General features: G+C 39.9%; 1 protein-coding gene, 1 long non-coding RNA gene and 2 pseudogenes across 7 annotated transcripts; 1 reads left to right on the top strand and 3 right to left on the bottom strand.

The window, feature by feature from the left end:
* Positions 1 to 4,452: 4,452 nt before the first annotated feature.
* CPSF6 (cleavage and polyadenylation specific factor 6) lies at positions 4,453 to 39,054 on the bottom strand. Of its 5 annotated transcripts, none has more exons than XM_045073373.1 (11): positions 38,902 to 39,054; positions 30,939 to 31,148; positions 29,306 to 29,409; positions 25,828 to 25,973; positions 24,797 to 24,970; positions 24,556 to 24,666; positions 23,570 to 24,074; positions 21,091 to 21,206; positions 20,461 to 20,614; positions 16,244 to 16,439; positions 4,453 to 9,341 (listed from the first exon to the last, which is right to left on the bottom strand). In XM_045073373.1, the coding sequence occupies exons 1-10, from the start codon at positions 38,959 to 38,961 to the stop codon at positions 16,250 to 16,252; spliced, it is 1,770 nt and encodes a 589-aa protein (XP_044929308.1). In that variant the 5' UTR covers positions 38,962 to 39,054; the 3' UTR covers positions 4,453 to 9,341; positions 16,244 to 16,249. The 5 variants fall into 5 exon arrangements, with proteins under 5 accessions (XP_044929308.1, XP_044929310.1, XP_044929311.1 ...); XM_045073375.1 differs by having other exon boundaries at positions 16,244 to 16,436; XM_045073374.1 differs by lacking the exon at positions 4,453 to 9,341 and adding an exon at positions 14,734 to 16,163.
* Positions 39,055 to 39,093: 39 nt separating this feature from the next.
* On the top strand, positions 39,094 to 51,141 carry LOC106005759. 2 transcript variants are annotated; one of them, XR_006604701.1, is made up of 3 exons: positions 39,094 to 39,810; positions 42,937 to 43,022; positions 49,644 to 51,141. It is a non-coding gene; the product is annotated as an uncharacterized LOC106005759 (long non-coding RNA). The 2 variants fall into 2 exon arrangements; XR_006604702.1 differs by lacking the exons at positions 42,937 to 43,022; positions 49,644 to 51,141 and adding an exon at positions 39,948 to 40,914 and having other exon boundaries at positions 39,096 to 39,183; positions 39,590 to 39,810.
* Positions 51,142 to 53,069: 1,928 nt separating this feature from the next.
* Positions 53,070 to 67,961, bottom strand: LOC101687688 (annotated as a pseudogene).
* Positions 67,962 to 100,164: 32,203 nt separating this feature from the next.
* On the bottom strand, positions 100,165 to 100,896 carry LOC101688273 (annotated as a pseudogene).
* Between the last annotated feature and the right edge of the window lie 21,000 nt (positions 100,897 to 121,896).

Raw genomic sequence — 121,896 nt, 5'->3', positions numbered from 1 at the left:
AATTTAACAGGCAAATGATCAAAGTCATGGAAATAGCAAGTGGCCAGATTCTAGGTATTTTCTGATGATTAACAACAAAAAAAGATTTCCTGATGTATTGGATGTGAGGTGTTGAAGCCAAGAGTAATTTCAAAGTTTGCATCTAAGCAATTGAAATGAAGGTACTGGGTATTGCCTACTGAGAAAGACTGTGGGCTTAGCAGATGGTGGGGGAGTGTGAGAGGATGAAGAGCTCAGCATGCTGCTTGATGTGCCTATTAGATACTTAAGGTTTCTAGTAGACAATCTAGGGAAAAGGTCTGAATTGGAAATATAAACTTAGAAACTGAGCATATTAACACCTAAAGCTAAGAGACAGGAAAAGAGCACCAAGACATGCAGGGAGGCTAAGCCTCCTCAGAGTACCCCCAAATTAAAGATCTAGGGAAGAAAAACAGCAAAGGAGACTAAGGATGTAGGGAAAAGTAAAATTTAAAATCTTCATTTTTTAAAGATTTTATTTGTCAGAGAGAGAGAGGGAGAGAGCGAGCACAGGCACACAGAATGGCAGGCAGAAGCAGGGGGAGAAGGCTCCCTGCCGCGCAAGGAGCCTGATGTGGGACTCGATCCCAGGACGCTGGGATCATGACCCGAGCTGAAGGCAGTCGCTTAACCAACTGAGCCACCTAGGCATCCCTAAAATCTTCATTTTTAACTCTCTACTTTATCTGCCTACTTATGTTAACTGATACGGGGGCATGTTCCATTCTCAGCATTTACATAAACAGGGGTAACAACTGATAGAAGATAACTTTAGACAGATTACTGTCTGGGTGTCCTCGAAATGAGAAGTTGTGCCATTTATATACTATCATGTAAAAAATCAGGGACAACACAGAACAGATTGCAATAAGCTTTAGACAGGCAGTTTCCTAGTACACACATATATATACAGCATGTTCACAAGTAATGTGAAATATTAAACAGCTTAAGTTTATACATTTTTTAGAGTTTTAAGTTTTATTATGGCCCAATTACCCATTTTTTTCCTTTATGATTAGTTTGTGGTTTTTAGTATTTAATTTGAAAGGGAAAGCACACATGCACAAGTTGGGGGAGAGGCAGAGAGAGGGAGGGAAGCTGACTCAGGACCCTGAGATCATGACCCAAGCTGTAGTCAGGTGCTTAACCGACTGAGCTACCCAGGAGCCGCATAAATTTATACATTTGGGATAGAATGGCTGCCAGCAATTCTGAAATAATTTCCGGGTTGCATAAAAATAACTTGAACAGACAGGTGTTTACCAAGGATATACTATTAACTGAAAAGCCAGCCATCACGGTTACTCAAATTCACTGAGTAATGATTACCTCTAGTCTTCACATTCTGCAAATCACCTTCTAATATACTGAGCATGTTCTTGGGATAAGTTAGATGCTTCAGTAAATTTTTTGCATTTTGTGTTTTCATTTAAGGGGATTCCCCATCTAACCCACCCCCTAGCTGGGGAAATCTAAAGAGGAAATAATGTAAAATGATTTAGGCAGTTTGGGAGATGAAAAAACCTAAAGTGGTACACAGTGGTTTGTATCCAAGTTTCTATACTGTACGAGGGTGAAGCCCAACTTCTTAATGTCCAAATTGTCCAGAATGTTAACATTTCACAAATATATGCATCTCTCTTAAATAGGATAGCTATAGTAATTATGATGGAGGTAGAACCCACACAAGCAGCCAAGTTTTAAAAAATATATATACCACTAAGTTACTAAGGCCTGTCTAACACAGAAGTATCCAGCACAGTATCTTATGCAGAGTAGGAAGCTCTTTATTTGTGGAAGTGTAACATTTTAAAGTAATATATTCATAAATTCTTACAATTCAGGTATCAATAAAGCTTAAGTTAGCACTTACAGTGTGGGACTGGGGGGGGTGCTTAGTTTGATGACATTCAGCAAGTAACTGAAAAAAGCAGACTTGGAATCACTAACACATTCTAACTTTGACTCAGCATTCTGCTAGGAGTCCTCTAACTCTTCAGAGCTTACTGGCTCACTTGATAAAGGAGAATACTGTCTTTCAGGTGATTTAAGAAACTGAGAGAATAGGTCCAACAGCAATTTTAAAAAATGCTGTCGTCATCCTTCCCCCACCATCAAAACTACCAGTCATCAAGAGGCCGTGGGTGACTTTTCTGCAGGTGGGTTGACAACCTTAAACACGAAAGTGATGACAATAACTAATGCCGTCCCCATCCGGGAGCTTGATCTACCTACCTTCCAGGTGACTGAATGTGTGAAGTGGACTGCCACCACAAAAACGGGAGTCTCTTACAGCTAGACTAACCAAGTCCCAACAAACTGATCAACTTCAGTTCATTCTCCCAAACTTAATAACCACAAACCACAATGCCCTCAACTGTTTTAAAGTCACTAGATGAACATCTTAAGACTACCACCTACCTTCAGCTCACAAACCTCCATATATTTTTATCTATCTACATTTCCCCTCCTGAGGAAGGAGTTCTCTTCTAACGCCAAGCTACTTCCTCTCTGGGCACTGGGCTGGCTCATTAGATAAAGAACGCAGTCCTGATTGACGAGGTCATGAGCAAGCCCCATGTTGGGCAGAGAGCTTACTTTAAAGCAAAACTAAACAAAAAGTCTCCAAAGCTATTTCTTCTCATAATACTGATAAATGAGCATAAAATCCCAAACCAAAAGCCTGGAAGTTGTACTAGACTTCCCCAGCCTCCCCATGTTTTGATGGTTTCTTTTCTATTTTAACTGTTACTACAAAGTTATGATTTTAACCCCCATCTTCAAAACTCCAAAGCCATATAACTAGTCACTAGTCATTTCTTGGCTCTCAAAGGCACAAAATCCACACTATCTCCACATTTTTCCCCCAAAATTTCCCGAGTTGGGGAACGGTATACCATTACATAAGGTCTAAAAGCCATCCTTTCTCACCTCATACCCAAACTTACTAGATGTTTGCAATTTAGCTTAAGTCACTAAATCAACTTAGATTCTTTATCTCTATTATCCTATCTCCCTATAGTCAAAGACTTCTGTAACAGTTTCACTGGCTTACCTTATTCTTTTCCTGACTTAAACTTATAGCCAGTTAAGTTTTTTGAAATGCTAACAATCAACCCTTCACACACTTGGATGATTTCACATCATTCATTTTTGGGACAATCTTTTATGTGATTTACAAGCCCCAGTCTTGGCTTTTGCCCTTTCTTAAAACCCATATAGGCCAATGTTTCTCACTACCCACTTCAGTCAAACTGGCATTCTTCCAATTCCTATTAATATACTCCCTCCTGACACAAAAGCCCTTTTATGCAATGGTCTCTCACTAGAAGGTACGTCCTTTCTCTCTTCACCAAGTCTTATTTGTTCTTCAAGTCTCAATGTTATCATTAAGGAAGTAAACTCTATTTCCTAAAGTTTTCTATAAAGCCCAATATGTATTTTTTAAAGTTAAGATCATGTATATTTATCCCTTATCGGGCATGGACAACAGCAGCTGACAGGAACTGTTATAACATAAAAATCCAACAGCTCTGTTAGTGAAATATAAAAGAGACAAGATGGGAACAAGAAACATCGGAAACCATTTCTAATAACATTTCTTGTTTCACAGTAATGATTAGGTAATCAAACTAGGAGATCGGATAAATTCTATCAATCCTTCATAAAAAAGTCCATCTTTCACTACATCAGGCCTTGACTGACTGCTATGGAGTCTTGTATGGCATCTGGTTAAAAAGTTCCTAGTAATCTTTCAAATACTCTCTGCAGGAGTCTCAATGAACTCAGTGAAAGGTGGATCAACGAATGCAATCTTCTTCAAAATGTAAACATGTAACAGAGTAAGGGAAACAAAGCCTGAACCACAATTTTAGTGGGGCATGGAAAAGGGTCCTAGGAATAGTTAAGAACTTATTATTTCTCATATGGTTATTACTGTTTACAGACCTGTTACTTTCACCACACTCTGAAGCCTACAGGTGAGAAATCCTGGGCCTGATTATAATAGCTGGCATACAAATCCTTACTGAAATCACAATCTGTTACGGTTTTGAAAGTACTCTATGTTGTTTCTAAACTAGCAGGTGAAATATCTTTGCTGTCATCTAGAAACATTTTTCCTTGATTCATGTCTACTAAGATTAATAATCCTCTAAAACTAAACAAATGTTTTCTGAACCTAAGGTTTGAGAATAAAACAGCCTAGAGCTGTTTTTATGTTTTAAGCCTAATTTTAAGCCAGGTATCATCTGCTTTAAAAACCATCAACATTCAATACAGAAGAAAACCACCACTGGTTAGGAGGCTGGCTTAAAGAATACAGACAACAGTCCAATTTCTGTTATACTGTATGTTACCAACAGACAAGAATTATTCATAGCATACACAATGGTTAAATTATGAGCCAAATAAAAAGGACAAACTGTAAAGTATTATCAAAACTGTGTTTTATTTTCAATACAAGATAAATACCATGCTTGTTACTAATGCAGTTTAGGGCCAACAATGGCCATATAGCAAACTGCTGAACAGTCACCTAAATGCTAAAGAAAGAAAAGACAAAGTAAACATTAAACACAAAATTGCAATTACAAACATTTTAATAAAATGGAATGAGCTTTTTAATAGAAGCTAATATGGAAGTCTAGTTCTCATGGACACCAAAAAGATGTCTATTTGATCAAATATCACCTTACCTTTTGCACAGAAATCTTATTGTGAAGTCACCAGAGTCAATAGCTAAAATTTTAAGACTTTCTTTGGCCTTCTGGTATTAGACAAATTATTTACAAACCGTGATTTAGTTAATTCATGGATACTGATAATATGATACAATTTTTTTGTTAAGGGCTTTCCATTAAAAATTGTAAAACAACTTTGTAAGGCTGTACAAGGCTGTAAACTACTTTGCTAATATACCATGGGATGAAGAGGAATAAGAGTAAGAATAGACCTTTTTTTAAGGCTAAAGTCATCAATGTTATAGATGCATTCCTTAGAATACATTATGATTTACCCCAAGGATCCTTTCCCATTAAATACCACCTGAGTACTACAATTTTCAAAGTAAAAAAATAAACACGAATTCACCATTGTCTTTTAAAATAATTTAACTTACAGAATGTTGAAAAGTGTTATGAAGTAACAGTGTGACAAAAAGAAAACACCTTCAAAATGAAGTGTTTTTACTAAATGCAGGGTCTGTCCAATTATGAAATTAATGCAAAACATTTACACCCATGGCAGAATTTTAGGATGCTCGCACATGAAAAACTTTTTGTAGTATTTACTATCCGCTGATACCATTTCAGGATTTGTGTGACTTCAATTAAATGCTACCTAATATTTTAAGACTCCTATTACAATACATTAATATAGCAGGAAGTCTTTAAAACATTAAAATCTGTCTATACCTAACCAAGTGTTTATATGTCCCATACAAAAACCACAGTAGCTGCATACTCAGAGTGAATGCCAACAACCTGAAATTTTAAAGAAACATTGGTTAAGACAAACCTAAATCAATCTAAACTGGATACAATTGCTTGAATATTTGTAAAAATTCATATTGCTTCTTTCTAATGCCAAGAAAGAAGAATGTAAGAACTTCCTCCCAGAAGCCTAGACATTTTAACACATTTTCTATTTCAACTTACAAGGAAACTTTAAATCAGAATCTTTTGATTTCTCTAGTCAAAAATCTCACATTACAAACACAAGGAATGCTATATGTAAGGCCACATCTTAGGAAATTTATAATTTTTGGTTGAATATTTATTAAAAAATTAGTCTAAGGCTTCTAAGAGTCAAGTTGCTAAAAAAATGAAATAAATACTCCAGTGTTTAAACTGAAGGTTAATGTAAAAAAAACAACACACACACAGAGTAAGAACAGAAAAATAGAATGCTTTGCTACAAAAATCCCACTTAATATATTTTAGCACAAAAACATCTAATATGTACAATGGAGAAGCGTGCATTTAAGTACATACAACTGCTGGAAACATTTACAGACGGCTATGGGATGCAAATGAACTTAATGAATAAAATTTAAAAGGCAGTTATCTGTAAAACAGTATAAGACTCTCAATACTGTATTCTCAGTAAAGAATCAGAACATAAACTTCCTCTTAAAATAACAGGCTGAAGCTTAAAACACAAAATTGAAGCCATCTTATAAAATACAGAAAATGCAATGATCATTCAGGTATGAAAACCAAAATGTTGAGAGCACTCCAACAGAAAGTCTCATAGTAGCATTTCATTGTATAAAACAGTATGTATTTAGGTTATTGGCACATTTAAATACATAAGGGAAAGAGAAAGTCTTTACCCTTCCAACAATTTTCCCCTTTCACTATAAAATGTTATACAACATTCATTAAAATCCCGTGTTTATTTTAAGAACTGACCTTAAACTAGTAAAAAACAAAGCAGTATTCTCCACAGGAGAATTAAATGAAAATAATACCTTAAGCTACAATCCATAAGTTATCTGTGAACTCCAAATTGTAGTTAACTGCTTAAAAATATTCTAGGTAAAGGGGCCATTAAATGGGCTAAACTATGATCAACAGCCACTGCAACTTACTCCAAATCTTGTCTATGAAAACTGACAAAATAAACACTTCCAAATTTACATTGGAATATCCTTTCCAAAACATATATCCTTTAGCTATAAGCAGCAAAATCAATTCAAAGTGTTGCTTCAGAAGCAATACCACAGAGGTGCTGCATCACTCATTCGTAACTACTGGCTGAAAGGAATGTGACCGCATAGCACTAATAAATGCCTATGGTTTACAGTTAAACTCAAATGTGTTTTCGTGTCCACTACAATTATTAGTAAAAAGAAATGAAAAAGTCTCTGAAACTCTCTTTCTCTCTTTTTTTTTTTTTTTGGTGTCTATGTAATGATTTATCTCTTTGGATTGTTTTTGTATGTTAAAAAAAAGAAAGAGTTTTCAAATAACATTAGCTCAAAAATGACAGAGGGATAAGAAGAATAAAACAAGGCTTGCAATTTTCACCTTTAGTGCTATACATTCATGTGTTATCAGGTAGAAGATGACCGTAAAAATTAATGGACAAACCAAAAAGGTATTTCCTTCTGACAACACTTAAAAATAACGGACTAGCAGCAAACAATTCTAGGACACTCACATTGTCTGCAACAAAAGTTATGTAATGAAATCAGCCACATAGGGAGAAGAGTGATATATAGAATGAGCAATTAAAGGGTTCCACTGATAAAAAAACAAAACAAAACAAACAAAAAAAAACCCACGAAAAGATAAATGATTTAATTAGTACAAAATTTCCAGTTTCATCTCAAGTTCAAGCGGTTAGATTTTTAGAATTCCATTTTTAAAATGTCAGAAAGTATCTTATTCTCATGGACATTTACTTACCTTTTAAGCTTACTATTAACTAATTTCCCTTGTAATATATTTATGTCCATACTTCTTCACATTAGGACATTGTGATTAAAGTATAAGAAAGCTAACGAATGACAAAACACCTACATACAAAACAAGAAAACTATTTTGATTCAATTCTCAAATAATGTTAAAAAGGCAACTGCATTTTCAACAAGACAGAACACTTGAAAAATTTTTCTGAGAGCAAACAGTTCTGATAAACGCCAGTGATCCCATGCACAAATACTCTAATCACAAAATGTTTTAAAATAAAACTGGCAATAATAGGAATAACTTGAAATAGCTAATTTTGTAAGAACTAGTGTGATAGTGGACAAAACGGAAGGGAAGAACTGCACTGCAAATATCTGGAGGGCTTCTGTAAGTTGCAAATGACATAATATTCAGGGTAACTAAATACTTTTAAGCGCTGCCCTAAAATTTGGCTGTATTTTTAAAAAATCACTGTGTATTATCAGATCACTCAAAAGATAATCAGATCAAAAACAAATTAAACTTGCCTAGGATTTCAACTCAAATTTTTGAAATAGTGATTCGGAATGACCTTCCTATAAAAGTATCTAATCAAGTTGTCACCCTGCCTATGCTAATTTTGTAATTAAGAACACATGCCAGCCAAGTGCTTTTAATGTGGGTCTATATGCAAGGCAGATTTGAAAAAAATCTTTGATTAAGTAACTCTAGCATGAATCAGAAGGTTGCATGAATACACGTAAGATTCCTTGAACTGGTGACAGGGTACACTTATTATCACCCATTACACATACAGGAGATTACAACTCAGTATTAGTAAGCATCACGGCCTTCCAAAATCTATAGTAATCAGAAAATAATACTAATGCTCTCCTTACTCCCATTTGTCTGCTGCACGGCTGTATTTACACTGCCTATGGCTTCAAAAATAAACCATAAGCACTATTAATATAAAACAGCAAATAACTGCCGCATCCAATCAGAATTGTCAAAATATTTCTTCAATGCTAGCAGTTTACAATTAAGCGTTTCAGTACATCTGTGTTGTAATTAAGCTGCATTACTGTAGCAAATAACGTATGGGTTTTTACTAAAATGTTAAAACCACAAATTTTTTTTGACCCCTAACACATTGACTGGATTGCTACGTCTGTGAAATTTTACAAGTTTACATACCATTCAGCAAAATCACAAGCTAACTAGGTAAAAACAGCTAGAAAAGCAGAATATAGAAATATTAAATATCCATGTAATCACCTATTCTAATATCAAAATCAAGGGCAAGAGACACTTAATTAGTATGTTTAATTCACTGAACGCAAGATTAGATTGGTGCATATCCAAAAACGCTATTGCAATGCTTTTTTAAAGGACAGTATAAATGTCATAGTAACATTATCTTTAGATATTGCTGAACACAAGACTTTCCCTGAGGTGTAAACATCAAATAACTTGAACAGCTTTACACATCAGCCCCATTAAACAGTTTATTACAACACTACATCTATTGTAATCAAAGTGGTGCTGTTTACAGACATTATCATATGAACATTTTTAACAAGAACAAACTACTATAAAAACAAGCATTTACTTGACGTTTTTTTTTTCCAATTGCTTGCACATTATAATGGCCAAATGTATATAACCAGTAATAAAGTTGCAAAAGCTATAACTTTTTAAATCACACAGGTTTCCTTCAAATAAAACAGTTAAGCAACATAAAAAATAAAAGTAGAGCTACTGGTTACCATTTATGCAGATTTGCTTTATTCAGATCTATTCCTGTTCATTTTATCCATGAATCCTTACAGGTTCAGTTCAATCACAAGAAGCAAACTGCTGGACAAGCGTCATTTTTCCCCCATGAAGACTGTTTTGTCTTGGAAGGTGTTCCTCTTCCTTCAGCTGTAATGTGTCAAAATTTGTGATGTAGATTTTGCTATTCCCCATAATACACAGAAAAACGCTGGCTTAACTATACATACACAAGTCGTGCATCTACTTCACTGTTACGTATTCTAACACAATAAGCATTAACTGAAACAGTAGCTGCCTTTATGGTGGAGAAATGCTCCCAATTTATGTGCTGATTAAAACTGAGAAATTCTGATTTCATGCTTCTTAGTTATTACTGCCTTATTAATTTAGTGACAAGCAAAAATGAAAATATAGCAGCTGCTGTTTCTGTGATGATGGAAACATTTATAAGTCATTTTCTAAAGTATGCATACTACAAAAATAAATGGAAAAATGCTTGAATGATTTTAATGTAAATTTTTTCATTCACCCACATATCAATTCTAAAGAACTCATTAACAATTAAATGTGAACTGAATATAAAATGCAATTATTTTACAAATTAGTTGTATTTATTTGACAGCATACAGGAACTTCTGCAAATGTTATAAATCAAACTGTTTCATGTTACAAAATTTATAAATAAAATTTATATATAGCTCAGTATGCACATTTAAATAAATATGACATCCACATACAAATCTTTAGACGTAATACAAATTTAAAACATTTACTTTACTTTCACTCTATTCCACCTATAGTGAAATAACTAATGTGGTATATAAGCTAACCAAAAACAAGCTAAAAAAGAATCTACAATGATAAATTTCATTGAAAACTCACACAAAGAAAAAAAAATCAATTTGGTAAACTAAAATTTCAAGAATACAAAAATATGCAAACTTCAGGTAGAGGTTCACAAAAGAAACATTCAATTAACTTGCATGTAAGTCATCACTGAAACACCAGATATTTAAAATTTAAGTTCCAAGAGAGCATTTTAATAAGATGATGTAGCAAGAAGTAAAGGGCACAATATTTAGTGATATTCTTGCCATAAAATTGGAAAGTACTCTGCTTTGTAATTAAGAGTAATTAATATTCTGTCACAACTACAAATGTCGTATTTTATGTCCTTTCCTCCCCAACTAGGCTGTAAGCGTCTTCAGAGCATCAATACACATATGCACTCACACTGCCTAGAGTAAAAACCTAAATTTTACAACTGCAAAAGAAAACAAAAAACAAAAACCCCAGATGTTTAATCCTGAACTTTCTCTTTTAAATAGTTTCTATTTCCCCGCATTTTTAAATGAGATACTTAAGCCATTTCTGTTACCTTTTGTTGTACTTTTATCTTATGTTGATGAAGCTTTAGGTGGAATTATTTCATGGGAAAAAAATCTAGAAAGGCAGCTTTCATAGGTTTTATTTTTGTTCTTCGCAATGTATTTTTAAAAACTGGTATTAAAGACAGATAAGGAATATGTTCTAACCAGAAAAGATGCTGGGAAATTAATAAATCTTACTTTAAAAAGTATGTTATCTCTCTAACCCTTTTGTTGTGATGCGAGAGAGAGATCGGTCATTAAAGAGGGAAAAATTAAAGTCACAGCGAACAAAAAATACCCATTCCTTCCAAAAAACATGTGGCATACACTGCAACTTACTCATTCATCACTCCACAAAGGAGAATTTTACTACTATTTCTGCAGAGAATCCTGTTTGTGAAATTGTAACACACATCTGTTTGCAGGACAAATACACTCATCTTTTGCTTGAATATACTTCATATATCTTTACTATTAAAATTCTCTTATTTTCACCATACAGACATAAAATCTGGGGGTAGTCTGACAGTTTTTATTTCTCTTTCTAAACACTTTACATTTATCCATTTGGAAATACAAATTTTACAATCTCAAACGGAAGCAAATTTGAAGGCAATACAACCCATTTCCAATAATCCAATCCCACAGGATACTCTCAAATTTCTAGTTAGACATCTACATAAACAAAGATACCAAAAAAGCTTAAAAGTGACAAATACATTCAATGCTCATGTTTTCAGAATACCATTTAGTTGAATATGTTAATGTCAAAGTCACACAGTTTTAGCTATAATATAAAAGGAAGATCTATGTAGACACTTGTTAAAAAACTAAGACAAATGTAATCTACAGCTCTTCAATGAAGTCTCTAAAGTAAGCACTAAGTAAAATTTCAATACAGAGAAGCACCTGTATTTTGAGATAATGTAAGATCAAGCCAATACTAACAGCTCAAATTCTGAGCATTTCTGTTAAAACTTATCTAAGCAAATTTGTTAGCATCAGTATTTCTATGCTCATGGCCAATTCACCTTTTTAGTAAAATTCAAATATGTATCTGATATGGCTCTTTCACAGGCTTTCACATTAATAATCAATTAAAAGAAGTGAATATTGAATTGAAAAAAATTTCAATATACTTTTAGAGATGTGCTTCTATTAACTCAGTGAAACAAAATTCACGTTTCTCTTTTCTGAAAATTTCTCCTTAATGAGAGGAATGGGGATGGAGCGGGCAAAAGAAATAGAAGATTCTGAATATAAGTCAACTCTTATAAATTAAAATTCCTTTTCGCAGTGGCTAAAACATAGTACATGAAAATTCTGTTTATTATAGGTATTTACAAAACTTCCCTTCCTACCACAACATCTGGTAAATTTCCTTCTTTCTACCTGTGGTCACAGTACTTACCTTACCTCATTTTAACTAAAGTCTTTCATTATATTATAAAACAGATACAAGATTGTTGCTCTAGGGCAGTTCACTATAGAAATAAACCTCACCACAGTCAAGGAAAACTCATCTTTGTCCCCCAAATTTCACAAAATGGACATTTCAAAATAAGCTACTTATGTGATTGAGAATTTCCTGTGAGGATTAGAACACCCTACCACAGAAGGCAAATTAGTAAATATGCATAGCATATATGACACACTTACCCCTTTTTGGTTATTAAGTTTTCTTTAAAACAATGCTAACTAAATATTCATTCAAAACATTACTTATTCAGAGTGATCTAATTTACAAACTAAAACAATGGTAGTAAATTTCACACTGAGATGAAGGTGAGAGCAAGGTGACTCACATTGGCACTGAATTTTCTTTTAACAGGGAACATTAATCATTTGTAAACAAAACCCATTCTTAAACCACAGTGAGCAAAAAACACACTATACATCTATTCTCAGGATTACTTCCTACCCTCCTGCCACTTCAGTTAAGATAGCTGTGTAATAAGGTTTTATAAATATTAAAAGAAAACCTGGAGCAAAAGAAGTGAAAACTAGCAAATCCAGATGAAGCACAGCAGTTAGGACATATGGTAGAACACAAACACACACAAGGCTGGATAATATTAGGCAGATCTCAGATGACCTAAGAGTTGCAGAAATAATTTTTAAGTATCATCACCACCAGTATCATTTATTGGATGGTTAAGAGAGCTTAATTTTCACATTGGCCTCAAAGTAACACTAAATCTTAAGGAGCTGAAACACATATAAAAAAACCTTTTTTTATTCTTTTGGCTTTGTTTTTCCTAAATTAATGAAAAACTATAAACTAAGTAAAGAATGCAAACCACCCTAAATCTTGCGCAATAACAACACAACCTGAGATTATGGTATCTATGATTAAGTCTTACAACGAAGTGTAGTTATTTAATCCATTTTCCACACAAGATGCTTAAAATTTTTATCAAAAAAATGGACAATGATTTGAAAATATTAAAACCTCTTTTCAGGGAGAGAAAAAGCATGAATAAAGAGTATATTAAAAAATAATTTGGATTCATTATTTTTTGTACACACACACAAAAAAACCTGAATCATTAACAGAAATTTGCTGTGTGGCATTGTTCCAAACAATAAGAGGAATGCAATCTAAAAGAAAAGAACTGTGAAAATTATTCTTGTAAAAAGTGTACAATTTTAAAACACTGAACTACTTTTGTTTTGCTCAGAGTGGTCTGAGAATAGAGGCAGAAATTACAGAATATGAAATACAAGGTATTTACATATTGAAAATTTACAATACTGATATTCCCATTAAAATATTACCTATTTGAACTTGATACTGAATGCTTTTAGAAAAATTAATACATATTTTAAATGAGAGAATGCAATTAACATTACCAACAGTTCAAACACAAAAAAAATTAAGATGGGACAGACATTAACAGCTTGCCAACATCATTAAGTTTCCAGTTAAGAACTTGCCCTTTTAGCCATTCATCATTTTAATAATAAATTACATTATTGTTTTATTTATATACACGCTTACTGACATTCAAGTTAGCTTCCCAGTTACTTGTACTCCATTTAGTCCATTTAAGATTTACATGAAAGCTCAAAAGGACTCATATTTAAAAACTTCTAAAAAGGTCAACAGACCCTATTATGATAATAATTAAATGTGCAGATAGTTTTCTTATTTGTTTAGAAGTTTTCACTTGAAAATATTTAATCCTAGTCCCCAACCCTGTAAATTCACATCTACATTTGCAATAAATATTGTTTGGTATAGCAAAGGTACAATATTCCAGGATAACAGAATTTTTTGCCCTAGAAATGCTTATGTAAAATTTTGCTTGGATGAAGGCACATAACAATATTACAACTCAATTTTGATTAATGTACAAACAAAACATGGGAATTCTGATATGGTACACATCAGTGATTAAGAAAAAATGTCAACCATAGTTTTCAAGTTAGGAATTCATAGTTAATGTCTGAATGTAATGAAACTCAAGCCATGATATAGTTAGGTGTACCCATTACTAGAATGTAATGTTAGTTACTTCAAAGTTTTAAAATGAACAGTGGACTTTTCAAGGAGTTTACCTGGCTGACTATGCTAGTTTAGCTGAAACCAGGAAGAAAAATCATTTAACGTTGGGTATAATCTGGTTCAGAAGCTCCTTGATGGGCACATCCAATAGTGGAGATGTTTAAAAATGTATGGAAGTTTCATTATCATGCCCTCAATAATTAGAAGCTTGCTGATAACTGGCAAAGTCTAAATAAAGATATAACTCATACACCTGTACCTTACTATAAATGAAATGGCTGATACAGCTAAGCATTTCAAGTAAGTTGGCTAAAATTCACCTTAAGCAACTGATGGATACTGAGAATTTTTTCCTAAAATGGGATTAAGATTTATTCAACCCAAAGGGGAAAAAACTCTATCTTTAAAATTTAGTGTTTAGATGTTTAGTGTTTACATGACAGAACATTTAATTAATCCTTACATCCAAAAGCAGTATTAATTTCAATGAGCTCAGTTTTTTTTTTTTTTTTTTTTTTTTTTTAAAGATTTTATTTATTTATTTGACAGAGAGAAATCACAAGTAGACGGAGATGCAGGCAGAGAGAGAGAGAGGGAAGCAGGCTCCCTGCTGAGCAGAGAGCCCGATGCGGGACTCGATCCCAGGACCCTGAGATCATGACCTGAGCCGAAGGCAGCAGCTTAACCCACTGAGCCACCCAGGCGCCCTCAATGAGCTCAGTTTTAAAGTGAGAGATGTTTTGCTTCATACTAAATGTTTTGGGATTTACATTAAGTTCTATAATACAATACATGGAAAACTATTTTAAAATTCAAGTTTTGATAAATATTTAAGATGCATGTTCAAAATGCTAGGGAAGTATTAAAAATGGCTTTTCACTTCAAATAGCCCATAAAACTGTGAATAAAGTAATAGCTAATGTACCATAAAAATAAGATTTATATGTTTATTTTATAAATAGTATTATTCAAAAAGGATCTCATTTGCTAAGATGTATCTCTTACAGTTAAAGAAACTGCTATTCTGCCACAAAATTACATATACTTGATAGTCTTTGCTTTTGCCCATAACAACTTAAATACTAACAATTACTGTGACTAAATTCAGGGTTTCCCATGATTATGGAAAATAATTATGTAAAATGTAGTTACCTGTAAGGGATCTGTTTAAGCCTAATTTAATTTGGATATACCACCAACATATAAAGAAAAATTATTTGTTTACAGAATATCCTTTGTGTCACATGCACAAGCCTCACAGTGCCCTCCCCCTACTTTTCACATGAATAAATGCTGTTCACAAATATAAAAATAAAAACACGTGAAAATGAAGTATAAACAGACAAATTCCCGCTTTATGAAAAATGTACACAAGAAATAGTTTTAAAATACAGAAAAAAAGACACATGATTATGGTTTATGAATGAAACATCAAAGAAAATTATTTCAAGGTTATTCTAACCTGGGATGCATGATTTGATACAACTTAAAATTCTTAGATATGGAGTACCCTGAATCCATTTTAATTAAGTTTCATATCTTCTTTGCAAATTAAAGGATATGTTTTCTTTTATTTTAAAACAAAAACCAGATGCCAAGAAAAGTATCTTTTCTAAAGAGTAGTTTTTTAAGTACAAAAGCTCTTTCAATGCTGAGAAACCATCCTCCTGTATTATAAGCTATTATAGTGTTAGATTGTCTTAAAAATTTTAGGGAGTCAGTTCAAGGAGGGAAACTTTCAATTTACTTTTACAAGTCCAAGCACTATACATACATATGTGTGTGTGTGTGTGTGTGTGTGTGTTATGAATTAACTTCCCGTATTTTGTATTTCAAATAACATGCAAACTATCTGTATAATTAAGACAATTCCAATTTTCAGATTTTAGAAGTAGACATGAGTCCTCTTGATTGTTTTCTTGCTTTCTAAAGACCATCAACAATCTTAGTTTTAACTCAGCAATACAATATTCAAGGATAAAAGGTCAATTTTTTTTTTACCTGGCATTACTCACCTGTCTTTTGTCTCAGATGTTTCCAGAAGATTAAATTCAGAACAAGTAGTTGGACCACTTAAAATGTAGGTATATACTGTATAAACAATAGCCTTGGAGTTATAATTACTGTTAATAACACATATGCTAAATATAACAGGAACAAGGAATACCCACCTTCTTCTAACGATGACGATACTCGCGCTCTCGGTCCCGTTCTCGGTCCCGATCTCGGTCCCGGTCCCGATGTCTCTCTCGTTCTCTGCTTCTCTCTCTATAATAATCATCATGACGATCTCTACTACGGGATTTATGACGCCGACTCTTTTCTCGTGATCTACTATGGTCCCTCTCTCTTGATCGTTCACGTCTTCTAAAAGAAATTACTGGATTAATGCTCTCTGTAAATGAACAGCAGTGGTTAAAAGTACCCAAGGCAAAAAATTCTTCACAAACCTAGTTTAGACTTAGGATATCCTGAACTACCAATAACGATTTACCAACACACCTATAAGCTTGAACTAGAAATTCCATTTTTAAAAATAGTCACATACCTCCCTCCCGCAAAAAAAAAATTTACCCCCAAACGAAGAACCAGACACACAGGGGCAATACATCTTATCATCTGTAACATGTAATAGCCTAAACCAGACACATAGTAACTGAACAAAAAACAGAAAGATAAAGGAGAAAAAGTTTCAAAAACATGTTGTTTCAAACTAAAGATTGTACAGAAGGTAGTTTCTTAGACATAAAAGTCATGAAATTATGAAACTTAAATACATAAAAATTACCATCAAGAGGTGACCTAAGCCTATCAATTTTATAATTGATAAACATATCAATTTTACATTTATAACTATCCCAAACATGATTGTTCATGAGTCCCACTCCACTAAGAAACTTTCTTATATATGTTTGCTGCAGGGGGTGTGTGGTGGAGACCTGGGGGGCATGGTGGGAAGCAGAGTTCAAAACTTAGTTCAAAAGTTATGACTTGTGAGTTCAAAACTCACAAGTTCAAAACTTATGACCACCAGAAAACACTGGGATATAATTCACATTGTTACTCAATAAAAAGAATTATTTCATGAGCTGCCTTCAAAAATAAAACAAGGGCACCTGGGTGGCTCAGTCAGTTAAGTGTCTGCCTTCGGCTCAGGTCATGATCCCAGGGTCCTAAGTCCCAAATCAAGCTCCTGCTCAGCGGGGAGTCTGCTTCTCTCTCTCCCTGCCTTTCCTCCTGCTTGTGCACACGCTCTCCATCAAATAAATAAAATCTTTAAAAACAAAACAAAAAAACCCCCAAACCAAACAAAAACAAAAACCAGGTAATTTAACTGAAATATATTGCTTAAAATACTTTTAGAAATTCTTCTAAATTTTTCACAATTCTGGACTTTAAGCTCTATTACAAAGCTATAATCATCAAGACAGTATGGGTACTGGCACAAAAACAGACACAAAGATCAATGGAACAGAATAGAAAACCCGGAAACGGACCCTCAACTCTAAGACCAACTAATATTTGACAGCAGGAAAGAATATCCAGTGGAAAAAAATCTCTTCAACAAATGGTGTTGGGAAAACTGGACAACCACATGCACAAGAATGAAACAGGATCACCCCCCCCTTCCAAAAAGCTTTTCTTTATTTAAGAGAGAGACAGCGACATGCACAAAAGCATGACAGAGAGGCAGAGACAGAGGGAGAAGCAGACACCCTGCTAAGCAGGGAGCCCAATGCAGGACTCAGTCCCAACACCCAGAGATTATGACCTGAGCTTAAGGCAGCTGCTTAACCAACTGGGCCACCCAGGCACCCCTGAAACTGGACCATTTCCTTGCACCATACACAAAAACAGACTCAAAATGGATTGAAGACCTAAATGTGAGACAAGAATCCATCAAAATCCTAGAAGAGAACACAGGTAGCCACCTCTTCCACCCTGACTGCAGCAACTTCTTACTAGACACATCTCCAAAGGCAAGGGAAACAAAGGCAAAAATGAACTACTGGGGCTTCATCAAAATAAAAAGCTTTTGCACAGCAAAGGAAACAGCTGACAAAACCAAAAGACAACCGACAGAATGGGAGAAAATATTTGCAAATGTCTTATCAGATAAAGGGCTAATATCCAAAAATCTATAAAGACCTTATCAAACTCAACACTCAAAGAATAATCCAATCAAGAAATGGGCAGAAGACATGAACAGTTCTCCAAAGAAGACATCAAAATGGCCAAAAGACACATGAAACATCTCTCAGCATCAGGGAAATACAAATTAAAACCACAATGAGATACCACCTCACACCGGTGAGAATGGCTAAAATTAACAAGTCAGGAAAACGACAGATGCTGGCGAGGATGGGGAGAAAGGGGAACCCTCCTACACTGTTGGTGGGAATGCAAGCTGGTGCAGCCACTCTAGAAAACAGTATGGAGGTTCCCCAAAAAGTTGAAAATAGAGCTACCCTATGACCCAGCAATTGCACTACTGGGTATTTATCCCCAAATACAAATGTAGTGATCTGAAGGGGCACGTGCACCCCAATGTTTATAGGAGCAATGTCCACAATAGCCAAACTATGGAAAGAGCCCAAATGTCCATCGACAGATGACTGGATAAAGGTGTTTGTGTGTGTGTGTGTAATGGAATATTACAAAGCCATCAAAAAACAAAATCCTGCCATTGCAATTACCTGGATGGAACTAGAGGGTCTTATGCTAAGCGAAATAAGTCAGTAAGAGAAAGACAACTATCATATAATCTCACTGATATGTGGAATTTAAGAAATAAGGCAGAGGATCAGAAGGAAAAAAAGGGAAAAAATGAAACAAGACAAAACCAGAGAGGCAGACAACCATAAGACTTTTAATCATAGGAGACAAACTGAGGGTTGCTGGAGGGGAAAGAGGTGGAGGGACAGGGTCACTACGTGATGGATATTAAGGAGAGCAAGTGATATAATGAGCACCAGGTAGTATATAAGACTGATAAATCACAGGTCTGTACCTCTGAAACCAATACATTATACATTAATTAATTGAATTTAAATTTTAAAAATGTAAAAAAAAAAAAAAAAAGGAAAGAAAGAAATCCTGCCAAATTCTGAAATTCACAATAGGGAAGTTAACAACTGCCCGTAAGCTGAAATACCTAGAAATTCTTACTTAGTAGGGCTTAAAAAATTTAAAAGAAGACTATGTAAGGTATGGTCTTCAGCTATGACAAATTTGTTCAGATACAAAAATCCTTACTTACACTGGGTCAGAAAGGTACTAATTAGAAAGCTAAGGACCATGACAAAGACAGGGTCCTTTCCCTTAACTTAATTAAGATTCTAACACCAGATAAAGTATACTGTAGATAGATCTATGAATATCATATACAGATTAAAGATCTACTTTTCAAAATATGTAAAATTTCAAAGTTAGCTATAATACTAAAAAAAGGAACTACCTAATTAGAAAACTAAGAATAGACATTAACTTCCTTGTTCTAAATATTTATTTAGCACCTGTTCTGTACCAAACACTATTTAGTCATTAGAAATACTACAGTTAACAGGACAGGTAAGGCCTCTTCCGTCTTCCAACATGTATGTATTCTAGTGAAAAGAAATGTGCAGTAACAATAAAGAATAGGGGCAGCTGGGTGGCTCAGTCAATTAAGGGTCCAACTCTTGGTTTTGGCTCAGGTTGTGATCTCAGGGTTATTAGAATGAGCCCCATGTCAGGTTCTGTGCTCAACACCGAGCCCGCCTGGGATTCTTTCCCTTTTCTTCTTCCTCCCCCTCAAATAAACAAACAAATAAATAAATGAATAAATAAAATCTTTTTAAAAAAAGACTCCAGTAAGTACTGTGACTACGGTAAATACTATGAAAGAAATAAAAAGAACATGACATAATAACCTGGGAGAAGACTTCTTCTAGAAGTTAGATTGAGTTAAAGCATAGATAATAAGAAGTGAGCTATGTGAAGAGCCAGGGAAAAGGGTTCCCAGCAGAAGGAATATCAGGTATAAAGACACTGAGGTATTTAAGTATTAATGGATCAAAAGGAAGAGAAGAGACACCACCACCATGACTAGAGAATAGTGGGCAAGGGGTGAGGTACACAATGAGGCTAAAAAGACAGGCAGGTATCACACACTGCCCTCAATGTTTAGAGTCTTATTCTAAGAATAACCGGAAACCTTTGAAGGGCTTTAAAAACAAGCAAACACCTTACATTTGATTCAATGTAAGAAGAAAAAAAAATCAATAATAGCTATTGCATAAACAGTAATAAGTAAAATCAAAGTCCTATGTTAAAGTCCCAAACACATTATTATTTTTTTTTTTGTAAAATAACAGTTTTAAATAGACATGAGACAGGAAAGTTTTACCTTGATCCAGAACCATAAGACTTGGATTCAATTCCATGAAGGCAATCTTGCAAAGAGCTAATAAGAACTTTGCAACGATCATCAGCAGATACTTTGGATTGTTTAATTAAAGAAATTGCAGTTACCAATGTCTCAATAGCACTCCCATAATCACCTAAGAGGGAAAGGAGAGACTGAAATCAAAGAAATTGTTTCCAAAATACCATCTAATCATTTGGAGGAAGAGTAATAAATCATTTTATAAAAGAACAAAATAACTGCAGAAGATGTCTTAATTTTTTCAGTGTTTCACCATTTGGAAAAACGTTTTATGTGCATGAAATTAGCACAATTTGTTATTATTATTATTGCTGTGTAAAGCAGGTTATTAATTTGTAAATATGAGAGTCAAATTTAAGCCATTAAATGTAAAGACTAAAATTTAAATCTATACCTAAAAATTTAAAATTATGGATTTTTTTCATTACTTTGACACATAGTTCCCTTCAATGTCTTTTAAATAAACACAGATATGATTTGGGAATATGAATATAAATACTAAATGCAAATGACCAATCTTCAAGATTGCACATAGTTTTAGGCCATTCCTGATAACATAAATAAGAAATATTAATACAGAAATACACAAACCAGCACTGGCATCAGACACAGCTCTTGAAATAGCACTGCTTGAGATTGCCCTATTTCTATTCATGATTTCTTCAAACTCAGCTTCACTCAATGGCGTTCTTGCAGTATCCATTTCCCTGTAAAATAAATATAAACCTTAAATTGCACTCAACAAATTTTCCAAGTTAGTCAGAACAGTATTAAACAACTCATACTAGTTGCTTTTGACAAATGCCTCAGAGCTAGCAGTTATTTTTCCCGAGGGAAGCACACTATTTATCCTACAAAGAGAGTAAGTCTAAGCAAAATTCTCTTACTCCACTATCTTTCAGCTGAAATAAAGTAGCAACTTAGAAACTTTGCCTTTTGGAGGCCAGAGATAATGTATTTACATATCTACAATAAAATATTTTTCAGAGTCATACAAAAAGAAGACACAATAAATTGTTCTGATGAATATATATATAGCATAAAAGTTATATATTATTATTATCTTCTATTTATATATATTTTTAAATGGTGACAACAAAAAATACAGGCCTACACAATTAAGGAGTTTGGTGACATTTATGTTTGGATCCTCTAGGCACAGGGCCCAACTTACAACAGAAGGATAACAAATCTGATTAATGAATAGAAATTCAGATGTGGACAAGATCTTAGACCATCTTGTTTACCACTGAATCCCTGGAAGAGTATCAGGCAAATAAAAGATAGTAAGTGTAAACTGTTGAAAAAAATGGATTAAGTGCCAAAATTTTCTAAAGCTACTTGACAACTTTAAAACTACATGTAAATTATGTGTCAACTATATTTCAATTAAAAAAAAAAACCTGTACATGTACAGTACAGGAAAAGGAAAGTCCTGCCATCTGAGTTACCAGTTACTAACTACGACACTGAGTTGAGGGACACACTAGTAGTTCATTCCAATGAAAGGAGGAAACAGTTAATCTAACTTTTTGCATGCTTTTAAAATATTACTGTTATTACCCAAACTTTATAAACATCCTGAGCAAGTTACAAGTTGTTCAAAATATAGGTGTAATTTCAACTAAATGCCACGACTTGTGCCAATTCTATCCCTCTTAAAAATAAAATCCCTTATTAAAATAATGAGTTTTCTCTAATTTTTGATAAAAAATTAGTCATTAATAACCATCCCCACCATTCTTGAAAACCTAATACTGCAGAAATTCTGTTATGTTAGGAAAAGGATATGAAACTCAAATTTTAAACAGTCAAACCAAGTCATGTAACCCACTCTTATATTCTAATTGTGAACATTTAATATGAAGTCACTCACTGGAATTAAAGTGAACAGAAGTTATATACTAGTTCAACAGTTCTAACAGTTTTCTAAAGAAAACAGCATTTTAAATAAAAGATTTATTTATCTGAGAGAGAGAGAGCACAAGTGGGTGGGGGTGGGTCAGACAGAGAAGGAGAAGCAGACTCCCCACTGAGCAGAGAGCTCAACTTCAAACTCGAACTCAAACCCTGAGATCATGACCCGAGTCAAAGGCAGACACCTATCCAACTGAGCCACCCAGCTGCCCCAAAACAGCATTGTTGACAGTCAAATAGATACAACCTCTAAAAAAAGATAATGGTCAATGAGTTTTGCTTACAATATCAAAGTTATTGCCACGTGTCTGTGTAACTGCATGGAATTAGGCAGAACCTCAAATCCATTCTTTCAGGATGTTATCAGACAAAATGAAATACAAAGTAGTTTAACAGTGATAGTTTAAAAATATAAGCTCAGAAGAAATTAAAGGGGCAAATTCAAATAGTTCTTGGAGAGTAGAAACCTAGCTCTCTAATTATGTTTTGAATATGGACAGTTTTTAAATGACTTTCAAAGGGCGCTAAGAGATCACTTACTTCAATAGTGATTTCCACTGAGCTCTTCTTCAAGCATCACCATTACTTATTCTAATTTCCATAAAAACTTTTTTACAAACCCAAATATACTTGTAAAGCACTGAATATTTCCATTTTAATTAAAAGTTGGTAATTTGCTACTCAGGACTCCTGATCAGCATGAGCTAATCAATAGTACTTATATAACAAACTGATCTATCTAATTCCTAAAATGAAGAAACTTTAGTGCTCTGTGTAGTATCCCCAATGGTAAACTGAGATTCATTTTACCATCTTGTAAGTAGTTTATGGATCCCATTTCTCACTTAAATTATCTTTATTAACCTCTTTTAACTTAAAAAATAATGAAAATGAATCCCCAGAATTTAGTGACTTGCTCTAAATCATGCAGCTTTATCAAGTGGCAGAAGTGGATTACTCCCAAAGCTGTTTTGTATGTCTTTCACCATATGATATTGCCTCTTCTAATGAGAGAATATAATACAAAATATTAAATACCTGGGGAAAAGGCCATAATTTAAAAAAACAAACAAAAACCTTGGTGATGAGAGTGTGGAGTATCTTTCATCAAACAAATACACCAAGTCTACTGTCATAGATACATATAACTTACCTTCCAGGAGGCCCATAGTCACCCCTATCATATGGTGGGGGTCGGCCATATGGATCTGTTGGTGGTGGACCCCGGCTATCTGATGTAGGCATGCCGCTGTTAGTCGGTGGAGGAAAGAAAGCTGGATTCACATGTGGAGCTGGTGGTGGGGCACCTGGAGGTGGTCCAGGAAGATGCGGAGGAGGAGCAAGTGTAAGGGGTGGCCCAAGAGGGCCAGGTGGGCGAGGTGGAAAAGGGCCTGGAGGTGGAGGTGGTCCCTGCTGTGGAGGTGGTGGACCAGGAGGGGGGCCGTAGCCTGGAACTGGAGGTGGAGGGCCGGGAGGAAGCGGACCCAATGGAGGCTGCCCAAAAGGTTGTCCAGGAAAAAGAACTGGTGGTGGAGGGCGATCTCCTCGATTAGGAGGCCCAGCTAAAGGAGGAGGCAGAACCTGACCAGGAGGTGGAGGACCCGGTGGACCAGGTGGGCCTGGAGGACCTAAGGGTGGACGTGGTGGAGTCTGTCCAGCTATAGAATAAAGGAGAGAAGAGAGGAGAGGAGAGAGGGGAGAGAGAGAGAGAGAGAGAGAGAGAAAAGAACACTTCAATAAGGTATTGTAACCTTTATGCCAAGAATATACTTTTAAAGCACAACTCATAGACCAAGATTCTTTCTCTTTAAATGAAACCCATATGGTAAATGCTACACTAACAACTATAGAAGTGCGGTATATCTTTACAAATTTAACTAGTTCAATTTATGCTTAAGAAAAATTATTGAAACAAAAAACGTTAATAAAGAAGATTACAATGCTTAGAGATAGTTTCCATCTTTCAGCGTACACACATTTCTTACAGTGAAATCACCCACCTTATATTCTACTCTGATGCCAAGCTAGAAAGTGAAACAAGGAAAAATGGTCTTGAAAGGATTTTTTAAGAGGTAAGAAAATAAGACGGATGTAAATATTCTATATATAAGTCAAGCAAGTTTGGAGAAAAATAAAGACCTTTTAGGCCAAAAATGGGTATTTCCTCTATGCTGTGCCCCATATGCCATGGAATCCTAGTTTCCAGGAACAAAGGCCGAGTTCCTTTAACAAGATGCTTGATCAAATTTCCTGGATTCCAAAAATAGCATAACAAGGAGAGTAAGTCACATTAATAATGCATTACTTGAAAAAGAGAGAAAAGGAAAAGAGGTATTAAGGTAGACACATTTTATCCATGGTAATTTAAGAAAAATTTTACCTGGAAAAGGTGGGGGTGGCCCTCCTGGTCCTGCTGGTCCAGGAAATCTGTCCCCACCGGGAACAGCCCCTGGAAAACGGCCCCGTCCTCTACCACCTTGTGGAAATGCTGCACGTGAACTGCCTCCTGGAGGACCAGCTTTACCTTCCCCAGACATTTGTCCTGATTGTGTAGCTGCAAATATCCAAATACTCATAAATAGCATTTATTAAAATAGTCCTCTGAAATGTAACCACTGCTATTAGAAACAACTCTATTTCAAAGTTCACGTATGCTATAGGCTAACTTGCGGATGTCTTGGGCCTGTCCACACTACATGAGGAAATACTGGTTAGAAAACATTCACATCGAGTCTCAAAGTATCCAGACTTAAATGTGTTTCCAGTAAGTAAATATGAGTTAATTTCAAAATACCAGTACTCTACAGCAGCCAAGACTAAAATTCTCCCAATAGAAATCTGAATTTCAGGAAGCATATATTATTTTTTATCCTATTCTTCAGTTAAGTCTTAAGTGCTAAGGCATTAAAAGAAAAACCACCACTTGAATTTCTGTTAACTGCATGATCATCCACTAGATCTGTTTAAGTGACAGCATTCATTAAGTGTGTAAAGGCAAATCTTTCCTTTATTCACTTAACCAAGTGAGGGAAGGTCTTGGTGCTAAGCAGAAAATCAACAAATATTTTCTGATTACCAGTGGCTTCTTCCCCACCACAATACATATCCACGTAAGTTCCCTTCAATCTAAGGATTAGAATGTAGTTTCTTTCTCTAGGATGAGAATGACAGGACAAGAATGGAAGGGCTATAGAACCTGCACACTGTTGTAGAATACTGGGTCTGAGACATATAGTTTTCAGTACACAGGACCATAGTCATAAACCAGACTTAAAACCAAAGGATGGGCTTTCTAAGATGGATTCTCCAATGAAGTATTAAGATGACTTCTCTAGTGTAGTATCTAACAAATACTAGCAACATTGGTTAAAATGCACATCTTTGAATAAAGGCCTCTGAGGGATTGCTTACTTTTCCTGGACTGCATTTCAAATTGACTCAGGAACTGTTTATTGCATGGAGTTACAACAGGATTCTGACCATGAAGTTCTCTTTTAGGCAACAGATCCATTAACTTTTTTGAGGATGCTTCAGATCCAACACCAACAAGGGCAAACCTAAAAGATGTTTAAAGGAGTGAGAGTAGGTGGGGAGAGATTAAAAAACTACTGTTAAGGAAATGATGTGCATTTACCTTTATCTAAGAAAAATGAAAATATTTCTTAAATTAAAAATATGCAAGCTCACTCTTGCATCTTTAACTTTTTCAAAATATTAACATACTATATACCTCACTCATTTAAAAAGTGTACAATCCAGTGGGTTGTTTCCCCCCCCATATATTCAGAGTTTTACAACCATTACCACAAGCAATTTTAGAGCATTTTCAATATCTCAAAATCAAACTCCATAATCATTAGCTGTCACTCCATTTCCTTCCATCCCCCAACCCTAGGAAACCACTAATTCACTTTGTGTCTCTATGAATTTGCCTATTCTGGACATTTCATATATATGAAATTATACATATATATTTCATATATATGAAATTATATGTGGTCCTTTGTGATTAGCTTCTTTCACTTAGCATAATGTCTTCAAGGGTTATGCATGCTATAGCATGGCTCATTACTTAATGTCTTTTTATAGCTGAGGAGTATTTCATATGGATATAGCACATTTAAAAAAAGATCCCATCAGTTGACAGACATTTGGGTTGTTTCATTTCTTGGTTATTATGAATAATGCCACTGTGAAAAGACGCCCAACATCACTAACTATCAGGGCAATGTAAATCAAAACCACAATGAGATGCTGTTTCATATCCACTAGGATGGCTATAATCAAAAAGATAAAAAGTACTGATGAGGATGTGGAGAAATTTAAAACTTCATACACTACTGACAGGCATGTAAAATGGTATAGTTACTTTCATAAATCATGTGGCAATTCCTTCAAAGGTTAAATACAGAGTTAACATATAGTCCAATAATTCCACTATTGAGTATATATAAACACACACACCTAACAGAACTGAATATGTGTTCATACAAAACTGGTAAAAGAATATTCATAGGGGCATTATTGACAATAGCAAAAGTAGAAACAACCCTAATGTCTATCAAATGATGGATGGAATAAATAAAGATGTAGTATATCCGTATGGTATTCAGCCATAAAAAGAATACTGATATATTCTACAACATGGCTGAATCTTGAAAACATTATGCTAAGTAAAAGTCAGCCACGAAGGACCACATACTACGATTCTATTTATATGAAATGTTTAGAATAAGAAAACCATAGAAATAAACTGTTAATGGGTACACAATTTCTTCTGGGGATGATGAAATGTTCCGCAATTAGACAGTGATAATAAATATACTAAAAACCATCAGACTGAACATTTTATTTTTTATCTATTTTTTAAAAGATTTTTATTTATTGGCCAGAGAGAGGGGGAGAAAGTGTGTGCACGTACAAGCAGGGGGAGCAGCAGGCAGAGGGAGAAGCAGGATCCCCACTGAGCAAGCACCTCTATGTAGGACTCAATCCTCGGACCCTGGGATCATGACCTGAGCTGAAGGCAGACACTTAACTGAGCCAACAAGGCGTCTCAGACTGAACATTTTTAAAAGGTAAATTTTATGGATGTGAATTATATCTCAATTAAGAAAAATAAATTTAAAAAAGAAAAAAGAGAAAAAAAAACCCCAAATGGCTACCAATTTCATACAGTTATAGGATACTCTAAATTATTCTCAGAAGGGCTCTTAGGAGCTCTTCCTAATGTTCAAAATGGCCCTTTAACTAGATCCCTTATTCTAGTTGACAAATTCTACTGTGTGAATCAAGATTATCTTGGGTCACAACACTCAGAAACAATTTAATGAATTCATTAATTTAACAAACATTTATAGAACACCACCACCTATATCCCAGACCCAATCCAGGGCTAGGGAACAAGAAGTGATCAAAACAAAACCCTTCCTCTCATAGACGTTACGATCTAATGGGAGACAAGACCAATTGGGAAAATACACTATAATAAAGAAAAAACAAAACAGAGTGAAAGGAGCAGAAAGTAGTATTTTGCATAGAATGATGAGGAAAGAGAACTCTGTCAACAGAGGCCTGAATGAAGTGAAAGAGAGCCATGTGGATATTTGGGGGTAAAACCAACCAAGAATAAGATATTATTGGTATAAAAATCCTACGTAGGAATATCTGAAGAACAGCAGAGATAAATGTGGCTGAAACAGTATAAAGGCGGCAAAGAATGGTGTAGGATCTAAGGTCAGACATGTGAACAGATCACACAGTGCCTTTCTAGGGCACAGTTAAGATTCTGTCTTTTACTCTATGAGAGGGGACCATTAGAAGAAGATCTGAGCAGACAAATATTGATGTCACTTTTTTCCAGTGTTTACATTGTGCAGTAACATAAGCTGCAGGGGATTTAGGGTGAAAGCAAGAACATCAGGCTATTACAAAAGTTCAGTAAGAGATAATAGTGGGTCAGGACCAGGTAATATAAGTGAAGTTCGTAAGAAGTGCTTAGATACCCCATATATTTACAAAATATTCTTAATGTAAACTGATACTCTGAACATAAAGCAGACTAAGGCATATTCCTTATTATTTTGCATCTAGCAATTTATCTTAAAAAAATCCAAAATCTGCTCCTAAAAGTTTATATATAGTGATGCCTCTGTAGTATTATTTATAGTAAGCCTGAAAACCCAAATAACCAAAAATAAGAATGGTAAAATAAATTACTGTAGCACACAAGGTATGATGGAAAGAATTAAGACATTAGCGATGAAGTGAATTTATGGATAAATATGTTTTACTCATGTTATGAAACATGTGAATTATAATCCTGTTCTTTTAATTTTTTTTGCACTAAATATACGCTATGAGCACTAGGGAAAAACCTGCAAGTATATTCACTAAAATCTTAAGAGTGATCATGTATGGATGGTGACCTTGTGGCTTTTTATTTTCCTATGTCTGGGTACCTATATTTTACAATGCTGCTCTAATGATCCTATCTCATTTATATAATTTAACAGTTAAATTAAACAAAGCATTCATTTTACATTATTCTCCAGTTGCCCATCTTTCCCCATCCCTTAATCACAGGATAATGCTTCTTCAACACTGTCTTTTCAATAATCATTTCAACCACAAATGGAGAAAACTCAAACTCAGGAAAATTAAATACATCTAATCTAATCTGTCCACACTTCCAACTGCACTAGTTTTATTAAGTTAGAACACAGGGTAAATGAAATTAAGTGAAATGAAGGGAAATCTCTGCCCAAGATCCTTTTGCCAATGTGGATAATAAAGCACGCACACAGTTAGCATTAAGAATTATTACTCCCAAAATTATGATCACTAGGTACTAACTTATTAGGGGAAACAATGAAATTAAAATTCTTACCCCTTTGACTGGCCATTTGCCCGGTTTTCAAAGAATTTTATCTCTAAAATATCATTTACTCCCAAAGAGTGCACTGCTTCAGTTAAGTCTTCATCAGTTGTCCACTGCAAGATATTTCCCCCTCATTAACCATCAAAACATAGCCAAGATTTGTATTGTTTAAACTTGTTTTAAGAGAAAACTCAGAACAAACAAGACAGTTAATGTTCAGTGCAAATCTAAGCAGAGTCACTGTCAGTTAATCTTTAATTTTTAAATGGTATAAAAGCACTTGAGGACCTAACTTCATCCCCTGATAAACGTTTCAGAAATCAGAAGGTATATATCCTTGGAGGTAAGATTTATTTCAAAAAAAGGTGTTGTTTTTTTTTTACTCTTAAAGACTTTCTAGTCTCTCCAAACTTTAAACTCCTATGATACTAAGTTTTTAATAAAACCAATCTCACTTACCACTTCTTCCCTTAAAGGAAATTATTTCAGAAAATAAATTCTGCCTTATATTTGAGTGTAAGATTAAAAAACAACACTAACATGTACTGAGTACCTATCATGTATACTTTATATCAAATATTTAACTCTTAAAACAATCCTGTAAGTCCTATCACTATTCCCCTTTCACACATGGTTCAGTGGAGAAATTTAAAGCTTGTCCAAGATCACAAAAATAATAGATGGACAATCTAAGATTCAGCCTTCTTTAGCAATCACACTCCTGATATTGATACTACTGATACTCTCTCCAATATTATAAAACTGCTCAGACTGAGTGGTTGGAGACTAATTTTTTTAAAAATGTGAACATTTTAAAATTCTACCAAGGAAAGAAGGATGACAGATTTTGATTTCTAGACAACTTTTAAACTTTCGAATGTATGTACTAAATGCTTCTAAGCAGAGACATAAAGATTCCATATGGCTGTTTCAATGATTTTAAGATTTAATGCTAATAAAATCATAAATATACACTGAATGCCCAGTTAATGAAATGCCCAATCAATAATCTCATAAAAACCCAAATTAAAATATAAAGTATATAGCAGTGTTTCCATAATAAATGAGATTTCAAATTTAAAAGCAGAAATAAAATTCAGTAAGTTTGTAATACAAATTAGATAATGAAAATTTCTTTTAAAAAGGATTTTACTTTTTTAAGCAATCTCCACAACTAATATGAGGCTCCAACTCACAACCCTGAGACCAAGAGTTGCACACTCTTCTGACTGACCCAGCCAGGAGCCTAATAATGAAAAATCTAAAAACCCCAGATCAAACTGTTGTTCCTAGAGTTCTGAATCCTGGTTGCAGACTTTACGTGAGTATTTTTCTTTGTAAAACTAGGATAACAGAAGTGTAGAAGTAGTAAAATATAAAAAATATCTGATTTAAACTCAAAATAACTGAATTATATTTAACTGGAATGTCTACCAAAACAAGCTGAATGACCACAAAATTCAAAACTAGATTTGGAATTTATAATGTTTAAATATACTTGAATTTCTCTCTTCATTGCATAAACAAGCATACAGAACATCAAATCTTCAAATTTTTATTTTATAAAACTGGAATAAATTAACTATTTGAACAGTTCAAAACCAACTACCAATCATTTAATTCATATGTTAAGTTTACTTACCCATGTTAGGTTTCCAATATACAATGCAATTCTCTTTCCAGTATATGTATAGACAACATTTGGTGCTGCTCCTTTACCCACATCATCACCAACAGTTGGTGGGAGAGTATCCATGTAATCACGGTCTTCTGGGGCATCTCCATTATTTGCAGATGGAGAGATGACATCATCATACAAATCTATCTGATCATGCCCACCATATTCAGCCTCCTGAGACACAGAAATAATGCTCTAAATTATACAACAGTCAGACTACCACTAAACAGACTGGAATACAAATTCATTCAACTATTTTGTTTTAAAAATCTGGTAGAAGATAAAGCCCCAAAGATCTCAGTAAAAATCTTCTCTTTACTTCACGCCATAGATGTATTCTTGAATGGTACCTATATAAAGTGAGTTTCTGTACAATAAATCCTATTTTCCCACTTACATATATTATAATATGGAAAATAACATTCCTCAGGGATAAGAATGATAGACAAAATAGGTAGTGATGTAAAACTTTCCTTGTTAGTACAATACTCTTAGAGTAGAAGTAATAATACATGAATGCAAAGAGATGGGCTTTAAAAAAATGACACAAAAATATCACGAACAAAAGTCAGAGCCATTATAAATCTTTTAATATTTAACTGCAGACAAATACAACTATTATTTTCTATGGTATTCAGTATCTTGTTTCCCAACTCTGTGCAAGATACTAGTTTTAGAAAAAAGTACAGTGAGCTAAGCCAAAGAAAGAGATGAAGAAATGTGGGTACATAAATTATTCCAAATGTCATTACAAATGAACAAGAAATAGATTAACAGTAAATAAAATATGCATATAACTATCCAAATTAGTATCCAGCAATAGTTTCATTATTCTCAGTCAACAAAGAGTTATTGCTTACCTGAACGCTTAGATCTCTAGTCAATTTAGCAAGAGATATCTAGTCAATTAGCAAGAGAAAGATGATATGAACAAGGATCTAGTAAAGCTCTGCCACTGAGTATCACGAGCAGAATAAATACAATGCCAGTGGATGCCATTTACATGCCTGAATGGTAAGCAAGCAAAAACGGAAAGCAAACAAGAAACAGAAATGTACACAGGAGAAAAATGAAAAAGAAGGATTCTACCATAAATAATTACAAGAAAAATGAAATACAGACGTTGGCAGAACACTCAACACCATTTAAACTGCCCTTTGTAAAGGCCACAGGCTTGACTAGCCAGAATCAGAAGAAAAAACTTTTATCTTCCTTCCCTTCCATCACTAAGTATCTATCTAAATTAATGTGAACGATTTCATTTTTCTTATGAGGTAGAAAATTTGAGATAATAAAAGAAGAGAACTACAATCAAAAAACAACAAACTTGAGAGCCCAGAACCTGGGTTATATCCTCTCATTAATATAACTTATTAAGGAGGAACTGCTATATAAATGGCACATAAGGAGGAGCTAAAAGTTCTAATAGTTTTAAGAAGTATTAGGTGGTAGACAAATGACCCAAAGGAAAGCATTTATAACAGGACTATAAACAGATCAACAAAATGTTGTTATTATAGGCCCCAAGAGAACATAGCTTTGCTTTGTTACCCAGAAGAGCAGTAAAGATTTTTTTAAAAGTGGAAAAAACCTAAAAGGGGAAATAACAATTATACACATAGCTAAAGGAATCTGAAATTTACAAAGTCATCTTCAGGTAATCTTCTGCATAACTGAGTCAACCAATTTACTAATTACATAACAGCATCTTTACATAACATTTTGTTATGAGGTAGAATGTCTGTAAGACTTATCTAATAAGGAATCCAAGATCTCTAGGTTAAGTCACAGAACAAAGCCATCTTTAGCAATGGGCAAAAACTAAGACCACAAATAACTAAATTATGCCTTGATTTTATTTTGTTTTGTTTGTACAGCAATATCAAAATAATCTTTTATAACTGAATTTTTGTTAAACAAAGTAACATGCTCAAATTGCAGTGACAGTAAAAATTAGGAAAAAGGAGTTTAAGTTTTGTTATGAAGTTTCAGTGTAGCTGAAGCTTCAGGCAGCGTAGTTGCAGCAGTGGTTCCATACACTTAAGACACTAAAAAAGATTCCCACAAGGGGCAGTGGGCATTTTAAACTCTTGCAATCCAGTTCTGTACACCAAGTGGAATTATTATTATTATTCAAAGGGAGTTGTGTTTCCATCCTCCTCAGTAGAGACTACAATCACAATATATGGTCTGAGGGAGAGTAAAAAAAGAATGCAAGGATTATTTAAAATTTATATTTTCATGAAACAGGTTTAACACATCATTTGATTTTTCATTAGTTCTAATCTAGGAAAATGTTTACATAAGTAGACAATAATTTACAAGCATAATCGCAGCTACACTAACCTGGTGAATCACAATCACTTACTATTTTTGTCCATCCACGAATTCCTATGTTGACACCAACCAATTTTCCACATTGATATGATTCTACCAATATTTAGGATCAGCCATTTTGTCTGGTAGTTGGACTGCTTCCAATTGGTTGAAGTATGATGCTAATTGAGACCAGGGTCCCGGGGTTTGATATCCATGTGGACTAGTTAGCTTCGCTCTGTTCCAAGGCCACAGCCTGTACTTCTAGCCCCAACGGTATGCATTTGGACGTGGTGAAAAAATATTAATGAATCTGAATACATTTGCTGCCATTACTAAAAATGCAATTCAAATCACATACTCTTGAGGTATCAGTAATCTTCCTTTTCAGCTTCAGCATATCACATCTATCCTCCATATTAAAAAAAGATACAGAACACATCTACTTTCTGTTCTTATTTTTAAAAGGGGAAAAACACATATTCTGAAATTATGCAAAATGTGTATCACAGGTCATATACAAAGAAGGTGAGCTCTGAACATGTACTGAACAAAAAGGAAATAGCTTCTACTGTGTCAGAGAGAAATGGTCAACAGTGTCAAGTTCTACTGTGGAAAGAATCTTCTCAATTATCATCTTTAGGAACTTTTAATGGCATTCAAAAACAAACAAAAACCAACATTGCCCCTCTAACTATTTTAGATGCCAAATGCTGCTCAGTCTAACTATCTGCTTTTCATAATAACTTATCTATTGATAGAGCTGCACATAACATGTAACTTCCAATAAAATAATAGTTCTCGGGGCTCGTTAAAAAAAAAAACAGTAATATTTCTCCTTCCCTACATTCTAAATCGCTATAATCATTCTAATTGCACGGCATTCTTTTAAGATTTTACACTTCAAGATTATGTTCTACATGATATACAAGTAGCTGTTGCCACATTAGAAAAAACAGTTTAAAACAACATAGATAGTAAAATAACCATTAGCTCCCTTCTATAGGCAATGTTTCTTCTTCCCTCCAAGCACTTGTTTTTAGACATATTTTTCTTAATCACTTCCCACAAAATTTTAGTATCACAGATGTCCTGTATATACATACATTCTGTATACCACCACTGGGCTGACCATGGAAAAACCATACAAAACTCTTCAATCTCCCTGACAAGCCCAACATAGCTTTTGGTGATCCTAAATTGTAATAATAGCATCCCTGCATTACACGAAGAGTACCAGTAATGGTACAGCAAGGGCCACTTGTTTTAAAGCCCCTCTACTTAAAAGAGAAGGAGGAAGAGGAGAAGAAAAAAGAGAAAGGAACGTATAAGCCATTTCCATTTGGAGAAATATAAAGAGGGTAGGTTTACATTTTGCATTTACATTTACAAAATGTATTCTATACCAAGAAAGAAAAATACCAGCATGCAATATCCAGTAGAAGATCATCTAATTCATATTTACCTTTAGAGAAAATACATCATTTTCTTATTTTTATCTACTTGTGTTCTGAGTACATTTGAAAATTAGTTTTCAATCCCTGTAAAAAGGTCAACTAATGGTAAAGAAGCCAACCTGGTACTAAAAATATGCCACATGAACCACAAATGGTGGACAATTCACAGGCAGTTGAATAAACTACACTCATAAACTGTAAAACTGAATGGGAAGAGCTCTACTCCCCTAAATATTCCTACCTAAGTTTCTGAGTCAATCTCATTCTTAACCTTACAGCCTTATCTCAGAGGATTTTCTATTAAATATAAATTTACTAAAAATAAGGTTTTCACGGACATTTGCCCAAGAAACTTATTTTCCAAAGTCAGCTAGACAACTGGCTCGAGTAGATACATAAATGATTAAATATAAAGTATACTGAACTCACGAAATAAAGGCAAGCTGACTTACGAGGATGGCTAGGTCCTTAATTTCTGAAGGAATTTTTTCCCAGCAACACCTATATAACATTTTCATTTTAAAACTCAGTAGTCAAAGTACTAAGCACTGTGTTACCAGTGACCTACCACTAGACAGATCAGTAACTAAATTCTATAGTAAGAGCTTTTCATCTCCAAACATGCAAAACACACACTTAAATGTATACAGTGTAAACTTTCCTCAGGTTCCTAGTATTTTTTACTTTCCCCATCAATAAAAATTCTACAAGGATACAAAGGAGTTTTATATGTGACCTGTCAGAGTGTTTTAGTTATGTAGATGTATCTCACCCCCCAACTACAACGCATTTTAAGAGTAGAGACTATCTGAATTTAGTAAACCTCTTTGTTGGCATATAATAATAGATAATCAAGAAATGTATTTTGAACAACTGAGTCTGAAAATTTTTTATTTGGTCTTGGTCAAAATTAAAGTCTGTATTTGTTAAATAGTAGGGATGCCAACTACCACGTGAGAGTACAAATCCCAGCTCAAGCTGTACTGAGACATACTACAGAGGCTGAAACAGAACTGTTTTCTTCTCAACTCCAAATTCAAGTAATGTAGAGGTTTGGAAGTAGTTCAAATTTTCCTTCCACTGGAGTAACTAACTGTTCTCAATTTGGTTATATCCAAAGACCTTTACTTTAAGAATTAAAGAGCACCCATAAAGAATAGCCAAGTCCCTTGTGCCTTCTCTCTTTCTCCAACTTTATTCTTCATTCTAAATCCATCTGGTGAAGAAAGGAACCCTACAGTTTCACTAAATTTATTCTCACCCCATTTCCCAATTCTCTTCTCCTAAGAGAGCTGACTGTCTCATACTTTCTGATGTAAGTTTAATCTGTCCTTAACCAAAATACACACCTGGGGGGGGGGGCTTCATAAAGTACCAATTAAAATGGAAAATACAGACTATAGAGAATTTCAAAGTGCACAAATGCAATTAAATCTGCAGCTCACAGTGAAGAACAAGGATTTTTTTATGAAGGTTTACAGCAGTTTAGAAGCCAAAATAAGTCAAGATTGGTTATAATTAGTAAAACCCAACTACAGTAAGAGTCATAGTTTACTATAGCAACCAGTAGAAATAAGGTCACCAGCTCACAATAAAGTGAAAATTAGATCAGTAATTCTGTAGTTGCTTCTAATTCTGATCAATTTTCAGAAAAATATTTCAGTAACAGTAACGTTTTTATAAAGAGGATGGACCTTGAAAACGACCAACTATCTTTTTGTGGACATATTTTGTAGAGGAATTACCACAGCAAGCAGATTATAAAAGCAAAATAATAACAAAAACAAAGCCTCTATTTAATCCCATTAATCTTTTCAAAAGTATAGAGATTTTACTGGAAAAATTATACAATATGTGTAATATTGTTAATATACAATATGTATAATATTGTTAACAAAACGCTGTTAAGTTTACATCAACAGAGAGCTACATTTTTAAGAGAACCCTATAAAATAGTTCCTTATCTGGGCCACAAAATTTTAATCTCTTCTTACCTCCTGCTCAGTCAGCACTAGTTACTGCACAAGGATAAACAAGTATCACTCCTTCCAGCTATATGTATTAAAGAAATGGCCATCCCAAATTAAGTATGGGAAAGCCTTAAAAAACCTCTTTAATGAAGAGGTCCTGAAGAAAGCTCCAACTCTAAAACTGCACCCAAATACCCAAATTCTTCTTTTATCATGGGGGAAAGGGCAAAGCAAATGTATTTTCTTATAAGAAAACCTGATAAAGATAGTCTTGAACATTCTCTTTTGGATGGAATGTTATACCCATTTGATAAATAAAAAGACATTTCCTAGAGGTCTTTGTCTACTGATCTTAAAAGCATTACAATCTGATTGCAGTGCCCAAGATCATTTTCTGATTTGCCATTGACACAACTCAGGCTTCACCGATCCAAAATATAAACACAATAAAAATAATGAAAAATTTAAAACTTAGCATTTGATTACAATATCCAGTCTTTTACAGAGTAGGAACAATTTACAGCTACCTGAAAAATATTTTTCTTTTTCAAAATACTTAAATCAGAAAAGCACAAAGCCATTCCGGAAAATAAGAACTGTTAAGGAATTCTAGCTTTCTCTCTTTTTTAAGAAAATCTTTGAGGCCTTGGGGCGCCTGGGTGCCTTCGGCTCAGGTCGTGATCTCAGGGTCCAGGGATCGAGCCCCGCACGGGGCTCTCTGCCCAGCGGGGAGCCTGCTTCTTCCTCTCTCACTGTGCCTGCCTCTCTGCCTACTTGTGATCTCTCTCAGTCAAATAAATAAATAAAATCTTTAAAAAAAGAAAAATCTTGAGCCTCTGGTCAGAAATAAAGTCCTGAATGTTGTGGGTGGAAAAAAAGAAAAACACATTAACCACTAAATTTATACCAAGCTTCTCTTACGGACCTGGACTATAAAAAAATAAAGCATTTAGGTGCACTACAGTTAGGCACAATTTAATTTTTTAAAAATGTGTTACTACATAAAGGCAGTAAAGATGGGAACAGCAGGCTTAGCGCTTACACGTCACTACTCTAGTAACGAACGAGATCTTTTGCAAGGATGTCCAACATCAGACATCACAGCTCCGCGGCTAGTTCTTCTGTGGCTTGTGAGATACCGGAAAAACCTTCCATTCTCACTTTCTCCACCTTCCAAAACCTAAATTAGCAGATCCCTCGGAAGGCATTTTACATTCGCTTCCGAAAGTCAGGTCTTAATTACAACCCTTTAAACTATACTAAAAGAATTTCGGGTCAACGTTCTTTTATTTTAATCACCCCTCTTATCTCTTGGTGAGCTACCCCCACCCCCCATCCAACCAACACGCTTCCAAGTCTTCCTGCGGCTCAGGCCATCTACCTTCACAGGTATTTTCATCACAAAAGCCAAGAACAACTGGGCCTCAAAAGCACTGCAAGACCTCGACCACCGAGGCAAGGCCCGCGCGCCGACTTTTAAGCACGAACGCTGGTGCAAAAGTCAAAGGACTTGTTGCAAACGTGCCCACACCGAAGCCGCCTTCAGAAAGTGTGAGGAGAGGAGGAAGAAGACGCCACGCCGAAACCTGTCGCAAACGCGAGCAGGAGCCCAGGAAACTGGGCGCGCGGGATACAAAGGGCCATGAATGCGGCCTTCCATGAGGCGACCGTGCGCGGCCGGGGAGACAAAATGGAGCGACGAGAGGAATCGGAGCCCGAGCTGCAGGGCCGGGGGAGAGGCGGCGGCCGGCGCGCGCCCCGCCGGGCTTCCTGCTTGGCCCGGCAGCGGGGGAGGGGGCGCGGCGGCGGCAGCGGCGGCCCGTTCTCTCCCGCCGCGCACATGCGGCCCCACCGCCCGGGCCTAGCGCGGCGGGAAGCGCCCGCCGGCCGCCGCCAACAATGGGGAGGGTGGCGGCGGCGAGGGAGGGGCCGGCGGCGGCTGCACGGCGGCCCGCGTCCGCGCTCCGGGCCCCGCGGCGGGCCGCATCACCCGCGGCCCGCGAAACGACGCGGTAGAACGAGGGGCGAGGGGGGCGCCGCGCCGGGGTCGGACGGCGCGGCCCACAGGCGGCAAGGGCGCACGGTCTGCAGCGGCGCCGGCTCGCAGCCTGCGGCGGGCCCCGGGTCAGCGTCCGGACCGCAGCGCCGCCCGCTTCGGCGGCGTGGGCACGGGCCCTCACGTACCTGGTTGAACTCTTCACCCACATCCGCGTAAATGTCTATGTGGTCCACACCGTCCGCCATCTTCTCTCGGCCGAGGCCGCCGCCGCCTCCTGCAGGTCTGCCCGCCGCGGCAGCAGCAGCGGATCTAGCGGCGGGGGCGGGGCGCTCTGCGTCACTTCCGAGGCCCGAGGGACGAGGCGGGGGTGGCCGGGGGCGGCGGTCTTCTCAGCAGCCGGGCCGCTCGGCGGGCGCGGAGAAAAAGCCTGCGTCTCTGCTGGCGGAGGCGGCTTCTTTTGTGTGTAGGTTAGGCCTGGGGTTTGCGGGGCACATCCCAGCTCTTTCCAGAGACGGGGTTTTCACGTTGCCTCTGGCACACTCAAACGTTTTGTACTATTTTCATTTCTCAGTTTTTCTCACGGTTCTCACAGCCAGGGCTTCTAGAGAGGTGGAAGTTTTTTTTATGTCCGTGATTACATACGGAGTGTAACCCAGCATTCTGGGAGCGCCTTGAGAGCGAAAACGATGTTCTTATCCCCGCATCCTCAGAGACCCACCGTTTCATCTGCCTAGTAAACGCTGGATTCCCGTGGCTTGTTATCTTAGGCAATTTGCAAGCTACTTAGGTTATTTGCATGCCATTTATGTTTGCTTCTCTACCTCCCGTCACCTTCTCCTTTCATCTCCTCTTTCCCCGTCCGTTGCCCTTCAGTTTTACCCCCTTAGATCGCAGTTGGTTTTTCTCTGAATACTTCAAACGCCTCCAACTTGAATGCAGCCATCCTAGAGCCCACCCGGCACGATAGAGGCATCTTGAGGCAAGGGGCTTCTCTCTTAGAACCATCGAATGTCTGAGCGAGAAGGGACCTGGAAAAGGCGTCATTAGCTCCAAACATCTATTTTTCAAATGAGGGAACTGAGGCCAAATAGAAGGTGAGTGAGTTAACCGGGATCACGTGATCAATTGAGACCGCTTTCTGCCACCAATATTTTATTCAAAGATGTCTCCGGTTAGAAACCTCACTCCTTCTCTATTTCTTTTTCACCCATTTGAAAAACCACCAAATTAGAGTGTTGGCTAAGATGCAGAAATCGCTCACACAATGATAAGCCAAAGAAGATCCACCTGTACTTGGTATGTTGGAAGAAGCTTCGTTGGAGTCTTACAGACCAGTATGGTGATGTGGATACCAATTACTAGTCCGTCAGTTTACCAGCTGGATGGCCTCAGTCGAGTTACCTAACCTCTCTCTCGTGTTCAATTTCAGAATCTTCAGACTTGTAATAAAACGTACATCACCAAGCTTGAAGGTTCATGGTAGTTTAAATGAGGTAATATGCAAAATGCCCCCATCCTCTTCTACTTCTTGGAAATACTGATTCTCTTTTTTCCATGGGGCTTTTATAGAAGACGAAAGCGACTCATGATAAGGAGCGAGACCCATTTTTAGATTGGCGTGGGCACCATAGGCCCATGTTAGATGTCTATATCCCAATCCCCAGAACCTCTGACTTTATTATTTCACATTGGAAAAGGGGCTTCACAGGTATGATTAAATTAAGGAATTTGGCTTATCCTTCATCTCCTGATAGATCCAAAGTAATCATAAGGGTCCTTGTAAGTGAAAAAGGAAGGCAGGAAAGGGGAGATTTGATGTAGGGGCAGTTTATGTTCTTTTTAGTACACTTAAAAATCATTCCAGGGTTCTGACTTCTACCATTGCCCACGAAAAAGGTGTGACGGTTTCTTTAGAGGTCATTGGGGGGTTCCCCCCCCACCCCGACTTTGGCTGCTTTTAAGATTTTTTTCTCTTAGACTTTGGCTTCCTGCTCCTTTACTATGTATGTTTGGAAGTGTATTTCTTTTTATTTATGATTCTTGGGACTCACCGAACCTCTTGAATATGTTGATTGATGTCTTTCATGAGTTCTGGAAAATACTCAGCCTTTACCTCTTCAGATATTGTTTCTGCCCCACTCTTCTCTCCTTCTAAAACTTCAACAAATGTATGTTAAATCTATACTACCCACTATTTCTCTTACCTTCTCTTTCTTATCTCTTCATGCTTCATTTTTAATAGCTTTTTTCTGATATATTTTCTAATCAAAATATATTTCTAATCAAAATATATTTGATTAATTCTCAAATAGAAATTAAAATAAATTTTAAAAAATTGGGTTGCCTGGCTGGCTCAGTCAGTAGAGCATGTGACTCTTGATCTCCAGGTCATGAGTTCAAGCCCCACGTGGGGTATAGACCTTGTGTTATAAAAAAAATTTTTTTGAAACAAAAAAATAGATTACTAATTCTCTCTCCCATGATGTCAAACATCTATTTAGCTATTAATTTTGGTTTGGGGGTGGGGCTTTTTGGTAGTTTTAAGCTTTAGAATTTCTATCTGATTCTTTTTAAAATCTGTTACTTTCATTTTTTAAAAAAGGATTTTATTTATTAATTTGACAGACAGAGATCACAAGTAGGCAGAGAAGCAGGCAGAGAGAGAGGGAGAAGCAGGCTCCCTGCTGAGCAGAAAGCCTGATGCGGGGCTCGATCCCAGGACCCTGGGATCATGACCTGAGCCAAAGGCAGAGGCTTTAACCCACTGAGCCACCCAGGCGCCCCTGTTAATGTTCATTTTTATAGCATTCTATCAAAACAGTGAGTCCTGGCTTTCATCTCTTTGAGTGCAGTAGTCATTGTTGGTATACAATCTGGGTCTCTGCTAATTCCAATATCTGGAGTCCTATTGAGTGTATTGTTGGTTCTTTGTTTTAGGTATTTGTTGTGGTTTTTTTGTTTTGTTTTGTTTGGAAAGAGAGAGAGGCGAGGGGCAGGCATAGGGGAAAGAGAGACGATCTTCAGCAGGCTCTATGTCCAGCCCAACACGGGGCTCAATCTCACAACCCAGAGATCTCACAACCTGAGCCAAAATCAAGAGTTGGACGCTTTACCAACTGGGCCACTGAGGCAACCCTATTTGTTGTGTTCCTTATGCTGTTTCTCACTCATGTTGTCTTATTACCTATCACTGTGTGCAGAACATGATAATTGAAATACTTGAAGAAATAATATGAGTCCTAGGATAGTTATTTTTTTCCATAGAGGATTTTCATTATTTTCTGCAAGGCATCTCCAGATACTAATGAGTATTAGTATCTCATGGATCACCCTGGATTAGGGTAACCTCTCAGCCATCTCTTTTGAATCTGAAATGCAAAAGCACTCTGAATGTATAGGCCTATCCTTTCTACATCTTGCCCAGGTAATTCCTCACTCCCTGGCTGGCTTATTTATTTATTTATTTATTTATTTTTACCATTTTTGTTTTTTTATTTTTTTTAAATAGTTTTTTTTTTAATTTTTTATTTTTTATAAACATATAATTTTATCCCCAGGGGTACAGGTCTGTGAATCACCAGGTCCTGGCTGGCTTTTTGATGATTTTAAAATGTTATAGTGGTGTCTGGGTGGCTCAGTTCCTTAACCATCTGACTCTTGATTTCAGCTCAGGGTCATGAGATTGAGCCCTGTGTTGGGCTGGGTATGGAGCCTGCTTAAAATTCTTTTACCCTCTGCCCCTCCCACCCCTTCGCTTGTTCTCTCTCTCTCTCTCTCTCCCTCCCTAGCTCTCTCTCTGAGGAAAAATAACAATAAAAAATAAAATGTTGTTATAGGGTACCTGCTTACTTAGCAATGTTCAAGAAATGAAATATTGTAGTTTACAAAAAAAAATGCTTAATAATAATAACAACAAAAAGTAAAAACTCTCCACTTATTCATCAGTGCTTCTACATACCACCCTCTTTGTTAGACATCTTATAAGTCATTAATGTACATAGATGAAAGATTAGAGATTTGGGTTTTTATCCTGACTTTACAACTGACCAGCTAGGTAGCCTTAGGCAAGTCCTTTACTTCATGAAGGTCCCCCTCAGTTTTGAAATTCTATTATTCAAATCTACACAGAATTCAAAGTCCACAGTGCCTTGAGAGCAACTTGACAATGGTATTACCAGAAAGGTAGTGGGTTGAAACAACAGAAATTCATTATCTTATAGTTCTGGAGATCAGAAGTCCAGAATGGATCTCACTGGGCCAAAATCAGGATGTCGGCAGGTCTGCATTCCTTCTGGAAGCTTTAGAGGTAAGTACAGTTGTTTGCCTTTTCCATCTTCTAGAGGCTGCCCACATTCTTTGTCTGCGACCCTGTCCTTTCCACAATTACATCATTCCAACGATATAAACAATATAAAATCAAAATATTTAAGAAGAGTAACAAAGAGGTTGGGAGGAGGTAAATAATGTTCTAAGGTCTTCTGTACATGTCCTTCTCTATACAGAAGAACTTTCTCTCCTTTTCCATGCACATGTCTATGCAACAGTGGCAACCTCAGCTCCAGAGTTCAAACAAGCACCATTCAGGAAAATGGCTATATGTTTTGAGTTTCAATCATAAAATCTAAAGAGACAGCAACTGATTAGCTCAATTTTTATAGGAGTCTACTTTTAGTCCAATCAAGTTAGTCTAAGGAGATGGAGTCATAGAGTAAAAACACAGCTTACAAAATCTACTCTGTGAGTTAGGAAAGAGTGGACAGTTGTCAGTAAAAGACAATTGCTCTGAACTAAGCAGATACCCCAAGTCTTGTCCAACACATTCTACCTATTGGATGACAACACATCGAAAAAGACCTGATGGCTGGAGAAGGCAAATCCAAATCCATAAATATTTGACACATATATATCACTGTGACTTACTTCAAGTCAGTCAATGGCGTAATCTCCATAGAAATACGATTTTGGTTTTAACATACTATAGGTCATAGTTTAGCTCTATGCTCCTCAAATTTATATTTTTAAAATTTTTAAAAATATATTTATTCATTTATTTGAGAGGCAGAGCATGAGTGAAAGGGGCAGAGTGAGAGGGAGAGAAAATCTCAAACAGACTGTGCTGAGTGTGGAGCCAGATACAGGGCTTGATCCCATGACCCTGAGATCACCACCTGAGTTGAAATGAAGAGTTGGACCCAACCAACTTCACTACCCAGGTGCCCCTGCTCCCCAAACTTTAAAAAATACCCTTAACATTTTAAACATGCATCCATAGTATATGTAAATGTAAATATCACTTTGTAAAGCATTTTATATTAACATTTTTATACCATAAACACCCATACAAATATATAATTTTGAAGGACGAAATAAACAAGGTTTTAAAAAAGATTTTATTTATTTATTTATTTAATAGAGAGAGAGTGAGCATGAGCGGGGGAGGGGCAGAGGGAGATCTCAAGCAGACTCTGTGTTGAGCATGAAGCCTGATGTGGAGCTTGATCTCACAACCCTGAGGTCATGACTTGAGTTGAAATCAAGAGTCAGTTGCTTAACTAACTGAGCCACCCAGGCACTCCAATAAATAAGATTTTTTAAATGCATAACTCTTATAATGGCCTCATATTATCATTAGTGGATATAAATCCATATTTCAAATAGCCTTGAAATTTTTGGTCCTGCTCTTGTCAAATCTCATTACATCATTCTTGTTTTCATCTCCTTATGGGACTGACAGGAATTCATATCTGAATTAAGTGTTGGCTCTGACACTTTCTTGTCTTTTACGTGTACTTTCATTACTAGTATTAGTTATGAACCATGGTTTCTTAGGATTTTTAAAACACTTGGGCATTTTGTAGTGGTCAACTTAGTTAAAGCAAGAAAATAAAAATCACTAAGTCTATGTAACTGGGCTCTCATAAGCTGCCATGTATCATAATACACAGCAAGCACAGCGTACTGAATACCTGTGTAAAGGAATCCCTTTAGAATCCTCTGTGTTGGGGAGAGAGTCCCCGTCTTTCCTCAGGACTACCTCCAACAGGAGCAATTACATGGGAAGTAAAAAATGTTAATGATTCAAAATCCCTTGCTTTCATGGGCCCCTTCCATAATTTGTCTAAAACCACTATTCCTTTCCACGCCACTTTCCTCTCTTTCATACATACTCCCCTTTGTTTTAGATAGGGGTTGGAGCGGCAACAGCCATATTTTTGCATCTGAGTGGAAGTTGAATGAGGGATTACATTTAATTTGGATTTAATGGAAAATATTTGTGTATAAGTTATTGTTAACCATCCTGACACAGGAATGCTTTCCAGAAATATTTTTATTCCCACTTTGCAACTCATCCAGCTTCTGTGATGGGAAAATGCAAAGCCAGAGGTCATATGGTGATCTGAGTGTGTCCAACCATGCTAGGCAATAGAAGTATATGGGTACTGGAGGAGAAACAAGGTTTGAAATGTGAGGAATTAGATACTGTTCTTTCGAAAATTAGTCTGTAAAGAAACATGCAAAATTGCAAGTGAAAAATTGGGTTCTCATTAATGCTTTGTCAAAATGGAACTCTCTACCAGCTGGAATATACTACATAATGAGGCATATAAAATTATCGACTTGCTATATATTCTTTTTTAAAAGATTTTGTTATTTATTCAAGAGAGAGTGAAAGAGCATGGTAGAGAGAGAGAGAAAAAGAACATAAGCAGGGGGAGGGGCAAAGGAAGAAGCAGACTCCCTGCTGAGCGGGGCATCTGATATGGGACTCAATCTCAGGACCCTGGAATTATGAACTAAACAGAAGGCAGACACTTAACTAATTAAGCCACCCGGGTGTCCCTCAACTTGCTACATATTCTTTTAAAGAGAAAATCACATGAAATTGAAATTCCTTTGTTTCTTTTCTTCTTCTAAATAACAATTTGCTTTTATACGTTATTTTGTGTTCATAATTTTTTGTTATTTTTCTTTAAGAAAGTTCCCAAAATATGGATATATCAACCCCCAGGAAACCTATTTTTATGCCTGCCACATACCTTAATAACATGAAGTCATTTGACATGAATTGAGTGGGGACACTATTCCTATATTGAATATTAGTTACTCTTAACTTTTCTGTTTTTTAAATAAAATATATAGGGGCTCCTGGGTGGCTCAGTCAGTTAAGTGGCTGCCTTTGGTTCAGGTCATGATCCCATGGTCCTGGGATGGAGCCCCACATTGGGCTCCCTGCTCAGCGGAGAGCCTGCTTCTCCCTCTCCTTCTGCTTGCTGCTCTGCCTACTTGTGCTCTCTATCTCTGTATCAAATAAATAAAACCTTTAAAAAATAAATTAATTTAAAAAAATATAAAAATATATACTCTGCTATCTCTCCATATCCCAATGAATACATATGCACTCTCCAGAAATAATTACTTAAACCAATGGGTTTAAACCAAATAATTAGTTAAACCAATTTGCTATGGCTAAATAAGAAAGACTTATTGCAATGCCAAAGAAATGGGGCATTACACCCTTGATTGCCGCTCTTTGAATCAGTCAGTTCCACATTTTTTTGTTTGTTAAGTAGGCTCCATGCACATGGGGCTTGAACTCACAACCCTGAGATCAAGAGTCGCATGCTCTGTGACTGAGCCAGCCAGGTGCCCCCAGTTCCACATTTCAAACAGTGCACTTCCTGTTACCAAATTCTTTTCAACGGTACCGTATAAAAGTACAGGTTTTATAAGTCATAAATTGTATAACATTGGCATATCATTGGCATTGTGTATATGGTATTTACCCTGTTTTTGTATCATTTGGATTGCATTTGGCTGTAAGTAAAAGAAACAAAACTCAAATTGACCTAAACAATAAGGATATGCTTTGTGAGAATATCAGTGAACTCAGAAAATTGGCTCAAGCCTTGAGAACCCCTTTTGGAAAATAGGCAGAAGCCAAAGGAGGCAAAATAAGTCAGGATCATGCTGCAGAGATAAACTACTTAGGAAGCTACTGCTGGCATTGTTGCTGCTAGACCTTTGCTGTCACTTTACTGAACTCCACCATTAATGGTTGCTCAGCTCATTGCTAGATGCCACATCTTTGACTAAGCGCAGTCACCTCGTACCAACTCGAAGTGTTGCTCTTTTTTTATACATTCCCTTGAGATTCAAAGTCCAGAGCTGCAACATTAAATTTATAGCCTATGGTCAGGACATCTGGGTGGCTCAGTTGGTTAAGCATCTGCTTTCAGCTCAGGTCATGATCCCATGGTCCTGGGATCAAACCCCACATCAGGCTCCCTGCTTAGCGGGGTATCTACTTTGCTCTCTGCCCTTCCCCCTGGTCATGCGCGTGCTTTCTCTCTCTCTCTGTCAAATGAAAAAATAAAATCTTAAAAAAAATTATAGCACAGGGTCATGCACACACTTCCAGGGTGATTAGCTACTGGCCAAAAAAAAAGTTCATCTCAATTATGTACAGACAAAATACTGCATAGAAACATGTTCAAATGTTAATATCATTTTTGAATGATATTAATGATATATTAATATTTGAACTCATAATGGGATTATGAGTATTTTAATTTCTCATATATACATTTCTCTGTTTTTAATATTGCTACAGCATGTATTTATTAACTTTATTATCACAACAGAATTTCAACTTTATTTTTAAAAATAGGAAAGCATAGAGATGCCTGGCTCACTCAGTCAGTAGAACATGTGACTGTTGATCTTGGGGTTGTGAGTTCAAGTCCCACATTGGCATAGAGCTTACTCAAAAAAAAAACCAGAATAGTAGGGGCGTCTGATGGCTCAGTTGGTTGAGGGTCCAACTCTTGATCTCTGCTCAAGTCTCAATCTCAGGTTGTAAGTTCAGGCCCCATGTTGGACTCCATGCCCTACTAAATAATAATAATAATAATAATAATGATAAATTAAATGTTTAAAAAATAGAAAGCCTAAAATTAAGATTTTTTTAATGCAGTTTAGCCATACTTTGGACTCAGGATGGAACTTGATATTTAGAAACCTGTGATAATAATGAGTCACACACCTGACTGAAAAATAAAAACATTCGAAGGCTAAGCTGTAGTTCACCATGAACTATTTTTCAGCACTTGTGTGAATTGTGTTTAAAAAACAGACATTTCTCATCATGGTTTTAAGGTGTATTGTTTGATACAAGTGATCTTTTTCTGTGCTATGTAAAATGCATTTATCTTTGTGTTTTGAATGATTCATTCTGGAAATTACTGAAGATGAAATATAAAATCCATGTGAAGAGCTGGACTTCAGCAAAATACAATAACATTAATATGCGTGAAAGCATTTTTCAATATCAAAAACTGCTTTTTTTTTTTTTAAGTAGGCTCTATGCCCAGCGTGAAACCCTACCTGGGCTTGAACTCAGGACCCTGAGATCAAGACCTGAGCTGAGATCAAGAGCCAGATTCTTAGCCACCTGAGCCACCCACGCAACCTCAAAAACTGCTTTTTATGGAGCTAATGGGACTCAAAATTAGTAATCTTAACCCTTTTTCCCAACAACTTACACAGCAACTAAATAAATGTATCAATGATGACAGAATTTATTATTCTCCTATCCAACAAATATTTTTACTGCAACTACTGCATGGGTGCTACTGTAGTAAATAGGAATGAGTAAGACAAATGTTAATAAGAATTCATTATCATGTAGTGAGAGGTGGCATGGTAAGGTGTAGTGTGACAGATCTTGGTTTGAAACCCAGCTCTGTCATTTGAGACTCAACTGTGCCATTCTGGGCAAGAGTTACTGAACTTCAATGGGACCTGTTGAAAAAAATAGAGATGATAGTATTTACCTCAAATGGAGGAATGGAAAGAAGCCAACAATTATTGAGCAATAGTATTATGCGCCAGCCCCTGAGATACATGCTTTATAAGCATCAACTCAAATTAGAAAGTATATATACAGTATGAGAGATGGGGGAGCTGATAATCCTTAGAAGTACAGATACTACATTGGAATCTCTGGGAATATGTGTCAGTCAGAACCTGGCAGGGAAGAGATGGTACACTCAGTGGGGAAATGGAATATGTAATAGAGTAACCATTTATGGGGGTTTAGACAGGGTTAAGAGAAACTAACAGAAGATGATGAAGCACTGTAGGGCAAGTCTGAGGGGTAAAAGGAAAAACCAATTACTAAAACTCAGAGAGAGAAAGAGAGAGAGAGAGAGAGAGATTTGTAGCTGTTGGAGAAGACTGCCTGAATCAGCTGTAGCCTTCATGCATACAGTGGAGAGATCTTGGAAAATAAATTCTAATGTTACATCTCCCTTGACCTTAGATCTCTTGGTGGGGCCTACCACTGGTTCAGCTCAACTGGAAGTCAGAGGGGAGGAGGTACCATTGTTAGGGCCAATAAAGGTCACCTACTAGAGCAGAGAGCAGGGTGGAAAGGGTGGTAAATAGAGCTGGAGAAGCAAAGAGAATACCCAGCACAGAAAGTATAGAAATGAGCGAATGTTGCCTCCCGTAGATGTTCACCTGTGGTATCAAAAAGCTGTCATCCACCTTTTTGGAGAGCAGGGACTTTGGAGAAGGCTTCTTTCTAAGCCAGGCTTACTTCAGAACCAGCCTTGTTCTAAATTCTAAGCTCAAAAGAGATAAGATTTAAAATGTATTAGTCAACTCTGGTTAAGCTTTCCACATGGCCAATTGAGTGATTAAATTGTTCAATAGTGAGCATTACCAGTTTTTAAAAATGTCTTCTCCTCACTCAAAGTCAAGAAGAAATGTTTCATCTCATGCATTAAGTAAGCTATTATTAAGGAGCTTGGGTTCTGACTGGCAGGCTGTTGTATCCCCAGCTCGTCTCATTATCATAGACTCCTAAAATGAAGCTAATTCTGCCACTCACTCCTTTTTCTGTACCCTGTCTCCCTTCATCAAGAAACAACCCCAACGACATGGATCCAGGAACAGAAATACTGGGGGTGAAGTTACAAACTGTCTCTACACTAGGCTCCAACAATGTTAAGATTGGCCTTGGAGGAAGCAGGTCTGAAGAAAAAGAACATAGGTGATGAAGATGGTAGTAGTGATACTAATGATGACAAACCCTTATATCATACCTTCTATACTCTGAATTCCTTGAGGTCGAGGAACACATTTTCCTCATCTTTATATTCCCATAGCATCTGGAAGAATGCCTTAGTTGAGTAAGGTATTTAATGAATATTGGCTGAATTGAATTGTTAAAAAAAGAGTCAATGAATTTCAGAACTAAGAAGGACCCATGAATCCAAGTCTCTCCCTCCCAGCCTTTTTTTCTATTTCTGCTTGTCTGTCTGTCTGTCTGTCTGTCTTGCTTGCTTGCTTCCTTCCGCCCCACAGAAGGAGAAACCTAATGCTAAACAGGTTGGTAGTAAAACAATGCTGGTCCCACCACACAAATCTTTGAATAAGCAAGTGAAATAAACTGGAATTGAGATATAAGTGTTTACTAGGTAGTGTTGAAACAAAAATGAAAGGGAAAAAATATAAATTGTTGAAAAAAATTGTTGAAAGCCTACAAATTGTTGAAAAGCCTAGGTTCATTCAATCTCAGACTTGTTGAATTTTCCTTTAAATATTTCTTTTCTTAAAAAGATTTTATTTATTTATTTATTTATTTAGAAGCACAAGCGCAGCAAGAGCAAAGGGAGAGGGAAAGAGAAACTTAAGCAGATTCTGAGCTGAGCATGAGCCAACAGCGGACTTGATTTCATAACCCTGAGATCACGACCAGAGCTGAAATCAAGAGCCATACTGACTGAGTTACCCAGGCTCTGCTTCTTTTCAATGTTTCTCAAATATCTTCTATTCTGCTATTATTATCCTTATGCAAATTTTCATCATCCAATATCCAATATAGTTAACTTAATCCAATGTGCTAATTTTACAATGGAGGAAAGTGATTTGCTCCAGGTCATGGTATAAGGGATGCATTTTCTTCCTCCTTTAAGAGCTGTATTCAAGTTTTGCCTAAAGACAGACTAGAATCCTGATCTATTGGCAAACACTTTGTTGCCTTAGTTTTCCTAACTTCCTTTGCAGCAAGGATAGGATCATGACTTGGTTCTGGCCAATGCAACTTAGTTGAAATTTCCACAGTAGAATATGGGAAAACTTTTGCTTTCTTAATAAATGGGATAGCTATAATCTTTCTCCCCCTCTCCTTTTTACTGTTTTGAATGTAAACTTGATACCTAATGGAGTTAGGGCTATTGTATTGCCACTGTGAATCAATAAACGTGGGCAAAAGCCAGTGTGATAAAGCTGGAATGCTGGAAATAGCCTGTGCTAAGATTCTGTTCTGGAGTATGATAGAACTATTAAAGAGTCACCTGGGTGGCTCAGTCAGTTAAGCATTGGCCTTTGGCTCAGGTCATGATCCTGGAGTCCCAGGATCAAGCTCTGAATCAGACTTCTGCTCAGTGGGGAGTCTGCTTCACCCTTTGTCGCTCATCCTGCTCGTGCTCTCTCCCACATGCTCTCTCGCTCAATAAATAAATAAAATCTTTTAAAAAGAACTATTGAATAACTTCAGACACTGTCAGAAAAAAATATATTGAATTGTTATATATGCTAGATATGTTATTTAAAAAGTTAAAGTTGGCCTCCCAAATCAGAGAAACATGATCTATAGCCTTCACATCAGGAACCAGAAAGGTTGTGGGGAGATGGAAATTTTTTGCTCATCTAACAGGAGCCAGGAATGGAGAAAAGAAAGAAAAACAGAAGTATAGATAGAAAACACAATACAAGATAGTAGTTTATGTCCAAATACAACAGGACACAAACAATGTATGTTAAAAAACCTCATCAATTAAAAGACCTAGATTATCAGAATCAAAATGATTTTGACATCACATAGGAGACACACCTATACAAAGACTCACAGGTTAAAAATCAATGGATACAAAAAGATGTGACAAGCAAAGAGTAGCTGAAAAAAATCTGGCATAGTGATGTTAGTATCAGACAAGAAAATTTAAGAGAATTTAACAATTAATAAAAATAAAGACAGCAAAGTATTTTCTTTTTTTATTTTTCCCAGTTCTGTTGAGATATAATTGACATACAACATTGTGTAAGTTTAAGGTGTACAGCATCATACTTTGACTTCCATAGATTGTAAAATAATTACCGCAATAAATTTAGTTAACATCCACCATCTTTTATAGATATTAAAAAAATAAAAGCAGTGTTTGTGTCTTTTGATAAAAACTCTTAGGGGTTGCCTGGGTGGCTCAGTGGGTTAAAGCCTCTGCCTTCGGCTCAGGTCATGATCCCAGGGTCCTGGGATCGAGCCCCGCATCAAGCTCTCTGCTGAGCATGGAGCCTGCTTTCCTTCCCCTCTCTCTGCCTGCTTCTCTGCCTACGTGTGATCTTTGTCATATAAATAAATAAAATCTTAAAACAAAACAAAACAAAAAAGCTCTTAGGATCTACTCTGTTAACATTCAAATACACCAAGAGGCAGTGTTAACTCTAGTCATCGTGGACATTACATCTTCAGTCCTTACTTACCCTATAACTGGAAATCTGTACCTAGTGATGTATCTTCTTTCATGTTGGAATGCATAAAAAAGAAAAAAGTAAAAGGAAGAATCACTGTGTAGAGGCAACTACTAACAACATATTGGGTATTTTCTTTGAGTATTTTCCTTTGCTTCTTTCCCTGACTGGAAGTAACTGTGTATTTTTTATATGCCATAGGAAACTGATGTATGGTAATTATGGAAAAATGTAGACAATGCTGAAAAGTAAAAAGGGGAAAGTAAAAATTAGCATTATAACTAGAGATAATCCTATTACATTTCATGTATATCTTTCCAGATATTCTGATGCACATGTAGAAATATACATTTGTTTTAAAAAATGGTGTCATGATGTGTGCCCCCTTTTCACCCAAGGATATAATGTTGTCTTTTTATATCAATAAATATCCTTTTATATCACTTTTATGGGTACATATTACCTTTGTGTGACCTTACCCTATTTCTCAATGCATATTTTTACAAAGTTGAAATGATACCGTATATCATTTCCCATCTTGCTTTATTCATTTACTATAAAATTAGCTATTTCTCATATTACTAGATATTTTTCTAAAGATAAATTTGAATGATCAAATGATATTTTATGGCTGTGCATAACCATCTTAGCTATTGTTCTCTTGTTGAATATTTAAATTATTCATGGTATTAAGTTGTTTCGCTTATAGCTGCTATAACAATAATCATATTTCAGAATAATTTTTTTAAAGCATGTATCTTTGAGGCATTTTGTATACATAAACTAACAAGAACTTAAAATTCACCACATGATTACTTCATATTTTAGCTTGGCTGTCTAGTAAATCTTGAGCTTCATTGATTTTGGCTGCAAAATAAGGAGATCCAACCCTGTGTGGGTGATTTAAAAGCATAATTCATTGATGAGCATCTCTTATTTCCCCTTTATTGGCAGTAGGGTTTATGCCTACTATTAATGCTGCTTCTGTTTCATCATTTTGGGTTCAAACCCACCTTTATGATAGCCACCACTGAAGACAGATTTTGTTTTAAAAACTTGTTTTACTTGAGGCTTCATATGTTTCATGGCTTGGAAAATATAATGGCCTGCAAATCCAGTGGCAGCTGTGATCAGTCCAGCTGCTCCCACTGTACTGGCCACAGCTCTGGCTCAGCTCCCTGGTCTCCACGGAGAGTGCAGTTCGTCCCAGCCCAAAAGCCACGGCCGCCCATTCCACGCCTCTCTAGAATAATCTTTAATGACATTCGGATCCCCTGGATTTTCCATCGAAATTATTATAAATACAAGGATGTCATCAGCAAGGCATTAATTGAATGTCTAATTAGTTATTAAAATGTATATAATTAGCATATTTGCCCCGGGTAAGTCAAATGTATGATTTAATAATGTTGAATTGAATGTTCTGATTATATTCTTCATAGTGTAGTTGGTCTTCTTAGGAAATCTATGCAGATAGGACATTTATTTCTCTTTTATAATACTTGAACAGCTTATTACAATTTCTAGGTGCTACAGGCTTTTCTAGTTGTTTATATATTTTTTTATATTTAATGGGTCAAATTTGTGATTTATTTGATGCAAAGTCTTTCATAACATGATACCCCAATCACAACATTGTTCTTCCCCAAATCCCTGCTTCCCTAAGTCATAAGCACCAGCGGGCTGCGGGGAGAGGTCTGTTTCCTGAAATTGTAAATGTCACAGGAATCAAGGGAGCATGTCAAACACAGAGGTATATGCATTGCCAAGCTGAGTGAGCTGCAGAAGAGAATTCTGGATCTTCAGACTGAGGGTGAAGGTCAGAGGCAGATATTAGAAGTCAGAGAATTGTGCCAGGAATTGAAAAGCCAGGGACAGAACAGGGGAGAAAAAAGATCTGATGAAGAGCCTGCAGTCTGGGCCTGTCTATATACCTGGTTGGAAGCTCTTAATGCAGGCTTTATTGCATGTACCTCCATATTGCCCGAGAAGGTGTGCTCAGGTCGTCTGGAGCTGAGGCACCACCAACATACCTTCCTCGCCCCTCGGTTCAGTAGGATCACAGCTTCCCTATGTTAATAAATAGAAGGCTCATGTATTAGTTCCAATGGCTGCTCTAACCAATGACCACAAACCTAGTGACTTAAAACAACCCCAATGTATTTTCTTAGAGTACTGGAAGTCAGAAGTCTGAAATAGGCCTGCCTGGCTTTAGGAAAGAGTCTATTTCCATGTTTTTTCCATAAAAGATCAGTCTGTAGACTTAAATGTCTAGAGGAAACCACAGGCTGTTTGTGTCTTATTTTTTTAAAGATTTTATTTATTTATTTGACAGAGATCACAAGTCCGCAGAGAGGCAGGCAGAGAGAGAGGAGGAAGCAGGCTCCCAGCTGAGCAGAGAGCCCGATGCAGGGCTTGATCCCAGGATCCTGAGATCATGACCTGAGCTGAAGGCAGAGGCTTTAACCCACTGAGCCACTGAGGTGCCCCCAGGCTGTTTGATTACTGCACAAAAGCCCCCATTCCTGTATGCAGAAATCCCTTTTGAAAACTAAAGAGACCTAAGTAGGGCACATTCTGCCAATTGTATTTCAGGGGTGGCACTGGAGACAATCGGACAAGAAGAACCTCCTGTAGGGCAAAAACTGGGGTCATGGAGAGGAAGGGAGAGAGGGAGAGAGGTCTCCACTGACCGCCCCCCTTACGGCCCACCCCCAGGCAACAAGAATACCAACTGCCAGATGTTCCTAGGGATAACCTCAGAACTTAACTCTACTAGTAGGGTAGGAATTCTTTGCAGTTACTGCTCTATGGGATTTGATGATTGGTCTGAACTAGAGGCTGCTGTTTTCTTCCCATTCTTCCTTTTTTCAACTAGATTTAAAGTGTATGTGCATATTGGCTACCCCATTCCTGCTCTACAATTTATAACAGGAAGATTGGAGGGCAGCCCTCTTGTCTTTTAGTTAGTTTATAGTTTAGTTTATAGCCGACCGGACCATGACGGGACCGTGATAAAGAGGACTGAGAATTACCCAGAGCTGGATGCAGAAACTGGACGGAACTTCGGTGGTTTGTCTCCCTAGAGAGGAAGTTCGGGAGACTCAGTGGGGAAAATGTGCCAGAGACTGTTAGTTTCCCCTCAATATCTTTCTCTCTTCTTTCTTGGTATTAGAAGTCTTTAGCCTGGCACATGTTTCTCCAGAAAGATAATAAATTTCCCAGCTTGATTTCAGCTCAGTTTTTCATATGATTAAGTCCTGGGCAATGGGACCTGAGTGGGAGTAATGTTCATGACTTCTGGGCTGAACAAATTTTTTTTTTTTTTAAGATTTATTTAATTATGACAGAAAGAGAGAGAGAGAGCGAGAGAGCGAGCGAGCATGCTCGCGCCTGGGGAGGGGCAGAGAGAGAGGGAGAGAAGTAGACTCCCTGCAGAGCACGGAACCTGACTGGGCCTGAGGTAGGGCTCCATCTCACAACCCTGAGATCATGACCGGAGTCAAATTCAAGAATCGGAAGCTTAACTGTCTGAGCCACGCAGGTGCCCCATCTGGGGTGAACTCTTAAAGGAGTGGCATATTCTCTTCCTCTCTTCCTTTTTGCTGCTCAAAATGTGATGACATTGAGCCACCTGGGTCCATGGAGTCCAAAAGAAATCCATACGATGGATAGTGGGGCAATAAGATGGGAGGAACTTGGGTCCCAGACACTGTGGAGTGATATATCAGACTTTTACATGGAGGAGAAATAGAACCTTTTCTTCTGTGGAGCCAGTATTATTTTTGGTCTCTATTTGTGTGGCTGAATCTATATCTCAACTTTCACAGACAGGCTGAGTTTGAAGTACCTTTAGGAAGTTTCTTATGAAAAGCATCAAACATACACAAAAGCAGAAAGAATAATATAATAATTTCATGCATACTCACCTTTGGCTTCAACAGCTACCATTTCATTTTATTTCAGCTCAACCTGAGCTACTTCCTGTCTCCACTGGAGGACTTGGAAGCAAATCCCAAATGTTGTATCATTTCTTCTCTAACTATTTCAGTATGTATCTCTGAGAGATAGGATTTTTTTTTTTTAAATGAGAGTTTGAAATGTTTTTGAACAAAACAAATGTAGATAGACAGTTGAGTCGAACATATCTCTAACTTTCAGGAGAAACTTCCTGGCTTGAAGGTACTGCTCTGATAGTCAACTCTCATGTGGAAGATATTTAAGGCCTTGGCAGTGGATGAGCTAACTTGGGGAGAGTGGTCACCTGAGTTGAAAACAGAAAAATTACATCAATTTAAGATGAACAAAGTTTTCTCTCACTGGTATCAAGTAGTGTGGGGAGTTATGCAAGACAGGGTAAATGCACATGTGTAGGAAGTTTTTATAGACATTGTTTCCATTACCCCCCAAATCCAGTCTTCATCTTGTTTTCTTTCCTCAGCTCCTATCTCATTTTTTAGATACATTATTTGTTCAGGGTTGGTCATGTATTTTAGTCACAGCTGATGAGACCCAAGGAATGTTTGCTGGGACTTCTAGGAAAGCCTCTCATTCTTTCAGGAACTATTTGCATCTGGCTGGATGGTGTGGTGTGATGGAATGTGCTAGAACTGCTGCAGTCATTTCATTATCATGAGAGGATTCTAGAACTACCCCAGGGCCCTGCTATAGAGACTGAGAATGAGGGGAACACTGTGTGGAGACAAGGGAGAAACCCAGTCCTTAGTGACATGAGTTGCACTGCAGCTTTGAGCCTCTTCAAGCCAGCCTCACTCTGGACCTCTGAGTTACATGAGTTATGAGCTAATTTGCCTTTGTTATTTAAATCATTTAAATAATTTTCCATCCCTTGCAATAGAAGACATTCTGACTGATAAGAGTAGGCTATGTGGTCAATGTTTTTCCAGACCTGGAGGAACCCCAGTGCTGGTCATCTCATTTTTAGCTGAGCAGATGATATATTTGCATAAGAAAAATAGCTAGATGCTGTTCTCCCCTTAATACATTTCTTTCGTGTTCACTGCAGTAAAATGTTGCTTTTTGACAGATAGGTAGATTTCCTGCAAGCTTCTGTCAATGGCTTCTATAGGTACTGGCCAGTTGGCCACGGGGTGGAGGGCCATGGGGGGAGCAGGTGGTAGTAATGGCAGTGCTTAAAGGTATGGGTAAATAGCAAATGTGGAAGCAGCTGCTGTGAAAGAATGTGTTATGGGTAGAGAAATGCGGAGAGTTGCAGATAAAATACGCTTTGTTTATGAGATAGATCTACTTATTCTCTGCAGAAGCACAACATGAAGGTCTTGCTCTAAGACTTACTACGCACAACCAGGTGGACAGGAGGATGTAAAATAATGCCTTTTTCGAACCTCATCCTTCAAAACAGCAGCCAAACTGGGGTGAATGATTCTTACAGGCAGATATTTCTTTGACAAAACTTTAGAGGGAGGGAGGGTAGATGGTGTTAACAGAGGCCTAAGCAGGATGAAGTGTACCATACTGATGAGGGATGGCTTCAGCCTTCAGGTTTTGTGTTGAAGTCATAGGGCCATCATCACCTAAATGTGGTTTCATTCTGCAGCTGACTCTTTAAGTAATCATTAAACAAAGAGTGCTCAGTGGCTGATGATGTGGACAATAACTAAAGTCACCCCTAAATGATTTTTTTCTATGTGGAAGGGAGAATATTATTTCCATTTTCCATTCCACTGAGAAAAAAATGGCAGCCATGAAGACTCTGTCAGGAAGAGCACTCACATGTTTTTTCAATTAATTAACTAATTAATTGGACAGAGAGTGAATGAGAGAGAGAGAGAGAGAGAATACAAGTAGTGGTAGCAGACTCTCCACTGAGCAGGGAACCCAATGCAGGGCCCGATCCCAGGATCCCAGGATCGTGACCTGAGCCGAAAGCAGACGCTTAACCAACTGAGCAATACAGGTGCCCCACACTCACCCTTTTTGACAAGCAATTTGCCTAGGAAATTAGTTGAGGTCACATATCTCTTATTAGATAAAAGGAAGGCAGCATATGAATATTTTTTAAAAAGCATATTTTAACCTATTTAAATTTATCTCAGAGTACTACAGTTTGTTCAAACTCCATAGAGAAGGGCTGTAGAAAAACAGGCTTATTTTCATTGTTAAATACCCAGAACTGGGAGTTTCCTAAGGCCAGAAGAGATTCATTATTTAATTATAAAATACTTATAAGTATTTGCATTAGCAAATCAAGCATCTTCTTTGGAATCTAGATTCTAGGGTAATAGGATTAGTAACCGCATTACCCACTGTTGGGATAAGAAGGGGCTGCTCTTTTAGGAAAAGACCACAAAGTACCCAGACTGGTAAGAAGACTCCTGGACACAAGAGTACAGAGCCCCCTGCTGGCAAGAAAGGGCAAAGACCAAAATGAAGGCATTCAGGTAGCGCTGTCAGAAATAATGAGTCAAAAAGTGAAGGCTCAAGGTTGACAAGGCAGATCAGATTTATTGCCATCCTTGGCCGGAGAAGCCAAGAACTTGCAGAGCTGGAGGACCTTGGTGTGTCCTGGGAGACAGGTGTAAAAGTTTACCCAGATGATAGAAAGATAGATGACCTGAGTAGGCATCAGAAACTCAGTAAAGAAGGGAAACCAGAAGCCAAGTCACAAACTAGAGTTACAAGCGTTGGTCTCACAGGGGAGAATTCAATCGGTTAGTGTACAAGTGGCGATTGGGATCTGAGGGGCAAATGTTGCCAACCATTTCTCCAAAACAGGAAGTTTTTGAGATGGTGGTGTCTTCAAGTTCCTGGCCAGGAATCTAAAGGTGAGTATTCATTGATTATCCACCTTCCCAAAGCCTTCCCTTCCTCCCCCCAGCCCCTGGACTTATTTACCAAAAAGCTTAAGAGCTCTGGCTTTATGATGACCAACAGAACCTCAAAGAGGTCAGTATTTGAAATTGCTGACTGCTGCTACTGGGCCCCAAATTTCTGAACCCCTTAAGCATTATATTTCCCGAGGGCAAGGACTGTGGTTTTTTAAAAAGTCTTTTCAGGGGCCCCTGGGTGGCAGGGTTTGGTTAAGTGACCGACTCTTGGTTTTGGCTCAGGTCATGATCTCAGGGTCTTAGGATTGAGCCCAAGTTGGGCTCCATGCTCAGCACAGAGTCGGCTTGGGACTCTTACCCTCTCCCTCTGATTTTCCCTCTCCCTGCCATTCTCTCTCTCTTTCTCTCTCTCTCTTAAATAAATAAATAAATCTTCTAAAAAATTAAAGATCTTTTCAGCTCTGACCCTCCCTAATACAATGCCTGGCTCCTAGCCGATGCTCAATCCATATTTGTGAAGTAAATGGATGAATCATTAAGCCAGTGGAAGGTTTATAATTTGGTGATGTCCCAGAAGGGTAATTTACTTATATATTCATTTACTTCTCACTTTATTTCTGTTATGTCTTGTTCCACAAGGGATTTGCAAAAGCTTATAAGAATACATATGTTCAAGTAGAAAATATAAATAATAAATAAAGCCAGGTCATTACAAACATGCATTAGGAAAAGACAAGTCAGTGGAGTAGAACGAGTATGCAAGCAATAGGGCTCCGTGTAATTATCCGAGCCACAGGGTCAGAGCTGAGTTTTCTGCAAAAAAAATGAAGACCAAAAATGATTCTCTTGACAACAAAGGCAAAACATTCTAGTTTTTCAAGCTTTTCTTAGAACTTAGCTCTAAAATAAGTTTCTGGTGTGGAGGTTTATATCTGGGACAGTGAGTAATGTAGTAAACTGTGTCCTCAATGACATTCTTACAGCAAATCCTATAGGGCTTTTTAAAAATTGTGTCTTATAGCACGAAGACCTGAGGTTTGTCCTATAGTGCAACTCACAGAAGTAATTTTATAGGAGATCAAGGAAATATGGTGTCAGACTGAAACTTTCTAAAATTTTAGCTAAATCAAAAGTATAACACATCTAGGAAACCCAGAGGATTCAAGTCCTTCAGACACTTCCCCACTGAGATCCCCTCTCTGAACCAGACCTTTCACAAGGGTTGGGAGCAGATCATTGGACTTTGTGTCTTCTCTCAAGGCCTGAAAGTTCCTTGTTCTATGTCATTCATTTAAAGTAGCAATATATACTGTCATCATTAGATGAGATTTTTTTACAAGCTTTTATGAAAATGGAGGTATCTAACCAAAACCTTCAGGATGGTCGATCAGCTACACTCTGTTCCAGTTATCTATTGCTGCCTAGCAAACTATCTTTCAACTTAGTGGCTTAAGACAGCAATGGCGATTACTATTATCTTTAATGGTTATAGGGGCTGAGTAGGCTCAACTAGGCAGTTCTTGATCAGCTTTCCTCATATAGTTACAGACAGTGACTGGGGCTGGAATCATCTGAAGGCCCGTTCACTCACCCATCTGGTACCAGGTTAAGAAGACTTGATGAGCGGGGGCTAGAATAGTGAGGCTCCGTGGGCAAGTCTTTATGCTCAACTCTGCACATGTTTTCTCCAGAGCATGAGTTCAGGATAGCCGGACTTCTTACCCAGGGATTCAGGAAGAGGGAGAGAAAGAGAAAGATGGAGAGAGAGAGAACCAGATGGAAGGCATGTTATCTTTTTTTGACCTAGTGTTGGAAGTCAGTCATGCACTGTCATTTCTACAGCATTCTATTCATTGAGGCATGCATGAAAATCTGCCCAGTTTCAAGAGCAGGGGAAATAGACTCCAAGAGACCTTGATGGGGAAGTGGCAGGGTTTGGAAGAGCATGTGGGACCAGAAGTATTGTTGTAGCCATTTTTGTCAAATACGATCTGCTGCACCCTCCTCATTTCAAAGGTCCACTAAGGGAGTACCTATAACCAAGACAGAATTTTTCTTAAGGATCCCATTCTGAGCCTTCAGTAAGTGAATAAATCAAAGTCTTTCAAGGTGTTTTTTTAAAAATCATAGAATGTAGGCAAAGTGACTTAGCATGGAAGATTTTCAAGGAAGCTTTTTCCAGTCACTCACCACAGACAGAGAAAAAGCTACATAATGCTCCTGTGGCAAGCTCATTTTTGAACATGAAAGCCATTCCTAATTCATGTCTCCAGCAGGAAGGGAATGCAGCCAGATCACTGAATGGTTTTCTATCATACAAAGAACAGTTAAAAGGAAAGTATGGGAAGGAGGAAAAATGTCATCCTGCTTTAGGCCCTTCAGTATAGTTATCTGGTTTTCCAGGAGATAGATCTATCTGAAGACAGATACTGACTCTTGCTGAGATGTTAAAATGCAGCTTTTGTTAAGAGTCAATAACTAGGGGAGGCCTGGGTAGTTCAGTCGGTTAAGCCTCTGCCTTCGGCTCAGGTCATAGTTCTCGGGTCCTGGGATGGAGTCCTACATTGAGCTCTTTGCTCAGCAGGGAGCCTGTTTCTCTCTCTGCCTCTGCCTGCTTGTGCACTCTCTCTCTCTGATAAATAAATAAATAAACAAATAAATAAAATCTTTAAAAAAAATCAATAACTAGGAATTAATACTGTGTTCAGGAAGCTTTGCCTAGAGTAAAGGACTAAAGTCAGAAAAGAGGAAGGGCAAACAGGAAAAATCAACTCTGTAATTCATTTATTTAAGTTTTAAAGTCATACTTTTTAATTTCAAGAATGGGAGGTCACTAATAACCCATTACATATATTTTTGTTCAAGTATAATTAACATACAGTGTCATATTAGTTTCAGATTTATAATATAATGATTCAACAAGTCTATACATTACTCTGTGCTCATCACAAGGAGTGTACTTTTAATCCCTTTCACCTATTATTTTCAATAATTTTTTCCATTAAGTAATAGTAGAGTAGTTGTGCTTGCAATGCTATTGAATCTTGTATAAAGTATCAATCCAGAAATCCTCAGTCTGACATATTTTAAGGAAGAAATAGGCATAAAGTTTAAGTGGAATGTTTAACAAACAGATGGCTCTATATTTTGAAGGAAGTAATTTAGAACAAGCTTTGCATAATTTTGATAGCAGAAAGTCTTTACCTGCTGCTTTTTATTTAAATTAAGCCTTCTAGCCAAATGGAATACATGAGGAGATGTTCCTGGGTACCAACCTTAGAAACTATAAATTTCAATGTAGTCTTAGCATGAAACTAACAGGAAGAAAGGGAGACCCCCAGTTACCAACTGAGATTTGTGTATATTTGTGCTGACCATAAATCATGATGTCTCCAGATCTATCTTCTTTACTGGTTCTGACAGTAAAAACCCAGGCCTCCTACAATGTTCATGAAATTGAATTTTAGGCACTGGTTTAAATTTGAAGAAATCCCATCTGATCCTTTTGCTTTCCTTTTATACACCACTGCACCAAGCTAAGTAACAATTGGAGGAATAGTAACTAGAATTCTGAGCTCCCAGAACTCTAACTACACCAGCTTTCTAGATAGATGTCCTAGGAGAGTGCTCCTGAAACCCTCTTTCTTTGGAGGCTAAGTAGGGAATGCACTTGAGATATTGTAAGAAGAGTAGGAACCTCTGTTCTCAGACTGCCTAAAGTGGGTATAGCCATTGCTTACCCAAATATTCCTTGGGAATAGAACTCCCAGTGGGTTTTTCTTTTCTTTTCTTTTCTTTTCCTTTCCTTTCTTTTCTTTTCTTTTCTTTTCTTTTCTTTTCTTCCTTCCTTCCTTCCTTCCTTCCTTCCTTCCTTCCTTTCTTTCTTTCTTAACTTTTGTGGAGGACAATACATATACTCAAAAACACCAATCCTAAGCGCATAGCTCAATGAATTGTTGTACACACATGCACTTGTGTCATCACACAGATCAAGATGTAGAAAATTCCCAGGACCTCAAAAGATGCCTTCTTATTTCTTCTACATTTGTACTGTAAAACAATGGGGGAGGTGATGAGTATTCTCAGTTCTATCATTATTTACTAGTTTTTGACTGTTCTTAAACTTGAAGTAGAAACATACAAGTATGTATTCTCTTAAATTTGGCTTCTTTCACTCAGTTTAATATTTGTAAGATACTTCATGTTGTTGCATGTACCAGTAGTCCGTTCTCTTCTCTCTCTCTTTTTTTTTAAGATTTTATTTATATATTTGACAGACAGAGATCACAAGTAGGCAGAGAGGCAGGCAGAGAGAGAGAGGAGGAAGCAGGCTTCCTGCCAAGCAGAGAGCCCAATGTGGGACTCGATCTTAGGACCCTGAGATCATGACCTGAGCTGAAGGCAGAGGCTAAACCCACTGAGACACCCAGGTGCCCTGTTCTCTTCTTTTAATCACTATGTAGTATTTCACTTCATGCATAAACCACAACTTACTTATCTATTCTTCTGTTGATTGACATTGAGTTGTTTCCACCTTGGCTAATACAGATAAAGCTGTGATGGACATTCTTATGCACATTCTTTGTGGACATCAGTACTCCTTTCTCTTGAGTAAATTCCTAGAACTGGAGTTGCTATCATAGGGTTGGCAGTGTTTAGCTTTAGCAGAAACTGTCAAGTTGGCTTATGAAGTAGTTACAACATTTTTCACTCCCATCAGCAATGTAAAGAATCTCCGTTCTTCCAAATATTTGCCATCATTTGGCACTGTAAGTCCTCTTAACCCAGTTATTCTGGTTGCTGTCTGGTAGTATTTCATTATGGCTTTAAATTTACACTTTCCTAATGAGTAGTATTGCTGAGCACTTTTTCATATGCCTATTGGATGTTTGGTGGTCTTATTTTGTGAAATGCCTGTTGGAGTTGTATGTCCACTTTTGGTTGGGTTGTTCTATTTTTTTCCCTTTCTTTTTTGTGGGGGAAGGGGTAGAAGGAGAGAGAGACTCTTAAGCAGGCTCCATGTCCTGTGCAGACCCTAATGCAGGGCTCCATCCCTGAGATCATGACCTGAACCAAAATCAAGAGTTGGGTGCTTAACTGAATGAGCCACTCAGGCACCCCTTTTTTCTTTTGAGTTGTAGGAGTTATTTACATATTCTGAACGTAAGTCTTTTGTCAGAAATATGTGTTGGGAATAACTTCTCCCAGTGTGTGATTTGCTTTTTATTCTTTTAATGGCATTTTTAATGAAGTGCAATTTATCATGTTCTTTTCTTTTATAATCATGCTTTTTGAGTCCTGTTAAAACCATCCACTGATTGAATCAGACTCATCCACATTATCTAGGATATTTCCCTTACTTAAAGTCAACTGATTTTGAACTTTAATTACATCTATAAAATGCCAATATCTAAATTAGTGTCTGATTGAATGAGTGGGAACTATGACTTAGTCAAGTTGATACATCAAAAGATCACTGTAGTCATTAACATATTTTTCTATGTTTTCTTCTGTAACTTTTTTTGCTTTACCTTTTTATTTAGTTGGACAATCCATCTTGTGGATGGTGTGAAACAAGGGTCAAAACCAAATGAAGTATAGTTATGGGTCAGAATATGCTCAGGGAAGATGTGCTATGGCCCCAGCCCCAGGAGATGAATTGCAGATTGATCCAAGTCAGTCATGGTAATCCGTTCATTCAGCAAATATTTATTGAACCCTTACTATATACCAAATATACTCTCAGTTCTGAGATACAACAGTGAATAAAACAGGTCAAGTCCCTGCTGTTGTGAAATTGTCCTTTGCAAGTAATTGATTAGAGACTAAGTATGTGACCCCATTCTAAGCAATGGTACCTGAGGAGACATGCTGTAGACATCTGGGAAAGGTGTTATTCCTTGATAAGAGGGAGTCTTTCAAAGAAAAACTCTGCCTTGCACATAGGAGCATGTGATATTTTGGTATTAAGGCAGTCTTAGAGTAATACCCAGAGAATGACAGAGAAGCCAACCCAGAGTCCCGACACCATCAAACTCTTTATTATTCAATTCTAGAACAACCCATCCCCAGGTTTCTAACGTGACATAATTATTCTTATTGTTTTAGCCACACTTGGGCATTCTATCACTTGCAGCTATAGATATATACATTTCCTGGCATGGCCCCACAGCTCTCCTAACACTTGTGCTGTAACTTGCTTCGGTTCCTTTCACTATCCAGCTCTGCCTTAATTTTGCCTTCTACCTTAGACACACTCAGACCTTCTCTGGCTCCCTTTCTAACTAACTTGCTTTGGCCTTAAATGCAGAAGATTTATCCCTTCTTCTGAGGTCATTCTGTCCCATAGTTTCCACCTCAAAACTATATCCATCTTAATTTCCCTGCCACGACCAACTTCTTTTTCTAGTTTGACTTCCATCTCTTCAACACTCCCACACACCAAGCCCCAGCTGCAGGGAAAGGCATTTAAGTATGGTTAGACAGCATTTAAGCTATGGCTGATGCATTTTTGATGCAAAGCCACATGAATTAAGACCCTATGGGGGGCGCCTGGGTGGCTCAGTTGGCTGAGCATCTGACTCTTGGTTTCGGCTCAGGTCGTGATCTCAGGGTTGGGGGACTGAGCCCTGTGTCAGACTCTGCTCAGCGGGGAGTCTACTTCTCTCTCTCTCTCCTTCTCTCTCTGCCCTCCCCAAGTCAGGCACACTGTTTATGCATGTGCACCTCTCTCTCTCTCAAATAAATAAATCTTAAAAAAAAATGATGCTATGGAAGAGCAGAAACTAAAAGCCTTACCTAGAAGCCAGACTCCAGAGACTGAAGTGGACATACAGCAGAGTTGAGAGAACACACTGTCCCCAGAAAGATAGAGAAGGAGAAAGGCTGCTCAGCGATTTCTGGTTATCATAGACCTGACTGTACTTTCTGCATTGAGTTCCTTGGAAGTCCCTCGAATTCTCATAATGAAATTCTTTCCTTGAGCCACCTTGAGAGGTTTTGTTTCTTGCAAACAAATCACCTAGACTATGGCTCTTGCAGTCCCAGAGGGAGCCTTACTCTGTCAAGTGTGCAATTCCCACTTTGAGAGAATGTTACTAAGTGTTTGGAAGCCAGGAATCTGTTATGGACACTTCGAAGCTGCACCAGCAACACCTTCTAGCAGATTCTAGCCTAGGACTCTAAAATAGAGAACAAATCCTTCCCCAGTCCTTCCTCAGAGTAGGTTCTTAAATTCCTAGAGTTCCCTTTCTTGAGAAGCCAGGAGAAGGATTTACCTCTTTGGTCTTAATTTGGGTCATTCTTCCCCAAAGCAGAGCCTTGGACCAGGACTTGAGTTCAGTTAGTTTATTTGTCAAGTGACTTAAGGAAGCAGGAATGAGGAGCAAGGAGAGGGTGTTGCAGGACAGGATGAAAAAGTCAGTAAATGGCTTATTACTGGCTTGGTTACCACTGAGTGATGGGGGCTCAACTGTAGTGGAAACTTTCTGAAAATCCATGTACTATGTTTCTTAGAGCCCACCTACTCTGCCCACAATTGATTGAGGTTTGTCCCCAGGATGTTAATTCCCCTGTACTTTTGGGCTATTCTGCACCAGTGAAAAAGGAACTCTTGTAGCTTCAGAAAAACCCCAGAGGCAGAAGAGCTAAGAGTTATAGGGCAGTCAATGTGGGACACTGGCAGTGAGCATGGGGTTTGCTCAATTTCAGCGGACATCAGAGGTGGGCTAAGGAGATGTGCCCAAACCATCTTCTACATCTTCTTTTTGGGGGAAACCTTTCATTCAAGTATCTTTAGACATGACTATGGGTCCCCCAGAAGCAAGAACTCTTGAAGTAAGTATGATTATCTTCTGTGACAGAACTGCTGTTGCTAACCAAAAATCCACATTCTCTTCTTCCTGGGCATTCTGCTGTCCATATTTCCCAGCCTCCCTTGCAGTTAGGTGTGGCCAACTGACTGAGTTCCAACAATGGAATGTGAGCAGAAGTAATGTGTACCACTACCTGGCCCCAAAGTATCCTCCCATTCATACTTTTCCATGTTTTTTTCCCCTTCTGTTCTCCTGATGTTGATTCTCAGGTGACCTTTGAAATGATATGTTCAAGATAGCAGAGCCTCTGCCTTCTGGGTCCATGAACGACTGTATGCAGCACACCATCTCTCCCTCCTCCTCCTCCAGCCCCAAATCAACCACCTGGAACTGTCTTGTTCTGAGAGGAGAATAAATTTATATGGTGTTTAAGTCATTATACATTTGGGGATTAATTTATTATAGCAGTTAGCTTACCCTAACTATACACCTACCACAACACCATACCATTCCCCAGGCACAGAAATCGTTCTTCTGGTGTCTCCAAACTACACTAATTATGAAAGAATTAAAGTTTAGAAAGATAATTATAAAACTGATACATACACATGTACAAAAATTGAACAGTACAAGAGAGTCTGAAATCAAAGTAAAAGACTCTTGTCCCCCTTCTTCCCCATTCCCAGCCCCACTCCACCAGATAACCACTTTTAACTATTCCTCCCTTTATTTTCCTGATTGTTACCTCTTTATAATCTCCTATTTGTAGTTCTACTAGTGTTAAAAAATATTTAGTGGCATCCCACTATGAAAGATGTGTAGTTACCAAAGCTGTTTCTTTAATCTAGAAATGTGAAAGAGTTCTAGACAGAAGAAACCAGGTGGTAGATGGACCTCACACCTGCGTTAATTATATGAAAGAGAAGCAGCATGGTGATGTGGGATGAGCACAAACTTTGAACTCCGATTCATGCGGAGTTTAGCTTCTACACCGTATTTGCAAGATGAGGAGTTTGTCAGAAACAATGCATCTGCCGGTGTTTTGGATTCATCCCTAGAAATATTTTCGGGGTTTTCACACACCATCATACTCTGTGGTAGGTGCCAATTAATCTTAGTGTCGATTCTTAAGACCAGACTGTTCTGGAGGGTAACCTGTATTAAGTGCCTTGCGCATGTATTATTGGAAACAGATTTGAGGTCCAGGAACCAACAATTCCACTCAAGTCAGCACATCTTGCTCCAGCCAATAGAGGGCAGTAAGAGACACAGAGTGCATATGCATGTAGAGCAAGGAAAGTCTTGCTTAGCAACCACCTCAAAGTAGTAGTTCAATTGTTATCAGCGGGCTTAATCAATATTGGCCAGAGCCCAGAAGTGTATAAAATCATCCTTCTCAAATGATACGTCCATCAAAAATGACTTCCAAAAAAATCCACCAGATTCCTTGAAACATCAAATAAAATATTTATATTTGCCTCAAAAATAATAAAATAAAATAATAATAGACATAGTAATAATAGTGAAATGATATAATAACATTACACATTCATTCAGAAATAATCAACCTACATGTTTAGGTACCAACTACTATTGGTACCAACCTACTATTAGGTACCAGCCATAAGAAGATCACAGTCCTGTTGCTACTGTGTTTTTTCTCTGTGCTATGTCCAAAGTGATTCTTGTGCTGATTCATGTTACTAAATGAATGATATCATCTAAAATCTACCACAGAGTGTTCTTTAGTGACACTCTTCTCCTTCAGTCTGTTTAAATGTTCCACTATGCAATTTTTTAGATTAGGAAAATAACAAACTCCTAATTGACTATTCAGTAATGGGAATTCTCAAGAATCCTTCAATTACATAAATAAATCATGGAGGGAGTCTGTTTTAGACCGGATGTGCTACCGTAGATGGAAAGATAAACGTCAGGCTTTCAGACTTGGAAAAATAAGTCACTTTTTCCATTGCTACTTGATCTTAGAATTTAGATACATTCTGATTAATTCCAAGTTCAAGTGGGAGGATAATATGGGGGAGTAGTTGTAAGGGAAGAAGGAAGATGGGAATATGCTTTAATATAATTTTTTAAAAGATTCTATTTATTTATTTGACAGACAGAGATCACAGGTAGGCAGAGAGGCAGGCAGAGAAGCAGGCTCCCTGCTGAGCAGAGAGCCGGATTCGGGGCTCCATCCCAGAATCCTGGGATTGTGACCTGAGCTGAAGGTAGAGGCTTTACCCCACTGAGCCACCCAGGTGCCCCTAATATAATTTTTTAAAAAATTTTGTTTATTTATTTGACAGAGAGAGAGAGATCACAGGTAGCTAGAGAGGCAGGCAGAGAGAGAGGGGGAAGCAGGCTCCTTGCTGAGCAGAGAGCCCAATGCAGGGCCCGATCCCAGAACCTGAGATGCCTGAGCCCAAGGTAGAGACTTAACCCACTGAGCCACCCAGGCACCCCAATATCATTCTTGAATTTCTTTGTCAGAAGCAAGCCTACCAGAATAGTAGTTGGGAGCCTTAAATAGGCATTAGTTGCCAGAACAATAAGACATCTGACACACATATGAATTTAGTATTTAAAATAAAATTAAATTATTAATATATATTTTAAACATCTCTATATAATAATAAAAAACTAATGTTTATCAGAAATTTTCTTAGTTAGGGACGCCTGGGTGGCTCAGTTGGTTGGACAACTGCCTTCGGCTCAGGTCATGATCTTGGAGTCGCGGGATCGAGTCCCGCATCGGGCTCCCAGCTCCACGGGGAGTCTGCTTCTCTCTCTGCCCTTCTCCTCACTCATGCTCTCTCTCCCTGTCTCTCTCTCAAATAAATAAATAAAATCTTAAAAAAAAAAAAAAAGAAATTTTCTTAGTTAAATGCACAATTCATTCTTAATTTTTCTCCATGTATCACTAGACTCTTTCTTGACTGAGAATTCTCACTGACCCTATGGATTTGCATATTGAAGAAGAAAAGGAAAGTACCATCCTTCAAATATTCATTTTATTTGGTATAAGTGCTAGGAAAGTTGCCTCTTTACAGTAAAACTCATAAGGGGGGGGGGGTGCCTGGTTGATGCAGTCTGTTAAGCATCTGATGCTTGGTTTGGCCTCAGTTCGTGATCTCAGGGTCATGATCTCAGTCAGGGTCATGATCTTAGGGTTATGAGAGAGAGCTCTGGTGTTGGGCTCCACACTCAGCGAGGAGCCTGCTGAAGACTTCTGCTCTGCCCCTCCCCTTCCACTCTCTTTCTCTCCCTCAAATAAATAACTAAATCTTTCAAGTTAATCTCGTCAGGAGTTAACAGGCAGGCCTCTGTGTTAGAAAGATGGGTCTCCTACTTCAGCTCTACTACTGATGGTCCGTTTGACCACACACACATTATTTAGCCTCTCTTTGCCTTAGTTTCCTCATCTGAAAAATAGGGATAATGATAAAATGTCCAACTCATGGGGCTGTACTTGGAATATGGTAAGCAGTCAGTAAATACTAAAGTTTTCTCTTTTTTTTCAGCATCAGAACTTATTTTTGAGTAAATGACTAATAAAGTTTCCTGCTGTCATCACTACCTTGGGCCATAACTTTTACAAATACCAGTAATTTCAGCAAAAAAACCCAACCAACCAACAACAACAGTTATTTCATTTTTTTCCTTTATTACCTGCTATGGGAAACCCAGAACTGTCCATATTTGGATGCTTGTTCTTGCTCTAGCAAGAATTGTACAGCATCTGTCATAATTATGGTCTTCAATAGGGACAATCCATGTAGTCTAGAGGCCAGAACCAGAATGGAAGCAGATTCACAGTTAAGCCTGCAAGTCTGAACACAGGAACCAGCACCGGACACATGTGTTCAAGACTGAACTTGGGACATCAGCTTATTGGAAGAAGGAGGTAAAAGGGATTGGACAAGAGAGGGGAGTATGGAAATATCATTAGACAATTATTTATACTGAATCCACAATCCTGGATATCTAGGACTTAAGGGACTCAGTCAACAAGACTTAATTCACCATTATCTGAAGGTCTTTGTATACAGTTGGCATTCAAGATAGTCATTAGCTGGAATTAGTGCCTCAGTTATGAGAACACTGGGATTTAGAGACAAGAAATCCAGACTCTACAGAGATGAGATACCAGAAGGAATTTGGCTGGAGGGAGGTTGGGAAAAGGAGAAACTATAAGGGATCTCAGAAAGATACATGGGTTTATTTCAAGGGAATGAGTTAAGATTCTCTTGGGCAGAACCATTCCTAGGTGTATGGCTCAATCTGCGTCACTTGGTATCAGTGTGTCAGCACCATTTCAGTGGCCCAATTGATTGCAAGAGGAAAAGATGTCTGCTGGCCAGTAGGCCATATGGTTACTATTTGTCCTCTTGGAACAGGAGCCATCCATGGGCTTCTAAGGTGACTCTAAAGGTACAGATACCAGAGCTCTTCCGGGCACCTGGCCGACCTCTCTGATATGGTACTGAAGAGTGCCCCAAATTATAGCAATGGGGACTAGGACCCACACAAATCCTGGTCTAGCCTGGGGTTCCATGCAGCAACAGGGTCTAGAAAATTTTGAGGAAGGTGCTGCCACGAAAGAGGAAGGGTGGGGCCCCGCTTCCGGGCTCTGCTTGCCCAGGCGCAAGGATGGTGCTTAACTTAGTGGAGTCAACAGCACCTTTATATTAACTTATTAGAGTAACTGTCTGGGAAAGGGAATGTCCTAGAGAAGGGATGAGGCTACTCATAGCAGTTAAACACTTGTAACTGTGATGATTAAGCCTGTTCGTTCTTAGGAATTGCAACTAACCTTGACCAGTGGTTCTCAGTGCTGGCTACACAGTAACGTTAACTGAGAACCTTTAAAACAGAACCATGCACACACACACACACACATACACACATACACAAACGGGGAGTGCTTGGACTCTCAATTAAATTAGAGTCTAGGGGCGCCTGGGTGGCTCAGTGGGTTAAGCCTCTGCCTTCAGCTCAGGTTGTGATCTCGGGGTCCTGGGATCGAGTCCCTCCTCTCTCTCTCTCTCTGCTTGCCTCTCTGCCTACTTGTAATCTGTCTGTCAAATAAATAAATAAAATCTTTAATAAATAAATAAATAAGAGTCTAAAGGGGTGATAGACTGATACTATGATTAAGCAAAAATCTTCCCCAGCGGTTCATTGTACAGCCAGAATTGAGAATCATTGCCCTAGATGTTCCTTATCCACCACCCATTTCTCTGGTGATGGCATTCTTTATTGCCACTTGATTCCTGGAAATTCACTTGGTAGTTTCCAAGAACTGTGCTCTCCAGCCAAGTCTGGATTATCTACAGTTAGGAAACCTTCACTTACTCTTTACTTCTATTGGCCACAGATGTCGTGGACCTTAGTCCAGTCCTTCCCCAAACTCTGACTCCACTCTGGTGCTTTCTGTTGCCTGCTGTTTCTGTTCTGCATGCACTCTATTGCAACGGCTATTTAGCCAATATCGAGCTGTAAGTCTCAGTGTTCTTGGAATCAAACAAATGATTAGTTTGACCTTGAGACCCTTTGATCTTACCTGTTTGCTAAAAATACTCTGTGAGCTCTACTTCTTTTTTAACCATAAAGTAAGTAAAAAGTAATTGGTTTAGAGATTTTAGAGATGCCTTAGAATGTCATAAACTAGAATGAAAACAGTTGCTACAAAAATATCTTATCTCTTTAAAATAACAAGGAAAACTCTAGCAGAAAACCCTAGCAGAAAACTTACCATTACCTTTCTAAAAGCTTATCTCTGCACTTAGGCAAATGTCCCAAGCATTTGTGGATATTCCTCCCCAAGTCAAGAGAATTCTTCTATACACAAAAGGCTCTAAATTCTTTCTTTCTTTCTTTCTTTCTTTCTTTCTTTCTTTCTTTCTTTCTTTCTTTCTTTCTTTCTGCCATTTAAGACCTTAAATGGCTTCAAGGTGCTCCTCCTGAAGGAAAATAGATGGAACAAGCAAGCTACCAGAATATTTTTTAGACCCACAAATCTGATTTGAATTTGCTGCCAACAGCATTTATGTGTAGCCTTCCTGTGATATTTTAAAAGTCACTCAGAAAAGCTGACAACACCTTAATAATTTTTAAGTGTAAAATACCTTTATATCCTTTATCTCTTTGGAGGCTGGTACCAACCTGGTAAGGAGAAAGGAATGTATGTCTAGTCCCATCTCCTTGTTCTTTCTTTCTTTCTTTTTTAATTTCAAGCTCTCATTTATTAGTGCTCCACTTGATATTTTTTTTAAAGATTTTATTTATTTATTTATTTATTTGAGAGAGAGAGAGAGAGAGAGAACGCGTGAGCACGCATGAGCAAGAGGAGGGGCAAAGAGCGAGGGAGGAGCGGAAGGAAAGAGAGGGACAAAGGGGTAAGCAGACACCCCACTGAATGCAAAGCCTGATGCATGGCTTGATCTCAGGACCCTGAGATCTCAGGACCCTGAGATCATGACAAGAGCTGAAATCAGGTGCTTCACCAACTGAGCCCCCAGGTACCGCAACCAATCAATCTTAAAAAAAAAAAAAAAAGGTGGCTCCAAATATAGTTTTCTAACATTCTTTAAAAAAGGAAACTGTTTGGGGCACCTGGTGGCTCAGTGGGTTAAAGCCTCTGCCTTTGGCTCAGGTCATGAACCCAGGGTCCTGGGCTCTCTGCTCAGCATGGAGTCTGCTTCCTTCTCTCTCTCTGCCTGCCTCTCTGCCTGCTTGTGATCTCTGTCTGCCAAATAAATAAATAAAATCTTTTAAAAAATCAATGATACTTTATTTAAAAAAAAAGGAAACTGTTTCTTTTAACTTTACACTCACCCCACACCTCATTTTCAAAACGTCTCATTTAATTGTCTCGGTCATGGACATTTCCAAGATGAGATTTTATATTTTGCTTCCATAGCTTCTGGCTTTCAGAAAAACCATGCTTTCCTTTCCTGAAGGAGTTTGGTCCTGCTGAAGTTTGTGTATCCCTTCCAATCCCTTCATCTTCCTCTTTGCTTCTGGAGACGTTTCCTCTGGTTCACTATCTTCATCTTCATTAAAAGCTGCTTCTACTGACAGGGTTTTTGGGGCAAGAGTTGGAACAGTTTCTTTAGGCTTATTTGATCCGAATTTGATGGCTATGGCCAAGACTTTCTTTGCCATGTGACTGCCTATGGCAAATCCAAACTTGGAGATCTTTGTAGGCTTTTTTGGGAGGTCTGCAGCTTCTTCTTCAGTGGAGTGCTTCTTGGTGTTGTGACTGGAACTTTCCCTCTGTTACTTTGGTTGCTCCAGCTCGCTGAGGCTTCTCAGGCTTCTCCTCTCCTGCCATTTTCCCCGATATGGTTTTCCATGCAGCTACACCAAGCCCCATTTCCTTTTTCTATTTTACAACCGGAGGACTGAGATTCAGACGGCTTACGTGGCTCTGTGGAAAACACATGAATCAGAACCAGGACTCAGTTCCAGGGTGTTGGGATTCACAAGTCTGGGGCCTTCTCACTATTGAGCTGTGAAAATGTCAATCCTTGACATTCATTGCTGAGTACTGTATTAGTCTGGGTTCTCCAGAGAGAAACAGAGCCAATAGGAGATTATATATATTATTTATTATAAGGAATTGGCTCCTGTGGTTATCAAGGCTGAGAAGTCCCAAGATAGTGGCTGGCAAGCTCAAGCCCTGGGAGAGCCAATGGTGCAGTTCCAGCCTGAATCCAAAGGCCTGAGAATCAAGAGGCTGATGGTCCAAGTTTCATTCCATGTTCAAGCCCAATGTCAGGAGAAGACCAACATCCCTGAAGACAGGCCAAGAATACACTCTCCCTTACTCCACCTTCTGTTCTCATCAGGCCCTCAACAGATTGGATGAGACCCACTCATACTGGGGAGGGTAAGCTGCTTTGCTCATTCTACCAATTCAAATATTAATCTCATTCAGAAACACCCTCACAAACATACCCAGAATAATATTTACCCAAACACCCAGGCGGCCCATGGCTCAGTCAAGTTGACACATTCAATTCACCATCATGAGTACCTGCTTAATTGTGTGTACATCTCAGTGCTAGACATACCTGGGACTGTCCCCTTCTTGTGTCACTGCCTGGAAGTTAGGAAACCAACTTGCCCTTTTGGATCTCACACGAACTGGGTATGGTGGACAAGTCATTTCATCTCTATGCTTCTCGGTTTTCTCAACCGTAAAATAACAAGGATCAGATTTAGATAACTCTGTAGGACACTTAAACTTGAAAACGGTGTTTCTGTGATTCTATAATTGAATTCTAAGGAAGATTTTAAAACTAATTTGACTTCTGTTTCATTCAAAGCTGTGTTCTGGGTCCAACAAAAGCATGACTGTTACAGGTAACAACTCATTAAGCAAAATTAACATGAAGGTGACAATGCTGTATCTGTACACAGAAGTGTGAGAGTCTATTATGAGGTCGCCTTTAGACTGAATACCATGGTAGATATAGATATAATTTGTAATAACCATCCCCATACCAAGGACCTTACCATTTGCTGTTGAAAAAAGATTAGCACGGAAGAAATCTTGGTATGAGTTAGAGTGAAGTATAGCCTGCAGGAGCCATTTCCAAACAGAGTGGGAAGTCAATGAGTCAGGCTTCCCCTAAAGAAGGAATTAAGACTTGGGCTGGGTTTAAAAAAACAAATAAAAACATGGGAACAATTTGGATAAACAGAGGCAAAAGAGGAGGACTTTCCAGGCTAGGGAAAACCTAGGCAAGAACAAGCAAGGACCATTTGTATGAGAATGATGGACAGGGCAGGCATGTTTGCATAGGAGATTGCCAATAGAAAAAGGCAAAATAAAAATAGTATTTGAGGAAGGTATCACCTGACAGCAATGGGAGAATGGGTTGAGAGGTTCTCAGAAAGTAGCTACCTTTAACTGAGTGCCTACTATGTAACAGTCTCTGTGATAGAATTTTATGTATTTATCTGAAATATTTGCAACAGTCTACAAAGTAGACTTTTCTTATGTCTTCATTTTACAGATAAGGAAATTCAAGGTCAAAGAGATTGAGAAACAGTCCAAGACAATTCAGCTGATAGGAGGCTCAGTAAAAAGTCCTACACATTTTGAGCTGACTCCAGACTAACCCTTATTCCACACCCCACACTGCTTCTTCCCAAACCAAAAACTGCTGCCATTTCAACAGATCAAAAGTGGGTGAGTTTTGCCACTGTGGGTTTTGCCATTTGGTGGGTTTTGCCACTGTGGCAGCTAGTTACCCAACAATTGATGACCTTGCCTGGCAATGATCTCGTTTAGTTGCAATGAATGTTTAACTCAGTCAGCCACTTGGTGGTCTGTTTGAAGGACAGATTGTGATGCCTTGTGTGGCAGGCCATGTGATTGAGAGTGGAGAAGGCAATCAGAGTGGTAAGTGCTCTCCTGCAGACTGCAGAGGCAGGTCCTGTGAAGAGCTACTGTAACCACAAACCAAAGGGCAGTTCTTTATTTGTGCCTAATGTGGAAAAATCGTTAGTCACGCAACAGTCATTTCAGTAACACCTGGGTGTTCCTGGTCTTTGAGTATAAATTAAAAACCAAATTTGAATTCAGACATTGAAGTTATTTACATGAAATGCTCTACAATCATATGGAAGATCAGAGGGAGAGCCAGAAGTAGAAGCTACAGTTTATGATCCCCAAGTGTCTTTTGTTAGTTTCCCAAAGAAATCAGAAGAAAGATGGTAGTATGTTTAATGGGGAAAGCAGGGGTCCTAGTTTTGAAAAAAACCGATTCAATTATATTGTAAAGACAAATCACTATATCAATCCTAGTTTCAAAAAACCTGTCTTTTCTTTTTTTAAAAATAGAGATTTGGTACCCTGTGCCCCACATCACTGATGCAATTCATCCCAGACATAAACAGTCTGATGACATCACTGCTACACATCCAGCTAGTTTCTCTGTTGAGAACTTCCAAGGTGTTAATTACAGTTACGAATTAGTCATTATTCTAAGTGAGCCAGACTCTTATTTTTGTCTTGAAGCTTGTCATTATTAAGTTTGCTTGAATTGGTTAATGTACCACCAATGCAAATTGTGGAATTATTATTCCACAATACACTACTAAACATGCACAACTGTTTTTATTATGTGTGGAATTTTATAATTAACTACTTACTCTAAAATTCTATTTTCATGCCTTTCTTACAGTTGACTTCATGAGGTCAGGATTTTTATCAGGATCTCCTTTTTTTTCACACTTTGAAATCTAAAAGGAAAGCCACAATGATTTCAGTCTTTTCAGAAAGTGACCTACTTCGGAAAAGAATATCAATAAATATTTTGTATGAGTGGTTTTCAAATGTAATGTCTCTTTTCTTTTACGTGCATTAACAAAGTTCATATAACATTCTCACCAGGATAAAAATAATGCAACAAAACTGGTCATTAATCTACCAAGATGACCATGTATAATTTCCCTATTTTCCAGAAATTTCCATTGCTAGAAGTGAGTTTTTGTTTTGTTGTGTGTGCATGTGTGTGTGTTTAATGGAACTAATGACTTTTTTTAAAAAAGATTTTATTTATTTATTTGTCAGAGAGAGTGAGCACAGTCAGACAGAGTGGCAGGCAGAGGCAGAGGGAGAAGCAGACTCCCCGCTGAGCAGGGAGCCCGATGCGGGACACTGGGATCATGACCTGAGCCGAAGGCAGCCACTCAACCAACTGAGCTACCCAGGCATCCTGGAACTAATGGCTTTTAATGAAAGTGCCTCATCAAGAATAGCTAGAGGAGAGTGGATCCTTTATTTTGGGAACCAGGGTGATTTGGAAGGGGTCTAACCAGGAGAAAGTTTAGCATTCTGCTAAAATAATGCAACAAAACTGGTCATTAATCTACCAAGATGACCATGTATAATTTCCCTATTTTCCAGAAATTTCCATTGCTAGAAGTGAGTTTTTGCTTTGTTGTATGTGCATGTGTACATGTGTACAGAATCCTGCACTGGGGTGGATCAGGTACTAGGGATATTGATGTGGTCACACCTACTGATAGTGAGGTCCTAACTGAAAAGCTTAGGTGTTCCGTGGGTTCTAGTCTGGACCTGGGGTTGGAAAGGAAAGAACCCAGGCACAGGGATTGGAACCAGTTTGATGCTTAGCAGTTGTACACTTTTCAAAAAGGTAAAATCCAAAAAGAGTCAGAAATCCAGGCGTGAGTCAACAACTAGCTGATTTATCATCAGTGAACCACTAACCTGGGAATCAAGGATAAGATCTCTCCTTGGAAGAACTCTCTTTAAGCCAGCCAAAAGGCCCAGGAGGGGATGGAGTACCAGCAGAGGATTCTAGAACCTCTGCTAAGTGCGCTTATAGAACTCTCTACCCCCTATTGTACTCACTTCCACTGTGCTTACTAGTTTAATGTCTTCCCCATAAGCTCCATGAAGAGACAGACATGGCATGTGGTGTTCACCCCAGTATCCAGCTCTGTGTGTGGTTGTCACCACTTTAGCCAGGCTGTTACCAGTTCTTACCCAGATCATGGCAACAGCCTCCAGACTATCTCTCCACTTCTACTCTTCCATATGTCCAATATATTCTTCACACAGCACCCAGCGTGTCTTTCAAAATGCGGTTCTGGTTTTGCTATCAGCCTTCTTATAACCCTTCAATGATTCCCCGTTGTCCTCAGGATAGAGCCCAAATCCCAAACAAGGTCTCCAAGCCAACCAGCTACCCTGGCTTCTCTTAGTTCTTCATGCTACACTCTTAGCCACCTCCTCCCCAGGGACCCCTTCATCTACCTTATTCCTTCTCGTCCTGCAACGCCCTGCCTGGCGATCATTTCCTGGAGAAATCCTTCCTTGAAACCTTGGTCTCCCTGGAATTCTCTCCAGTGGCACTTCTTTTTCATAGTACTTTCCCAAGTTTGTGACTTATTCATCACTATTATTTTTTATTAATGTCTGTTTCTCTAATTTGACTTGTAAATCCATGAGTTCAGGGAATGTACCCATTTTGCTTACTCCAGAACATGGTAGGAACCCTGTTGAGTCAGGTCATGAATACTTCTCAGGTATTGTGTAAAGTATGTAATGTATCATGTTACCTGTAAGGTATCATGAATATTTAGGTACTAAGTCCGATAAGGAAAATTGGAGCTAGGAGAGGGCTGGGGAGCCCTAGAGTGGAGGGCCCTGGGGAAGATGGAATTGGAGCAACTCCACACCAAGCCACTGAGATGGTTGAGAGGGACATAAGCACCTCCTGTCTCAGCTCTGAACTCTCCCAGCAATGCTGAACTTCGGTATAGATAAGTAAATTACAACCTCCCAAGATCACATAGCTGGTCTAGGGGAGACCCAAGACTCCCAATAGTCTCTAAGGTCAGATGTCCCCTTTCACACCAAGGAGCTACTTTTCTCTTTTGTAAGAATAATCAGGCAGCAGATAAATAATTAGTAAGATATATGCCTGGGACTTCTGTGTCACTTCCCCCTCTCTCATTCTCAGTTAACAACAGCATCTGTGTTGCCCAGTTATTCTTCAGTCGTGTATAGCTTGGGACCAGATGATGATGGGTATTACCTAGAGGTTTATGCAGAACATCGGAATCCCAGGCTCTGCTGGTGGTGACTGTCTTCTGCCGATTCTTGTGGGCTCTGGCATGGCCAGGAGGCTGATGGAGCTGCTCAGGAAGCCGGATGGGAGTCACACTGCCAAGTCACGGGTGGACAAAATGATGCAAATTGGCAGAGCAGGCAACAAGCAGGTGGAATATGGATGTTCCTGTCTCGAGAAAGGCTCAGACAGCAGCAAAGAAACAGGCTCAGAAAGATGTACCAGAGGAAGTCTTCGCAGCAGAGGCTCAAGTGACATCATGCTGGGGGACAAGAACGGTGGCCATGTTTCCACACAGCCTGGGGACTCCCGCAAGAGAAAGACATGCTCCATTTTTTCACTTTCTTCGCTATGAAAGCTTTTTGTGAGAAGAAATCTGCGGTATAAGGGGGAAATGCTTCCCTGCGTGGGTGTACTGTATACTACTAAAAATATTTCAAGGGACTGAAAACATTGCCTACCTGCTTTTTGTACAGTTACCTTTCTGTTGATTAAAGGACTTGCCCTGGGTATCCATTTTGATGTGCTTCATTGATTCCCAGCCTTGATTTCAAATCGTTTTGTAAAGACAGAATTCATACTTCCTGAGAAAATCTTTCTTTTTGGAAACAGCTTTTCTGGAGCCAGTTGGAAATTGTAAAGTCCTGTCTCTGCTTCAATTCCGTGACATTAGAAATATAGTTTATACAATGAAGGTCTCAGAAAACGATACTACTTATTACCTTTCAGAATTCACCTAGAATTCTCACTTCTAGTTGTTTACACAAAATGGGTTTCTATACTTTTGCCCCCTTTCAAACAGTTGCTAAAGCTTTATATCAAATATCTTTGCTTAATTTCTTCCTTTACTTATAAGGTTTTATACCAAATGACCCCAGTCCAATGGACGTCTTAAATGAGAAAGTAAATGACTATAGCAAGATAAAAACAAACTCCCTTAATTTACAGACTGTGGGATGTTCTTCATGTGTCCTTGGCAATCTCTAATGAGTTCTGTTTTTATATCTAGATAGGCAATATCTGCAGCCATACGTGAATGTGTTTAGAATCAACCTTTGAAATGTTGAACCACTGACTATTTTAAATACTAAATCAATCACATGTCTGAGTCATTTTAGAAATGAAGGTTACATAACACACTTAGATTTCCACACTGTATTTTTGGAAGCTATCATAAACTCAAGATATGCTTTAAATAAGGCATTATATTTATTATTAATTTCAAACCCTCTTTCCCTTCGTTATGTAGATTCTTGAAGCAGGGAAGGTACAAACATAACATCAGTTCGCTGATTTGGGATTTCTATTCATGAAACGAAAGGTTGCACTTTCTCATAGTGGTTCCAATTTTTTGACCTTTAAATAAGGTCATAGGATTTCAGGGTTTGCAGGGCCCTTTTGGAATTTGTCTGGACAGCATAGGTGCCCTTAATTCTCAGGAACTTGGCCTTGGGCATCAGTAAAAGGTCTTAGCCCTGGGGATAGAATCTCTTCGTGTTTCCCTCTGAACTTGCTTCCTGTGTCATTTTGCAAAGCCCAGACTTCAGTTGTTCTCATTCTTGTCTTTAGAATTTGAAGCTTTATTTAGGTCCTTCCTGGCTTTCTAGCAGGCTTTTTGTGAATGTGTATTCCATTCCTCTTTGCTTTTTCCAGCTTCAGCCTTTTGCCTGATTGTGGCTCCTTTGGCTCCGTGTCTCCCTTCAGACGAGTCTGACCTATCTTGGGAGAGAAGAGACAAAATTTATTTCCCAGTGTGAAACATACCCACCATCTAACCTGTAAACATTTTGATACTGTTTTATTCATTCAACAGATATTTATTGAGCAACTACACTCTGCCAGGCCAGCACTGGGAGCTCAGTGAAGTGCATAAAGCTATCAGGGTCCCTGTCATCCCCCAGCTCACTGACTAACGGGGGAGACATTAATGGAAAAGTCACACGGATACACACATAAATAATTTCAGATGGTTAAAAAGAATGGTATAAGATGCTTTGGAATTGTGTCAAGGTGACTTGATCTGTAAAGGAACAGGGAGGAGAAAAGGCAATGGAATGATCTTTTTAGACACAATCCTGTTTTGCAGCTTAATCCAGATGTTGTCATACCTGGCTGCATCTAGAATCTGCTGTGCAACTTTAATAAATACCCAAGCTTGGGCTTCCATCCCAAGAGATCTTTTTTTTTTTTTTTTAAAGTTTAATTTATTTAAGTAATCTCAACACCCGACATGGAGCTCAACCTCATAACCCCAAGATCAATCGTCACACGTTCTTCCAACTGAACCCACCAGGTGCCCCTCACCCTTAGAGGTTCTGATGTAATTGGCCTAGACATCAATATTTTCTGCAAAGCTTTCGGTGTGATTCTTAAATGCAAGGGGGTTAAGAGCTTACTCTTTTAAACTTACATGTTGATGGTTTCAATGTCCTACACTTTTTCTTTGATATTCAAAGGCAAATCATCTATATTTAAAAAGACCTAATTTTCAGTGCCTGGGTGGCTCAGTCAGTTAAACATCTGGCTCTTGGTTTCAGCTCAGGTCATGATCTCAGGGTCTCAGGATCAAGCCCCGTGTCCTGCTCTTTGCTCAGCAGGGAGTCTGCTTGTGTCCACTCCCATGTCCGTGTAACCTCAATAGGTGTATATCCTTTGCAGGGTTTGTTTGGAAATACAATAGAGTAAAATGTAGCCTTTGTTGGGTCCCCAGTCATCATTTTCACAAGTTCTGGAAACTGGACTGGCCTCTGTGGCGGGTCTCGTTCACTCTCCATCTACCGGTCCAGTCCAAGCCTCTCGTGGGACTGGCTTGCACCACTGCCCACCAGCTATATTCACCCCACGGCCCACGTGCCCCAGATGGGATCTCCCTCCATCTTCTTGCAAAATTTTCCTGGGTTAGATGCCTTCACTCAGTGATTGGCAGTGCCAAGCCACAATTCTACCCACTTGCTCCTGTCAGAATTCTGACAATCAACCTAGTCCCTCCTCTCCACACCTGTATCCACTCACAGGTGATTCCATGTCATAGATAAATACCTTCACAATTGCATTCCTCCCCTTCTATGCCTACTGTCACGGTTTGATGCAGGCTTCCAGAAACTGTTAAGGCTTGGGGTTATTATGGCTTAAAGGTGGAGCTGATTTGAAAATCGTAGATAAAACTAGAAAATGAGATAATTTCATTCCACTATTAAGGAAACGTACTTAGTTATAAAGGTTACAGTTATATTTCTGAAAATGGAAAAGGTTATATTAAAAAGTTGCCATTGATTTTCACTACCTGACCTACTACAGATTTACTATTTTTTAAATGATGATTATCTTACTTTTCCCAAATAAAACAATTTTTTTCTTGCTTCATTTTCCTCTTAATAACTAGATCATTACTATCCACAACTTAAACTATGTCAATCATATATTCTCCAACAACTTTTTCCTTTGTTTGAGTCTCCCAAAGAATGGGAGGCCAAGGAAGCAAGTCCAGTTATCTTACATAGGAGCAAAATAAACTGAAAGGTAGAGGTATATTATGGGGCAGAATGGTGCATGTAGGGGACAAGGAACATAAACATCATATCCCCACAACATGCAAAGCTAATACCAATACTTCAACAGCATTAGGTGGATTGAAAAGCTCTCATAAATATCCTTTGTCTATATTTTCTCCTATTTCTAAATATAAATTACCATTAGCAAGTAATTATGGTGAATAATAACTCTGTCATTTAATTTCCTGCCAGCTAAGGCCTGGCACAGTGGAAGCATGCTGAACTCGAGAATGTGCAATTTTAGCATTGAACAATTAAACTAGAGAAGATGGAAGTAGAGGTTACCGTGGCAACCTGATCCCACAACCCTGTGTGTGGCCATATTGTTCCAGTGTTTGAGCCACAAAGGCTGGTTATTATGATTTAGAATACAGACAATGTTTGGGTATAGATCCAGAATTTCCCTTGTGCATGCTTAGAAAGGACAGGTACTTGGGAATCTGCAGAAGAGGATTAGAGGATTTTCAGGGAATTGATATTGAATTAATGAAAATAATTAGTAGTTGTTAATGACAGTATGTAACTATATTTAAACTATGCCATATAATAATGGAATTATTGTTTCTGTAAAAATAATTGCATTGGAATTTAATAATTAAGTATAATTGTGTAACTAGTATACTTCATCCAATAATACTGACTAAATCCTAATATTTGCCAACCCTGCTGTAGGTGCTGGTAATCAGTGAACAAAATAGGGGAAACAAGATACAGCAAATGATTTATGATATCAAGTGTGTTAGAATGTGGTAAGGAGCACGAGGGCAGGGGGACTGGGAATGCTAGGGAGAATAGGGGTGTGGTATGAATGTTTTAAATTGGGTTCTCAAGGAAGGCCTCATGGAGAAGATGCCATTTGAAGAGACTCAAAAATGTTGAGGGGGTGGGCCATGCAGATGTGGGGAAGAACATTCCAGGGAGAAGAAATGCCAGTGTAAAGCCTTGAAGTAGAGGCGTGCTTGCTATGTTCAAGGAACAGTAAAAAAATAAATAAATAAAATAAAAATTGGAAAAGAGTGAATGAGAGGGAGAAAAATAAAGGGTGAGATCAGCAGAAACTGGGCAAGATCCTATAAGGTTTGGTAGGTCACTGAAAGTATTTTGGCCTTTATTCAGGGAGAAATAGGCAGCCACTAAAAGATTTTGAACAGAGGAGTGACATGACCAGTTAGGAACCAATAGCAACAACTAAGGGAGGAAATTATGGTGACCATGCAGTTAGGAATGAAACTAGGAAGAAGCAATCAGATTCTGGATATATTTTGAAAGTTGATACAATAGGATTTCCTGGTGGATTAGATGTGGGGCATGAAAGAAAGGAGAGTCAAAGATGACTATAAGCTTTGAGGCCTAAATGACTAGGAATAATGGAATTACCATCATTTGAGATGGGAAGACTATGGATGGAGTGGGTTTAGTGGTGAAGATGGGTTGGAGTGGGAGAGCAGAACAGTGACATCTATTAGACATACAAGTAGGGAAAGAGAAGGTAGTTGGGTATCCAAGTCCAGAGTTGAGAGGAGAGACTGGCTGAAGGTATACAGTTGGGAGTCATAGGGCAAATAAAGCCACAAGATCAGATGAGACAACCAACGCGTGGAGAAGAGACAGATGGAGCCCTAGAGCATCATAGCAGTAGGATTATAAGAAGAAAAGATGGGACCCGCAAGAGACTAGGGGGAAAGCCAGGGAGATGAAAGAAAACCAAGTGAGTTCAGGGTCCTGGAAACCAAACAAAGAAAGCATTTCCAGAAAAAGGTCTTTGGTGCCTTGGGCTCATCAGAGTGATGAAAGTGAAACCTGATCGGAATGGATACAAGACAATAGCAGGCAAGGAATCAGAGGCAACCTGTGGACAGCTCTTTTGTTTTGGTTTTTTTTTTTTTTTTTTGGTTTGTTTGTTTGTTTTTGAAATGTCAGCTGGAGGGAAAATATGCTCATATTTTAATTTTTAAATTTTAGGTAGGAGATTTAAGATAGATAAAAACAGGAGTGCCTGGGTGACTCAACTGGTTGAGTGTCCGACTCCAGATTTCAGTTTAGGTCTTGATCCCAGGGTGGTGAGACTGAGCCCTGCATCCGCTCTGTGCTCTGTGCTCACAGGGAGTCTTCTTGTTCCTCTCCCTCTGCTCCCCTCCCCCACTCTCTCTCAATCTGTAAAATAAAAAATTAAAAAAATCTTTAAAAAGATGGATAAAAATATAGCATGCTTTTATACGATGTGTATATGAAATTACTATTTTATATTCCTGATAATTTTATATTGAAATTCATCTTCTGGTCACTATAGACCCCATCCCTAGCACCTCCAATTAGTTAAGCCTTTGTCCTTCCCTTGGGATATGGATCCTTTCCTGAATACGTAAGTGTTTCATTCAGCCTGGATAACATGGGCAGTCTTTCAATCTGGAATTTCTCACCAGCATGGAGTCTGAATGCCCCAGGCTTTCCGATAGGCTCAGTGAGTCACTCCCAACACCGAGTCCATTCTCAGTCTCTGTTCCTAGTCTCGAGTCCCACGGTGATGCTACAGGAAGACATAAAAATGCAGGCATGACCTGCCATTCGCCCATCACACCCAGCCCCAGCCAGGCCCTTGGCACTGGGCTGCATTTTCTGTATCTTCTTGTTAGTTACCTATTGAATTGATCCTAGGAACTTTTTAGTCTGGGGCAAAGGGGAGCATTTGTAGGCCGTGTGCCGCCAGGAAGCTCTACCCTCCTGGCCAAAGGACAGAGCAGCTGTCAAATCCTGCAGCGTCCCTGCAATCCAGAGGCAGAGCTCAGAGGCAAGCAAGAGAGGGGTGTGCCTTTCACACAACAGCAGCAGCAGCTGGCATCTGCAGGAAGACATCGGCAGCCATGCAAATCTCTAGAAATCTGTTCAGTGTGATGATGCGCTTGAAGGGTGAGGTCTGAGAAATCACAGGCAGAAACTGAGAATCCCGTTCTGTGTGCACAAAACCCCTGTTGCTGGAGTTGGCCATTCAGAAGCTGACAGGGAGAGAGGGAGGCCCGGGGGGGTGAGCAGATGGTGTTCAACCTGGTTAAACAGAGAAGAGGATCCGCATTGTGTAGGGACCGAGAGGTTTTCCTTTTACAGGCCATGGGCCTCAGGTGTAGAGTTGAGTTAATCATGGTCCTTGGCTTGCTTGATATTTCCCACCCCAGCCCCCCACCCCCAACCATCTCACCAATGCCTTCCTGAGGGGTGTTATTTATAGTTCCGACAACATACACACACACACACTTTAAAGTTAGCTCATATCCATAAAACTGTGCCAGAATAGAGCTCTTTTGCATTTTGAGGGTTCAGTTGTTAATCCTTTTGCTATTCTCATAAAGCTGTGAGTTAAAGAATCCCGCTCAAGTATAGTTAAAGGCAGATCGAAACCGGGTACACCAACCAACAACTGTAGTCAAGATTTTGGGGCAAAGGGTGAGCACTCCTTCTCTCATTCGGGAAATATTTACTGACTGCCCACTGTGTGTTGGCACTGTTTTTATTTTTCTTTTGACTTACAGAACAACTCCATTGATCAAGTATTTGCCTGGTGTTCTTTTCTGACAGTCAATTTTCCAACTCCAACTGAGCGTCCTACAGTTCAATTCAATTCTGACACCGACTGCTCAGAGTTAGTAAAGACCACCCAGGGTAAGGACCCAGTCCCACAAGATCGTTCCCATTTCAATGACCGGTTGCAAATGGCGGGCCCCCCAGACATCTGACCAATGGGCTATAAATCAAAGATTTTCATGATTCCCTCCTCAGGCTCCAGAATTGCTCACAGAACTCAGGAATGCACTTTATCTATGATTACTGGTTTATTATAAAGGTTACAACTTAGAGGCAGCCAATGGCAGAGACGTGTGGACAAAAGATGTGAATGAGGTGAGGGGTAGGGGCACCCGCAGCTTCTACGACCTCTGCAGACACACCATTCTCCCAAGCACTTCAACATGTTCACCAATCTCATTGGAAATTTTATATAAAGCTCAATCTCTACCCCCATCATCTTCCCTGGGCGGGGGTTGGCGGGTGGAGCTCAAAGTTGCAATTTTCAAATCACTTGGTCTTTCTGGTGACCAGCCCCATCAAGTTGACCTAGTGGTCCCACCCTAAGTCATCTTGTCAGCCTAAACTTAGGTGCAATAAAAGCACTTGTTAGGAACGATGAAACACATCTTATCACTCAGGGAATGCCAAGAACTTTAAGAGCTCCGTGCCAGGATCCAGCCAGAGACAAAGATGACAAACATTTCTGTATTCTAGCAGCATCCTTTATCAGTGTCTCTGCTGCGCTGCCCAGATCCCTGACTCAGATCTGAGCCGAGCTCGGTCCCTCAGCTGCTGGGACTGCTGTTGGCAGTGGACAGCCTTCAGCCCCTGGGAACTGCCTTCAACAGAGGACAGTCACCTCATGCGAGGTCACATAACGGCCCTGCGGGATGTCAACTGGCTGATGGGGTGGAACGCAGAGCCACTCTGAAGGACTTTCCCAGCCCCAGGGCTTACTATGACCACACTCTAGTCCAGTCTTCTTCTTTGCCCACTCCTGTTTCTCCCCTCCCCCATATTGATCCCAGGGGCGTTCCTTAATAAAATGGCTGCACGCACATCTCTGCTCAGAGCCAATTTCCAGTATCCCGCCTAAGACAGCAGGCATTGTGCTTGGTACTTCACATGTAACATGTATTTTAATTTTCCTAACAACCCAATAAGGTTGCCACTTTAGGGGAGATAATACCAAAAATGAGTAACGTTGAGTAAATTTCCCAAAGTCACAGAGCTAAGCAAGTGGCAGAGGCAGGCTGTGACGCAAGTCCACTTAACTCCAAACTATGTTCTTATCCCTGTGACACCTCAACCTACCGACCATGTTACCTGTTCAGGTGGGACCCAGAGCCTGGGCCACTCTGGGGGGAAGCAGGGGAAAGGGAGGTGCTAGGGTCAGGTCAGGAGGACGTTAAGAATGGCTGAGCTGGGGGTGCCTGGGTGTCTCAGTTAGTTAAATGTCTGCCTTCAGCTTAGTCGTGGTCCCAGGGTCCTGGGATTGAGCCCCCGTGAGAGGCTCCCTGCTTAGCGGGGAGTCTGCTTCTCCCTCTCCCTCTGCTTCGGACCCTGCTTGTGCTCTTTCTCTCTCTCCAATAAGTAAATAAAATCTTTAAAAAAAACAATGGCTGAGCTATGAAGAAGTAATGTAAGAAAGGAAAGAGTCAAGGTGGGAGGCTGGGAAAATCAACACTTCCGCCAGACTGGGGTGGCTGAGATGGAGACTTTGTGGGTAAGAAGAGTCAGAAAGAATGAGTTGAAGGAGTGAACAAGTGGAGCAATTTAGTCTTAATCTGCAAAACCCAGAATGACTTCTGTGTGGGCCCTGGAGTGTCGCTGGTGGACATATCTTTCAAGGAGCTAATTTAAGTGTGACTTTGGCGGTTTCCCATAATTATTATGTATTTTTGTCATTTAAGAAAATTTATATTAATGTTCTAGAGTAGCCACCATCTGAGTAATTTATTACACAGGTATTAGGAAATGTCCATGTGTAATTAAAAAGAGGGTTCACTTACCCGTTCTACTGTTAAGCTGCTAATTCTACATTATCAAATGTATAATTGTGGTTTGCAGTTTAAAAATATTTCTTTGTCACATGAGAAATCATTATGCATCTAGGAGGTGTAGGTTTCCAAGTACATTTATATTTTTCTTTCTTCTCGCCTTCCTGCTGGTTCATCCTTCCATTAAGCCTTTAAGGAACACTTATTATGTTAGACTGCAGGCACACAAAAATCAATAAAACACAATTCCTGTGGAGGTATTAACAATCTAGGGGGAGATACAAACATTTAAACAACAGCAACAATGACAAAAAGGCATATAGAGCAAGCTCCAAGCCCCCATTGAAGGGAGCCACTAACTCCGGTAGGGATAATAGTTCTAGAGTGGCTTAAGGGAAATGTCCAAGATTGAGAATCAAGTAATACTGAGAGCAAAACTATTGTTAAAAAACAAAATTCAACCGGGTGAATTTGAAGATCTGATTGGTTTTATTAAGGGAGTTGTGAATTGGGCAGCATCCCATCTAGTAAGTAGAGGGGAGCTTCAAAGAGCTACAGAAAGGGAAAGGCTTTTGAAGACAGGAGAAGGAAGTCATAAACAGGCTATTTTGGTGAGGTCAACTTCCTTGGGGGACAAAAAGGTCTTATTAGATTAATTACCTCATCTTCCTTTGGTAGGTAGAGAGGGCCCATGTTAACTTACTGGTGCTGACCAGAAAATTCCTGACTAGCCAGTTGAGACCACATTTCTGGTGGAGGTTAAAAGGGCCATTAGGTTAGGTAGGAAGCCCTAGTTTGGTGATGTGGCCTAACATAAGTGACTCCATATTGGATCTGTGGTTTTCTTTCTGATGCGCGTAAGAAGCAATTCACAATGGGGGCACTTGGGTGGCTCAGCCAGTTGGGTGTCTGACTCTTGGTTTTGGCTCAGGTCATGATCTCATGGGTCATGGGATGAAGCCCCACATTGGGCTCAACTCGGAGTCCTCTTGGGACTCTTTCCCTCTCCCTCTGTCCCTCTCCCCCCCCCTCAAATAAACAAATAAATCTTAAAAAAATAAAGAGAATCAATTCACAATGGATAAGATTAGCCACCAGAAAAAAATCATCCCGTATGTTGTTTCCTGGGCTTAGACTCTTCAGGGGTCCTCTGTTGTCCCTGGGAGTAAGTTCAAACTTCTTACCATGACCCTCCATTATCCCTGCTTGCTTTTCTAATTTCATCTCAGATTCCCAGTGATTTGTAAGCACTTCAAAGCATAAACATCACCTGGGATCATACATGAGAGCTTGACATTTGTGCCAGTTACAGTCTTTCAGCTCCAAATAACCTAGATCAGCCTTGTGAAGCTGACACTGGGATTTGCAAACTGATCTGGGCTTTGCCAGCTGGCTTGCTACTGGGCTCTGCCTCCAGAGGAACTAGAGGGAGACAGCTGGGCTGGAAGAAAAAATGTGACTCGCCCTCTGCTCGTCCCCCCTGCATGAGAAAGCTCCCACAGAAGTAGGTCCCTTCTCTGGCAGGAGTCGAATCCCTTTGGCAGGTTTTCCAGCATCTGCAGGACTGGCTTCATCATGCCTCCTCAGGGACATCATCATCAGCAGAGGTCTGAGGAGTTAAATGTCCCCTTTTCTACATTTTAAAGTTTTTTCTTCTTTTTCTTCTTCTTTTTTTTAAGACTCTTTTATTTATTTATCAAAGAGAACAACACAAGCAGGTGGAATAGTAGGCAGAGGGAGAAGCAGGCTCCCCTGCTGAGCAGGGAGCCCAATGTGGGACTTGACCCCGACCCCAGGACCCTGGGATCATGACCTGAGCTGAAGGCATGACCTCAGCTGAAGGCCGAGCCACCCAGGAAACCCCAGCATGTTTAAGTTTTAATGATTCCAGCTTCTTCTGGCTTTCTTCTTTTGGGCTACTGGCTTGCAATTACAGCCTTTGGAGTTTGCAACCACAGATGGCCCATGATAAATAATTTCCATTGTCTTGTACAACAGCATACACAGCCACAAAAGGAATCTACATGAGTCCCTGGTTCAGGACTGGCATGGGCCTGGTACCAGAAGGAAGAGAAAGGCTCCTCTTCACATCAATTTATGATGATTTATGTGCCAGCATTGTTCTAAGTGATCTACATGTATTAACTCAGTTAATCCTCACAATAGTTCAGTTAAATAAGACATAGTATTCATTTTACAGATGAGGAACCAAAGCCCAGAGAGGCTGAGTAATTTACACAGTATCATATAAATGCCCTCCAAAAGTCATCTATTTTTAACCAATATTAAAAACAAACAAAAAAGCAAACCCGTGTGGTTAGTTCAGTTGGTCTTTTTATTAGCGGGGATTGTTTCTGCTCCAAATATTAGAAGCCAGGTTAGACCAGTCTTTTTTTTTTTTTTTTAAGATTTTATTTATTTATTTGACAGAGAGAGAGAGAGAGAGAGAGAGATCACAAGGGGCAGAGAGGCAGGGGGAAGCAGGCTCCCTGCTGAACAGTGAGCCTGATGCGGGGCTTGATCCCAGGACCCTGAGATCATGACCTGAGCCGAAGGCAGAGGCTTAACCCACTGAGTCACCCAGGTGCCCCCAGGTCAAACCAGTCTTAAAACATCTCATATGTGGATTAACAGACTCACACAGTCAAAGCTCTGACACCTGAATGATCGCCTCCAACCTGTTCTCATGTTCTCTCTCCCTAATTCAGATTCTCTTTGTCGACTTCATTCTTTCAAGTTCCTCAATGTCTTAAGTGATGCAGGCTGGAGAGAAGACCCTGATAGGGAGTTTCATGCCCGGAATGTTTATAAAGGTGTACTCTCAGGATAAATACATAGGGAAGGGAAAAGCAGGATGCAGGATTGGGCAGAGGGAAAAACCACCCTGTGGTGTGGATCCAGTGGCAGCCGCAGCTGACCCCACAGGAAACAGTGGAGTTTGAATGGCCTTCTGAATTGTCCCACATCAGATTGAGATGGCCTGACTACTGGGGTCACTCAGTCTTCAGAGGTAGAATGTGCAGGAAGGGGCGTGACCTTGAGCAAGGAGGTTTTCTGTAGCTGAGGCAATTCCTGAAGGCTGACAGCCAGAGATGTCCCCAGCTATCACCAAAGATGTCCCACAACACTCCCCACAGCTGGGGCAAGTCTTTCACTGGAGGGAAACTGTGGCCAGGCGCCTATCCAGTGGGGGATGGAAGCATCAGCCATTCTGGGGTCACATTCTTATAACTTTCCACCCAAGGGGAAAAAAAAGATCTCCAACAAATTCTAGAGAAAGATCTGGTCTACCTTGAATCAAATGCTTACTTCTTGGGCCAATCATCTGGCCAGGTGGTGAGTACAGAGATGGGCATATTCTTGGTTATGCGCAACCTTGTGGACAATTGGGTGTTCAGCAGAGGACTAGGGTTGGCAGTCCCACAAAACCCCCTAGAATCAAGGAACAGCATTTCCCCAACAAAAGAGGTGATGGTGTTGTAACCCCAAGAGGAGGGAGGGAGTGCATTATGTGGACTGAAGCAACAGCTGCTAGAAATTTTCCCTTTATTGTTTCTCAGTTCAGCCTTTCAACATTGACGTGCTCCTGGATGATACTGGCAGCTGTACCTTTTACTCAGCTGGAACCCAGAGAAGGGCACACAGCGACCTACTTAGGGAGAATTAAAGTCAGCTGGCCCCTCCAGGCCCCCCGGAGTGAAGGATCAGGCATCTGCCAGTGTCTGACCTCAACCTAGCCCCATAACAGACTCTCAGTGGCCAGCTTTGGCAGAGTGCTCCTCTCCCTCCAATCCACCAACGGGAAAGTGGTCAATCGGGAATTTAATAGCCCCTCTTGCCCCGAGAGCTTTCAGCCAGCTTGGTACATACTCCCAACACCTGCCGACTCCCTAAGGTAGGGTGCAAATATCCTCCTATATTGATGGAATAGCCTCTCAGGTCCTCCTCATCAGCTCCCCAACAGCTTCCCTCATCTCATCTCTGTCCCATTCCCGAATGTTGTCTTCATCTTGTGATCCTCTTCCTTTCCTTGACTTTGGTGTTTGCTTTCGATCTTCCGGATGCTGACTTTTGGCTCCTACTCCTTTGTTTTCATTGCCCACGCACGTCCTAGTCAGTTACTCGGTCCCTATTGACTTGGCAGCCATGTTCCTGTCAGCTTGTTCCCTTATGAAGGGGGGCACGAAGGGTCTCAAAATGCTGCACTCTGTACATCTACGTGGTTTTAAATTCTTTGAAAACACCTCAAATGGAAAAGCACACAGTGATTAAAAAATAGAGTGGTGCAAATAGGAAAAGCCAGAAACCTGCCAAGAGACCGGGGAATGGTTACCTGATGGGCTTCCCCCGATCCAGGGTCTGACCTTGCGTGTGATCTTGTCAGTTGGTTGTAGCTAGACGTGGTGCCTTATTTTACTGAAACTTTACAAGAGATGGAAAATTATCAATAAGAATAATCATCTATTATTTTACAGAGGAAGTGTAACTACAGAAGGTACTAGATATTTGAGCCTTCTTGCCAACATATTCTCTCCTTTATGGCAAGTTCCAATTGTGACTCATTTTATAGGGTAATAAGAAAAAGGCAACCCAGTAGGTCCGTGATTTCAGCCATCTTTAGAGGAACCGGGTGGACACAGAGGAACTAAATTATTGGGTGGCAGGCAGTGCCACCTTGTGGTAGTTCCTGGTGTCCACTGGCCCGCTGAGCTCCGAAAGGGCACGTTTGTTCCATGGGAGATGAGTGTCTGAGTGTCTGTGATCCGTGAAAGTATAGTTGGTGTAACATACACGCAAGAAGTGCCTCTGCTCTTTGCCTTGTATTAACATGTGTTTCGACCTCTTAAAACCCTCACCCAGGTCAAGTCCTGCTGGCCTCAAAACCATCTTGTCTCTCTGAGCTGCATATCTCTGAACAGTTAATGTAATGTGTTTATATCTCAGAGGGGAAGTTTATTTTCAAGCACTTTGGGAGACAGGTTACCTTCTCCCCTGTGTATAGACCACGTGGCTTCTGCTGTTGCAAAGGTCCGGGAAGTGCAGCTCGGCCAGCACAACTGTGATACTATTAAAGCCTCTACCCAGCTGAGCCCTTTCCTCCCGGGTCTCCTGAATAATCCCTGGGCTTCTGCTCTGCCGTCTTCTGTCCCCCCCACTACCTCCAGGGACTGCCAGAGACCTGCTTCTCTCTGGGATTTATTTCCAGTTTTTTCCTTTGCTTCGTTTTGGATAGTTGAGTTACCTGGCTAATCCCCATCGTGATTTTTTAACAGGTGCCTAGCTTCCTGCTGCTGCCTGTCTGCGTGCCCCTTGCTTGGGGATCCAATTTCTGTTCAGAACTTGAGTGGCAGGTCTAACACTGGACTGAATCTTTTGCCCATGTTTGGTTTTCGATCTTCTGTCCCAGGAAGGAGGCCTGGCTCTAACCTCCTCTGTGACCCTCCACGCTCCCAACCCCACCCCATCCAGGTATGCCTTAGGGCCAGTGTTCCAAGTGGAGGACCCCAAACCCTTGCTTAAAAATTTTTGCCTTCTAGCCAATCTAACCTAGAATTATTATTTATTTATTATTTATATATGAGATATATATATATTTATTATTATTATTTTATTTTTTAAAAAGATTTTATTTCTTTATTTGAGAGCGAGAACACACACAAGTGCACAAACGGGGTGGACAGAGGGAGACTGGATCTCAGGACTCTGGGATCATGACCTGAGGTAAAGGCAGACACTTAACCGACTGAGCCATGCAGCGACCCTCGAATCCCTGTTTAGATGCAACCTTCTCCCACAGCGTAATTCTCCAGGGTTGTATTTAGTGTTACAGTTGAGGTCACATACATTTTCCTGTCCAACGGGACACGAAAGTGCCATTCTTCCAAGAATCATGAGGAGATGTAATGTAATACACTTAATTCTTTAGTTTAATAGTTTTGATCCATTATTAAATAAATGATGGATAAGATAAGTGGGGAAGAAGTTAAATGAAGATTATGGTGCATTTGAGGCATTGTATAGGAATAATAGGGGAAAATTAAGCTGAGAGTTTTAATGCATTTGATTTCTACATTAATTTGTCAATTCTATCCATTGGGCACTTTTGCATGCTCTTTTTAATTTCCATAAACGTATTCTGCAGTGTAGGAAATTCAGCCAGAGGTTCTCCTGCATTGTGTGACTCCTTTTGTGTAGACCTTATCGATTCCCCTCCAATTCTATGCCTTGGCAATCCTGAATGTCAAATCCAATATACTATGCTCTTTCCCCCTTCTGATTCTTCTCTCGTTGGGCCTGAAAGAGTGTCTATACCCACTCATTCCAAATGCCAACTGTTGGTCTGGTCATTTCTATCAATCCTTTCCATTTCCATCCAGCAAGGTAGAAAACTATCCCTAAATTTTATGTCCAAGTAAGGTAACCCCCCCTTATGTGCTCTCGTAACTAGAGCTTCCCAGGGTGCCCACCTAAGTGTGTGCTAAAACAGTACTGGAAACTCAACTGTTACATACCTGGGGAGATGGAATTGGTTGCGTGTCTGCTGTAGTAATGCTTTTGAGTAGAACACTTTAATTTTTTAATTTTAAAAAAATTATTTTTAAAATTTTTTATTATTTTTTTTATAAGATTTTATTTATTTTGAGAGAAGGAGGGAGACAGCAAATGAACGAGAGGGAGAGAAAATATACAGGTGGAGAGGGACAGACAAGAGGGAGATGCAGGCTCTCCATTGAGCAGGGAGCCTGATGTGGGGCTCAATCCCAGGACCCTGGGATCAGGACCTGAGCTGAAGGCAGACACTTAATCTACTGAGCCACCCAGGTGCCCCTTGAATGGAATATTTTAAAAAAAATAAATAATTGTCCTCTTTAGCACAGACCTATTTCTGCTGAACATTTTTATAGTAGCTGTCAAGGCAGCAGAAATTCTGAAATTGAGTAATTCTGAAATTGAGAAATTCTGAAAGCGAGTAATATAATATATAGTGATATTTACAGTGAATGGGTGATTTAGCCTATATCCTGTTTTCTAAATTTTTAAAAATTATCAATCCTGCCACACACCCCAAATGTAGGATTCAGAAACCCAAAGGCAAACTTGGGAAATAATTATAAAAAAAAGTGAAAAATAAAAAGCTTTGCCAAATCTCTCAGAAGTTTGATCTGCTTTGACTTTCAGCTAGTATAAGTCAAGTAAATGTCCCTAAACATAGCTTTTATTAGTATTTGTTTCACTAAAGAATTCTATATATCATGACATCCATAATTCTGTAGTAAAAGTATAAAAATGTGAATGGGGGAGGAAGGACTACAAAGGTTTCAACAGTATTTCTAGTGGGTTGTTTTCTGATATTTTCCCCAGTTTTAATGAGATATAATTGAAATACAATATTGTGTTAACTTAAGGTATACAACATAATGATTTGATGTAGGTAATGTATTATATAATGATCACCATAGTCAGTTTAGTTCACATGCATCACCTTCTGTAGTTATAGTTTTTTTCTTGTGATGAGAACTTTAAAGATCTACCCTCTTAGCTATTTTTAATATATAAGATGGTATTGTTAACTGCTGTCATCCTGCTGTACTTCCTCTCTTATTTATCTTATTTATTTATCTTATAACTGGAAGTTGGTAACTTTTGACCACCTTAACCCATTTCCCCCATCCCACAGTAGTGTTTTATTTCTTGAGTGGTGTAACAGATGTACCAGGTTTATTATACCTTTTAAAGCTTATTTTTATTTTTAAAAAAGATTTTACTTATTTGAGAGAGAGAGAGAGATTGAAGGAAGAAAGGGCAGAGGGAGAGGGTGGGAGAATCTTAAGCAGGCTCCCCAATGAGCAGGGAGCCGGAAGCAGGGCTCCATCCCAGGACCTTGAGATCTTGACCTGAGCCAAAATCAAGTCAGCTGCTCAACCCACTGAGCCATCCAGGCACCCCATTATTATATTCTTCTTTTAAAAAACAGTCTAAAAATCGACTTTTCCATCCCCTTCACTTAATATATTTAAAGATTTTTATTTTATTTTATTTATTTGACAGACAGATCACAAGTAGGCAGAGAGGCAGGCAGAGAGAGAGGGGGAAGCAAGCTCCCCGCTGAGCAGAGAGCCCAATGTGGGGCTCGATCCCAGGACCCTGGGATCATGACCTGAGCCAAAGGCAGAGGCTTTAACCCACTGAGCCACCCAGGTGCCCCTCACTTAATACATTTAAAATAATGTCAAGTTAGCCTCCCAGGAAGCACACAGCCTCATTCTTGCCATGCCCATGGCGTTTCATACTTCCCCTCTCTTGGCTCTGATGACACGGGACTGTATGTTAATTGTCTGTGTACTTCTCTTTCTCGGTCTCTCCCAGGGGGCCGTGAACTCTTAAGGGCAGGGGTCACTGATTCTTCACTGTTGTCTGCCTGGCGCAGGTGCAATGCTAACACAGAATTGATGCACCATCGGTATTTGTTGAATGGGTAGGTGGCTGGACAGATATAGGGTAGGGGCCTGTCCTGAAGGCAGCCAGCTAAGTGGGACCAAAATCCCAGCCCCTAGGTTTCTATCATTGACTTCTCGCATCCTTCTTCCTCCTGACAGAATTTCGAGGGACTGCTTAAGGAATAGGTCGCATAGAAACTATGCTCAAGTGGCAAAGCCTCATTCACAGCTATCAGTCCCTAAGGAAGAGCTCTTTGTCATGTCCATAGAGACTTGGCCCACCCACCTGGGTAACTTTGGAGAGGAAGGGTAGAGGTGTCCTTATTTATTCATTACCTACCCACGTCAGGCACTTGTGCGTATAATATTCTCACTTCATTCTTCCAGCCATACTGTAAGGTGGGTATCATTATACCCATGATTACAGATGAAAAAATGGAGTTTCAGAGAGATGACAAACCTTGACCAAGTTATAGGTGACAAGAGGTGGCTCCCAGGCTTACTCTAGGGCCATCTGGCACCAATGCCCAAGCACGTTCCTTCTACCACATACTCCATGCTCAGACACAGAATGCTGTGACCTGAAAGGAACTCTAGAGGTTGTCCACGTAATCCAACTTTTGCAATTAAAATAATTTTCTAAAAAAAAAAAGAACGAATGAACGAACGAGCAAACTTTGGAACATTCCTCTTGCCAAATAGGATTTTGCAAATCATGATTTTGCCAAGAGAAACAAAGAATGCTCAATGATCCTTTAAGTCTATAATTGATTGAGCAACTCTTAAATTTAGCCAGGAACTTTTTGGCCCTAGTGGATGAGTGAGGCATGCCCGGCCATTTTACACACCCAGGGCATTCTGGCTCTGCTCTCCATTACCTACGGATGACTTCTGTTTGTTTCCAAGGATCACTCCCTGACCTGCTTCACCAGTCTTTAGTGCTGCTACCTGAGTCATCTCAGTTAATCCTGACTGTGACCCCAGGAAGAATGTAATATCGGTAATCCCATCTGATCTTCAGGAAGATAGCAACTTCCTCACAGTGACTCTGACTGGTGAACCTGGATTGGGATCCAGCTCCGTGTGAATCCAGAATCAGTGCTTTTACCACACCTTGATGAACCTCCCTTCCAGGCAACACTGCTGTCAAGCTGTGATGAACCAGGCACCCTGAGCTCTCATCAGCTCATATTATTGCCTCCCGCTGGGCAGCAACTCTTGTTGGCTTGAGGCATGTGCCCAGTCCATCTCCAGAGTCACAGATCCCTTTCATAATTAGAAAAGATTTCCTTTGTCTGGATTCTTTCTTTCTTTTTAAAGACATTTTCCTTGGAAAGACTCACCTTTGTTAAGCAAAGGCAGAGAATTCTTTCTGGTTTTCGATAAGGGCACTTGGGGAAAAAATATACAGATCCTTTAACATTAGTGGCTGTTACCAAATGGTTCTAGAGTATAAGCAGAATGGTTGAGGTTGAAGCCATTTTTGTGAGTTCCCAGTGAACAAAATCAATTTGGTGAGATTTATGTCCTGCCTAGAACTTCACCAGCACTCACTGTTCATTTGTTTTTAAATTAAAAGGATTTATTTCTTAGGTAACCCAAATATAAACAGACAGTAGAAAACACCCTCGGGACTGAACTGGTGAAGTAGTGATATATGCAAACAGCTGCCAGAGAAATTTCTGGAAGTTCTGTTTATGATCCCTCCTTTTGGGAGATGAGGAAACGAAAGCAGATGTAGGCCTGTGGAATATTTTACAGAGGATTGTTTATGATTATGTCACCTTGAGTAGAAGGGATATAAAAGAGATGCTTGAGGTTTCCTTTGGAATGTAGGATGAATGGGGGCTAATCTGGCCTTGGTGAACAAGACGGGACCACACAGACTCCCAAGCCAGAACCAATTAGAGAAGGGGGTTAGTGAGAAACTGGTCCAGCTCGTATGGATAGCACAGAGTGTGTGTGTGTGTGTGTGTGTGTGTGTGCGCGTGCACATGCAGCATGCATTGGTGCACAAAGCCCTAAACAAAGACTCTCCCCTTTGAAGGGGGGGATTCTGCAGTGATGTCTACAAGTTCTGACTGGACCCTTTACAGCTTCCCACATAGAAAAAGCAACCAAGAATAGGGACTCTGTCAGTCCAGGCTGCCCTAAAAAGGTAACTAATAAATAGCACATCCATCCCAAGGAAGAATAGCCAGGCTGGAGGGGCATACTTGCCGCCAAAGATCATGGAACGTGTGTGACGGGAGGGGATGGGAGTGGACAGGACAGGGTGCCAAGTACTTTCTAGCACACCTCTGAGTCTGTCACGTTTTCTTTTTAAACAGTCTGTTGTATGTGATTAGATCTTACTACATGGGTGGGCTGAGAAGGATTTTTTTGTTATCTTTTTCTTTCTATAAAAACATCTCCAAAACACACACACACACAAAAACAAAAAACAAAACATCTCCAGGGGCACCTGGGTGACTCAGTGGGCTGCTGAAGCGGCTGCCTTCGGCTCAGGTCATGATCTCGGGGTTCTGGGATCGAGAATCAATAGGGCTATCTGCTCAGCAGAGCCTCCTTCTCCCTCCCCCTCTGCCTGCCTCTCTGCTTTCTTGTGATGGCTCTCACTCTCTCTCTCTGTCAAATTAAAAAAAAAAAAAAAAATCTCCAGCTAACTCAGAGATGTCATCAGCAATGTAGCACTAGACAAGTCAGGAGACTGTCCACTTTCTGCCTTTGCTACTAACTAGTTATGTGACCTTGAGCAAGTCACTTCAGCTCTGCGCTTCAGATGTGTTAGCAGTAAAAGGAGTGGACCCATAAAAAGAAGATTTCTAAGATCCTCGTCAATGCTACAATTTATAGGGCCAACTTTCCTATAAAATTCAAGTTTTTTTCTGTTTATATGTTATTTTTTTCTTTTTTTCATTTAAAACCACCTCCTTTAATATACCAGAAACACATGAGACACAAAGAAAGCCCAAGAAAACGCTCAGTCCTGGAGTTGGTAGTTTGGGGGAGGTTGGGGATTGGAAGACAACGAGGCTTTCTAGGCACCCAGGGAAAGAAGGGATTGAGAGGACACAATATCACGAGGCTCCTGTGAACCCAGTGCTGGGGCTATGCGCCCTTTAGTTCTCCACCAAGCTTGGAAAGTGCTGATTTTCCTAGTCCTGGTCCTGCTCCCATACTTGGCCCCCAGTTTTCAAAAGTCATCTGGTTCCCAGAATGGCCCCTTCCTTTCGTTCCCTAGCATTTTCACTCAAGGAAGAAGGCTGCTTCCCCTGTGGGGGTGTCATAGTCCCAGGGGAGTTATCTTGTGGTGAGGGGACAGCTCCCTAGTGCCTTGCCATCCACTGTCCACCTATTAGCCTCAGAACGTGATGATCAGGGAGTCTCAGGGTCTTTTAAGGGCTAATCCAAGCCCTGGCTGGCCAAGGGGTTTCTGAGGGCTGTCCTGCTTTCTCCTTGCAGGATACCTGCTTGGAGGGAAGCTCAGTCTGGCCCCCAGGTGGCATCTGGTCCTCAAAGGAAAACTGGGTGCCTGAGGCAAGTCCAACCTAGAAGGTGAAGTAGCCTGCAGAGGCAGAGCAGGCTCTGGGGGTAGATCCATGTGGGGGGCTTTGGTCTCAAATTCTTCACCCAGCGGTTCACCAGTCGGCTTGGGGGCTCTCCGCTGCTCGTCTTCATAGGTGTCCATGCAATGTCAAGGGTAGGAGAGCGGGGATCTGGGTCTTGGCCTAATTAGGACCCTCCAGCTGCTACCCTGCTTGTAGGGTTGGCTCTAGTGAGCTCTCTGGCTGGATGGGAGCATGCAGGACGCTGGCACTAGGTGAACTGGGGTCTACCACTCCAGCCAGAGGTCACACTGGAGTGACTGGGACACACTTGGCCCAGCCCATCTGAACCAGGGGGACTCAGGTGGAGCAGGGCCTGGCCTAGGGTGAGGAGGAACGGCTGGGCCCCAGTTCCTCTTTTGGGTGCACAGCAGCTCGAGCTTCAACTCCCAACACTGAGTTTCAAAACCCCATATGTTGTATTTCAATGTCCAAAAATGAAATTTGGTAAAGGATTAGTGGTTTGGTTGTGGTGGAAAATATGCGCCTAGAATGGATGGTTTCAGCCTGGACGATTTCCCCACCTCCTTTCACAGTTCCTAGCAATAAGGAAGTTTCTACATTCTGTAAGCTAAGCCTTGCCAAGTCTACACCTACCTTCTTAAACATTTGTGGAGGATTCCTCAGATTATTCCTTCATTAAACCTTTATTCCTTTTAAATGTAACCTTTATTAAGTAGTCTCATCGCCTTGGATCCTCATTTAGATCTTACCGCATTTTAAGGAAATACGATACTGAATGAAACCAAACTCTACATAATTACTTATCTTACCTCATTATAACTTACCTGTTTCCCCAAACTGCCTTGCCAACTCAGTTGTGTGCCCTTGAAGGCAGAAATCATGTTTTATTTATTTTTCCATTCCCTACTGCTGAGTTTAGTGTTCTGACTCAAGACTCGCTTTTTGAATAAAAGATAATTAATTCATCACAGTCAACCCATGAGTTACAACTGGGATTTGGCCCACTACCTGCATGCACTGTCAAGAAGGGCGAGTAGTGGGGGGGTCATGAGGTTCGCCTGAAAGCCTTCCCAGGCTCCTTGTCCCTCCCCATTCACAGTCTGTGGTGATGGAACAGGTCTGTATCAAAAAGGGTAACTCCAGATGATTGTAATATACACATTTCCCATCTTCCTGAGGAAAAAAGAAACACATACTCAAAATTTGTGCATTTTCCAGGTGTTCCTACCCAGAGCTCTGGGCTCTGAGGCTCCTGGGCTGCTTGAAGACACTCTAGCCAAATTATGGAAGCTGCCCAAGTGTCCATTGGCTGATGAATGGATAAAGAAGATGTGCTGTACATCCAACAGAAGCTACTCAGCTGTAACAAAGAGTGAACTCTTTGCAACAGCATGGATAGAGCTAGAGAGTATCATGCTAAGTGAAATAAGTCAGAGAAGGACAAATACCCATGATTCCACTCACATGTAGAATTTAAGAAACAAAATGAATGAGCAAAGGGAAAAAAGAATGTCCAAACCAAGAAACAAGGCTCTTCACTGTAGAGAACAAAGGGTTCCCCAAGGGGAGGCAAGTGGGGGGGGCGTGAAATAGGTGATGGGGGTTATAGAGGGCGCTCGTTGTGATCCATGTTGCATGGAAGTGTTAAATCACTATATTGTAGACCTAATACTCATGTTATTACACTGTATGTTAGCTCGCTAGAATTAAAATTTAAACTTAAAAAAAAGAGAGAGAGAGAGGCAGGGTGGTACAATGAGTTGGGAAGGAGTGGAGACCAGCTTCTCTCCCACTGTACATGGGGGAGACAGAGGGAAAATTATATGTCCTTCTCTGAATGCCTGCTGCCCTCTCACGCCCAGCTGAAGTCTCATGCACCGGGAACGAGCATGCTTTCAAGGTCAGTTTGTCTACACAGACATGCTAAGAAAAAGGGGAGTAGAGGACTATTTCATAAAAATAAGTCTACCAACCTGCCTTTCAAGCATCAAATAATACAGAACTGTTCACAAAGAAACTTTGCCAAGAGAAGTAAATCTCAAATATTTGGAAATATGCCATTTTTAAAAATGGCACGAAGTAGAAACATTTGGGTTGAGTGTTAATTAGAAACAAACCGGAGCATCTATTAACATTATGGAAGTTTGAGATCTTCAGCTCAAATACCATCTCTGGGAGGGCTTTCCTGAACCCTGATTTAAAGCAGCCTCCTGAAAAGAAAGAAAGAAAGGATGAAAGAATGAAGAAAGAAAGGAAGGAAGAAGGAGGGAGAGAAAAAAAGAAGCCTCCTGGCTTCATGTCTGTTTCATGTCACCTACCTCATCATTTTGTCCTGTTTCATTTTTTCTACAGCAGATATTATCTGAAATTATCTTACTTATTTTCTGTAGAATGTCCTTATGTGCAGGCATGCTGTCTTATTTCCTACTGTGCCCCAGGTCCTTGGCAGGCGCTCAGTAAAGATTTGTTGACTAAAGGACAGAATGAATATTAGGCTCATTGGAGATCCTTCCTTTAAAGACAGTAAAACAGAAACAAACAAACAAACAAACAAACAAAAAATACAAAAAGCAAAAAATCTCTCCAAGATTTGTCTCCAAAGAATACTTGGAGAGTGTCCATAGCGTGGTGGCTGATGGCACAGAACGGCCAGTCAGAATGCCTGGCTGTGTTTCCTGCAGAACGCGCCCACCATCTACCGAGTCAAAGCTTTAAAATTTAGTTCAAGTTCGTGCCTACAGCTTTGAGAACACATGATGTTGAACACTCATACATGGTGGGGCCCAGATTGCTGCAGAAGAATGAGACTGAGCTTGAGGATGAAACACGAAGTTCTCTTTAAAATAAATTCCATGTTTAAGGAATGCCTATACTTACCAATCTCCAAAAATTTTTTTCCTTCTGTCTTCCCTAATAACAAAGATATTGAAGTCTTTATCACAATCAAACAGGCCACATATTTTGTTCTCTTGGCTGTTTGATGCAACACCACAGGAAATGGATTGAGATGGTACTTGGCCCTCAAACCCCACTACTAACTGACTTGAGGAATCACACGTTCTCCTTTATCTGTTAAAGAAGCGGGGGCACCTGGGTGGCTCAGTGGGTTAAGCCTCTGCCTTCAGCTCAGGTCATGATCTCAGGGTCCTGGGATCGAGTCCCACATCGGGCTCTCTGCTCAGCGGGGAGCCTGCTTCCTCCCCTCTCTGCCTGCCTTCTGCCTACTTGTGATCTCTCTCTGTCTATCAAATAAATAAATAAAAATCTTAAAAAAAAAAATAAAGAAGCGACAATACCCACCGACATTCCTGCCCCCGGGAAGCTAGTAGATGCCAGGGGTATCTAGCACAGGAAAGCACTTAGTAACACTGTCAGCTGTGGAGGCCTGTAAAGATATTACCTGTTTTTTACATTGTTGATGGAAAAATGTAAGCATGTTATTGAAGCTGGGGTCCATCTTGTCGGTTCAGAGGAAAGAATGAACCCTGGGGGTCACATCACCTTCAGACACAGCTGGACTGGCCAAGGAACCTGAAGGAAGGCAACCTCCCTAGCTTAACATAAAGAATCAAGATTTTTTCAGATCCCAGGTCTCTCTTTTTATGTATTTATTTATTTACTTACTTACTTATTTTCTATTTGACAGAGAGAGAGATCACAAGTAGGCAGAGAGGCAGGTAGAGAGAGAGAGAGGAGGAAGCAGGCTTCCCGCTGAGCAGAGAGCCCGATGTGGGGCTTGATCCCAGGACCCCGAGACCATGAGCTGAGCTGAAGGCAGAGGCTTAACGCACTGAGCCACCCAGGTGCCCCAGATCCCTGGTCTCTGGAGACGCAAAAGGCCTCTGGGGGACCAAAGGAGTGGCCCCAGAGCACCTGCTAGGATGACCTCATTGGCCTCTAATCAGCGGCAACCACCTTCTCAAGAGAACCCTGCCCCAAATTTTGTGCTTAAAAAGCCCGACTTGTTCCCAATTGTTTCATTAGCTTTCTGTTCTTCTGGGTGCTGCCCCCCAGTAAATCATCTTTCTTCACGGCAAACATTCAGAGTCAGTTTTTGGCTTGCATGCTGCCCCTGGGGTAGACGGACTCTCATTTGGTTCCATTACATCAGGACTTTGTGACTGATGGGGAATATAATTACATTTTAACAATTATAGCGAAACATTCAACTGTCTGAACTAGCCATACTGTTTGCCTTCAAGATCAAATGAAGTAAGTGGTAAATGCAAGAAATGATAATAGATTAGAAGCTGAAGTTATGGAGGCATTTCTGGGCTAACTGGGCCAGATCTCAGCAGTGTGTTTACCAGAAATTTAGCAACTGGGGGAGCTATCTAAAAATCTAATTATATGGTCTCTTATCTGCAGTGGGAGCCACTAAATTGGAAAATTATCTCCCGATCCCTATTTATTGCCATTAACATTCAAATAAGTAAATCTCTTTCTACTCCACCCTCGCTCACCCAGCCCATCAAGACTACCTTCTTACATCAAAAAAAATCCTGCTTTCTTTTTTTTTTTTTAAAGATTTTATTTATTTATTCGACAGAGAGAGATCACAAGTAGGCAGAGAGGCAGGCAGAGAGAGAGGAGGAAGCAGGCTCCCTGCCGAGCACAGAGCCCAATGCGGGGCTAGATCCCAGGACCCTGAGATCATGACCCGAGCCGAAGGCAGCGGCTTGCAACCCACTGAGCCACCCAGGCGCCCCAAAATCCTGCTTTCTTGATGAAAACTTTCTTTTCTGAGCCGCAAACCTTCAGAGTTTAGAAGGTAATAGGCTGAAATGTTAACAGTGGCTACCTCCGGATGACCGAATTCTAAATAACATTTTCTTACTATATTTTTCCGTACTTACCAAACTTTTCATAATGAACATTTATTCTTTTCATATTAAGAAGAGAAACAAGGAAGCAGATTTATTTAGGCAACACTACACAATGAGTATATTACTAATGCTTGGGGATATCCTGCAAGGAATAAGATACAGTATAAATCTGGGAAATACTAGACACGATCTCCTTTTGGGAGAGTCCCAAAACACGATGGCATATTAAACATTTGCAAGATCCTCCAAAAAAAGAAGCCTGCTTCACTTCGTTTAATTCTGCACTTTCCAACATTTTTCATACAAGATGTTTTTCATGCAAAATCTGTAAATATTTTGTGAAACCAGTAATTCACAGGATATCTTTTTGGGAAACACAGGTGATTATGTACAACTTTATTTTTCTGAGCAAGAGGATGACATGGGTTTTCTCACCCAGGGTCTGTGGATCCCAAGATTTAGGTAGGTGCCATAAATCCCAGAAGCTCTTTGCACAATACTGAGAATATGAACATATGTGTGCTTTCTTCCTGGAGAGATGGCCTACAACACATATTCTCAGGCATCCACATCCTGAAAAGATAAAGGACCACGGTCATAGAGTAAAATCAACTTCTTGACATTTGTCACTCTTGGCTAAGTAACACTTTGCGCTCAAGACAGAAAAATCAAGAAATCTGTTGCCATACTTAGCAAAAACAAAACAAATAGGATGCTGAATTAAATGTGAGTCTCAGACACACAATGGATTATTTTTTTAGTGTAGGACTACTCCACGCAATATCTGGGACATCTTTATACTAAAAAATAACTTTGTTTATCTGAAATTAAAATTAAACTCGGTATAGGGGCGCCTAGGTGGCTCAGTTGGTTAAATGTCTCCCTTCAGCTCAGATCATGATCTCAGGGTCTTGGGATCAAGTCCCGCATCAGGCTCCCTGCTCAGTGAGCAGCCTGCTTCCCCTTCTCCCTCTCCCTGCCTCTCCCCCTGCTTGGGTGCTCTCTCTGTCAAATAAATAAATAAAATCTTTAAAAATATATATATAAACCAAAGTGGGTATGAGCAACTATGAGAAATGCCTTTCTACTCAACGTTTGATCCATGGGACAGCAACATCAACATATCAACATCACTTGGAAGCTTACTAGAAATGCAGACGCTCAGGCTCCCCAGACACCCCGCTGAATCCGAATTTGCATTGTGTCAAGATCTCCAGGTAAAGCTTTCCCATGGTCAAATCTGAGATGCTGAGATATAAAGAATTCTTCAACTCGTGGCTGTCAACCCTGGCTGCATACTGGAATCACCTGGAAGCTCTACAAATACACATGCCTGGGCTCACTCCCAGGGCATCTGATTTAGTTAATCTGAGGGACAATGTGATCATTAATATTTTTAAATATCTGCTATCTCCACCCCAAATGATTCTAATGTGTAGCTGCGATATTGTGATTTAAAAGAAATATATATTTGGTTATCCAGACCATCAAATTATGTTTCTCATATATACATTTGGTCTTGTCTATGGCTCCTGGCTCACAGCTCCTAGAACCCTTGCAATTTCTCAAGCAGTAAGAGCAATGGGAGCATCTTGCGTTGTATTTGGTCTCTTGACCTGAAATTGGTTCAGAGCCCTCAGGGTAAAATATGCGTCTTGTTATTCCTAACAAACCCCTTTCCACCTGAACTGGGTTTTTGTTAATGAAGTGACTTGGCCTGCACCTAAGGATGGAGACTGGTTGCCAGGAGAACCAACCATGTGATCAGAGGTTGGAACTTTCAGTCTCACCCCCCAATCGCCAATGGCCAGGGATTCAATCAATCACGGCTATGTCATGAAACCTCCATAAAAATCCAGAAGGCGAGGGTGTGAAGGTCTTCCAGGCTGCTGAACGTGTGTGAAGGTCCTGGGAGAGTGGTACACTCAGAGAGCATGGAAGCTCTGGGCGCTTTCCCTGTTCTCGCCCTATGCATCTCTTCCACCCGACTGTCTCTGAGTTATATTTTTTCATAATAAACCAGTAATGTGGTAAGTACAATGTTTTTCTGAGTTTTGCGAGCTGCTCTAGCAGATGGATTAACATGAAGAGGAGGTTGTGGGAATCTGGTTTAGAGCCAGCTGGTCAGAAGTACGGGTAACCACCTAGACTTCTGACTGGCATCTGATGCCGGGTGGGGGTGGGGGTTGGGGAGGAGGACCACCTTGAAGGACTGACTTTCTAACCTGAGGGTTAGGATATCATCTCCAAGTACGTCAGAATTGAGTTGAATTGTAGGACTCCCAGTTGGTGTCATAGAATTCTCCTGTGGATGTGGAGAAATCTCCTTACCAGCCCCCTCCCCTCAACATCAGAATGAGATGTAGAACCTTTAGTAGCCAAGGTGGCATCCTTGTGTAACGTCAGGGACCCAACCAAGGTGAGGACCTATCAGAATTACCTGTGGAGAGCTTCCCGCCATACATGCGTATGCCTGACCAGGTCTACTGAACCAAAATTTCCAGATATTGTTGCAATTTCAGAAAACATTTAGTACCCATTCTGCTATATATTCTCCAGTTGAGAACCATTAATGTTTAGGACAATGTAAAATGGAATTCCCTAGCTTCCACCTAGCCACCAGGTTCCTAGAGGAAGAAGGTTTACCCACAGGAACTCAGCATTCAATGTAGGTTAGGTTTGGTTTTCCTCCTGGTCTCCTGGCATCCACAGAACCACAGCTGGCAGGACACAGAACAGAAAGCAGGATGCCCTATGCGCATCAGAGGGAGTTTTAAGAATGTTCTAATCTCTGTGAGGAGCTGCTGTGTTGCCTGAGGATAAAGGTGTTCACTGTCTCTTACCAGATTAAGTCATTTGTTTCAGCTCTTAAAATGTGAAATGGCACCCCACACGTCTATTTAGAATACTAAGTAAATTAGGAAAATAGTTCTAGCAGAAGCAGGGGATGATTTAAATAATTCGGAGTTATATTATACGGTGCAGGTGGTGACTTGTTTGCCTGCTGATAATGTAAAACCCAGCTGCAGAGAATGACAGAAAGGACTTGTCAGGTGTGTTGGATCCCAGGGCTGAAAAATGGGCTAAGCAACAACAGTTAAATGATCTCCTCCTTTTCTCCAGCACCTGGTAATTGAGTGCAAAGCTTGATAAGAGGCAGGCAGAATTTTAATTAAAAAAAAAAACTAAATTAAATCTTATGGGTTTCATCTGAGGTTGAGCCTGCACAACGTCTTTGTCTTTTAGTTTTGCATCTTTTTTTAGAAGAAAATGAATATCAGCAGTTTTCTCAGACTTGGATTTATTTTCCCAGTAATTAAAAGGCATAAGGAAATGCTTAGTTTCCTTGGGGGAGGATGAGAAATGGGATGTGAATACAATAAGAGCCAGGACAGTATCTTTGATTAAAGCAAATAGACCTATTTCTGGGCTGATGACCCCTTGGTAGCCTGAAGGCTTACTGGCAAGTTCATTCAGTCCATGACATTGACACAAGACAGTAGTGGGGTAGCTAGCCCAAAAGAGACAAGCCAATGTTCTTACTCCTTTTCAGAAGTGCAGAGTGCATCTCCTTCAAGGCCGAAATATTTGAAGATTTTATTCAGGAAAATGCATTGTGTTTTATGGTCTTTATGTTGTCATAAACTCTAGAATGTGGCATGCATATGGTTCTTCAGGGGATCTTGTTAAAATGCAGTTTCTGATGGAGTAAATCTGGTGTAGCCTGAGACCGTGCATTTCTAACAAGCTCCCAGCTGAGGCTGATGCTGCTGGCTCACAGAGCACCCTTCGAGTAGCAAGGCTGTAGGGACTTAAGCCATGTGGACCAGTCAGGGTTTTCTGGAGACAGAATGAAGTAGATACAGATACATACGCATAAGAATGTGTGTGTGTGTGTGTGTATGTGTGTGTGTGTGTGTGTGTGTGTGTGTTGAGAAGGTGATATTTATTTTAAGGAACTGGTTCATGTGATTGTGTGGGTGGGCAAGTCCAAAGTCTGCAGGACAAAAAGGCTGGAGTCAGAATTTCTTTGTCAAGAAACCTTAGTTTTTTGCCTTTAAGGCCTTTCAACTGATTACTCGAGGCCCACCCACATTATTGAAGATAATCTTACATCAAGCGATTATAGATAGTAACCATACACACACACACACTCTCTCTCTCTCCCTCTCTCTCTACCTGCATACCCATACCTGCGTGTGATTAGTGTTTGATTAAATAGCTAGAGCCCAGCCAAGTTGACCCATAAAACTACCTATCCGATCTCGGAACTCTTTCTTTAAAGGGCAGTTTCCACTTATGCTTACAAAGCAGAATAGAGAAAGGAGAAGCACTCTGCATAAGTTAGGAGTGGGGGTCCTGGAGCTTGGTTTCTCCTTCCTAGGGTTTCCTGCTTTTCCCCAGCTCTGGGGTCCCCACCTCCCATATCGAGGGAGCCCCAAGGAATGAAGCTTCAAGATCATTGGCTATTTCTTCCCCCTGTAAAATATAGATCGTAGTCCTTGGGATTAATTAGATCATCTGAATGAAACCATTTAGCAAAAGCTTGGCACATCTGTAGGTGTCTTAGACACATTAGCTGCTTCTAGGGTTACCATCAGGACTATTGAAAAATAACCTTTCTTTCAAAGAAAGAAAACCTTAATCTTTGAGTAGAGGCCTTGGTGTTTCCCAGGGAGCCTCTAGGATGTATTTCTGCTTTTCAGCTCATGCTGCTCACCTGGTGGCAGAGTAGACCCGCTCGTTTCACCTTGGCCGCAGGTAAGCTGTTGCAGGGAAGAGATGTTTTATGGGTGCAGCCCTGGGACAGACTAGTGGACCTAGAGGAGAGAAGGTCAAAGTTTACTGCTTTGTTCTCTTGGTGGCCTCAAGTGGTCACATTTAAACCTTTCAAGTCTCTTGACCAAGAACTAATGGTGGTTTGTTTCACTTGGTGGCTGGAGAAAGTAAACACTAGCTCTTAACTTGAACTTCAAAGAAGTATTGCTGTGGCTGTGAATGGTTTTCTGCGATGGGAAAAAAACAACAGTTCTCTGAAGTTTCCATAGAAATTAGAATTTGAATTTGAAGAGCAAAAGAAGTGAGCCTCTGGAATGTTTATTCTGTATACAGCTAATAGAAGGCAGACAAATGTGTTTAAGAAAAGTCAAGTTTATAAGCACCTTGAGTTTAAAAAAATTACAAAGAGGGGCGCCTGGATGGTTCGGTCTGTTAAATGTCTGCCATCAGCTCAGGTCATGACCCTGGGGTGCTGGGATGGAGCCACACATGGGGCTGGCTCCCTGCTCAGCAGAGAGCCTGATTCTCCTTCTCAATCTGCTGCCGCAACCCCTGTTTGTGCACATGCATGTACATCTCTCTCTCTCAAATAAAATCTTTTTAAAAATTCATAAAGAATTACAAAGAACTTTGGAACGACAAAATCTTTCCTCTCTAAACACAGGGCTGCTAAAGTTTAAAAAAAAAAAAAAAGTTGCAACTGCATGTTTTACAAACTCCTCCTGGAACTTGAAATTATGGGCTTTGTTTCAGCGACAAATACAAACAATATGTATTCTTTGATTTCTTTGACCCAATGGGTATTTATTATTTATTTATTATTATTATTATTATTATTGGTATTTGAGATGCACAGGAGAGACTAGTGTCCAGCTTATTGCACCAGAGCTGTACTGACCCTCACAGTAAAAACCATGAAAATCTTGGCTCCATCAGGAAAGTGAGCAAACAGAACTTGAGGAGAGGCTGGGAATAGTTGCTCTGAGCATGAAGTTACTGGTTTTCTGGGCGCGCTGTGGAATGGCTGCCCAAGCCTTAAGTTCCTGGTCTATAAAATGTAATAATACTGCCAAAGTTTTGAAGATTAAAGAATACAGAGTTCTAAGAGATTAAGCAAATCACATGGGATCCTCTTTAAATTGTCCTAGGGGTCATTTGGGACGACTCAGAGCTGCCGCACGGTGAGTGAGGTAATCTACTTGACTGTTCCCTGTAACACAGTCCCAGGACCTACGTTCCTAATGAACTTTGAGTAATTTTAGACTCACAAAAACATTGCAATGATAGTGCAAAGTTTTCCTGAATACCCCTCTCCCACTTTCCTCCATTACATTTTTCTCCTGGTACATTCATCAAGTAACAAACTGACATTGGTAGTTACCATGAAACTCCAGGCTCCATCTAGATTTCCCCGTTTTTGTCCATCCGCCTCCTTGTGTTCCAGGATCTATCCAGGAAACCCCACCACATACCTTTGTCTTGTCTCCCCAGTCTCCTCTGGTCTGCGACCATTCCTTGATCTTCTTTCTCATGACTTTTGACTGTTTTGAGGAGGGCGGCTCGGTATCCTATAGAATGAAACCCAGTCTAGGTTTGGTGGGTGTTTCTCTCGGGGTTTGACTAGGGTTACCTCACAGAGTTTTAATGGTGACTTGAGAGAATCTGTAAAGCACTCAGGACCCTATTGGGTAGCTTTTCTTTACCCATGTGCTGCTTTTTTTTTTTTTTTTTTTTTTTAAAGTAGAAAGCTCTATGGCCAGTGTGGAGCTCAACATGGGGCTTGAACTCACCACCCCATAATCAAGAGTGTGACGCCCAACTGACTGAGTCACCCAGGTGCCCCAATCCAGGTGCATTTTTAATGCAGAAGGGAAAAGCAGAGTCGTGGCTGGGAACAGAGGCTCTGCTGTGCAGCCTGGGTCTGAACTGTCCCTACTGCCCCAGCACCCTCCCTGCTTTCTAGCTGTGTGACCCTGGATGTGTTTTTAAGCCTCTCAGTTTGGGGCGCCTGGGTGGCTCAGTTGTTAAGCATCTGCCTTCAGCTCAGGTCATGCTCCCAGGGTCCTGGAATCCAGCCTGGCAAAGGGCTCCCTGCTCCACAGGAAGCCTGCTTCTCCCTCTGCCACTACCCCTGCTTGCGCGCTCTCTCTCTGTCAAGTAAAATCTTAAAATAAATAAACAAACAAATAAATAAATAAATAAACCTCAATTTTCCTTTATAGATAAGGGTAATAGCATTTTCCTCATAGGGTTGTTGTGAAAATTGATATATATGGGAGCTGACCTAAAGGGCTTTTACCCAATCAGGCAAGCTCCCTTTACTTCTTGCTATTCATTTGAAGAGTGTGGCGCCGTCTCTCTTCTCTTTGGAGTAATTCTCCATTTGGTGTAGCTGCTTCCCTCCGGCCGGTGTCTGGGAGGGTGTGTCTGGAGGATGTCGATCTCAAGTGTCCTTGGGAGCACAGGTCCTTGGGCAGATTGCAGAATACCAGGACCTCCTCTTCGGCAGCTGCAGCTCCCACTGCAGAGAATTCTCTGCTCCGGGTTCTGCGCCCTCTGAGGGTGGGTCGCAGTGGAAGGTGGAGACAGCCCCCACGGACCCCCCAACCCGCCCCCCCCCGACCCCGCGGCTTTGCAGGGAGGGTCCGGAATCAGACAGAGAGAAGGGTCCCTGGGCTGCCTTCACATCTGCCCATCATCGTTCGGGCCCATGTCAAGTCGGGATCCCTGCGTTCAGCACGCAGGCGATGACTCACGGTCACACCACGCTGTAGTTCTAATTAATCCTGGGACAACCCTCCAAAATTATGTAATTAAGGTCTTGACTACAATGAAGTCTGAGTGTATGATTTAACAAAGCGAATCAAAAGGGCTATTTAAGAAAAGGTAATAGAGGGAAAGAGTGAACAATAAGCCTGAGAAGAAAGAAAATTGAAACCAATAACCTCCCTCTCCCCACTTCCTGCTGTCTCATTTCTGTGGTGCCTTTTTGTCTAGTCCTATTTGTCTCACTTATGTGCTAATCCCTCCCCGGGCAAGAAGGGTGTCACCTTGATTTCAGTGAAGGTCTAGCACAGGAATTCCTTAGATGTCTTTAAAAAAAAAAAAAAAAAAAGCAAGAACGATCACCTCACACTTCCTTACATCCTGAGGGCTCTTCCTTACCTCTCCATATGTGACTCCTCATAACACAGTTTTGAGCTATGTTGTAAATGAAGATTTTAGTCTTCCCAGTTATCTTATTAGGTGGGCAGGAAGCCAGGATCTCTTAAATACTGAGCACCTACTATGGGCCAGGCACTGTTCTAGGCACTCAGGAACACAGTAGACCAAGCTGTGTGTGTGTATGCCTCCATGTTGGTGGGAGACACAGGCAGAACAGACAACCATATTGTCGGCCTGTGAGCGGTGGCAAGTGCTGTGGAAGAACTAGCAGAGGGGGGCCTGGGAGAGGTAGGTGGGAGGACTGCATTCTCCATTCTTCCATTTGCCTACAGGGGGCTACATTCAGGACGAGCACTCCCTTCTTTCCCTTCTTTTCCCCAGTGTCTGCTCTAAGCTTTGTCTAGCCATCTCTGACCCTTTCCTATACCCACAGTAGAACAGGAAGGAGGAAGTGCAGTTATGCACGTACCTCAGGAGCTGAAGTGTCTGGAATTATCCCTAGCTCCACGGCCTGCTTCTCTGTGACCTTGGGTGAATTCCCTTCTCTCTGCTTTGATTTCCCCATCTATAAAATGTATGTCCTTCACAGGGTCGTGGAGAGGATTAAATGTGTTACTCTAAGGGGCTTAGTGCAGTGTCTGGCACATAGGAAGCACTCGGAGGTTAGATTAAAAACAAAAACAAAAATAAAAAAACTGGTGTCGTGTGTTATGGGGGGGTGGTTGTGAGATGGAGACTGTGCTCCTTAAGAAGTGAGGGGGCAGTATGAAGCCCAGAATCCATTCCTAACCCTAAATACCCTTAAGCCCAGCTACGTGGGGCTCCTTCCTTAAAAAATCCAAAATATGAAGCTTGGTCTGCCCCACCTTAGTCACTGAACAACTTTACAGAGACCTGTTAATACTGTGTTGAAGGTGGGGGGCTGTTTTAAAAATGAGTATGAATGCCCCTCCCCCTCCACCCCTTGATTCTTTCCCAGGAAACACTCTTCTCAGCTCTGTTGTTTTTGTAAATTCTAACATTCTTTTTAACTTGAGCCTAATCACACCAAGAAATAGGCATTTGCTTTGTTGTAGCGCTCTGAAACAGCCATCACTTTGACCTTTTTCAGTCTATGATTTTCTGATGTTTGGTTTCTACTTTGTTACTATTAACAACCCCACTTCATAGCCCACTTTCATAAAACAGCAAGACTTAAAATCCCAAGAGGGATGAAATGGGCCAGGCCATTTCCTGATTTTTGTGTTTTGCTGGGGGTTCCTATAAATTTAGTCCTCTCTAAACCCGACCAGGTGATGGGTTGAAGGCATAAGTCAAAGGAATGGCCAGAGAATTAGCACGAATACTGCCAATAAACTCCCTGTATCTAGGCCATTTTCCTGGGGTAGCTTATTTTCTGTGTGAGTCTCAAGGACTCTCCCATAGTAATGATTAAACTTCATGCAATATCTAAGATTGAGATAAAAGAAAAGAACGTTATGTAAAATGGAAGGTCAAACACACCTCATGCATCTCTGTGAGCTGGAAACCCCTTCTGTCCTTCACCACACTGACAAGAACGAGGGGTTGGACAAGCAGTGTAGTCACAATTATTCCTTTTGTAATGTTCCAGCTCTCCCACAAGTGCTACCTTAACCTTGTCTCAAGTGCGGAAGGTCCTCTTTGTCAAGGGAGAATTAAGGAGCTCTGAGTTTTAAGACGAGGTTGTATTGTATCTGGTCAGTTTTAACTGAGGGCCTTAAGTCAACTTGTACCCCAGTTGCCAATTACTGGACCCCTGCCTTGGCTTCTAACGTGAGACCCCCGTTCCTCCAAGACGGGGCCTTGACTTATGGCTCGCATTCCCTCTGGGAGGCTTGTGTCCTAAGCATCTTCTGGGAAAATCTACACGTGATGCAGACTTTCCAGACCCTCCATCACTGTTCTCCCCACCTGTCAGAGCTTCCTCTTATCCTGGACCTCTCGGCCAACATTCTGCCATCTTGGGCCACACCTCACCCCTGAAATCTGCAGATAACACACCCTACAAGTTGAACTTCTTGCACCTGTGTCTCAGCCCTTCCTGTTCTGGTTGATTCTCCTGTTCACCAAGTTCCCATCCTGACCTGAGAACTGAAAGAGGTTGTAGAAAGCAGAAAGAAGTAGGTTAAATGTGAGCCATTCAGTTCTGATCCAGAATGTCAATGCTGCTTCCTTGGGGCTGCCATGATGATCAAATGAATGCATACATCTAGGTGACACCTGAGATGAAACCTAAAGCATGAGACCTGGGGGAGGGATGGAGGCATTCCAGACAGCAGGAACATGCGGAAAAGACCAGACTTCAGTGTCCACTGCCCGGAGGTCCCTGGGTATCCATATTGGACCAAGGAGGTGGTCTTTTGCTGAGGACATCAGGGTCCTGGAGTTCCAAGTTCTAGAAGGGTCCCAGCTCAAGCCTGCTCAGCCACATTGTGCCTCCCTTCCTTCCCAGCTGTACCGACAGTTTTGATTAGGGTGTAAGGTGCTAATTAAAATCACTAAGTGAAGCGCTTTCAGTTTACTCTTAATTTGCAAACACTTCTGTACTGATGAATACTAAATGTTGTCAGATTAGTTTGGCTCTAAGTTTTATTTACTGTAATACTGAACTCCATTTATGTAAGTTCTCCTTCCCAGTGAGCTGTTCACATAGCAAGATGATATTTTGCAAAATTGTGAGTATTAAGTAGGAGCCCTGTATTTAGCTACTTGTCTACTTACAAGTTTAACTCTATGTAATCAGAAGTTCCATAAAATGCAGAGTGATACTTCTTTAATCGACATATCTAATTCCTATGCTTATTATCTAACTTCGCCCAGGAGCATCTTGACTGACTATATAACATTTTGTTTTTTTTTACGTGTATATTCTAGAATCTAAAAGGGAGGGAGAATATTCAGGGAAATGTTGAAGGTATTTGATTATTTTCTAATTTATCTCACATCTGGTAGGCTTTTCACCATTCTCTTTAAGGATTAATAAGCAAAAGATGGCTTTATATTTTCCAACTTGTTTATCTTTCATCTCTATGCTTTAATCTCTGGTGCATATTTGTGTGGCTATAGAACAAAAACTCACTTCTAGTTCATGTCAACAATATAGGGCATGGAGCCCTTTGATAAAGCTGACTTTGTGAGACTCTCAAGTCTAATGGGTTACACCAATTTGGAAAATGTGCAGTTGGTATGCTTTCAAGAATGGGATTGGATTCATATAATAAACCATGCAGTAGTGGGACATAAGAGATGAACAATAAATTGGGGAAAATAACTATGTTGTACTGATGGGCAAGGATTTCTATCATTATATAAAGAATTGTTTTGAGGACTCCTTTATTCAGTTGGTCAGTCTTCATGCATTCGTTAATTCAACAAAAGTCCATTAAGCATTGGGATGCCTGGGTGGCTCAGTGGGTTAAAGCCTCTGCCTTTGGCTCAGGTCATGATCCCAGGGTCCTGGGATCAAGCCCCCATTGGGATCTCTGCTCCGCAGGGAGCCTGCTTCCTCCTCTCTCTCTCTGCCTGCCTTGCTGCTTACTTTTAATCTCTATCTGTCAAATAAATAAAATCTTAAAAAAATAAAAAAGTCCATTAAGCATGTATGTGTTGAATTATGTCCCCCCCATCCTTCCCCCCAACAAAGAATTTGTATGTTGAAATGCAAACTCCCACTATGACTTTTTTTTTTTAAGATTTTATTTGTCCGCACAAGCAGGGGGAGCAAAAGGCAGAGGAGAAGCAGGCTCCCTGCTGAGCAAGGAGCCAGATGTGGGACTCCATCCCAGGACCCTGGGATCATGATCTGAGCCGAAGGCAGGCCCTTAACAACTGAGCCACCCAGGTGTCCCCTCCCAGTATCATTTCATAATGTGACTTTATTTTTGAGATAGGTTTTTTTGCAAGGTTATCAAATTAAAATGAAGTCATTAGAGTAGGCCCTAATCCAATATTACAGGTGTCCTTATAAAAAGAGGAAATTTGGACACAGAGATACACATAGAGGAAAAATAATGTGAAGAGACATAAGAAGATGGCCATCTACAACCCAAGAGAGACCTGGAACAGATCCCTCCCTCATGCCATCAGAAGGAGCCAACTCTGTAGACAACTTGACCTTGGACTTCTAGCCTTCAGAACTGTGAGACAATCATTTTCTGTTGTTTAAACCACCCAGTCTGTGATCCTTTGTTAAGGCAGCCCTTGCAAATTAATGCAAGCCCCACTTTGTGCCAGACACTGTTCTAGGTGCTTAGAATATGGTAATGAACAAAATCAACAGCATCTGTCTTTCGGAAACTCACATTCTAACATCAGAAACAATCGAATATAAATAGAGATAAAGTAACAAGTTAAATCCAGATCTGTGCTTTGAGGAAATACAAGGCAAATTAAGGAGACAGTGATGAGATGTGTTATTTAGATTGGGTGGAAGCTGTTCAGGAAAAGTTTCCTGAGGGCATGATATCTGAGCAGAGACCTGAATGACGTGAGAGAAAACTAGGTGGCTATCTATGGAGAGATGATCCCTGGTGGAAGGAACAGCCAGTGCAAAGGCCCTGTGGCAGACATATGTTTGACCTTCTTGCTCTTCCATGACCATGTTCTATGTTTGAAGCACAGCAAGAGAGGAGGAGGAATGGGAGACAGTGGGGTCAAAGGTGAAGGCCAATGTCAGGGAGATACAGGACTAGGTGCTGTAAGGGCTTTGGGTGTTACTGTGATGAGAAACATCATATGGTGCTAAGCAGGGTAATAAGATGTGATTACTTCTTTTTAAGATGTATTTATTACGGAGTATGTGAACACATGTACATGTACACAAACAGGGGGAAGGGCAGAAGGCGAGGTGGGGGAGGGGGGCGAAGAGAATCCCAAGCAGGCTCCATGCTCAGTGGGGCTCAATCCCAGGACTCTGAGATCATGACCTGAGCCAAAATCGAGAGTCAGATATTGAACCTGTAGAGCTACCCAGGCTCCCCAGGATCTGATTATTTTGTAAAGACTCACTCTGGCCACTGAGTGTAGAATAGATGGTAGGGACACAAGAAGAGAAGCAGGAGACAAGTTATACAGTAAAAGGCTATTGGAATAATTCACGGGAAATCCTAGTGGTAGGGACCAACCTGGCAGCAGGAAAGGAGAGAATCTTGGATCTATTTCATAGTTAGAATCTTGGTGATTTTCTGGTATATTGGATATGGAATGTTCAAGAAAGAGTCAGAAATGACTTCAAGGTTTTCGGCCTGAAAAAACCATGTGAATCATGATGCTTGATGAGATGAAGGACACTGAAAGGGAAGAGAATAGAGAGTTCTGTTTTGGACATGTTGCTTGGGAGGTGTCCATCGGACATACAAGAGAAGTTTAGGAGAGCAGTCTGAGCTAGAGATGTAAATTTCTGAGTCTTTAGGATAAAACTTCTTGTGAAGGGGTGCCTGGGTGGCTCAGTGGGTTAAAGCCTCTGCCTTCAGCTCAGGTCAAGATCTCAGGTCCTGGGATCAAGCCTTGCATTGGGCTCTCTGCTTAGCAGGGAGCCTGCTTCCCCCTCTCTCTCTGCCTGCCTCTCTGTCTGTCAAATAGATAAATAAAATCTTAAAAAAAAAAATGCTTGTGAAGGTCAAGATCCTGACACCTAAAGATTGATTGTAGAGAAGAAAGAGATCCAAGGCCTAAGCCCTGAGGATCCACACAATCGAGATATGAAAGAGGGGGAAATCCAGCAAAGAAGCCAGAGAAAGAGTGGGGCTGAGGAGAGCAGCAAGGGGTCTAGGAAATCAAGGGGGAAAGCATTTCAAGGAGGGGGAGTGATGCACTCTGTCGGTTGGCTGCTTGTGCATTGAGCGAGATGAGGACTGAACTGCTCTTCCGTTTGGCAACTGGGAGACTGCTGGTGACCTCGGGCAGGTTTTGGTGAAATGCAGAGATGACCATCTCATTGGCCTGGATTCCAGACATAACGGATAGTGAGGGGGAGACAGCAAAGTCTTCACCATTCTTCCATGGACTTTTCTACAAGGCAGAATGAAGCGGTGGGCTCCAGGGCGGTTTGCTGCTGTTATTTAAAGCCGGGAGATAGTAAGTCTGTGTCCTTCAGATTTTCCGTTGAAGGAAATTATCCAACAGGAAGGGAGAAATTGGTGTAGGAAACAGGATTCTTGCAGAGCAGGTGAGGGAGATGGGATCAATGCACAGCTGAAAGGTTGGTCTCAGTGTGGCCTTCCGCTCTTGCACATTCAGGATGATTCACCCATTACAGGGGAAAAGGCAGGCTTATGAGAAAAGATAGAGAAATGTAGGGAGAGGAACACTTGGTTTTTCTCAGTGAAATAGGAAGTAAGATGATGAGCTGAGGTTAAGGAGGAGGGCAGGTTCACAGGTTTGAAGACAGAGGGGAAGGTATGCAATAGTCCTCTTAGGGAGCAGGTGAGTGGATGGACTCAGAATGCATGTAGACTTTGGGCTCTGAGATTTGAGATCCTAAATTTAATATGAAACTAGTTGCCATGGTCGTGTGTTTTTTCTTCAGCTGTATCTGGCACGTAGGTAGAAGCATAAGGGTAGGAAATGATTTAGATTTAACTTAGACCCAATTATGGACTGAACTGGGTCCCCACCCCCAATTCATGTGCTGAAGTCTTCACCGCTAATGCTACTGTCTTTGGATAAAGGGCCCATGAAGAGGTAATAAATGTTAAGGGTGAGACCTTCATCCCATCAAACTGGTGTCCTCCTAAGAAGGAGAGACATCCAGAAGTTCTCTTTCTGTGAGCGCACTCAGAAGAAAGGCCATGTGAGGACACCTGGAGAAGGTGGCTGTTTACAAGCCAGGAAGAGAGCCCTTACCAGAAACCAACCCTGATAGTACTTTGATCATGGACTCCTACCATCCAGAATGAAGAAAAACAAATTTCCACCCAGTTCAGAATTTTGGTAGAGCAGCCTGAGCAAACTAATGCAACTAGACATGGAGCTCTAGGAACAAGGAATGATCATGGATGTGGGCAGAATAAGAAAATGTAAAGCCTTGTGTGTGGAACATGGTGATTGCTCAACCAAAGGTAACCGCTACTAGCTGCCTTCTAAGTGCGGCCTGCCATCTGGTCCTTCTAAAACAGGTGTCATGTTAAAAGGACAGTCATGGAAGCAGTAAGGTGTTTTTTTCAGGGAATTCACAGTCAGGTGGACCAGACAGACACAGATTGTGTCAATACAACATACTCAGCACTGTCGTAAGAAATTAACCACATTCTGATCCAGGGAGAAATCACAGAAGAGGTGACGTTTGAGCCGAGCTGAGCACAGAAGCTGAGTTGGAGCTTGCTGGAAGAGAGGAGGCATTCTAGTAGGCCGAGGGGACAGAAGGCTGAGAGGAGAAAAAGACACTTGAGAGAGAACATGATGCATTTACCAAGGCCTTAGTGCAAAAGGGAGGGACAGGCGTGTGGTGGTGGGGAGGGAGTGAAGAGGCTAGTTGTAACCAGACTTTGAAAGGCCGAGAGTTGATCTTCGAGGAAGCAGAGGAGTGCAAGGGAGCAATATTTGAAAAGGAACTCAAGGTAGTGGCCAATTAACGGGGGAGATGTGTGGGAGAGGCAGATGGAACAATTATTCCTAATTTTCTGGCTTGGGTGACTGGGTGTATCATGATACAATCATAAGATAATAGGTGAAAATGTTCAATGAGGACGGGGCCTGGTGTTTGGAATGGTGTTAAGGAGTTCCGTTCCAAACCTGCTCAGTTTAAGGGACCTGCAGATGTCAGCTGGCAGTTAAAATACTGATTCGGTGCCGAATGGAAGGCTCTAGGCTGGAGAAATTCATCTGATTATTTCACAGAGTAACTGAAGCCATGGGTGTGGTTGGGAAGAAAGACAGCTATCACTTACTGAGTCGTCATCAGATGCCAAGCTCTGTACTTTATGGGAATTATCTTCTTGAATCCTGGCAGCAATTTCACTTAGCAGATACTATGATTGTGTTTTCAGATGAATCATCGGAGGTTCAGAGAGAGTCCACGATCTACCCAAATTCACATAGTTGATATGTGGATTTTGAACCCAAGTGGTCTGACCTGGCACCCTGCTCTCTGCCCTTGGCCATGGAGAGGTCTATGTTTAAGGGGCAAGCAAAAGTGGGGTCTGGGTGGGAAATGCTTAAAAAATATATTTTTAAATACTTTAAAAATTTCACCGAGCCAAGAAACCAGATGGAGGGCATCAAAGGCTCAAAGGTGGAGATGAGCTCTAAATTGAAGCCCGAGGAGCACCTGGATGGCTCAGTGGGTTAAAGCCTCTGCCTTCGGCTCAGGTCATGATCCCAGAGTCCTGGGATCAAGCCCTGCATTAGGCTCTTGCTCAGTGGGGAGCCTGCTTCCCTTCTTATCTCTCTGCCTGCCTCTCTGCCTACTTGTGATCTGTCTGTCAAATAAATAAATAAAATCTTTAAAAATAAATAAATAAATTGAAGCCCGAATTGGATAAGACCATGGAGC

Source organism: Mustela putorius, unplaced genomic scaffold (genome assembly GCF_011764305.1).
Source record: "Mustela putorius furo isolate JIRA1106 unplaced genomic scaffold, ASM1176430v1.1 tig00537227_pilon_pilon_pilon, whole genome shotgun sequence".
Lineage (NCBI taxonomy): Eukaryota > Metazoa > Chordata > Mammalia > Carnivora > Mustelidae > Mustela > Mustela putorius.
The sequence above is the reverse complement of the archived record's forward strand: the minus strand, read 5'-3'. Positions and strand labels throughout refer to the sequence as shown.

What these genes read in the sequence shown, in the direction of transcription:
- CPSF6 (XM_045073373.1), bottom strand. Translation starts at nt 38,961, where the DNA reads ATGGCGGACGGTGTGGACCACATAGACATTTACGCGGATGTGGGTGAA. An exon ending in GCCACCCCCACCTTTTCCAG is followed by an intron (nt 24,667 to 24,796) that starts GTAAAATTTTTC and finishes TTTGGAATCCAG; the next exon opens with GAAATTTGATCAAGCATCTT. An exon ending in GACTATGGGCCTCCTGGAAG is followed by an intron (nt 21,207 to 23,569) that starts GTAAGTTATATG and finishes TTTATTTTACAG; the next exon opens with GGAAATGGATACTGCAAGAA.